The 144,179-nt window shown below is 38.5% G+C and overlaps 2 protein-coding genes and 1 pseudogene across 8 annotated transcripts; 2 read left to right on the top strand and 1 right to left on the bottom strand.

Annotated features, from left to right (window-relative positions):
* Positions 1-23,388: 23,388 nt before the first annotated feature.
* Positions 23,389-105,738, top strand: WAC (WW domain containing adaptor with coiled-coil). Of its 7 annotated transcripts, none has more exons than XM_055334511.1 (14): positions 23,389-23,635; positions 24,662-24,698; positions 26,317-26,512; positions 70,312-70,418; positions 77,275-77,390; positions 77,946-78,058; positions 82,357-82,665; positions 94,523-94,768; positions 96,253-96,375; positions 97,476-97,624; positions 100,523-100,641; positions 102,112-102,298; positions 103,275-103,402; positions 104,272-105,738. In XM_055334511.1, exons 3-14 carry the CDS (start codon positions 26,374-26,376, stop codon positions 104,339-104,341), a joined length of 1,806 nt encoding a protein of 601 aa, XP_055190486.1. In that variant the 5' UTR covers positions 23,389-23,635; positions 24,662-24,698; positions 26,317-26,373; the 3' UTR covers positions 104,342-105,738. The 7 variants fall into 7 exon arrangements, with proteins under 7 accessions (XP_055190486.1, XP_055190489.1, XP_055190484.1 ...); XM_055334514.1 differs by having other exon boundaries at positions 23,549-23,635; positions 24,662-24,699; positions 26,300-26,512; XM_055334509.1 differs by lacking the exon at positions 23,389-23,635 and adding an exon at positions 23,763-24,246 and having other exon boundaries at positions 24,662-24,699; positions 26,300-26,512; positions 102,115-102,298.
* LOC129515581 (40S ribosomal protein S3a-like) lies at positions 49,169-50,060 on the bottom strand (annotated as a pseudogene).
* Positions 105,739-121,100: 15,362 nt separating the features above from the next.
* LOC129515567 (glyceraldehyde-3-phosphate dehydrogenase-like) lies at positions 121,101-121,626 on the top strand. The gene is made up of 2 exons (XM_055334490.1): positions 121,101-121,442; positions 121,510-121,626. Exons 1-2 carry the CDS (start codon positions 121,101-121,103, stop codon positions 121,624-121,626), a joined length of 459 nt encoding a protein of 152 aa, XP_055190465.1.
* The last annotated feature ends 22,553 nt before the right edge of the window (positions 121,627-144,179 follow it).

Genomic DNA, 144,179 nt, shown 5'->3' with positions numbered 1-144,179 from the left:
GCTTTTAGCTTATCTCAGCTTTTGATATGCCTTCCTCACCAAGCTTAATCATTTCTAGCTTTTGATTTAAAGTGAGAGATGTGCAACTCTTTTTTTTCACTTAATCACTTAGAGGCCATTGTGGAGTTACTAATGGGGCTAATTTCAATATTGTTGTGTCTCAGAAAATAGGGAGACCTGAGGAGAGGGAGAGAGATGGAGGAACGGCTAGTCGGTGGAGCAGTCAGAGCACACAACATTTACCAGTTAAGTTAGCCTCTCTTATCTCTTTTTTTTAGATTTATTTTTTTTATTTCAGAGAAAGAGAGAGAATGTGCACATGTGCAAAGGGGGTGCAGAGGGAAAGAATCCTCAAGGAGACTCTGGCTGGGCTCCATCCCACATCCCCTGGATCACGACCTGAGCTGAAACCAAGCGTCATCTCCTTAACCAATGGAGCCACCAGGAGCCTCAAGTTAGCCTTCTAATTTGGGTGCACTTTGTGGTCCCCCCCCCAACAACTACAATAGTAACAGCAAAGATCACTGATCACAGATCACCCTAACAGATAATAATAATAATAATATATATATAATATATATGTAATATATATTATATATATAATATATATATATATATATAAATATTGCTAGGATTACCAAAATGTGACACAGAGACCCGAAGTGAACAAATGCTGTTGGAAAAATGTCACTGAAAGACTTGCGCCATGTAGGGTTGCCACAAACCTTCAAACTAAAAAATGCAGTATCTATAAAGTGCAATAAAATGAAGCACAATAAAACGAGGTATTAAGTAAGCAGTAAACTGTAGGCAATATTAAACACAAAAGGAAGGATAGTAGCCAATCCTATAGTTTTTTCCCCTTATCAGTTTCCTTAAATCAGTTCTCAGAATGAGAGAGGAGAGTGAGCTATATTATTTTTTTTATATTATTTTTATTATTATTACTATTTTTACTATGAGGAACATCATTCAGATTTGAATTACTTAATTAAATGGAGACGCAACAATTAGCCAAAACTAAACCTAGAGCACAATATGGTGTATTTCCATGCTTGAGAGTTGAATTAGCTACAAGTAACAACAACAACAACAAAAAAATCCCAAATCACAGTGGCTTAACAAAATGGTGGATTATCTTCTCTCTCCCATGAAAAAATCTGGAGGTAATCTCTCTAGGGCTAATAAACCATTCCATGGTGCCAGGAAACCAAGATTATATCACCCTTTGCACACAGCTGCCACTTCATCGTCCAAGATGGCTTATTCAGCCTCCAGATAACACATTCACATTGCAGCCAGAGGAAGCAGAAAAGTATAATAGCCCTTTCCCTTTAAGGATATTTCTTGAAAGTTCCATGTGCTACTTCTGTTTGTCTTATTGGACAGGATTTGGTCATGTGGCCACATCAAGCTAGAGGAAAGTGGGGGAAATACAGTTTTCTTCTGGACAAAAATGGACTCCATTGAAAATCAGGGATTCTACTAAGAAAGAAAGGGAGAAAAATTATTGGAAGAAAGCCTCTTTGCCCCAGAGGGCTTTTAGATTTGTAATGTTCCACAGGTAAGTGTATTTATTATATAAAAAGGTCGATATCCCCTCAAACAAGAAAGTAACTCTCATATAGTAAACAACAAAAATTTATTTTAGAATTTTGCAAACTAAATTTAACTTTCTAAATGATGACTTAAGATGGCCTGTTTTGATATAGCTGATGAATATTCTTTTATCGAGAGGTATACTTTGTGATAAAAGAATGAAAGTCAGATGGAAAACAACATTTTAAATGGAAGAAATTTGAAGGGCTCTTGGATGATTCAGTCACTTAAGCTGCTGACTCTGGACTATGGCTCAGGTCATGATCTCAAGAGTTCTCGGATCGAGCCCCATGTTGGGCTCTGCACTCAGTGGGGAGTTCGCTTGAGGATTCTCTCTCTCCTTCTCCCTCTCCCCTTCTCTCCACTCATGCTTGCGCTCCTCTCTCTCTCTCCCTCTCTCTCAAATAAATAAATAAATAAATCTTAAAAAAAAGAAAAGGAAGAAATTTGGTACTATCATACAGTTGCATACCACCTGGCTAGACAACACTAATATAAGTTTGGAGTCCTGCTGATGGAGTCATATATCCCTACTATGCTGGGCTACAAGGCCCTACACTTGCTTGCATGTGCCAAGGGTGTTCCCTACTACAATGTGTTTGTTGCAATGGCCTAAAAGTATATAACATGCACCAATGGTAACCTTGAAAGAGTGTTCTTACAGAAGTCATATCATCTCAACACGATAATGAAGCTTGATGAATTAGGAGATATTGGACATATACATGAGTGAAACTATTATAGCATTTCCTAAAATACTGTGTGAAAAACAGTGTACCTAGTCATTTAAGTCCTAAGTTGACTTAAACTATAGCTCTCACAACTCCTTTGATCTGTCTCTCAAGAATTCAAATTATGAATAAATGCCTGAATATGCATGTTAGAAAGGTTTTGAAGAAATGGATCCTATGATGCTTTGATGGAGCATTGGAGTCTATCAGGAGAGAGTGTTGACCAAGTAATGATCGCTAGCTGCAGGATCCAGAGAAACCCTACTTGAACAACAAAATAATTGCAGAAAGTACTAGAAACCTCTAGTGTTCCACATCACCCTCTACCTGTAAGTAAATTTTGCTTTAGCAAAGACCCCTTAATTGGGTTTGATCTTTCCAAAATTTAGGAGAATAAAAGAGTCTGAAGAAGCCACTTGTATTTTCCTTTGCTTTGATTCAAACACAGATAATAATATCTAATGGATGACACAGAAACCTTTGAAGGCAATGACAAACTCTTTTTTATGGATAGAAGACAGAGAACTTTTGCTAAAGCATGTAGTTCCTACACTACAACAAATAAAACTATTCATTCTTTTCATTCGCAAGAGTAATTGCAGTGGTTTGGTAAAAGTAGATGAAATTATGAACTTTTCCAAAATAAAAATTGGCTTTCTTATTTTAAAAAGTTGCTTACCATTCTCTTTAAGTTTAATACTGTTTTGCAAAAAGAAGTTTGCATAGGGAAGTTTGCACCGCAAAACAGTCTGGATAAACCGGGGATCTAAATAGTAAGGCCTGAGCAACTGTTACTGTAGCACTTGAACTCCCTGGCCAAGGGGAGTTGCCTCATAGTTGGATAACTGGTGCTTCTGTTTTGGGGTAACTTCCTGGCATAACTGAGAGCTTCCCTTATGGACACAGCTGCTCTATTGTAATATTATCAGGATTGCAAAAGAAAAGTAAACCCCCAAATGGAGACCCAGAAGCAATGTTTCATCAGTCTAAAATTTTAATCTGCGAGTAAATGAGCATACATACAAGTAGATGATGCCATGCAAATTACATTGAATGCTGTGGTTTTGTTGAGTAGGCATTGATTCGTACCTTGGGATCATCTGTCTGATTATCCATTTCATATGAGACATGTAGTATTATGATTCAGATTGTACTTTAAGTTATATAGATAATAATTCCACACATAGTGTTTTATTTTAATTGTGGTAATATTTTTAAGTGTTCTGTGGCATTCAGTACATTCACATTGTTGTGCAAACATCACTACCATCCACCTCCTCTTTTTTATCATATCCTACTGAAACTCTGTACCCATAAACACAGCTCTCTAATAACCCCCCTTCCTTAGTCCCTGATAACCTCTACTCTAGTTTCTATCCCTGTGAACTTGACTAAAATAGGTACCTCATATAAATGGAATCATAAAATATTTGTCCTTTTATGGTTTATTTCACTTAGCATAGTCTTCGAGGTTCATCCATGTTGTAGCATGTGTCAGAATTTCCTCCCTTTTTAAGGCTGAATAATATTCCACTGTGTGTGTGTACCATATTTTGTTTGTCCATGTATCTGTCAATAGACACTAGGTTGCTGCCACCTTTTGGCTATTGTGAATAATGCTTCTATGAATTACTGGTGTATAAATAGCTGTTGAGGTGCCTGGGTGGCACAATTGGCTAAGAGTCTGACTCTTGGTTTTGGCTAGTGTTGTGATCTCATGGTCATGAGATGTAGCCCCACGTTAGGTTTTGTGCTCAGCAGGAGTCTGCTTAAGAGTTTCTCTCCTTCCCCTCTCTAAAACAATAAATCTTAAAAAATAAATATACGTCTGTTCGACTCCCTGCTTTCTTTTCTATATACCCAGAAGTGGAATTGCTGGATGATATGCTAATTCTACTTTTAAGTTTTTGAGCCATCTCCAAACTATTCTCCATAGTGACTGCACCATTTTACATTCCTATTAGCAATGCACAAGTTTTCCAGTTTCTCCATATCTTCCTCAACATTTAATATTTTCCATTCAAAAAAATGATAGCCACTTTAGTGGATGTGAAGTAGTACCTCATTGTGGTTTTGATTTGCAGTTCTTTAATGATTAATTGTATTGAGCACTTTTCATGTGCTTATTAGCCATTTGTTTATCTTCCTTGGAGAAATGTCTATTCAAGTCCTTTGTCTATTTTTAATCAGGTTTGTTGTTATTGTTGGGAGTTCTTTATATATTCTGGAAGTCAATCCCCTATCAGATATATGATTTCACCAAGTGTTTTAAGGGGTAATTGAGTCCACAATGGTGGCTGAGAGGTGGAAGACTCATGGGCGGAACACAAGCTTTGTGTAAGTGAATGAAATATACTGACAAGCAGATCTCATGGGAGAAAGAACAAGTACTCTAGAAATCCCCCACAAATGCTAAAGTGAAAGGATATGATCTTTGAATCTTAGGCAGAGTTTTTCTTCCTTTTCTATCCCCCTTGGTGTGTGTGTGTGGTGTTACCTGAAGGTTCTCCCTCTTTTTCTCAATCCCAAAAACTATATCAAAACCTACCCCAGACAGATCAAGGATTTGCACTTTAGGACAGTGTTTCTCAAACTTCCCTCACCTAACAATTTTTGCCATATTCAATGTTAATGTTAACATGTTAATATTTTTTTCTAACACTTTCCTTTGAATAAACTCGATTTAAAAATTAAATTTATCTTAAAAGAAAACTTTAAAATCAATATTGTAATGGAGAACCAGAATCAGGTACCTTCCAGCCACAGTAGATTATAAACATCAGTTACTCCTTTGTCATCCAGGACATCCCTTGCTAGTGGCCCTAGATAAGCATGCCTTGGCCCTGACAGTGGGCCCAATTACATTCGCCAGCATGATGAGGTGAGACTACTTATTGGACAGAAGGTACTGCTCAGTGGACAGTTTGTACCTGTACAAACTTGTACTCGGAGCAGAAATGTGCTGATGGTAGTAGCATAGTACCATCACAAATGGTTTTCTATCGTGCTATGTGAAACACTGCTCTAGCCTAAAGAATAGTTCTTAAAATTTCCTTTTTTGGAGGGAAAAGCCCACAGATTCTCACAAGACATGCTCTGTATATGTGAGAAAAATGTCAGTTGTCTGAAGGTAATTCTTTAATTTGGTAGTCCTCACACTCAGTGGTCTTAGGATGTCTTTAGATCCTTTAAATTAGTGAACTTTTGCTGATGTGAGTTTTAGCTATTCATGTTTAACATATTAGAAATTAAAACTGAGAAAATTTGAAAAAATTTACTGATCATTTTAAATAATATAAATCACATGTTAACAAATACATTTATGAAAAATAACTGTATCTTTCAAAACAAGAGACGAGTAACTTTGTTTATATTTTTGTAAATCTCTTTAATATCTGGCTTAATGGAACTTAGCTGTATTTTCATATCTGCTTCTGTAGTCAGGCTTTTGCAATATCACACATCATGTGGCCTCAGTAAAACCTCACTGCACATTCACGAAAGGGAATGAAAAAGTCAAATAATGTTTTATTATAAGAAGTTGTGACTTCATAGATCTTCTGAAAGAAGATCTTCTTAACTACTCACAGATCACACTGGAAAGCTCTGCTTTAATTCATTTGGAGCTATCTAGTTCAGGTTAGTGGTTTAGAGGGCAGATCCTGGAACTAAACTGCCCCAATTCTGCCTTCCGCTTTTATTATTCCTTTGACTTTGACCAACAAATTTAACTACTTTGTGCCCGAGGTAGAATAAAGATATAATGATATAATGAGATGATAAACATAGGAGATATATATATATATATATATATATATATATTAAAATAAAATAGAACCTTGAAAGGGAGGTGTATGTAAGTGCTCAGTTTAGAGTTGAACTGGAAGTTCATTATTACTTTTATTCTGTTTCTTAGTTTATATGTGAAGCTGAACACTTCTGGTATGTTTATCAGCCATTTGTATTTCATTTTGTTGAGTTAGTCTTTTTACTAATTTTATGACATCTTTAATGTAAGTATACATATTAACTTCTTAATTCTTATATGTACTGCTTTTATTTTCTCCAAATCCATAATTTATCTCTTAACTTTATTTGTGGTGTATTTTTCATCATGAAGAAGTCTTAAATTTGTATGTGTCAAATCTATCAGTCTTTTTTTCATGGCCTCTGATTTTTGTGTCTTGTTATTCCTAGAATCAAACTATTCTACATTTTATTTCTGTAGTTTATACTTTAATTTTTAATATTAAGAGATGTAATACACTAAGAATTTATTTTGGAATATTATGTGAAGAGGGAATCTAATATTTTTTTCTGCAGAATTGCTTCACTATCACTTCTTGAATATTCCATTAATTTGCTGCTGATTTTAGAATGTCTTCTTCTGGGATCTATTTTTGGATTCTCTATTTTGTTCCATATAGCATTTGTCTCTTCCAACATCCATAACATACATTTTAAATTACTTTAGTTTTATAGTAAATTTTAATGTATGTATCATTCACATAATTTTGAATTTTTCATGAATTTATTTCATGAATTTTAGAATTAAGTTTTCAAATACAAGCCTTACTCCACCCACATTGTGATTATGATTGGAATTACATTTGTATATTAATTTGGAAGCACTGTCCTCCTTTACAATATTAAGTTATCCCTGGTGCCTAGATGGCTCAGACAGTGGAGCATGTGACTCTTGATCTCAGCATTGCAAGTTCAAAACCCCATGTTGGACTGTAGAGTTTAACTAAAAAGCAAAACAATAAAAAGATTAACTTATTCTATCCAGGAAATTAACGGCTTTTAATTTAATCCAATTGTTTTACATATTTCAATAAATTCTTAAGATACTCTCATATATTGAGGATTTATACATATATATTATGTTATATACATATTGCTACTTCTTTTAAAACTTTTTCTTGGATATCAAATGATCTGTAAAGATCTGTGATTATCACCCTCAATCAAGATAAAAACTATAAGGCAAATGTAAGTCTACAATTGTGAATTTTCTTTTGCACCATATTTTTGGTTTTGCCTCATCTTGAAAAATAGAAGTTACAGTTTTCAAAATTTATAGGGCGAGCAAAATGCATCAAGAATTAAAGATAGGGGCACCTGAATGGTTCAGTGGTTGAGCATCTGCCTTTGGCTCAGGTCGTGATTCTGGGGTCCTGGGTTTGAGTCCCACATCAGGCCCCCTGCAGGGAACCTACTTCTCCCTCTGCCTATGCCTCTGTCTCTCTCTGTGTGTCAGGGCATGATCCTGGGTCTGGGGATCGAGTCCCACGTCAGGCTCCCTGCATGCAGCCTGCTTCTCCCTCTGCCTGTGTCTCTGCCTCTCTCTGTGTGTGTCTCTCATGAATAAATAAATCTTAAAAAAAGAAAAGAATGCAACTAGATGGGCTAACAGAAATTGATGAAATTAAATCATCAAGATCTAATGATGAACTGGATATGACATGTAAAGGAAGCAAGTGACAAGGATGTCTTCTGGATTTCAATAAAAAGGTGAATGGTGGTCTAGCATTATCATTAAGGGCAAAGATTTTGAGAAGTCAGGATACCTCTGTTCAAAGTTAGCCTTACAAGATATGCAATATGAACAAGTTATTTTGCTTCTCTATTTTCTCACTTCAAAAAGCAGGTAATAACATATGAGCTTCTTGTGAGGATTAAATGAATTAGTAGATATAAAATGCTTATTTAAGCCCTACCACATAGTGAACCTTCAATGAGGACTATTTTTAGTCTTTATTAAAACATTCAAGGATGATCCAGCTTGAAATGGAAGAAATGAGCACAACTGTGTATATTTCAAAGCATACATTTAAAGCATACATGTGGAGGTGTTAGGTAAATACGCAGTTGGACACTCAGGCCTAGAACTCAGGAAGAATGATCTGGGCTAGAGATACAGATTAGTGAGTCATCTGTGTATAGATGGTAGCTATACACAGAAACCATGAGAGTGGATAAGATTGCCTGGAAAAAAATAGTGAGGACAAAGACTGATTTTGTTTTTTTTTTAATTTAGATAAAATTCATATGACATAAAATTCACCATTTTAACCATTTTAGTGCACAATTCAGTGACTTTCATTACATTCACAATGTTTGCAACCATCACCACTAAATTTGAACATTTTTATCACTCAACAAGGAAATCCCATATCCATTAAGTAGTAACTCCCCAGTCTTGCCTCCCACTAGCCCCTGGAAAATACTAATACTTTTTACATCTATGGATTTACAGATTCTTGACTTTTCACTTGAATGGAATAATCCCATATGTGGCTTTTTGTGCCTGGCTTTTTTCACTTAGCATGTTTTTCAAGGTTGATCTGTGTAGCAGTACTTCATTCTGATTTATGTCTGAATAATATTCCATTGAATGGATCCTACAATGTGTTTTTCCATTCATCTGTTGATGGACATTGGGGTGTTTCTACTCTTTGGTTAATATTTGGCTATACACATTCATGGACAAACTTTGTTTGAATATTTATTTTCAGTTCTCTTGAGCATATGTTTAGAAGTAGTATTGCTGGGTCATATGGTAATTCAATGTTTAGACTTTGGAGGAACTAAGAAACTGTTTTCCACAGTGGCTGCAGTATTCTACATTCCCACCAGCAATTTATAAAGGTTCCAATTTCTCCATATTTTGCTAATACTTCTTTTCAAATTATAGCCATCCCAGTGGGTATTAAGGCCTTTGCATTTCCTTAATGGTTTACAATGTTGAGCATCTTTTCATATACTCCTTGGCCATTAAAATATCTTCCTTAGAGAAATATCTATTCAAATCCTTGCCCATTTTTACATTGGGTTGCCTTTTTATTCATCAATTACAAGATGAATTTATTACAAGAATTATTATATATTCTAGGTTAGAGACCCTTAACAGATATATGACTTGCAAATATTTTCTCACATTCAATGGGCTCTTTTTCTTTTCTTTTTTTTTTTAAAGGAATGTTTTTCATTTATTTTTTTATTTATTTATGATTGTCACAGAGAGAGAGAGAGAGAGAGAGAGAGAGAGGCAGAGACATAGGCAGAGGGAGAAGCAGGCTCCATGCACCGGGAGCCCGACGTGGGATTCGATCCCGGGTCTCCAGGATCGCGCCCTGGGCCAAAGGCAAGCGCTAAACCGCTGCGCCACCCAGGGATCCCACTGGGCTCTTTTTCTTAATGTCTTTTGATGCACAGAAGTTTTAAGTTTTGACAAAGTCCAATTTAAAAAATTTTTAAAGATTTTGTTTATTTATTTGACACAGAGTGAGAGAGAGCACAAGCTAGGGGAGCGACAGGCAAAGGGAGAGGAAGAAGCAGGCTCCCCACAGAGCAGGGAGCCCAAAGCAGGTCTCAATCCCTGGGATCCTGGGATCCTGACCTGAGATGAAGGCAGACTCTTAACTGACTGAGACACCCAGGTGCCCCTGATAAAATGCAATTTATCTATTTTTCATTTTGTTACTTGTACTTTTGATCTTGACCTGGAAATCCACTGTTAAACCCAGGTTTGCCCCAATATTTTCTGGGATTTGTGTAGTTTTACTATTCCACACAGGTCTTTTGATTCATTTTGAGTTACTGTTGTTACATGGTGTGAGGGAAGTTTCCAAATTCATTCCTTTGTACGCTGATATCCAGTTTTCTCAGCAGTATTTATTGAAAATACAATTCTTCCCTTAGTGATCTGTCTTAATATCGTTATCAAAAATCAATTGAAAAAAAATCAATTGATCATAGATGTATAGGTTTATTTCTGGGCTTTCAATTCTATTATATTGATTTATATATCTATCTTTCTGCCAGTAACATATTGTTTTCATAACTGCACACTTGTAGTAATTTTTAAAAAGATTTATTTATTTATTTATTTATTTATTTATTTATTTATTTATTTATTTATTTAGAGTGCAGAAGCAGGGGAGTGGGGCAGAAGCAGAGAAGAGCGAGAGAATCTGAAGCAGCAGTGTGGAGCCCAACAGAGGGCTCGATCTCATGACCTTAACATGATGATTGGAACCGAAATTAAGAGTTTAACTGACCAATCCACCCAGGTGTCCCTGTAGTAAGTTATAAAATCAGGAAGTATGAGTCCTCCAACTTTATTCTTTTTCAAGGTTGTTTAGGGACCATTGTTATTCCATATGAATTTTAGGGTCACCTTGCCAATTTCTCAAAAAAAAAAAAAGCAGTTGGAATTTTGATAGGTATTACAATGAATCTGTAGATCCATTTAGGAAATATTGTCATTCTAACAATATTCAGTCTTCCAACTGATAAACACAGAAATATCTTTTCATTCATTAGGTCTTCTTGAATTGCTTTCAACAATGTTTTTTAGTTTTCAAAAAACAAAACAAAAAGAAACAAAAAAACACCCCAATGGGGATGCCTGGGTGGCTCAGTGGTTGGGACATCTGGTGGCTCAGTGGTTGGGTGTTTGCCTTTGGCTCAGGGTGTGATCCTGGAGTCCTGGGATCAAGTCCCACATTGGGCTCTCTGCATGGAGCCTGCTTCTCCCTCTGCCTGTGTCTGCCTCTCTGTGTGTGTCTCTCATGAATAAACAAATAAAATCTTAAAAAAAAACAATGTTTTATAGTTTTCAGTGTACATCTCTTTTGCCTCATTTTAATTTATTTGTTGGTATTTTATTCTTTTCAATGCCATCAATGGAATTGTATTCCTAATATCATTTTTGGAATATTCATTGCAAATGTAGAGAAAGACAACTGCTTTTTGTATATTGATCTTGTATCTTATGATTTTGCCAAGTTTATTCACTAGCTCTAATAATTTTTTGTGGATTCCATTTGGTCATGGTATATAATCCTTTTTCTTAAAAAGCATGCAACTCTTTTTTTTTATACTATGCTGCTGAATTACTTTTGTTGAGATCTTTGTATCTATATTCATTAGGGATATTGGTCTGTAGTTTTATTGTTTTCTGCTGTCTTTGGGTTTGGTATCAGGGTAATGCTGAACTCTTAGAATGAGTTACAAAGTGTTTCCTCTTCATATATATATATATATATATATTGTGTGTGTGACAGAATGAGAAGGACTGTTTTGTTTTTTTCTTTAGAGGGAGAGAGGGGGAGGGGAGGGGCAGAGGGAGAGAGAGCATCCCAAGAAGGCTCAACGCCCAGCATGGAACCCCATGTAGGACTTGCCCCCACAACCCTGAAATCATGGCCTGAGCCAAAATCAAGAGTTGAACACTCAACTGACTGAGCCACCCAGGAGCCCTGGACTGGTGGTGTTTTTTAAATGTTTGATAGAAGCCACCAAGGAAGCCATATGCTCTTGGTTTTTCTTTTTTGGAAGTATTTTGATTATTGATTCAGTCTCTTGTCCTTTATATTTCTATTCTATTTAGAGTCAGTTGTGATAGTTTGTTTCTAGGAATTTATTTCATTTAGATCATCTAATTTTTTGGCATATAATCGTTAACAATTTCTTTTATTTCTATAAAGTTGGTAGCAGTAATAGTAATGTTTCCACTTTATTTCTGATTGTAGTAATTTGAATTCTTTTTTTTTTCCTTGTTCATTCTGTTTACAGGTTTGTTAATTTTATTGATCTTTGCAAAGAACCAACTTTTGGGGGCACCTGGGTGGCTCAGTGGTTGAGCGTCTGCCTTTGGCTCAGGTCGTGATCCTGGGGTCCTGGGATCGAACCCCACATCAGGCTCCTCCCTCTGCTTCTCCTTCTGCCTATGTCTCTGCCTTCCTCTGTGTGTCTCTCATGAATAAGTAAATAACATCTTTAAAAAAAAACAACTTTTGTTTTCATTGATTTTTCTGTTTTCTATTGTCTATTTCACTTATCTCTGCTCTTTGCTAGTTCCTTCCTTCTGGTTGCTTTGGGTTTCATTTACTTTTCTTTTTCTAATTTCTTAAGGCAGAAGGTTAAGTTATTATTTCCAGATCTTCTTTTTAAATGTAGGCTTTACAGCTATAATTTTAGTTTTATAATTTACAGCTATAAATTTCCCATTGAGCTCTGCTTTTGCTGCATTACATGTTTCAGTCTGCTGTATTTTCTTTTTTATTCATCTTAAAATATATTAAAATTTCTCTTGTAATTTCTTCTTTGATCATTATGGTCAGAGAAGATAATTGATATAATTTCAATCTTTTAAAATTTATTGAGACATGTTTTATAGGCCAACTTATATTCTATACTGGAGACTGTTCCATATGTACTTGAACTATGTTGGAATATCTTTTCCCATACTTTCACTTTCAACTCATGATTCTTTGATTCTAAAGTGAGTCTCTTGTAGATAGGATATAATTAGAACATTAAAAAAATCCATTCTGCCAACTTCTCTGCCTGTTAATTGGAGTTTAATGCATTTACATTTAATGTGATTAGTGATAAGGAAAAACTTACTTTGCCATTTGCTTTTTCATATGTTGCACATCTTTTATGTTGCTCAATTCCTCCACTACTGACTTCTTTTGTGTTAGGTATTTTCTAGTCTATCTTTTGTTTCTCTTGTCATTTGTTTTATTACATTAGTTATTTTCTTAATAGCTGCCCTAGGGACTATAATTAGCAACTTATAATATTTTAAAAATAAAAGCCAATTTAGTTTCAAGGGTATAAAGCATCTTTACTCTTATGCATCATTCTTTCTTATGTTATCACAAATTACATCTTTATACATTATGTGCCCAATTACACAGATTTATCATTATTGTTTTCATAGTTGAATTTTAAATCATACAGAAAAAAGAAGTTATTAACCAAAAATACATTAACTCTGACTTTTATATTACCCACAGAGTTACCTTTAACAGTTCTTCTTCATGTGGGTTCAAGTTACTCTCTACAGTCTTTTCATTTCAGGTTAAAGAACTCCCTTTGGTATTTCTTGTAGGACAGGTCTACTAATGACAAATTATCTCAGTGTTTTTTTTATCTGAGACTATCTTAACTTCTTCATTTTTGAAGCATAGTTTTTCTGGATATAGATTTCTTAGCTAACCAGATTTTCTTTCAGCACTTTGAATATGTCATTCCACTGTCTCTTGGCTTCCATAGTGTTGGGTGAGAAATCAGCTGTTAAATCTTATTGAGGTTCCCTCCTATGTGAGGATTCACTTCTCTCCTACTGCTTTCAGGATTCTTTGTCATTGACTTTCAACAGTTTGATTACAATGTGTCCTGTTGTGGGTCTATTTGAATCTATCCTACTTGGAGTTCATTGAGCTTCTTGGGCACCTAGATTCATGTTTTTCATCAAATCTGGCAAGTTTTTTGCAATTATTTTTCAAATATCCTTTCTGTCCCTTTCCTTCTCTCTTCTCATGGGATGCCTGTTATGCATATATTCGTATACCTGATGCTGCCCCACAGGTCTCTTAGGCTCTATTCATTTTTCCTCATTCCTTTTCCTTTCTGCTCCCCAGCTTAGGTAGTCTTAGTTGACCTGTGTTAAAGTCTGCTGATTCCTTCTTCTGACAGCCCACGTCTACTGTTGAATCCCTCTAGTGAATTTTTAATTTCAGCAATTGTACTTTTCAACTCTAGAATTTCCTTTTTTAAAAAAAATATTTATTTATTCATGAGAGACACACAAAGAGAGGCAGAGACATAGGCAGAGACACAGGCATAGCCTCGCAGGGAGCTTGATGTGGGACCTGATCCCAGGACCCCAGGATTATGACTTGAGCCAAAGGCAGAGGCTTGACCGCTGAGCCATCCAGTTGCCCTCAAATCCAGAATTTCTACTTGGTTCCTTTTTATAATTTCAACCTCTTTATCAATATTCTCTATTTGGTGAGATACACTGTCCTGATTTCTTTTAGTTCTTTTTCCATAGTTTCCTTCAGCTATTCCAGCCTATTTAAAAAAGTTGGTGGGAAATCTTTGTCTAGTAAGTCCAATGTCTGTGCTTCCTTGGGAAGAGTTTCTATTAACTTCTTTCTTTCCTGTATATGGGCCGCATTTTTTTCCTCTACCTTGTTATTTTGTGTTGAAAACTGGACATTTTGATTATCATAATGTGGCAAGCCTGGAAATCAGAATCTCTTCCCTCCCTGTTGTTTCTGCTTATTGTGATTGTTGTTGTTTGTTTAATGACTTTTCTGAGCTAACTTTGTGAAGTCTGTATCCCTTCTTATGTGTGACCACTGAAATTTCTATTCTGTTGGCTTAGTGGTCAGCTAGTGATTAAAGAGAGATTTTCTTAAATGTCTATAACCAAAGAATGAAGAAAACAATTTCCAGGCTTTGTCAGAGGGCTCTTTGCAGGTGTGTTGGGACATGTCTTTATCATTCAAATGGGCAATTTATAAATCTACCTTATCTTTCACTTTCTTTCTGAGCAGAGCTTGAATGTTAGTCAGAAGTGAGACTTTAGGAACTTTGCAAGTTTTTCTCTGTATTTTCCCCACCCTAGATATACAGGTAGCCTTTTTCTTTAATTCTATTTTTAAGTAATCTTTACACCCAACATGGGGCTTGGACTTACAACCCCAAGATCAAGAGTCACGTGCTCTACCAACTGAGCCAGGTGGGTGCCCCTAGGTAGCACTTCAAATTCCCAGGAATATGTAGGAGCTTTTCAATGATTTTGTTCTCCAAACTATCTCACTCTTCAGGCCTTCCTCCCAGGCTTTTTGTTGTGTCTATTGTTTGCTTATTATTCCTTTCCCCCACTGGCAGCAGCTAATAATTTGTCTTTAATATCTCCCGAGTAGTCATTTCTCCCTCAGGAGAGCTCCAAGTTAGGCAAAATAAGGACAAGCTCTTGCACCAGGCCTTCAGAGAGCCACCAGACAGGTCAAAATAAATTACTACAATTCTTTGAGAACAAGGTCCATTCTGCTACCTCTGGCACCAGGTACCTACACCAGAAATGTAGGCTCTTGACCAATACTGCCACTGAACTGGGTATGAAGAAATGGGATTAGAGTAAGTGTCGGTAACACAAAGCTTCCTGTTGGTATTCAGTTACCTTGTTCTTGATTAAATGTTTGCCTGGTTATTGTAAACTTTTACCAATTTCCAGAGTTCACATAAACTTGATTCTGATGATTTTTGCCAAATTATTTGCTGTTTATGTGGAGGACAGTCCTTGGAGTTCCATAATGGCCATTTTTACTGACATCACCCCCCAAAGACTGATTCTTGGAGAACCTCAACACTTGGTAGTGGAGTAGAGGAAGATAAATCTGCAAAAAGGAATGAGAGGAGCTGCCAGAGGTAGAAAGAAAGCAAAAAATGTGATGTATTATAGAAGCCAAGAGAGAAATGTAATTCAAAAAGAGTAGCTATCAATGGCAAATATTATAAGATTCTAGGAAAAAGATTGTAAAATCTTTGGTGAAGACAGGTATATAAAAGGTCATTTGTGACCTTACTTAGTATTTTTCAAAAATCTTTCTTCTTCTTTTTTTGTTTCTTTTAAGTAATCTCTACACCCAATGTGGGGCTCAAACTTGACTTCACAATCAAGAATCACATGCTCTATCAACTGAGTAAGCCAGGTGCCCAAGATTATTTTTCAAGAGGTTGATATTGATACTTTGAGCAGGATAATTCTTAAACGTGAGGGACTGTCCTACACATTGCAGTATGTTAGGTATCCTTGACCTCTGACAACTAAACACTAGTAGCACCCTTCATCTGTAAGTCATACCCAAAAATATACAAATCAAAACCAAAAAGTACTGCCACATATCTCCAAATGTCCCCTGGAGAATTAGCACTCTCTTGAAGAAAAATTACATTAGGAATATCTATTTTGGTGATATTATAGGCGCAGATGTCACATGATAGCAACCTGGAATATGAATAAAGAGGTGAAGAATGAAACCAATGAGATCCCAGAGACAAGGCTTACTGAAAATTTGGCTGAAGTAAGGAATTTGACAGGGCAGCAATGGGGTCAAGGAAGGGTTTATTTTGACATAGGATTCAGATGTGTTTAGAAACAATGGATATGATCTAGATAAAAGGGAGAGTTTAAGTATACAAAGAGATAATTGTCAGTATAACTCAAGAGGTGGAAGGAAAGTATATGTGAAGGAAATGGCCGTAGAGAGGAAGCTTAACTCCTGTTTTGAAACAGTGACCTTAGGACAATGCAGTAGCATCCTAGGTAGTTTCCCTGCTTCCTTCCTTGTCATATGGGCATTCTTAATATAGTAGCCAACATCACTTTTCTGCTTTTAACTCTCCAAAGGCTTCTCATCTCTCAGAATGAAAGCCAAACTTCTTACAATGGCTTATTAGAGACTTCATGATCTGCCCCTTCACCCCCTCCTTTAACCTATTTGAGCTCACTTCCTAAAACTTTTTCCCTCAGTCACATTTCACCCCACAGCTTTCCTTATTATTCTTACACACCAGGCACATTCCTGCCTCTAGACTTTTGCTCTTGCTGTTCCCCTTGCCAGGAATATTCCTCTCCAAACACCCATATAGCTTGCTCTCTCACCACCTTCAAGTCTTTGCTCAAATGTCATCTGCTCAATGACTATTTAAAATACTTCTCCTTAATCAGCTCCTTCCTATAAACTTCCATTCTTCTCCATAGTACACTTACTATTTTCTAAATCACCGTATCACTTATTTTATTCCTGTCTTTCCCCACTAAAATATAAGCTCAAGGGCCAGACGGAAGTAAAGATCTTTCTTTGTATGGTTCATTGATGTATGCCCAGCATATAGTAGGTACTCAATGCATTGTTGAGTAAATAGGGGGAAGGATGACTGTAGGTAGATTTGTATATTTGAAAACAGAAAGAAATTTCCCTTTGCTAGCTTCATTTTGGGAGGAAAGTGGTGATATTATCTGCAGAGAGTGAAGGGGAGGTAGTAAAGTGAGAGGGATAGATTTGAGGAGAGTGGAAGTTTGAAAACCTTGTTAAAGTGGTGAGAGGCAAAGAGAGAAATATAAGATGGCCTAGATGTCCTGGGGGTTCATTTGATTTTGGTGATCATGAGATTTTAGTGGAAATTAGTTTATTGGATTGTCCAATAGCCTTCAGCAATGTGCAAATGCTTAGAGGCACTGAGAATGGGTTAATTCAGGCTGCAGTTTTGTCAGACAGAGGCAAAGGGGTTAGGGTACAGTTCTCAATCTTGGCTATACTTAACCATCCATCACTTGGAAGGACTTTAAAAAGTGGCCTGGGCGGGGGGTAGTGGCCAGTTTATAAATCCAGAGCTTACCTCTACTACTTCTACTTGAGTAAAAAAGAACCTCTGGACCTGTTGACTATCCACATTATTATCTCTGCCTAAAAAGATACATCATATACTGATATAGTGCTGTACTGGATGTTTTTACTCATCTTTTCTAAATAGTGATTTTTGTGGCAGTTTTCCTATTTTTCCACATACTTGAATGAAAGCCTCACATCACAACTCTGAGAATCAAATGGTCTCCTTTTAGTTATATATTAAAATATAAACTCCATAAAAGCAGAAACCAAGTGATTTTGCTTAATACTGTATTCTCAAGACATGATACACAGGTTAATAATTTTTTTTTTTAATGAATGATTAATAACCACCAGCAGTGGGGCATGTGTGTGCCTGGTGCTGCTAATTTATGTAAAGTGATTTCATTTACTTCTGACAAACAGCCCTATGCCCTATCAAACCTATTTTAGAAATGAGGAGGCATAATCTCTGAAATTTTGGTAATTTGCCCAACATCACATTGCTAGTCAATCAGTAATGTAGCCAGAGCTCTACATTATGTCATTCTGATTCAAAATGCCATGTTTTTAAGCACTATATTATGCTATTTGAGAGGAAGCCAAGGACAGAGAAAAAAGATAAAAAGAGTAGGTAAAAATTTCAGAGAATACATTCTTATTTTGTGATCCTTTAGAAATTCTAGCAAAACCTTTTTAAGTGCCTTTTACAACTAGAGGTTTGAGGACTTAATTTTTTGATTCTTCTCCCTGAGCAGGATCACATTAAAATCACGGTCACCAGGGCACCTGGGTGGCTCAGTGGTTGAATTCTACCTTTGGCTCAGGTCGAGATCCCAGGGTCCTGGGATGGAGTTCTGCATCAGGCTCCCCACAAGGAACCTGCTTCTCCCTCTGCCTGTGTCTCTGCCTCTCTCTCTGTCTCTCTCTTTGTGTATCTCATGAATAAATAAATAAAAATCTTAAAAAAAAAATCATGGTCACCTACAGCCTATGGGCTGATAGTTCTCCCCCTCTATTGGTTGATATGTGTTATCTGTTGGTGGAAATATAGGTCTTTTGCACACTCACAAACTTGCAATCCCTCAAAAGAGAGGAACACAAATAGCATAAGATTTGCTATATATGCAAATTTATGTAAATTCTCAAATATTATCTAAGACATTATTTTATCTGTATTAGGAATAAGCCAGCTTTTCCCTATTTGTGACAGAATGACTGGATCTTATAATCAGGTCTTTTCCTCTTAGGAATGAACGATATTTTGCTATTTTCTTTGTAATTCTGTAGGCAAATACCCTTTCACTCAACAAATATGTTTATCTGCTGTCACAGATAAACTAGACAGCAGTCACTAGATGTCACTAGATATCATTCTAGTAGGAGACAACCAATAAATGAAATATATATTATATGGCAAATAGTAAAAAAGGGAGCAGAGAGAAAGAGGTAGTGGAGTACCACTTATATAGAGTTCTCAAAGGAAAGATCTTTCTGATAAGGTGAGAATGATACAGTGTGAACCAAATAGGACCAAAGGGGAAGAGCATTCCAGGCAGGATGGTAGAGCAAAGGCCCTCCAACATGCTTGGTATATTGGAGGAAAAGGGAAGAAAGTGATGGGGAAAAAATGAGCAAGTTAAAAAGTCATTGGATATGAAACAGGAGATAAAATGGGCAGTAGTAGTTCACTTATAGAGTATGGTAAGAATACTGGCTTTTATTCTGAGATGGGAAGCCATTGGTGGGTTTTAAGGTAGAAATAATTCTGACTTGTAAAAAGATCACTGACTACTGTGTGAGCTAGTAAACCCTGTGGAAGCAGGTGTAGAAGTGGGAGAGGAGTTAGGAGGCCTTTGCTATGGCCTAGGGATAGGATAGTGGCTTGGATGAGTGAATGTGATGGAGGTAGTGAACCAAGATCAGATTCTGAGTATATTTTGAAGATAATACTGGTGGCATTTCCTGATGGAGTGGACGTGAAGTATGAAAGAAGCAAAAACTACTCCGAAGTCTCTAGTCTCAACTGGTAGAATGGAGTTACTATTTCACACAACAGGGAAGACCTAAACTGAATTTATTTAGGGGTGTAAGGAGTTAAGAGTTTGGTTGTGGATATATTTTTAAGTTTATGATACCTGGACATTTGAGCAGTACTGTAGAGTTGGCAGTTGATTTTGAGCCTAGTGTTTAGGGGAGAGGTATAGGCTGGAGATTCAAACACTTTGGCAGAGACATGGATGGGATTGCCTAGTGAGGGAGAACAGATATCAGAGCAGACCAAGTTGTGATATTTGAATCTTGGGGTACTCCAGCATTTTGAGGCTAGAAAATTAGGAGGAACCAGCAAAGAGACTAAGCAAAAACCATTTAGGAAGGAAGGAAGAAGCAAGAAAGAACAGTATCCTGGCAGGCAAGATAAAGAGTTTCAGGAAAAGAGAAATTTGTCAGCTGTGTCAAATGCTGCTGACAGGTGAAATGAGCTGAAGATTAAGAAACAAAAATTGGATTTAAGAACATGGAGGTTACTGATGATATTGAGCAGTTTTACAGTGGACTGTGGAGATCAAGTCTGATTTGTGGATTTAACAGACAGTAGCAGAAATGGAATAGTTTGTAAGGAGAGCAAATCAAAGCAAGGGGATATTTGGAGGGAGATACAGGTCAGTTTTTTTAATTTTTTTTAATGATGGTAGCTATTAAAACCTTTTTATAAGTTGACAGAAGTGATCCAGTTGCGAGGGAAAATATTCAAAAGGAAAACAGACAAGTCCAAGAGTAAAATGGCTCTAAAGGAAAAGGTGGCAACTTTAATTTTAGGAATTTTGGCAATTTATCCATAGTTACAGGTATGTAGCAGTGTATTCAGATGTAGAAGGTTGGTAGGTGCAATGGTGGGGAGGGGGCTGTTATTGGTTTGACTTTTTTCCTACTTCCCTAGAGAGATAAGAAACAAGATAATGCCTTACGCAGAATGAGGAGTGGTGGATGTCTTCTTAGGTCTAAAGGATATTAACTAGCTGTTAGAAATAACTGGTAAATGGATTAGAGAAAGTGGCCTGAGGAGGGTGATGAACACAAAGAGCTCAATTCAGAGTTAGCACGGCTGTTTTTCTCCAGCCAAAGTTCAACTGCTCTGTTCCAAGTATACAATGAATTAACCAGGATTGTGGTTTAGACAGGTAAAATAGAGGAAGAGAGAAGGACTGAAGGTATTTAGAAAGGATTTATAATAATGGATGATGGAATCTAAAATAGGTGATGAGCTTTTAAAAAATGGGTATAACATTTATATGGATCCTTTAGTAAATAGCTGATTGTTCTTATTTGAGGTAATTCTATTAAGTCATTGTGAAAACAGGGGTTAAGTTCCTGAGACATTGTGTCTTTTTTTTTTTTTTTTAAGATTTTATTTATTCAAGAGAGACACAGGCAGAGGGAGAAAGCAGGCTCCCTGTGAGAAGCCCGACATGGAACTCGATCCCCAGACCCAGGATGGTGCCCTGAAGGAAGGCGCTCAACTACTGAGACACCCAGGCGTCCCTGTTCCTGAAACTTTGGTCACATTTTCATCAGTGTGTTTCTACTTAGACATCTTATAATATTGTTGATTCCTTAACACTGAACTCATTATGGCTAAAAGCACTAATGATAAGCCTGGAAGTTTATCTAGGACATGTGTTTTCTCCACCAGGAACATCATATCTTGTGTTTAAGACTAATAAACAGCACTTTAGCACTACAGGAGGGGCATTTAAAACAGCAAAACCACCAATAAAAACAATGAAAAGTGCAAAAAACATTTAAGTATACATATTGTGAAAAGTGCATTTATTTACAGTTTGAAAGCAGAATCAACCAATGTGGCCTTGTTAAACTCAGCTGGGAATGTTAACTTTTTGCCACTCCATGCATGTCCATGGCTGCTATGCATACTGATTTGACAGTTACAAATTTTAAGGAGTAGGCAAAATCGCAAATGTGGGATCTATGAATAATGAAGACTATAGGTACTGGTACATTTTGCCTGGTACATTTTCTTCATTTGCTGCTTTTGATCAAATGGTATATATCAAAATTCCAGCACGTGATTACCATCAAGAAATTAGCAATAAATTTTGTTGTACTTTGCAAACCCGGTGTCCTGTCTTCAATGTATTGTTACAAAAGTGTTAGAAATTGCCCAAGAGGGGCGTCTGGGAGGCTGTCAGTTAAATGTTCAACTCTTGGATTCCGCTCAGGGTGGTGGGCTCCAGCCCAGGGTGAGGCTCCTGGCTAAAATCAAACGGTGGAGGGCAGCCCTGGTGGCTCAGCGGTTTAGCGCCGCCTTCAGCCCAGGGCCTGATCCTGGAGACCAGGGATAGAGTCCCGGGGCGGGCTCCCTGCATGGGGCCTGCTTCTTCCTCTGCCTGTGTCTCTGCCTCTCTGTCTGTGTGTCTCTCATGAACAAATACAATCTTTAAAAAAAATAAAATTGTATAGTTGAGATTCTTTCTCCCTCTTCTTACTCCTCCCTCTGCTCCTCCTCCTTCCACTCACTCTAAAATAAACAAGATTTTTGAGAGACACGCAGAGAGAGAGAGAGAGAGAGGGGCAGAGACACAGGCAGAGGGAGAAGCAGGCTCCACGCAGGGAGCCAGATGCAGAAGTCGATCCCGGGTCTCCAGGACCAGGTCCTGGGCTGAAGGCGGCGCTAAACCGCTGAGCCACCTGGACTGCTCTAAAATAAAATCTTAAAAAAAAAAAAAAAAATTGCACATAAGACTCCAGGTTTTTAATTTTTTCCCCCATTTCAGTCAATGGCAACCTTTTTTTAGGTACTGATAGCTTATGTGGGCATTAAGTAGGCTTTTACAGGTTCTCGAAAACAGCAGTAATCCTGATTTCTAGCAAGTGGGTATGACAAATAAGGCCACGTAATTATTCCTTTCAATAGATTTCAGGGCCTCCTCCCCACATCCTTCCTTCATTAGTCTCAGCAATAATGTAACTTGCTGGATACCAGGTTAGTCGGTTACTTTTTGATACAGGTTTTTGGTGGGGTCTTCTGGCTTGTTTCCTCCTTTTATGCAAATTGACATTTATGTTTATTACAACCTTTTCGTTAAATTAACGCTGCCTTCTAAGGAATTTAGAACGGGGGGGGGACCCCCCACCTCAGCATCATCCGCTATCCTCAAGTAAAGCTTAACTTGGGGGGGGGTACACTGACTGTCCCCCCTCCCAATGTGCCCGTGGCGGTCTGGGAAGTGCAATTCGCCGCAGCCGCATTTATTAGCACACCCTGTGCCTTTAGGCACGAGCGGAATGTCCGAATGAATCTTCCTTCACCCAAGGACTTCGGCGAGGAAGAGGAACTAGAAGAGAAAAATGGGAAACGAAGAGAGGGTGGGGAAGGCCCAGCAGGAAAAGGCGGAAAGCAGGAAGCGAGGGCGCAGCGGCTCGACCCTCTGCGCAGCGAGCGCGTCCCGCGTCCCGCTCCCCGCTCCCCGCGTCCCGCTCCCCGCGTCCCGCTCCCCGGCCGCGCGCCCCCGCGCCCGGCGCGCCCCCTCCCAGCCGCAGCGGCGCACCGCCTTCCCGCAGGTTCTGCGACAGCCCTGGGCCCCCGCGCCGGGCCTCGCTCGGCAGCTCGCCGTCCTGCGCGCTCCTGCCGTGAGACGGACTTCCCGGGCGCCCCTGCCTCCCCGCCCTGCCCGCCGCGGACGCCCCTCCGCCGCCGCCCGCCCGCCGCCTCCCCGGGGGCTCGCCGACCACCCCGCCGGAGCCCGGAGGGGCGGGGGCCGGCGGCCGGAGAGTGACTCCGGGGCGCCCTCCCTCCCCCGCGCCGCCGGGCGCACGCGCAGCAGCCCCAGCCGCCTTTATCCGGTCCGCGATGGCTTCTCTCGCGCCGCACCGTCCTCCTCCCGCACGCGGCTCCCTCCCCGCGCACCCCGGAGCCCCCGGGACCAGCCTCGAGCAGGGCCCCGAGCGGGACTCTCCTTAAACCGGAACGGCAGCAGCCGGACTCGCGCGGGGGAGAAGCAGCGGCAACCGGAAAGAGCTGACGGGTCGCGAGGAGGCGAGCCAGGCCTCAGAGGAAGAGGAAGGCCGGCGCGAGCCGAGGTTTGCCGAAGGCGGCGTTCCGGAGCCGCGCGGGGCGGGGAGGAAGGCCGAGGGTGGGAGAGGAGGGGCGCGGCGGAAACTGCCGAGGTTTGCCGAAGGCCGCGGCGCCCGAGTTGCCCGGATGTAGTTGGTGGAGCGGCAGCGGCGGCACCAGCGGCGGCGGCGGCGGCGGCGGCGGCGGCGGCAGGAGGCGGAGGAGAAGGACCAGGCAGCGGCGGCGACGGGGGGAGGAGGGGAGGAGGCGGCGGAGCAGGAGGAAGAGGAGGCGGAGGAGGCAGTAGCTCTCCGCGGGGCTGAGCCGGACGCGTCTTCTTGCCCCCTCCCCCCGGCTCGCCGCTGCCGCCGTGTAGTTGGCGCCGCTGCCCGGGCTGAGCGTGAGCGTGGTGTCGGCGGAGGGAGATGGCCCGGGAGCGCCGGCGCCAGTAACGGGGAGGTGCTGAGAGTCGCCGAGGGCGCGCCGGGCCCTGGTGCCGGTGCCGCCGCCCGCCCGCCGCCTGCGCGCCCGCCCGCCCGCCCGCCTCTCGCGGCCGCTCTCCCCTCCCCCGACACACACTCACAGGCCGGGCATTGATGGTAATGTATGCGAGGAAACAGCAGAGACTCAGTGATGGGTAAATTGTCTTTTCGTTTCGGGGCCGGGCCGCAGCGCGGGCGGGGGGCGGCGGCGGCGGCGGCGGCGGCGGCGGCGCGAGGGGGGGGGGGCTGTTCCTCCTTATCTGGTGCTGGCCGAGCCGCCATTTTTGTTGTTAACCCTGATCCGGATCGGGCTGGGAGGAGGAGCCGCCGCGCGGGCGGGCGGGCGAGGACGGAGTGAGTGTGGAGGCGGCGGAGGCCGGGTTCTCGGCGTCTGGGCCTCGGTGCCGCCTTTCAGCCGAGTGTGTGTGGTGTGTGTGTGTGTGAGTGTGTGTGGGCTCGTTGCTGGTGCGTTCGGTAGGTCTCCCGCGGGGAGGGGCGCTGGGGGGGCCGCCCCCCCCCCCGCGGCTCCCCGAGGTGTCTTATATCGCCGTCTCTCTTCCTGTTTTTCAGCTGTCACGACCGGAGGGGGGACTCGCAGCCTTACCAGGTACCAGCCGAGGCCGGGGTGGAGGGGTGGGTGGGGGGACGGAGGGGGAAGGGAGGAACTGCTACTCGAGCGCAGGCTTCACAAGTCGCTACAGGCCCTTCGGTGCAACAAATCTGAAACTAGCACCGCGGGTCCCCTGGAAATTTTGTTTGGTTCTCTTAGCGCTCGCCAGCAACGTTTAGTGACTTATTTTGACAGGTGACTGGAGGAAGTTCAGGGTTTTGTGTGGGGTGGTTTTTTTTTTTTTTTTTCCCCTCCTACGGGGGTGAAAAAAAAAAAAAAAAGCATTCCTAGCCAGGAAGGACCTGTCTCGATTATTTCGGTGTGAAGGAATCGATGGGGTGAGGTGATAGGTGACTTCTGAGCCATATTTATTGTATTTGGGAACTTCAGCTTAACACAGTGATACTTAAATTAGACGGGAAGCTTGGGAAGGAACAACTTAATTGGTTTGCGACTCTTATGTGTGTCCTGAACTATTCTCTTCCCCATTTTAATTGTTTTTGGTGCATATAGCTGCTTCCCTAGTGAAGGAGTGCTTTTCGTTTTTTCTAAGAATTGATTGAGAGCTTTGAATACTTGGATAATTCATTTTCTGCTCAGAAGTCTTTTATGGGTAGTTCATTCTAGTAGAGATGGTTCTAGGTAGCTAGGTTTCCTTTTTGTGACTGCGGTTTCTGCATGTAAAGGTTTTAAAAATTGTGATAGAAGTGGGCTCTGTTTTGAGGGGGGAAATCTCGTAAATGGTTGGCAATTATCAGATGACACCAGAAAGGAATACTTTACACATTCTACATTTACTCACTTAAAGGAGTTTCTAAGCTCGTAGTTTTGTTACTGGTTAGCATGAGTTGTTAAAAGCTCAAGTTAAAAACCGGAGGTCCCTTGGTGTGTAAAATGTTGTTCGGTATCTTTGTGTAGTTACAAGATTAAATCCTGTTGAATCTGCTCCTCCGAAACATACTCATTAAATTAACACATAGTAAAAGACTGGTTTATTATCATTGTCTCAAATGTGTTAGAATAAAACTAGATCATTATTTTGAGGGAGTTCCATTAAATTATGTTAGAAATACCCACCAACATTTTTTATACCTTGAAATGATTTTCTATACCTGCAAGAGTAGGTAAGTTAAATGTGAGACATTTTCCTTGAATCAAAAAGTTGGGGAAGCTGATTATTTTTTTTGTAGGTTTGCAGAAACATGCTTATGTTTATGTATACTTGTCTACATATATCAGTTGTAGAACACAAGATTGCACTAGTACTCGAGATGAAACTAGTACACTAGTTTCCACTTTGGATTTAACTCTGTAATTCCCAGAAAAATTTATTAAGGAATTAATGTACCAAGGTGTTTGATTTCTTGTAGTTACAAGATGTTTAATGAAATATTTGGGGTTTTTTAAAGATTTTTTTTTTTTTATATGAGAAGCTCTTAGGCATTTAGGTACTGTCTGAATGACTTAAAGCAGAATTGAAAATGGAAATTCTGATTTTATTAGTACAAGTTCATAAATTGAATATGCCAAATTTTATGATAAAATTCGTTTAGGAAGTTAAGTTTAAAGTTTCAATTCTTTCTCTCTTCTTTTTTGGGGGGGTGATGTTTTACAGGCACTTAAGTATTCATCGAAGAGTCACCCCAGTAGTGGTGATCACAGACATGAAAAAATGCGAGACGCCGCAGATCCTTCACCACCAAATAAAATGTTGCGGAGATCTGATAGTCCTGAAAACAAATATAGTGATGGCACAGGTCACAGTAAGGCCAAAAATGTGCATATTCACAGAGTTAGAGAGAGGGATGGTGGTGAGTAGCTTTTTTGATGAAACTTCTACATGTACTTAACAATAGTTCTCTGTAAAACAGTGGGTGGCAGTGTATTTCCAGCTTTCAGATGTTACCATATGGTTATATCATCAAAATACTTTATTTCTATCAAGTCACTATAGAAGTAAGGTGCTGACCTGTACATCTTAAAATGGATACCAGTGGCTTATAATAAGAGAATGTATTTGAGTATAACTTACCAAATGCTTATTGATGAGAGAAATGTGGGACATTTGTCTAAGAAAATAATTTACGTCTTTTCAAGTAAAGACTTCAGTTTATTTGACTCAGTTTGAGATTCTTGTTGCTGCTTAAATTTATTTTTGTAAGGAGTTCAAATGTGTTTCCTACTGATAAATTTTCAATTTAAAAGCTTAGTATGGTTTTTGAGATCGTTTACAGGTTAAAAAAACCACTTGTGATTATAAAGTTCTTTAGGGTTTTTTTTTTTTTTTTAAATTTTATTTACTTATTCATAGACACAGAGAGAGAGAGGCAGAGACACAGGCAGAGGGAGAGAAGCAGGCTCCATGCAGGGAGCCCGATGTGGACTCGATTCCAGGTCTCCAGATTCACACCCCAGGCTGCAGGCGGCGCCAAACCGCTGCGCCACCGGGGCTGCCCTTCTTTAGGGTTTTTATTTTTAGACCTTTAAAATGTTACTTTCCATATTCTCCAGAATTTTATTAATGTAATTTTTATACTGTATTCATACGAATATTCCAACTTTTTAAAAGTTAGCCTCATTTCTTTTGTATAGTGATGTGTCCTTTCAGTTATTGCCCTGCCTCAAGCTCTTTTGTGGTAGGAGGCTAAGTAGAGAAACTCGGTAACTATTTTCAGATTTAATTTGCCCAGAATTTACCAAAAAATTGGATTTCATTCTAGAGCGTGTATTGAGGCATAAACCATTTTCACTAGGGTAATTAAAATGTTTTTTTTTCCACCATAAAATCTTAAATTGCTTACTAGATAAACATGTTTGAGATACATATATGTACAACAGTGATTGTGCTTTCAGAGGCTTTAAGGAAACTCAAAAGTGCCATGTGGCTTTCTATCAAGGAGGTTTCAGTACTTTGTTCACTTTTTAAAAGTGTCCTGCATTTTCTGGTCCTCTTTCCACCTCTTAGGGTGGAGATCAGCTTTATTCAGTGCAGTCAGATATTTAGAAACATAGGTTTCCTCTGTCCATGGTAACTGGATTGAGGAAATTAATAATAGAAGATTGCATTGAGATGAAAGAATTTAGACATTTACTGGATGAAAGGAGAATAAAGTTCGGTTGAATATAGCTATAGTGTTGTGCTACTTCCGCAGATAAAACTATATTTTGTTTGTAAGTAACCAGTAGTAAGTGGGTTTGGTTATTAAAGTGTTAGAAGCCCTTTGATAGTAAAATTACTTAAACTATTAATACTTTTAATTTTGTGGGTAAAATTTTCCAGTGTTAGATATGGTCTGAGATGATACTATTTCCAGTTACTTTTCTATAGTGGTACTGTTTGCATTATATTGTGCTTTATTTTTAACGTTTTTGTGATTGTGACAAAGTAGGATGTGGTACTTCATCTCCTTACAGATAAGTGTCTTAGGTTCTCTTTTAGTGATTGTGATCTGGTTTAATGTATCCTATATCTCCAAATCCAGGAAGAAGTCAGTTTAGGCACTCTGGGAAAGTTCTGTAAATGCTTTCTAACATTTACAGTTAACCATACCTGAAAATCTCTTTATAGGTCAAATAATCCCAAGACCATTCTGTTACTTACTCATTCAACAAACATGGGGCAACAGTTGTGTGGTATTCCTGGAAGTAAAGATAAAACGTGATCCTGACCTTGAGAAAAGCTAGTTTGAAAGGCTTTTTGACTTGCCAACTAGAGGTGGTTTTAGCTGCTTTTTCTGTACTCCTTTTTTCTTCATTTTGATTTTAATTATGCTTCCTATAAGAACTCTAGATGCTTCTTCTAGGATTTTAATTTTCTTTTTATTTGCATCTGGTTGCTGATGCTTCATTCGTAAGATACTTCTCTGATCTAGTCATTTGCTAAGTTAGGCTGCACTTTCTAATTGGCTTTTTAGCTGTTTATCTTCCTCTGGAGTCTTAATTAATAAAATAACTCATTTCTGTCTACCATTTCTAATATGCCTGACTGCCATATTCCTTTATACTATGTATGAGTATTTATATATTTATATACCATAAAATATGAGATCTCCATTCTGAAGTTTGGAGTGTATTTTTGATGTTAATTCTTTTAAAGATGTGAAGTCGTCATTCTTATTTAATAGATACTTAGTCCTTATATACTGACTACAGGTATTTTTTTATAGTTGATACGTGTTTGAAGCTGAATTTTGAAAGTGCATGTATATAATTTTATTACAGGCATTTGTATTCTTTTAGGTATTTACTTTTAAGTAGATATATATATAAGTATTCGTATATGTAGAGTCAGAACCATTACCCAAAGTCAAACGCACTGAGTTGGATTATCTGCACCTGTATAAAGAAATTTAACAGGTTATGGAGGACACCGGGGTGGCTCAGTCAGTTAAGCATCCAACTCTTGATTTCAGCTCAGGTCATGATCTCAGGGTTGTAACAGCATGTCCTGCAATCAGGCTCCACACTGGGCGTGGAACCTGCTTAAAATTCTTCACCCCCCCCTTTAAAAATCTTTAGGAACAAGTTACTGTATATATATATATATATTTTTTTTTAAGATTTTATTTATTCATGAGAGACATGGGGGGGGGCAGAGACACAGGCAGAGGGAGACTCAGGCTCCATGCAGGGAGTCCGACATGGGACTCGATCCAGGGTCTCCAGGATCACAACCTAGGCCAAAGGCGGCGCTAAACTGCTGAGCCACCCGGGCTGCCCTATATCGTTTATTGATCTAATATCAAATGTGTTGTTTTCATTTTAGGGTTTTAAAAAATATCTAAAGACTTTAGTAAATATTTAATAACTTAGGAGCCTATGTGCTGTGATTTGTAATTAACATTTTACAAAGAAAGTTAAATGTGGAACTTGTAAAATCCAGGATTGGGCTTTACTGGCATCTATTACAGCAGTCTTTGCAGTAATTACTAGATTTCTTTTATGGCACCTTGGATTTCCTTGCAAAGTGCCGGTTTAGGAGTAACGTATAAAAGGATTTTAAGTAATTTACTAGGAAAAGTAAGAAAGCAAGAACTGAGAAGGATTGTCAGTTGTAGAATAATTAGTTTAAAAAAGACTATAGCGTAGTATGTACAGTTAAAAGAGTTACATTTTGTCCTTTTAGAATTTATTAAAGGGTTTGTAGATTATTGTAAATCAAGGGAAGTTATGTGAGTATAATTAAAGGATTCTTTAACTTGGTGAATCAGGTTATTTTCACATATTCTGTGACTTATTTGCAGAACAGTTTTTTGTTTAAATAAAAATAAGTAAAAGCAAAAATCTTAAGGTTTGTTTTTTATAGCTTAAGCACGTTTTTAAAAGTGGAGCTGACATCCGCACTTGAGAAGTATGGGCATACAATATATCTTGAATTTGTGCTTTTGTGGAATTTTAAAAACACTTTGTCTTTAGTTATTAATGTTTTTCTTGAGGACTTGTTTTCAATGATTATTTTACCAAATAAATTTAAGAATGATAGTACAGATGAGTTTAGGACTGAAAGATATCTTTATAAGGATTCTGAAAGCTGGTCCACAAAACTTCAGCCTCTTGGGGGTTGTCCCATTTTTTCCACATTATCCTTCCCAGAATTAACTGTAAGAAACTTATATACTTGGAATACTTGTTGGAAACTTCTTTTTTGGGGAGATAGCTCAGTTGACTACTTGAAAAATATTCATCATTGGTTTCCTGAGCATTTAGGTATCTTTGAGTACAATGTAAAGTTGCCCTTATTGGTTTGGTAACCATTGTTTCTAAAGATTTTTAAATTTTTAGCTGCATAGTGAAAGTTTTATCTTGTTTTGTCTTTTAGCCATATTTGGAGTTATTTTGTAAATGCATATTCATCTAATTTTCAAACAAGACACTATAAAACATTTGAAGGAATTATTTTGTAGGGAGTATTTGGGGATAATTAGTGCTTCTGTATTTTTAAAAATATAATTTAGTAATGTTTCAATCTTTTCACATTGGATGATAGACTGATACTTATGTAGCATAGCCTTAATCAGGTAACTTTTGGATAAAATGAAATGTGCTTTCCATTTGTAATGTTAGAAAATATTATAAAAATGAACAATCTCATATTGATCCTCCTGTTCTTGGAAGGTAGAACAGATAGCATCCCTGTTTTACAGTTTTACAAGTGAAAAAATTTTCTGGTATAAAATTGAGCAAGTAATGGCTGAGCTAACTCTAGAAATTGGTCCTCTCTACCCTAGTACATTGTTTACACTGTCAGAGAGGAAACATTTAGGCATATTGAAAGCTTATTTGGTGGGTGTTTACAATAGCATAAATTAAAGTCAGTCGTATCCTCTTGTATCTTTGTAATGCTTTCACCCAACTTCCCATGGTTACATCTTACCTAATTTAGTACAGTATCAAAGCCACGGTATTGACATTGGCACAATATGTGTGTGTAGTTCTAGACCAAGTTATCACATCAGTGTTTTTTAAAAAGAGTTTTAATGTTAAAATTTGCCAAATTTTTTGCTTGGAAGCAGCCATTTTTCTCAAGCCTTCATATTCAGACACTTCTTTTCTTTCTTTCTTTCTTTCTTTCTTTCTTTCTTTCTTTCTTTCTTTCTTTCTTTCTTTCTTTCTTTCTTTCTTTCTTTCTTTCTTTCTTTCTTTCTTTCTTTCTTTCTTTCTTTCTTTCTTTCTTTCTTTCCTTCCTTTCTTCTTTTCTTTCCTTTTTTAAGATTTTATTCATTCATGAGACTCAAAGAGACGCAGGGACTTAGGTAGAGAGAGAAGCAGGCTCCTCACAGAGAGCCCAGTGCAGGAGTCAGTCCCTGGATCCGGGATCACGCCCCAAGCCAAAGGCAGACACTCAACTACTGAGCCGCTCAGGCGTCGCCAGACACTTGTTTTCAAAGCAACTTGAACATTTCATACAGAATCTAAAGTTAGTGTATTTGGATTTTAGTCCATTGAAACAGGAGATAAATATTACCTATTTTTATTCATCCATGTTTTATAATAAGATAGTAAAGTAGGCAGATGCGTTTGCATTGGATTTTCATAGGTCAGTTAAAGACTACAGGAAGTAGATACTTCATTCCAAGAGAAACAGAATAAGGTTAGCAGTCATAATATTTCAACTCTTCAGTATTTTTTTTAATTTTAAAAAATATGTATGCCCTAGATATGTATGCGAGTATTTGAACACATTCATGTCATTTGTCTTAGAGTCACCACTTTTTAACTGGTTATGTATTATTAATGATATAATGGTTTTTCTATTTTACCATCAAATATTTTGGAATGGTTCACTTTGATCTTTTAAGGCAGTCTTTTTTTTTTTTTTTTTAATTTACTTATGATAGGCACACAGTGAGAGAGAGAGAGGCAGAGACACAGGCAGAGGGAGAAGCAGGCTCCATGCACCGGGAGCCCGACGTGGGATTTGATCCCAGATCTCCAGGATCGAGCCCTGGGCCAAAGGCAGGCGCTAAACCGCTGAGCCACCCAGGGATCCCTTAAGGCAGTCTTTATTGGTTTTTTTTTTAGTTGTGCAAGATAAATTTGAAGTTTTGGTACAGCATACTTAGGATTTTTGTTCCCTAATTCACAGAAAACTTACCTATTCTAGACGGTCTCTGTTAAGTGTCTGCTGTATTGTCTTCTGTTGTGCAGAATGGTTGTAGTACATGTAGTTTGTCATTTTGTTATGATGCTAAAAAGAATGAAGGTAGCAGTGAGCTGGGGGCATCTTTACAGAGATTTTTTAAGTGGGACCGCATCTCTTAACTGTTCTGTTTTCTGGGACTCTGTACTTTGTACCAGAGACACTATTTGTTAATCACTTCAAAAACAGTTATTTAGGTATTGCAAATGTCTCCTCTAAGAGTAGAGTTTCCTTTCTACTTAACAATTTATGTGATGCTTCATAATTTTGAAAGCCTTTTAAAATTTTGACACTATTTCTCTTCTGATTCCCCAAGAAGCCTTTGAAATAGACTGATGAAGATTATTCCTGTTTTAAGTGGTTATACTTGGGAATACAATTTGAGGATAGAGCTAGGGTGTTACATGTACCAAAGAGACTTGCTTTCTAGTTTTAACAGTTAGTAGCTTAAATACTTCACTTGGTTTGTAGTTATAACCACTTCTCAGTACTTGCAATACAACCATTATACTCCTAGCCACCACCTTCTCTTACCAGGACTCTGCAGAAGCTTCTGAATGGTGTTCTTTTTGCGTCACACAGTTACTTCCCCCTACAGTCCAGAGTGGTCCAGTTAAAATGCCCGTCAGCTCACTTCATTCTCTTGCTTAAAACCTTCCAGTGACTCCCTGTTACTTACAAGGCCTGTCAAAGACCTTGTTTAATCTGGTGTCTGGGTATTTCTTCAGCTTCTTTACCTACCTCTCTTGGCTCTTGTTTGTGCTGCTCTGTTCATTCTGGCCTACAGAAATAAGTTTGTTCTTGTCTCAAGACTACAGCATGTTATGCTCATTTCTAGGATGTTCTCTTTTTTATGTCTGCCTGGTGCACTCTCAACTTCAGTAATGTGCTTAAGTGTCATCCAGAAGCCTTCCTGCTCACTCTGAAGCAGCCATCCCCATCACTGTCTATCCTTTTTACTGAGTGTGCCTTCCTTGTACTTAACATTACCTAATGTTATTTACGTATAGTCATTCTGCTATAATGTGACTTGTGTGTTCCTGAAAATCCTCATGCTGTGCAAAATCGCACCACAGGACTTAGGGGAAAATGTAGTTAGGGGCACATTAAAAAGACAGACACCTAACAAAAATCATAGTGTAACATATTTAATGGTTAAGGAGTACAGTAACAGTACAGTAAGTATGGATGGTTCTTTACCTTCACAAAGACCAGAAATTAGCTTGTGAGAGGGTATATTTTGAAATGGTTGCAGCTTGTGAGTTATTGATGAAGCAGTGGAAGGAGGGTTATCTGAAATAACCCTCTGAAAGTTGTAACACCAGTTGTGGATGGATATGGTTCATAACTCCTAGGATGAATTGAGGTAGCTGGCAGATTTTTGGGGTACATTGTAAATTCCTGCGTATCTTGGTTCAAATGGGTACAGCTAGTATTTTTCAGAGGTGAAACTGCTCTTAGGGAAAATTTGTGTTATGCTCAGATAATTTCCTGATTTATCAGTAGTACTGGAACACATGTGCATTTTCAAAAAGTGTTAATAGCAGAACTAACCGTATTTTAGCTTTTCTTAGTCTTCTGTGGAATACACTCCACCAGAACAGAGAGTGAATTTGTTAACTTGTATTTCTCTTCCCCAGAACAGTGCCTGACACCTTGTAGCATTTCAGTAAATGAGTAGATAGAATAATATTGGAATTGTAATTGTGATTTAAAGGAAATGAAATTGCAGTTTTCTGGAGCAGTGCTTCTGAAACTTCAATTGTGTATTGTAATCACCAGGGGATCTTGGCTAAAATGCATATTCTAGGTAATGTGTGCCACAAATGCAAATTACATGTGTGGTTTTCTAGTAGTTCTATTGAAGTAAAAGTGAAATTTTAGTATATTTTCTAACCCAGTATGTCCAGAATGTTATCATTTCAACATGTACTTGATATTTTTAAAACTATTAATAATTCTTTACATTCTTGTGGGAAGTCTTTGAAATCTAGTATTTTACACTTATAGCACCCTTTCAGTTTGGACTAGCCACCTTTTTTTTTTTTTTTTTTAAGATTTTATTTATCTATGAGAGACAAAGAGAGAGAGAGGAAGAGACACAGAGGGAGAAGCAGGCTCCATGCAGGGAGCCGGACCTGGGACTTGATCCCAGGTCTCCAGGATCATGCCCTGGGCTGAAGGCGGTGCTAAACCGCTGAGCCACCTGGGCTGCCCGGACTAGCCACATTTCATGTGCTTACTTGCCACATGTAGTTTGTGACTATTTAATTGGACAGCACAGTTCTGGAGAATATGATCACTCTGGTCTATCTAATGTCACACATACTCCTCTAATTTTCTAAAGAAATTTTTCATATGTCTGATTTTTAAAATACTATATAAATGCAAATTGCCTTAAATCCTGTCATTTGGACTTAATCAAATAGGACACCTTCTTAGGTCCTAAAATATCAGAGGGATTTTATAAATAGCTTTTCCAGAATTTTTATTAAAATGGTTTTATATTTTGTTATACATTTTTTGGGCTTGTATTTAATATTTGTGTAGTGGGTTCAGTGGACATTTGGTATTGACAGTTTCAGTCTCCGAGGACTGACCAGAAATACTTTTAGTTGGTTCTTAGAGGATATCTTACCCTTAATTAATGGATTGAAATATTCAGTTAGATTAGTGTTTAAGTCTAGTCTCTGATACTTGTAGCTAGGTGATGTTAGGCACATATAAAATCTGAGTTTTTGAGTCCACTCCCTTAGGATTGTTATGGAAATTGTGCAGCTAAAACATATTTTTTTTTTAAAGATTTTATTTATTTATTCATGAGAGACACACACAGAGAGGCAGAGACATAGGCAGAGAGAGAAGCGGGCTCCATGCAGGGAGCCTGATGTGGTACTCAATCCCGGGACTCCAGGATCATGCCCTGGCCCGAAGGTAGACACTCAACTGCTGAGCCACCCAGGCATCTCTCATCTAAAACTTTTAAAGCAGTTAACTAAGTACCTGGACTGTGACATCCTATATGATTAGGTTTGCTCTTACTCATTTGGCTAAGTTAGTATCAGATCAGCAGCTGTAGGTCTCAAACTACTATTCTCCTTAGAGTTGGAAAGTAAACACTGGATATTTTAAGTTGCCAAACTGAAGAGCCTGACAAGTGACAGCTACATGAAGGGGGCTCCAGGGTAATTGTGACTTGGTGCCTGCTTATGCCCAGGAGTTTGCAGTTCAGAGATTTTTTAGGACAGGCATAAGGATAATTTCTCCCAGATATGGCTACTTATTAGAATCCCCTGAGAAGCTTTTAAAGTTACAAGTTACGGACTCCCTCTGAACTATCATGAATCAGAGCAGTAGGGGATGTAACCTAGAAAACTGAATTTTTAAATAAACGCCGATTTATTTTGGATACTTACAAACTACAGGTCTAGCAGAGAGCACATAGAGGAGGGAACTCTGAGCAGGACATTAAGAATTTTATTGTCATGAATCCAGAAGTTAGAGTGGTTGTTTGCCAAATCATGTGTTAATGTGTTATATCCTGAGTTCTAATGAATTTTCTTCTCTTTGACCTTTCCTGATATATAGATAGTACAGTTTGTATGTAGTTACACATTAGTACTTTAGTATCCTGTGGCACGGACATCTAATGCCCCACGGTAGAACTAATACTGGACAGTAGAGAGTTTCTAACCAGTATTGGCAACTGGAAGACCAGTGAGATCTATTTAGATAATATCAGGAGCTACTGTTGTTGTTTCAGATAAAACTCTGGCACTCTGTATCCTTCTCCTCCTCCCTTCCCCCAATCCCTGCACCTTCTTGTTGTCTTGAGACTGGTCATTGGTAAACTTCGTTTAGTTTTGTTTGAAAGATAGGTTTCACCTATTGGTATACTCAGGCTGACTTCCGATGTTAGCAAATCATTTTCTTGAAATTTACCCTTGGGAGTTACTGCATTTTAAAAGAAACTCAGGATCTAAGTGTGATTGGTATATATTTACTTGGATAGTGCTAGATTATTGGTTTGATTACCAAAGATATATTTGATTACCTTTGAATTGTATGACAGTATACCAGAAGAGCATGACATAATGTTGGCATCTTCTGAAAGGTTCTGACCTGTGCTATCCTAATAGAACTAGTTGTCTCTGGTAGCCAGAAAGCAACACCAGCAAAATAGGTTATTTTGGAATATCTTGGATCATATGAGAGAGAGGATCATGATAAAGTTTCTGCACTTGATAATTGATTTGTGAAGAATAATTTTGTAGACTGTTGCAACTTCATAAAAATGTGTGCAGGTTTATCATGAAAACCTTGATATAATGGGAAAAAGGAAGTTGGAGCACAGTATGATAGACTGTAAGAAGTAGTGTCCTCTACTGCCTGTGGCCTTTTCTGTGTTGGTTTGGTCCAGTTTCTGTTCCTGGTGTTTTTTGACTCCTTATCAGGGTTTTCTTTTGTATTTAATATTGTATGCATAAATATTTGAGTCTTTATCATGAGACATTTAAATTAAAAAAGTATTAAAGTTAAGTCACAAAGCCGTACTTTGTAAACTGTAGACTAACCTTAATTTTATATTTTTTTGTAATTATGATTGTTCCTTTTTATATAACTTAAATGTCAGTGTGCATTATTTTGGGAAAACAGGACAAAGTGCTTAGCCTTCAAAATCTCCCCTTTGATTTGGGCTAGTTTTATTATTACCTTGACAAGGAGGACTCACCCGAGTCCCAGACACTGACTCACAAGTCGGGATTTCTTGGGAAGAACAGATTTCAAAATGCAGCATTCATTTTAGTATTTTGATGTTTAAACTATTATCTTCAGTACAGGCTATGGGAATCGGAAAACTTATTTACTGTTTATTTTAATGTATTTGATTTTCATTGTAATTATAAAACTAGTTCATGGGAAGACTTTTAAGTGTGGTCTAGAGCAGGAGTGGGAGCTGTTACTCCTAGCTGTTTAACTGACTTTGTCAGCACATGTTATTAGTGAAGTTACGGAATTATATACTGTTCACTACTTTCCACCTTAAATCTTTGCACATTGGCACATTATACATTTAGGATTTGAAATTGTCCTTTTGTATGCTGATTTGATTTGGGGCACATTAGCTAACTTTAGGTTATATAAAGCCATATGTTACTAGCATTGCTTGTATTGTAGATTTGGTGTAATTTGGATTAAGATGGTGGAAGTAGAATTTAAAGAGAATTACAGTTGATAAGAATATTTTGGCATCAGGATGATTAGAAATGCTAATAAGGAAGAGCTCAAGCTTGAACCTGATACACTGGGAGAATCCAGGAGATATGGGGCATGGAGGCCTAGAAAGTTAGATTTTAGACATGTTGTGTTATTGGGTTATTTCTATTGCTTTTATAATTTTGTTTAAAATTTGCTATATGGGAACCATACCAAAATTTCACTAATGTGGACACTTCTCATTTCTACTCTGATAATGTAGAATGGGATGAGTTCAAAACCTTTTACATTTTTCTGTTATAAAACAAAAAGATTTATTTAATTTTTATAAAATAAATAGGATGGTATCCAAAGAGAAAACAGTTACAACGATGAAAGCATGTTCAAGGTAGTCATTATATATAGTTTCCTGCTAATTGCATGTTCTATTCATTAAAATTAGAAGAGCAGTGTTGATGAAAGGTAAAATGTACTTTTCTGCTGCAGCCCCTCACTGTAGTTTTATATGAGGCTAAATCATACTGTGTTGCTATTTCTGTAAGTTAAAAAAAAATAATATCCCGAGTTTCATGTGGTTCCACATAAGTTATAACAGATTTGTAGCATATTCTACCTCTTGTTAGGGCAGTCCCCTGTTTTTCTAGGATGTACTTAAATTTTCCTGCCTTGATGATCTTTTTTTAATGTTTATTGCCACAAGATGGCCATCTACATAATGTTGATTGTGTTGATAACGAGCATCCTTGCTTTTTACTGTAATGGGCATACTAATAAAGTTTTACCTTTAAGAATGCTGCTTTTAATTTTTTGGTAATTTTTTACCAAGTAAAACATTTTCCTTTTCCTAGTTTGTCAAGAGTATTTATCAGGAATAGATCTTGAATCATGCTTTTTCTGCAACTGCTAAGAAAGGTGATGATAATGGTTTTTCTTCAGTTTATTAATGAAGTTTAATAAAACAGATTTCTTAATGTTAAAGCACCTTTCCTTGGTCATGGGATTCATGGTTCTGATGTGTTAATTTTTTTTATTTTTTAATTGTTTGCATTTACATCCACAAACGAGAAGCACTGTTGAAAATGGGTGAGAAACATTTCTGTCTTCTGTGCCCTGAAGCAGCTTAAATAAGACCAGAATTAACTGTTTCTGAAAACTGTGGTTGAATTTTGCTGTAAAACTCTGCTCTTACTGCCTTAGTGGTAGAATTTGGCTCTTTTCACATTTTTTTATATGCTTATTGATTCCTTTTCCCTATAGCCTTTAATATTTTACTAGAAAATGTGTTGATACAAAGTTTAAAATTCTATCAACAGTTGACTCTTTTCTTGTATCGTGACCTTCCTATACTTTTTAGGAATCAAACTTTAACCAAAGACTCATTTCTTGTATTGGTAGCTTTAAACAAGCTGCAGAGAAACAACTCTTTATTGTTTTTTATTGGATTCTTCTTTGGCCTTAATTTCTTCAGTTGAGTAGTTTGATTGTTTTGCTTATTGAAAACCTTTAAACATTAAATTTTCTATACTTTACTGCTTTGTTCATACTGCATAGGTTTTGGTGCAGTTCTAGAGTGACTGCATTTTTATTCAAGTCTAGATCTGATTCCAGTTTTGTTTTTTTCTTTTTTAACCCAAGAGTATGCTTTTAAAAAATACTTAAAGTTTTTATTTATTGTTAGAGCAAGCAAGAGCATGTGCACACAGTTGTGTGGCCGTGGGGGGTGGGGGCAAAGGGAGAAGAGAGCATCTAGCCTGATGCATGGCTCCATCTCATGACCCCAAGATCAGGACATGAGCACCTGAGCCAAAATCCAGTCATTCACTTAACCGAGAGCCACCCAGGTGCCCCTTAGAAATTTTTTAGTGAATTTTATTAATCAGTATTTTTAAAATTACTATTACTTGGCTTTCTGTTAAATTCTGATTTTATTGGCCTATTAGAATTAAGATTTTTTTCCTTATCAGAATAATTATTGGAGTATTTCGCAGGTGTTTGAAAATAATACATTTCTTGAGGTGCCTGGGTGGCTCAGTCGATTAAGCACCTGCCTTCTGCTCAGGTCATGGTCCTGGGTTCCTGGGATTGAGCCCTGCTTTGGGCTCCTTGCTCAGCGGGAAGCCTGCTTCTGCTTCTCCCACTCCTTCTGCCTCCTGCTCCCCCTGCTTGTGCTCTCTGTCTCTGGCAAATAAATAAAATCTTGAAAAATATGTATGTATTTCTTTATGGTACAGAGAATTCTGTCCGATCAAGTTCTTTAATTACGTAGCATAACTACAGTAAAAATCCTCAGTAATCTTAATTTTTACTCGATTTGTTTTCTGACTGGTAAAAAATTTTCCATTGTGATAGTGGATATTCTCATTTTTTAAAACATTTTTTGCCTCGTATGTTCTGTCTCTGTTTGCATGAAGATTTATAACTAATATTTTTTATGAGTGCATGTCCTGGCATGTCTTCATTTTGTCCTTATATGAGAATGATCTTTTGGCTAGATGATAAAACATGAATCCTTTTCCTCCCCTTTTCTGAAGATACTTCTAAATTGATGATTACCTGTTGTTCATTGTTGCAGATAAGTCGTCTGATCTCAAACCTGGTTCTTTTTATACGTAGCTTTCCATTATGATGTATGTCTTTTACTTTATTTTTTTTTTAAATTTTTATTTATTTATGATAGTCACACAGAGAGAGAGAGAGAGGCAGAGACATAGGCAGAGGGAGAAGCAGGCTCCGACGTGGGATTCGATCCCGGGTCTCCAGGATCGCACCCTGGGCCAAAGGCAGGCGCTAAACTGCTGCGCCACCCAGGGATCCCATGTCTTTTACTTTAAACCTCCCATTCCCTAGCTTGAGGAGCCTTTAGGATTTTTCTTTTCCTTTATCCTAAAATGTAAAGCTTCACCAAAGTCTCTTTGTAACTGAGTTCTTTTTTCATACTTCTGATAGGGCTGTTTTGTCTAAAGAGTCCTTAGAATTGTTTCTCTTCCTCCTCCTACTGTGACCCCCCCCCCTTTTTTTTTTTAAGATTTTTTATTTATTCATGAGAGACAGAGAGAGGCAGAGACACAGGCAGAGAGAAGCAGGCTCCATGCAGGGAGCCCAATGTGTGACTGGATCCCAGGTCTCCAGGATCACGCCCTGGGCCAAAGGCCGGCACTTGCTCAACCACTGAGCCACCCAGGGATCCCCTGCCCCTTCTTTTTAAAATTGTTTTTGACTCTTCGCCTTTTGGAATTTTGTTAGATGTGTTTTGATTATATTCTATTTATCTTTTTCCTGGTAAGCAGGTAGATACTTGGATACTTTTTGAGTGAGGATACATTGTACTTGGGAAAGAATGCCTTGGCATATTTCTTCCAGCATTCTAACTATTTAAAGATGTGTTCATTTCATTCACCTATTGGAAGTTTTATTTTGGACAGCTGACTTTTAATTAATTTCTTTGTGACCTATAATTTTATGAATCTGATTAAATAGAAATACTTGGGGAATTTAAATTATATTTCATTTTTTCCATGTCAAATATGTTTCCTCAGAAGGTTTTCTATTTGAGTTTGGTGCATCTCTTCCACATTATTGGGTTCCGTGGATGTTTGCTCTTTGTAGTTGACTGTTCACATTTGGGAATAAGAGTCTAGGTTAGCCACTGTCCAGTAGAATGTGTGGTTGAAAATGTTCATTGTTTGAGCTGTCCATATGGTAGCTATTAGTCACAAGTGCTCATTGAACATTTGAAATGTGGCTAGTAGAACTATGAAATTGTCTTAAAAAAAAAAGAACTATGAAATTGAGTTTTAATGTTTACTTAATTTAAATTTAGCCTATTGCCATTATGCTGCTTCTCTCCTCACTTGAGATTCTTTTTTTTGCAACTGCTAAGTATCTCTTGGTTAATAAGTCCACTAAAAGCTTTTCAAGCCATAAGTTGTTTGAAGTGATTTGTCCTTTTATTGGTGTGTGTGTGTGTGTGTGTGTGTGTGTGTGTGTGTATTAGGATGTTGGGTTTTTTTTCATGTGCTGTTTTCATCTCATTACCTGCCCTGAACAGTTAGCATTCCCTAAGGTGTTCTGTCCTTGCTGCTTTTGGTTCTGTAAATCCTACCCCTTCGTTTCCAAGACCACATGTCATTTTACTTATTAAGCATGTCTCATATGGTGTTCCATGGATTATTAAAATCTGTTCCTAACTTGATTATTCCCTAGTTAATGCTTCTAGGAAATCATCACTTATTTCCTTTTCTTATCTCCTGTGTTTAGAGGGGATTTCTAGACTGCACTGTCCTCTTAACTATTGCACTATCATTTTAACAGATCTTTTATCTCATTCCTCATGCATTGCTGTCTGAGTGAAAATTTTAGGTTAAATTTAAACATTATTCTCTTCATTAACTCTTAAAGTCTTCATTGATTCTGTACTGACAACATAATTGTCCAAATACTTGACTTTTCCTCTTTTCTCATGTACTTATCTAGGAAATCTTTCTGTCTGGTGTACATAGAAGACACTGAAATGAAAACTAAACACTGTGATGTTCATGCCAGAGATTTGACATGTTAGGATAGATTTTTTTTTTCTCGTAAATATAGCTTGAAACTTTGAAGAATTTAAAATCTTCTGACTCATCCTTGCCAGGAGTCCAAACCTCTCTTTTCTCAAACGACTCTCCCTCTCTCTGTACTAAGTCATGTAAATCTACTTACCCAGTCCTAGAACATCAAATTGCTATTGCCCTTCTGTATGTTTTCACAGATAAAGCTGTCCTCTCCCCACTCCTACCACTTTTTTGGGAGGGGGCAAACCTCTGAATTCTTCAGGATTCCAGTTCTTCATTGAATGAAGATTTCCTTGGACCTTTTTCTATTACAGTTCTTTTATAGAGAATTGTAATTGTTTGTATATGTGATTTGCCTGCTCTGCTGTAAGTTCCTAGAAGACAGAGACTTAATTTTTATTGTATCAGGGCCTGGCATATAAATGTAGGTGCTCGGTAATATTAAATTAATATCTTACATGCCACTTGACATGTCTGTATGTGTCTGAAATAGGTGAGTGGTAGTAACCTTCAGGGAATTAATTGGTTTCAAGTGAAAGTTACCTTTTCAGGTGCCAGTTAAGAGTAAAATAGTAAGAATTCACTATTTTAGAATTCCTAAAGCAATTAAACTTGGTTTTGTACTATTTATGAAGGAAGCAAATAGTTTTATTCAGACCTTCAGGAAAATACATAAATAGGTTTAGTTATAAACTTAAAAAAAAACACTGTGTACGTAACTGGTGGGCTAATTATACCACATTATTAACCAATCCCTTAGGTAGCCCTGATTTTTAGACTCCTATCAGTTTTATTATAATCTTATAGAGGATATTTTAAATTCTAGACTTTTTACTAGTTTTTAACTGTTCCCAAATTACTGTTTCTCAAACTCTCAACTTTATGGCCCACTATAAAGTTTTAATTTCTTAAGTATATTAGGCAGAATAATGGTTTGGATTTTTTTGTTTTTTAATTGTTGTTAGTCTGTTTTCCAAATATAACTTTATATTTGAATATTCAGTAGATTTTTCAAGCTTATTGAAATTAAGAATTTTCCTAGAAATTCTCATATATAGTGCTTCATTTCTCAAGGGTAAACCCTTGTGAATTGCTGCCTAATTATTTTTAGTTAGTGATTCATTGTGTTTATTTTTATTCCTAAAAGTGACTAAAATGTTAACTGAAGATCATTTTGAATCAGGAAAAAAAAAAGAATGCAACTATAACATGGCATATTTTAGCTCTTGAACTTGTACATTTTTTTTTAAGATTTTTTTATTTATTTATTCATGGAGACAGAGAGGCAGAGACACAGGCAGAGGGAGAAGCAGGCTCCATGCAGGGAGCAAGTAAGCTCTTTGAGGGGCACCTGGGTGGCTTAATCTGTTAAGTGTCATACTGTTGATCTCAGCTCAGGTTGTGGGGTCAGGCCCTGTGTTGGGGCTCGACACCAAGCCCACTGTGGAACCTACTTAAAAAAAAAAAAAAGGTAAACTCTTTGAAAGAGTATAAGCTACTTCAACCCAGCAATGACTCAGTGGAAGTCTTCTGGGATTGAATTTACATTTTGTTGAAAATCCAAGAGCCACCGTAGCAGATCATTCTTAATTTCTCTTTAGTTTCATTTTGTTTTTGATATAAAACATTAACCAATGTTCCTTCTACTGTATTTAGCAGTATTTTCATTGAATTACTCATTGTCTTTAATAGCCAAACTCATCTTCAGTGATAGCGTAAGATAACTTGAGTGAGGGTAACCTATGTGGCTCAGTCAGTTAAGTGTCTGCCTTCAGCTCCCATCATGGTCCCAGGGTCCTGGGATTGAGCACAAGCCTCTTGCTCACTGGGGAACCTGCCTCTCCCTCCCTCTGTCACTCCCCCTGCTTTTGCTCTCTCTCTGTCAAATAAATAAATGAAATCTTAAAAAAAAAAAAAAAAAGGATATTTGAGTGAATATATTATAGGCTCAGAAATGGTTTCTCAAAAAAGTTTCTCAAGGAGGAGTAATAATTGAGAATTGACTTTGAAGGAGGTATAAAGTGAATACGTTGAAGATTCCTAATTTTTTTTTGTGAGTATTCTATTTTTTTTTTAATCACGTCATTTTTCCAATCTTTTTCTTTGTGCTTATTCTTTTTTTTTTTTTTTTTTTAATTTTTTTTTATTTATTTATGATAGTCACACAGAATGAGAGAGAGAGAGAGGCAGAGACATAGGCAGAGGGAGAAGCAGGCTCCATGCACCGGGAGCCCGACGTGGGATTCGATCCCGGGTCTCCAGGATCGCGCCCTGGGCCAAAGACAGGCACTAAACCGCTGCGCCACCCAGGGATCCCTCTTTGTGCTTATTCTTAAGGATATGTGTGGTTTCTAAAAGCGGTCTTCTGGCTTTGAAAAACACTAATTTATTTTTATAGATACTAGAATGGTATATTGTAAGATTTCTTTTCCTCTAGGCTCAGGATTGATCAAATTAAGTAGAGAAAGTCCATTGTTTGGGTAGAGTGGTACTTAAGTTTTGGTTTGTTAGCCTAGTCTTTTTTTTTTTTTTTTTTTTTAAACATTGTAATCCTTTCAATATCCTTAAGATTAATGTCAATGGAGGAAGGCAGGGAAGCATATAGAGAGCCTCCATTATGTATAGTGTTATTTCAGAAGAGCCTTAGTGGTTGGCCTTTGAGTTTTTAATATGTATGTCCAAGCATCATGTTTTCTTTTTTTAAGATTTTATTTATTTATTTGAGAGAGAGAGAGAGCAAACGAGTGAGCATGAGCAGGGGAGAGAGGGAGAAGCAGATACCTTGCTGAGCAGGGAGCCTGACCCAGGCACCCTCAGAGTATCATGTTGAAACATTTAAAACATAAAATAAAAGATATTAAATCATAGAGCCAGAGCTCTTTGAATATTGACTGGATTCTAATTCTATAAGAAGTTCCTTTTGGGGTTTGGATATAATGTATCTTTCAGGTTGCTATGCTGCTAGAATAGATCATTGTTAATTGGATAAGAAGAATTGAGGTGAAAACCATGCAAAGTGAAAAGAGTACCGGTCTTGAGATGTGGATATTATAGTTTTTGTTTTGCTGGTTATTAGCTTTTTAACTATGGGCAGATCATATTCATGTAACTTCTTGCCTGCTGCTTTTTATTCTTTTTTTTTTTTTCCAACAAGGTTGGATTAATAATCTCCAATGTCCTTTCAAAATAAATGACTTGAGATATGTACAGGAGAACCTTATGATTTTTGTGATTTATGATTTCTGATATTTGTTGTGTGTCCTGCCATTCCATGGTAACTGAAACACTCTTCCTGCCAGAGTGTAATATAGTTATACAAATATAGTTTGTAAATATAGTTTCTGTGGGGACCTTTGGAATATTTTCCCCCAGTGTTATTTAGTATTTTTACCACTCTATAGAGAAGGGTAGAATAGCATAATTTTCTTTGCATTTTTTTAAGTTTAAATTGAGAAACAAGGTTGACATTTTTGAAGGCTTTTTAAACAGAAATCTTAATAGTTTTCATTGTATATAATGTAGAAATCAGATTTTGCTCATATAAAAAGTGGTTTGATTTTTTTAACCAATACATGCTTTCAGTTTAAGTCTTAAGTTGCCCACCAAATACAGAATTCATTTTTTATTTTAAGTCAGGATATACTCATTTTGACTTTCCTATAAGAGTATATTAAACTATCTAAACTTATCTGCTGGTCAAACACCAGTTTCTTTGTGGGGTAACTTTTTTTTTAAAACTAATTTCATATTCTAGAGAATCTTGTATTCTTTGTATTTTAAATGTAGAGCCTTTTCTGGGTTTTACTTGATGGATGAGATACTTAATGGGTGTGTTAAAACAGGCATTATGTAGTGCCATTTACAACTGTAGGAAGAGGAAGGGGCACCCGGGTGGCTTAGTGGTTGAGAATCTGCCTTTGGCTCAGGTTGTGATCCTGGAGTTCTGGGATCAAGTCCCTCACTAGATTCCCTGCAGGGAGCCTGCTTCTCCCTCTGCCTGTGTCTCTCTGCATCTCTCTCCATGGCTCTCGTGAATAAATAGATAAATAAAATCTTTAAAAAAAAACCAAAACACAAAAAACTGGGGAAAGTCTGTACAGGTACTTTATATTTAAAGTGTATAAATGAAGTATAAACGTTAATACCTATTTTGACAATTTATTTTCCGTGAAAACTGATTTTTCAAAACATAAATATCTGGCTTAAGTAAATACTTGTAATGTTGTATAGGTTTATGTAGCTGTGGAATGGAATGAGCACTGAGGCTTGGGTGAAACATCCTCATTATGTATTTACCAGTTGTATGAACTTCAGTTCTCTTGGCATCCTGGTTTCCTTTCTTTAAGCTCTTGACTTTCTTAATGCCATTATCCTCCCTTATCCCCAATATCCACTCAATGAGCCTCTTAGATCTTGCCTCTGAAACAGCTTTTGAATCCATTCATTTTTTTTCTAACTCAGACCCTGATCATCTTTTGCTTGAATTAAAGCACTAGCATACTCCTCTCCCTTCCCTCCCCTACAGTTCACTCTCCCCACCATAGCCAGAATCACCTTTTAAGGAAAGTATGTTTGCTCATTTTTTATGTAAAAATCTTTCAATGTCTTCCCACTGCCCTTAAGATAAAGTAAAAGTGTTTCACTGAACAGCTTGCTACATCTCCTAATTTTTTAGCACTCCTATATGCTTCAGTTCTTTGAAGATAATGAGTTCTCTCACACATGGGTACTTCACACATGCTGTTTCCTTTTAGAGTATGATCTCTCCTCCAGCCCCTTTTGCCTAGTTAATTCCTTCCTGTTTTTTAGGCTTGGATTTAGGTACTAGCTTCCCAGTTACCAATCTAGGTTTATTAGCACATCTGTTATCATATGTAACAGTTTATTTAAGGTGATTATATGGTAGTGTCCAAAACTTAGCTTCTCATTTCCCCCCTCTCTAACCTGCTTTTCCCAGTTTTCTGTACTTTGTTAAATAGTAAATGCAGCCTCTCGGTTGCTCAAGCCAATAATCTTGAGCCTCCTTAACCAGTCTTTCTGCTTTCTTACGTTCTAGCTCTTCAGTTTCTTCTCCATGCAGCAGTCCTATCAAATTGCTCCTCTACTCAGAACGTTCTCAGGTGTCCTTATAGTGGCCCAAAGTGATTCATTGCTTTTCCCAGTGTTACCTCTCTTTGTTTCATTTTACTTTTCATTTGCTCAGCTTTAACCATACTGACATCCTTGTAGTTTCATGAGCATTTAATTCACTTTCCTGCCTCACAGTTTGTCTTTACTTTTCCTTCTTATTGGATATCTCTGGTATCTTCTATTCTCAGTGTTTTAAAAATGTGTGATTAAGAGTAATTATTAAAGAGAAATAATTGAATGGAATAATCAAAATGATTACAGTAACGTCTGTAGTACTGTGGTTCTTATCTGGGACAGCAACAGATGGTTCAAATGGTTGGTTTCTCATGAATCTTATTTCTCCTGCCAGAGAACTAAAATCCAATTTAGTAACTTAGAGTCTAGTTTTTTTTCTATTTTAGCAGAAGGTGAACATCTACTATAAAATATACTGCTAGTAACCTTAACTAATCTACCTTTTTTTTTTTTTTCGGTGTTTTTCAGAACGTACTTTATTTCAGAGAAATCTGTGTTTATTACATTTTTAGAGTAAGATTCCAACTTCTTTCCCCACCTATGGTCAGAAACATGTGCAAATGTGGTTCCAGAACCACTTGTTCCAGAATCCTTGGGTTGTTTAAAACACCTTGGGGTGTTTAAAAATGCCACCCAGTCCTACTCAGTAACCAACTGAATCAGAGAACCTCTCTGGGTTACAAAACCTGGATGTTTACATATTTACATGCTCCTGGAAGTGATGTTGATGCACATAAAAGTTTGACAACCACTGCTTTGTGCTATAAGAGTGATAAAATTGTAATGGAATAGAGGAATTAATTCCATGGTGTGATTGATTAGTGACAGAAAGTTTGGGATGGACTTTAATTTAAAACTTGACATTTAATTTAAATATATTTAAAACTTAAAAAACAATTCTAAGTTATAATATTGATGCTAAGACAACAGATTCTTTAAGAGTGCAGAAGTACCCTTTTTTTTCCCGGAGTCAAGTATGAACATTTTTGGACTGATTTTGGATCCAGTAGGAGTTGCCGGTATTTGTGTGCCTTCTAATTCTTTTTTTTTTTTTTAATTTATTTATTTATGATAGTCACAGAGAGAGAGAGAGGCAGAGACATAGGCAGAGGGAGAAGCAGGCTCCATGCACCGGGAACCCGATATGGGATTCGATCCCGGGTCTCCAGGATCGCGCCCTGAGCCAAAGGCAGGCACCAAACCGCTGCGCCACCCAGGGATCCCTGCCTTCTAATTCTTAATGACATTTTGTTACTTGGGATTACACTAGAGAGCCTTGGGAATACTCTTTGATTCAAACCACAGAAACATAATGTATTAAGGGTTTAGGAACCCCTTTCAAGGCATTTCAAGGGAAATGCCTCTTTTGTGTTAGTGTTTTGGTTGCATCAAGAAATTTGATGTGTGTTATAGTCATTGTGAACTGTTTTACATTAGCACTCAGTTTTTAGCCTGAATGTGAATGGGTTATTTTGGGTTGAGGTTGGCTATTTTTTTTCCTACCTTCTCACAGTTTTGTTGTGAAAACTTTGCTGCTTTAATCCATTTAGTAATAACAGTTTTAAGTTGGAGATTATCCTAACATTTGGGACTGGCAATTTGATACTTAGGTTATGTTTCTGAAAAGACTGCTTAAAGTTAAAATTATTTAACTTGAAACCGTCTTTTTCTAGTAAAAACAGGTACTTATAGCCTGAGGTGTTTAGAAATTAGCTTTGAGTACCTGTGTAATTGACTTATAAACTGTTAGGCATAATTTTTTTTCACGTTAAAAAAAAGTTTCCTTTTATTAACCATCTAGAACACTTCCATCCAGATCACTACAGCTTAAAATAGATCACTACCCTTTTGCAGCTATTTAGTAGCCAAGAGCAATGGATAAGATCCATACAACGGTTCTTTTCAGTTCGCACTGTCAGTTCAGAACATCTGCTTCACCGAGCCTGATTATTTAAAAAGAATGATAAGAAATTAAACATCACAAATATGTTTTTATTTGTCACCATCAATTGTCTGAATTTTAAACAGATTCTTGGACTGGTGGTTCATATCCATCAGCTCGTTCAACTTTAGCACCAGTCTCATCCCCCGTAGCTTTTCCAGAACTACTACCTTCACCATGAAGCTCCGTGAGTTTTCCCAATTCAAACTGGGGCTTCTTCAGCATTTTTACTTTTCTAACAAAAACATCATGGAGTGGATAAATAGACTGACAAGCTTTTTCTATATCTTTTCTGATGCTGTCTGGAATCAATTTATTGACCACTTCTTTCAAGTCATTTGTTTGCACCTCTCGGGTCATGATTTCCATCATCTTTTTCCGGATTTGGTGGACCTGTTGGTGCTGAGCGTAAGAGGTCTTCCGAATCTGATTATTGCGTTTTTTAGTAAAACCAGCACAAAATAGACGAAGCAAATAACCATCGGTAGTCTTTACATCAACATGAGCTTCAATCTGCCATTTTTTGACCACGGAGCACATTTTGTCATGGGTAAGATCCATGCCATGGAAATTAGGCAGTTTTTGCCCTGCACATCCTCAGTGATTAGCTTGAATTTCCTAAATGCAACTTCATCATTCTGCAGATCAGCAAGGCTAACTTCAAAAACGCGACCCTTGAGATCATCAGACGCAATTTTGGTTCCTTGAGTTCTTGTGACTAGTGTTTTTCCAATATTTCTTATATTGAACATAGCTGGTGCTTTCACATCATACCAATCTTTCTTAGAAAATGGATCAACCACTTTCTTCTTAGCTCCCTTTTTGCCGCCTTTCGTAAGGCGCTTGTTCTTGCCAACCGCCATGGCCCTGCTCTCTGTTAGGCATAATTTAATGCATTTTCAATGCCAGTATAAGTCATTTTTAGGCAATATATAACAGCATTATAAGACTGTTAGCTTCATAAAGTGCTCTCATTACCTAAATAAGGTATATGAGATTTAGCAAGCTCAGTCTTAAGAGAGAAAATTTTACCTCTGTGAAATTATTTTTCTTCATTTTTTTCCTGCTGCTACTCTACTTGGTTCTTCAATGTTATATGCAGCAATCTACTTTTTTTCCTCTTCTTTTTTTCCTGTGCGGGGCTTGAATTCGCACAACCCTGAGATCAAGACCTAGGCTGAGATAAAGAGTCCCACGCTAAACTGACTGAGCACCTAGGCACCCCAGCAGTCTGCTTTTTTTTTTTTTTATAAAAATAAGTTTTATATGAGCAGACCAACCTGTGTAAGTTTAAGAATTTTCTTCTTCTCCTTGGTCCTTATTACTGCACTCCGTTGTGTCACACACTACAGTTATATTAACAAAAGCAAGTAAAAAAATACTGAATTGGTTTCAGAATCAATAAAAATCTTCTGCATTCAAGAAGTTTAAGGAATCCTAAGGTAGGACTGCCCTGGGGATTTTAAAGACACTGCAAAGAGTGAAGCAAAATTTTTATACACTGTAAACTTTTTAATTGATGCAGTTGGCAGGCACCTAGAAGTGAAAGGTTGACTAGAAACAAAGTTAGAAGAGATCAAGCAATCTGTAGTAGTGCATTGGTACAGATCAACCAACATGAATTTACTATAGCAAATGAATATGTAAAGTAAGAAAATGTAAGGAAAAGCATGATATTTTCAGTAAGAGATTGATGTAGCACATACAAGTATATTGGGCATGTATTATGTGCCAGGCACTCTGGATACCACAGACAACTAGATAGTTAAATCTGCCCTTAAGAAATTGACATTCACAGGAGAGAGATAATAAACCAATAATATGAGTTAGAGAAAAGTAATGCCTCATGGAAAAATAAAGCTGAATAAGAGGAAATAAAATAATCTAGGGAAGTAGAGGTTGTTATAAAGAAATTTTGGAAGGGTTGCTATATAGAAATGAGGAAGGGTAGGCATGTGACTATGGGGTGAAGAAAGTTTGTTCCAGGCAGAGATCAGTAAATGGCAAGGGCATCACATGAGAACATGTTTGATATGCTTGAACAAGCAAGGTAGCTATGGATGATGGATGTTTTTAGGGTGAGGAAGTGATAGAAGTTGATGAGCTCAAGAGGTGAGGCAAGGGCCAGATCAAGCAGGGCCTTGTTTGTAGGCTTTTGAAAGGATTTGGGCTTCTACTTTGAATAAGATGAAGAACCATTGGAGGATATTGAGTGACTTAATCTATCTGGATAAGAGAAGCAGCAACAATGAGATATCACTTAGGACATTGTTGGATTTGCTGAAAGAGAGAGTAGTGGCTTGGATTAGGATGATAAAATAGAAGTGGTGTGATTCTGGATGTATTTTGAAAGAATCAACAGATAAACTAGAAGTGAAAAATGACTTCCAAAAGTTTTCACCTAAGCATTTGTAAGCTGGAATTTTCGTTTATTGAGGTCAAGAACAACTATACAACAAAAAGTTTGGAATATGGGTAGAATTGTGAGTTTTGTGGGTTTGGGTTGTCTTAGAGAATCCTGTTCAGATATCAGAGGGAGATGTGAAGTAGGCAGATGACTTGGGTCTGGAATTCAAGGAGATTGAGCTGGAGACGTTAGCATATAGAGTGAATTTAAAACCATAAGTCCAGATTTCACCCAGACTATAGAAGGTGAGTAAATATTTTCAACTTTGCAGCCATAAGGTCTCTTGCAAATACCCCCACTCAGCTAATGTAGTGTGGTGGAGCCTTGGCATTTCGTAAAGGAATGGGTGTGATCAGATTCAACTAGCAAATCATTTGCATACCTCTCCCATGAACAAAGAGCTGCAGGTTCAGGGACTGGAGGAGTAACTAGCAAAGAGATTGGGAAGGAGCAGCCAGTGGAGTAGAAGAGAACCTTAGGCAGAATATCTCCTGGAAACCAAATGAAGAAAGTGTTCCAGGATGTGTGTGGATGACTTACGTCTAGGTCTGCCAGTTGGTTGGATAATGTGAGATCTGGCACCAGTTTTCGAATAAAAGGAATAGACAACAAAAGTATGGCTTTTAGAGTAGGATGTAGGTTAAAGGAAAGGGATTTCTCCTTCTCTTTTCATTTCTTTTTTCTTTTCCTTTCTTTTCCTTTTCCCATTTTCCCTTTCCATCCATTCCTCATTTCCTCCCTTCCCCTTTCCTTTATGAGAGCCATTAAAGTATATTGATATGCTGATAAACTGATATAGCAGAGTAGGATATTACAAAGAGGCAATTGCTGGAGCAGTGTTGAGATTTAGTATACAAAATAGAAGAGTGGCCTTAGATCAGAGCATTAACAGTTCATTGATACTAAGAGGGCAGCTTATTACTATTACAGTGTTATATACTGATTATTCTTTGTCATTTAATTATAGCTGGAGAGATCACTGTAACACCATTTTTTAAGTTGAAGGAAGATTTATTTGAAACTATAGTTGTTAAATCGGTATCCTTCATGCTTTGAAGCTGCCATTTTGGTGCCATTGGTGTTCTGCAAAGAGTACCTTGCAGGTTACTGTTAGGAGGAGCAAGGGAGGAGAGACCAATTCTACTATTATTTCTTCTAGATATCTGTTCTGGGTAGGATTTTGTTTTGGAAGGATTCTTCTTAAAGACTTTAAAAACCATTTGTCAAAGTATATTCTTTTAATATGAAGTGATAGATGTCAAAGGAACCAGTAATGAAAGGTAATGATCTGCTCTTCAGAACTGTATGCTCCCCACTTAATTCGAAATACATTCTTAAAATAAAGGAAACTTCTTGGGTACTACCCTTTTTCAATCATGCTATCCTCTGGACAGCCCACCCCCAGCCCTGCCCCTTTCCTAAAATTATCCTGTTTGTCATTTCTATGAATTTGACTTTCTTATGTAGGCTTTATCTAAAATGTACTTCCGTAAATTATCTTTTGATAAAATTCAACTAGAAAGGAAAAGTTCACTTGTAAATGGTGTTTTAAAAGCTTTTTTGAGGGCAGCCCAGGTGGCTCAGCAGTTTAGCGCCGCTTATAGCCCAGGGCCTGATCCTGGAGACCTCGGGATCGAATCCCTTGTCAGGCTCCCTGTGTGGAGCCTGCTTCTCCCTCTGCCTGTGTCTCTGCCTCTCTCTCTCCTCTCTGTGTATTCTCATTAATAAATAAATAAAATCTTTAAAAAATAAAAAAAATTAAAAAAATAAAAACTTTTTTGAAAATTTTATTTATTTGGGAGAGTGAGAGGGGGAAGCCGACTCCCTGCACATCAGAAAGCCCTACACGAGGCTGGATCCCAGGACTCAAATTATGACCTGAGCTGAAGGCAGACACTTAGCCAACTGAGCCACCCAGATACTCCTAAGTGGTGTTTTTAAAACAGTAGTTTAAAAACAATTTACGTTAGGGTATTTGGATATGTTTGTGTTTTAATGGAGTTTGACCCTAAGGGGTAAACAAGGATTGCAGAACTTCTAAGTTTTTTCATCAAGTGGGATGGTGAGTGAAATATGGCCGCCCCTTCTAGATTTTTTTTTTTTGTCCCCTTCTAGATTTTTATATGAGAATCTTTTTTTTTTTTTTTTTTGGAATGGGCATGGTTGGGGAAGGGTTAGCATGAGAGGATAGGGGAACAGAGAACTAGGAACTGATTGTGATACACGGTATGTTGCAGACATTTGAGTTGTTTCCTCATAGATATTTTCAGTGTTTTTTCCCCCAAGCTCCTTGAGGGTGGTGACATTAATTGAAAATCTGATTCAAATAGAATGATTTCACTATTTATATTTACCTTATGCTTTTGATCTGGTGTGTCTTTGTTCTTACACATAATAGTTGCTGAAATATATGGTGATTTAATGAGAAAATGTTACGGTCAATAGTAGTTTCTGAATTTGAATATAACTTAAAATACTTTAGGAGATGAGAAAGGTAACAAAAATTAATAAAATTGTGGCCCCTGATTGGCTCAGTGGTTGAGCGGCTGCCTTTGGCTCACAGAGTGATCCTGGGGTCCTGGGATAGAGTCCTGCATCGGGCTCCCCGCAGGGAGTCTGCTTCTCCCTCTGCCTATGTCTCTGCTTCTCTATTTCTCATAAATAAAATATTTTTTAAAAAAATAAATTTTGAGCTGTAAAATAGGCTTAAAAAAAAAGATTTATTTATTTTAGAGCCACACTTGTGCGCAAGGGGGCAGGAGGAGGAGAGGGAGAGAATCTTGCCTGGAGCCCAAGGAGGCACAGGGCTCAATCTCACCACCCTGAGATACGACCTGATCCAAAACTGAGTCAAACGCTTAATTGACTGAGCTATCCAGGCACCCCTAAAATACTTACTTTTATTACTCCCCCTGCAAATTTGCTTGAGGATTAAATGGAATAATGTACCTGAAATCTGTAACAATCCCTAATGTGTTCAAGGTAATCTAAGTATTTTACTTTGTTTTATCTGTTTTATGATTCTTTCTGTTTTGAGCAAAAATCTGTTTGATTTAGGCACAAAGAACTATATTCTTTCAGAATTACTCTTTTCAAGTAATCTCTTTTCCTATATTTGGAATGTTTAGTAATACCTAATATTTCTTATTTTGTCTTAGAGCCAAGCTTTGTGATTGTGTTCTAGAGGTAGAACACATGAGATTTTGGGTTTAAAAATAATACGAAAAAGGGAACGTTAAATGTGGCACTGTTTTTTCTTTTATTGAGAATATTGAATAGAATTTAACTCTTAAAATTGAATAGAATTTAACTCTTAAAATGCTAGCATTAATCAGTTAGATTTGGGGATTTCACAGTAAGCCTAACCTGAACTGTCTTAACTTTTAAAAAAATTTATGACAATTTAATGATAGCAACAAAAGAGATTACTGTATTTTTTTTTTTGAGATTACTCTATTTTTAAGGAGAGTTACAGTAAAACATTATTTGAGTAAAGTCTTTCTGAAATGGTATCAAACCTAGAATTGTAGGGGGAAAAAAAGAAAACTCAAGGAGCAAGAGCAGTGGGAAAGGAATAGTGTAGAGTTTGTTGGTGTGATTGGCTGATACTGGTGTTTTCTCTGCATGGCAAAACGACTGATTTTGAAGGTGACAGATGGAGAATGTGGAGGTTAGATGAGTGAGCAGGATGATTAAACCGAAAACATACTTCATGGAGATGAGGAACTTTAGTGGGGCTAGTGAGGAGCAATAATGAAATTGCCCTTCCAGCAAAAAATACTACAGAGTGTACCTTTTATCCAGTTTGCCTTTATGTAAATAACATGGCATAACTATAGTATATTATTATCAAAACCAATAGTTTGACATAATTACAATAGTAGGGGTGGAAAAATTTTTCTTTCCTTTCTAAAGTTCTTTGACATAAAACCAATTAGTAGGAGGAAAACAAATTTTGTACAAGTGCCCCAAACATTGGACTCTAGGGCGAGTCTGGCAGTTGAGTTATATGAGACAATATCCTGAGCTAAGGAATGGCATGGAGCCTGGAGCTTTGTAGGGGAAGGAGGGCAACTCACAGCATCATAAGAAGAGCAGATGTTTGTAATAGAATTTTGCTTTGCCATACACATAGGTCTTTTAGTACATGCCAAAGTGGCATATTTTGTGGTGACATTCTGTCCTTCACAATCCACTGGCCCTATTCAGATTTTTACCAATTTTGCACGTGATGTATGTGTGTTTGTGTTTCATACAGTCTTATCACATGAATAGATTAACATGAGATTAACACAGTAATAGATTAACTACTGCCACAGTCTAGATACAGAACAGCTCATCACAGTTTGATGACAGTTAATATCTTGTGCTGCTTTTTATAGCCACAACCGTCTCTCTCCTTCCATTCTTCCCTGACCTCTAGCAAGCTAGCTAGCATCTTGCAATCATTAGAATTTTGTCATTTCAAGAGTGTTATGTAAATAGAAGCATACTGTGTAACTTTTTGAGGTTGAGTTTTTTTCACACAGCGTAATTCCCTAGAGAACCAAGGGGGTATGTATCCATGATGGATTTCTGTTGCATTGCTCAGGGTAGTCTATGGTATGATGCACTTCAGTTTGTTGAACTGTTCACCTGTTGAAGGACATTTGGGTGATCTGCAGTTTGGGGCTTTTAACCAACTAGCTGTGCATTCACATACACATTTTTGTGTGAAACAGCTTTTCTTTGTTAGCTGCTTAACTTTTTGATGACAATTATAAGTAGGGAACTGTTTACTTACTGTCATCAGTCATTGAACTATATTACTATAAATCATTACTATTAACCAGAATTTAATTCTCATTGATGGTCCTCTTCACATTCTTCTGTGAGTCATTCACAAGTATCTGAATTTTTTTAAGGAGAGGCTTAATTACTATATGTTAGTTTAAGGCTTCAATATTTATATCCAATGTAGAGTGATGGTAAATGTATCTATTTGCTTTCTCCTTTGCTCAGAAAATAATATATACAATTTTTCTGGATAACCTGTATTTTCATATTTGGTCAGTATATTCATTGGGACAAATATACTATTCATTTAATATATTTAAGCTAATTTTTAACTTACCAAACTCTTGAGCTGTTCTGTTTTCACAGAAGTATATTTTGCTGCTACTGTATTTTTAAGAGATTTTAAAGTTGTGTTCAAATCTAGTGACACAATCTAGAATCTGACCTACCAGAGTGCCAATACCTACCAAACTACAATTGTCAAAAAAATTGGCAATAGGATAAAATACAGTAAATGGTAAAATTTACTGGATGTTATTTAATCTGCCTTGAAGATAAGGAGGCTTGAAGAAGTTACAGTATATGTTGTAGCTTTGGCAAGTATCTATCAATCACCTAGGAAGTTCAAACAAACAAATCTGAAAGTACTCCTTATTAAAAGGGGTCATATGGGACCAGAAATATTAACAGTTTTAAACAGCACCTCAGTTTCTGTTGCTACATAGTTAATTTTGGGAAACTAAGTAAAACTCCAGGGAAGAATGAGTTGAGTTCCCTTTGATTCTGTAAGTGTCTTTTACCATCTTGAGCATTTGCTGTTCAGTATTTGTCAAATAAGTACTGTATGTGTGTAGGGACGGTTGTTATAGAATGCTTTTATGAATTAAAATAACAATAAAGGAAAAATTTAAAGAGTATATTTTGAGGAAATTCATATTTGATGTATAATGTCAGTCATTTGGCATAAAAATCCTCAAGATAAACAGTAATCCTAAGTGGCTGTTGATTCCACATATTAAGCCAGGTGAGTTTAGGTGCATTTAGTGCACACTGCTGTATTAGAAGTATAGCTTCAATTTGCAGATTTGCTGGATTTTTCTTACAATTTTTGTTATTTGTTAGTAACCCCATCCCCAAGTTATAAGTGCTTTGATTTTTTGAATTCTTAAATATTTGATAAGTCCTCCTATTGTTGTTATATATAAATGGCATCCTAGTTGGAAAAATAATTTTCTGGATCCCATCCACCTTTTTTCTCTTACTTTAGCACAAGACATTACTACTTTGTATTCTAGCATTTTTGTTTTATAAGTGGTATACTTCTTCTGCCTAGATGTGTTAAGAATTTTTTTTTTAAAATTCAACAGCTTCACCAGACTATGAAGATAATGTTTCAGTTTTATTCGTTCTTTATTTTTCCCGGTACATAGTGACGCCCTTCGATCTCCAGGTTGAGATCTTCCTATATTTCAGGAAGCTTTTTTTTTTTTTTTTTTTTTTTTTTTTTTACTTCAAATGTAGTATTTGTTTCTTTGATGATTTCATCTTTAAGTTCTTCCTCTTACTTCTTCCAGTTCCCCCACCCCTTATTTTATCCTTTTATCTCTTGTTTTGTTTCATAGAATTCCTGTTTATAATAGACAGAATTTGTCTAAAAATTATCGGCTTCCTGATACTTCTTTCAAATTATTTTCTTCACCATATTAATGTTAATATACCATCACTTTCGTCTCTGTACAGGCCCTGTGTAGGGTGTTCTCTATGTATGTTCTTGTGTTGAGTAAATTTGAATATCTGTACATCTGTATATATAGATATATGCAAATGTATATATGCAGAGTGATTCAGTTCTCTGATTCTGTTTCTTATTCTCCTGGACACTACATTAACGTATCCTTAGAAGTTAGTTGTTTATAATCTGCCTAGAGATCAGAGAAAAGGGTAAGGAGTGTCTATTAAGAGGAGAGTGATAATAATGTGGGAAAGGGCAATTCATTCATTGTTTTTTCTGTATGTGATGAACTCTCACTCTTGGACTCTAGGCAAAGGTTTAGAATGGTGGGGCCCTCCCTCCCGTTTGAAGTAGTTCTCTGCTCAGTTGGGCCAAAAAGTCTATGGGCCAAGTGACCTTTCTCTCCCAGCTCTTCGGCCTGCCATAGTTTTTAAAGTATGCATCGTAACGTTAGACTTTAGAGGAATTGGGTGTTGGTCTTTAGTAATTTTTCTGTACTGTGTATGAATTTTAATTTTCTCCTTAAACCATTTGTCAATACCAGTTTATTGGGTTGTAACTATTCCATTGTTGGGTTTATTAAATTTTCTTTTCTTCCCTCTAATTTGGATAGGTTTTACAGAGGGCAAATACAGAAACATGCTCATGCTGTTATCTTTCTGGAAGTCTGCTTTTAATGTAATTTTTATTGCCATATTTTTGTGCTACATGAATCCTTGTATCACTGGCTTTTAAAATTAGTTTGGAAGTAGTCTCTTTTTAAAAAAAATTTTTTTATTTATTAATTTCGTAGAGAGTGAGGGGAAGCAGGGGAAGTGGGAGAGGGAGAAGCAGGCTCCCGACTGAGCAGGAAGCCCAATGAGGGGCTTGATCCCAGGACCTGAGCTGAAGGCAGACACCCAAACAGCTGAACCACCTATACACCCCTGGAAGTAGTCTCTTAAGATGACTCTTGTATGGTTCTTTGCCGTGTTAGATATTGCTGATTCCATTTTTATATGGGTTGGAAATTCCAACACCTAGATAGATGGTAACCATTTCTTTGATTACATATTATGGTATATGCATGCAATGTGATGTATAATGTTGCCATTAAAAATGATGATGTAGTAGAACCACTTTTATTGATGAGGGAAAATGGCTCTGAATTTTAAGTAGGAAAATCCACGCATTAAAGTAGTATGATTCTACTTTTGAATATTAAAAGTACATGTAGAAAAAAGCCTAAGTAAGAGATTAGAGTTTTTTTTTCTTGAAGTTTTTCTAGATTCTGAGTGTAATATTACCTGTTCTTTATTCTAGAAAGGTAAGTTATGGCATTTCCAAAAGAGTGGTTAAAAAGGAAAAATACTTGATTGGGGATGTTCTTGGTATTAAAGGGTATTAGTTTATGATAAATGATCACTATGTAAAGCTCATCCCTTTTTGAAGTTCATCTTTTTCAGAATAAGGAAACGTCTACTTATTCCTGTAGATGGTAATTTGCTGTCAAAAGTCTGCTTAAATTTTATCAAAATGTTTCTCACTATCTGCTTTTCAAAATTAGCATTCAAGGATACCTGGGTGGTTCAGTGAGTTAGGTGTCCAACTCTTGATTTTGAGGTCAAGATTTCAGTGGGGAGTCTGCTTTAGATTCTCTTTCCTTCTGCCCCTCCCCCTTCTCCTTTGCCTGCTCTTTCTAAAATAAATAAATCTTTTTAAAAAATAAGCATTCAAGATTTGTATTGATGCAAGTCTCTCAGTATTCAACTTTTGTGCATTCTTGGCCTGAGGTATGTATATAGTTGTAAATTCTCTTAATTCTGTATTGCTCTGTGGTTCTTGTTATCTTTGTGAGGACTTTATAGTTTTGGGTTTTTTTGTTTTTTTCATTTGAGAGAGATACAGAGCACAAGGGGGAGAGGGAGAAGCAGACTCCCTGATGAGCAGGGAGACCGACATGGGGCTCGATCCCAGGACCCTGAAATTATGACCTGAGCCAAAGGCAGATGATTAACTAAGCCACTACAGGTGCCCCTGTAGTTGTTTCTTTTATGACTGAATCTGTTTCTGGAACAGATACATTATAGGAATTTCTTTTTACTTGAAAGTTTGAAACCGTTCCTAAATAAACCTATATAATCTAAATCTGGCTAGGGTTATGATTGGACAAGGAATCTGGTGAGAAAATGGCCACATAGGATTGAAGGGAGAGTGAAAAGGGATGTAATATTTGTCCAAAGAATGTTGCCATAAAATTGATACATCGGTTAAACGTTATCAGCCAATAGGATCTATTGAGCTTCTCCTCTCCTAATTATTGAGCTTCTGTTTTAATTTTTAAAAATACCTTATAGTAAGCAACATTTGCATCTGCTACATAATGCATATAAAATTGACTTAGGCAGTGTGCCAGTGTTTACTTTGTCTCTTTAATAGACAACCCTTTCATAGTTGGAGAACACCTAGACACAGTGTCCAATGGTAGATGACCAGTAGCTATATACAAAACTGCAACCACCTTGACTGCCTCAACACAGGCAGGATGACTAAGTAGCAGACAGATGGAAATTTTTGGATAGATAATGTTGTGTGCAGTGTACAGAGACACTCAAGAGCAGTATCAAAAATGTCTTACCTATAAGGGAAAACCCCATGTTTTCTTTGAGATACCTCTGCTATAATATGCAGCTTTTTTTCCTTCTAAATACTTCATGATTTTGGGAAAAGCACTTTTCCCATTATATTTTAGTCTACTGACAGACCCAAGCACTGTTGTAATCACAGGGATTATAGCCATGACATAACAGGCAAAGTCCCTCTGTTCCAGGAGTTTTTCTCTCGTAGTAGAATAGAGGGACAATAAGAAATGGACAAACAGGATAATTTTACATTATGATTTGTGCCTTAAAGGAAATAGTGATATGAAATGGTAATGGCACGTGGTAGGAGGTGGTTGAGGGGAAATCTGTTGTAGAGGGTAAAAAAAAAAAAAGTTAAGTGACCTCCTTCATTTTTATTATTAGGCAGAGGCAAAATCTGGACTGAAGTCCCAGGTTACAGGATTGAGTGTTTATCTCACTGGTCATTTCAAATGTCTATTTTTAAAACTTGAGGTATAGTTACGTACCACCCCCACTCCCACCAAAAGCACTATACCTATTAGTAGTCACTCCCTATTTCTTTTCCCTGCTCACTCCCCAACCACTGATCATCTATGTCTCTTGATGAGAGTTTTCTATTTTGGACTTTTTTTTCCCTCCATCTTCATGCTGCATGGACTGTATATTGGACATTTCATATAAATGGATTATATATGGTCTTTGTGACTGGCCTCTTTGACTTAACATTGTGTTTTTATGATTTCATATATGTTTGTCATGTGTCAGTACTTAATTCTCTTTATTTTTTTTCCAGGTTAAAGTTTGTTTACTTCAGTAATTCTTAGGTCCTTTAAAATTTTCTATAAGAGAATATCATACTCCACTTTTTCCAGATTTACATGACCATGTGACAGTTTTTTATTTAAAGCATTTCATAGGATTAGAGTTTGAAAAATGATGAAATAGGAATCTAAGCTAGACAAGTCAAAGTCACATGTATGGTACTTTTTTTTTTTTAACAGTTTTGTTGATGTGTCCTTCACCTCTCGTAAAGTTTACCAATTTAAAGTTTGCAATTCAGTGGTTTTTAATGTATTATTCCCAGTTGTGCAACTGTCATCACAATCAATTTTAGAACAATTTGATCACACAAAAAGAAACCCTATAGCTTTCACTTTGCCCCCAGCCTTAGGCAATCTCTTTCCTATCTCTATAGATGGGCCTACTGTGGAGGATGTTTTTAAGTGGAATCCTACAATATGTTGTCCTTTGTGACTGGTTTATTGGACTCAGCATAATATTTTTAGGGTTCATCCATGTCATATCTTGTGACAGTACTTGTTCATTTTTATTTTTGAATAATACATATTTGTTAATCAGACATTTGACTTGTTTCCATCCTTTGGCTATGAAGAGTAATGTACCATGAACACGTGTGGGCACATGTTTTCACTGCTCTTGGATATATACCTAGAAGTAGAATTACTGGTTCATATGGTAAATCTGTGTTTTAACCTTTTTAAGGCTATGTGTTTAACCTTTTAAGGAAATGCCAGACTATCTCCCCAAAGCAGCTGAATATTTTATATTCACGACAGCAGTGTGTATGAGCGTTTTGGTCTCTCTACATCCTCAACACTTGTTACAGTCTGTCCTTTTGACTATAACTACCTAAATGGCTGTGAGTAGTATTGTAGGTTTGATTGTCAAATCCCTAATGGCTAATATTAATGAGCATCTTTTCATGTGCTTTTTGGTCATTTGTATGTTGTCTTTGAAAAGATGTTTGTTATCTTTCAGTCATTTTTAAAGTGTACTGTTTACTTTTATTGAGTTGTAAGAGTTCCTTCTAATAGAACTAGATAAAAGTCCTTTGAATAGGATTTGCGAATCTGTTTTATGCTCTGGATTGACTTCTCACTTTCTTGATGATGTCCTTTGAAGCAAGAAAAGCTTAAATTTCAACGAAGTCTAATTTATATTTTTTTCACTTGAAATTTGGTGATGAAATAAGCCTGTATTTTCTTATAAGAGCCTTAGGGTTTCAGCTCTGTGATTCGTTTTGTATTAGTTTTTGTGTATAGTATGAAGAGTCCAACTTAGCCTTATTCTTTTGCATGTGTACTTTCCCTTAAAGTATTTTTATAAATTTAATTTCTAGTTTGTAGATAAACATAAATGTTACCTACACATACCAGAGTAGGAAAGATATGGGTTGTTCCAAAGGAAGTATGTAATACATACTTTGTACAAAGTAGTTTGTATCACTGTGCAAAAAAGATATGTGCATATTCATTTGGGATAAAGGGTAAAGGATAGTGCTGTTTTTTTTTCTTTTTCTTTTTTTTATAGATTTATTTATTTAAGAGAGAAAGAATGCATTTATGTGAGCCCCAGGGTAGGAGGGCAGAGGGAGAGAATGTCTAGCACACGCCTTGCTGAGAACTGAGCCGGATGGCGGGGCTTGAGATCATGACCTGAGCTGAAAAATCACAGTTAGACACTTAAGGGATGGAGCCACCCACGGTGCCCCAGCAGTAGTTTTTTCAGTGAAAGCTACATCTTTGATTTATCTCTGTTAGTTTATTAATTTTTGGTCCTTAGTCTGTTAACAAAGGAATCTCCTTGTTACTATGTGTTCATGACAGATAAAAGTGCAGATGTATTGTATGGCATTATTGTTGGTGATGAAATTTTTCCAAGTGATAAACATCTTGGTAAAAGTTTGAAACAAAACTAAGTACTCTACAGTACAATTTTCACAGCCGTTATAGTCCTAAAAAAATGTAGCATATTGTGTTAAGCAGAATTAGGTTCTAGGCTCAGCTAATTAGGTGAAGGTGACAATGGGCAACTTCATCTGGAGCAGTGCTGTCCAGTGAGCTATGTATGCAATTTAAAATTTTCTACTAGCCAGTGTCTGGAGTGAACTTTAATTATATATACCATTTAATCTAATATGTTGAAAATAGTGCATCATGTAATCCATTTAAAATTTTAATATGCTGTTATTTTACATTATTTTTGTATTAAGTCTTTGAATCCAGTGTGTGTTTTACATATGCAGCAAATTTCAATTTAGATTAGCCACATTTCAGGTACTTAGTAGCTATATGTGGCCTAATGGCTATCACTTGGATAACACCAACCCTAGAGGGAGTAATTCAACTATAGGGCACTGTCAAATGAAAGTCTATTGTTGACACATTATCTTAATCCTTTCCACTTTCACCAGGAGACATATAGTCTAGTTAGCTACATTTTGCTTTTCCACCACCATTTAGCTCATGTACAATTAGTAAGTTGGATAATGACATCAATAAACTGAAGTTGTGTTGGTTCATATGTGCAATTTTTTTTTTAGGCAAGGAGAATCAGAATAGCAGGAGTAGGGTTATAACCTTCAAATAGAAAAGAAAAAGCTCTCCTCCAGCTGCTGCACAGGCAAGATCTCTAAAGAAAATTCAGTTCTGCTCTCCCAGCCTTGCATGGCTTTGTCTGTGGCAAGTTACACTTATCTGTCCATTTTAACGATAGCCACAATGCTCAGAACTTTACTTTTGTGTTCTTAGCCTCAGCAAGCCTCATTTCTACCCTAATGGTTTTTTTTTTTTTTTTTTGGCGTTTTTAGTATCTCCTGAAACAATTTATAACCATGCTGAGCTGCTTGCCTGTGCTGTTCAAGTTTTTGTTAAAGCTCTGGTTATAATAAAGTTGCATAGTTTGGAGTGATTTTCTCCTACTCTGTTTTTTCCATAAGACTTGGTTTTAGTGTGATTTTGCAGAATTTAAGGTTTGTCAGAAAACATGTTATAGTAAAAATACTCATTATAGATGTGGTTTTTCTTTCTAAAATCTCCTTATTTTTAATTGTTTGTGGTCTCTTGTTTTGAACTAATGAGTGGAAGACCAAAGACTGCAGAAGACAGTAGAGCATTTAAAATAAAGTGTGGCCCACATACTAACCACATCAAAACCATCTTATTAAAAATTCACACCTTGGGGGTCCCATCCCATATACTGCGAATCAAAATCTCTGTGAGATGCAACCTTGAAATCTATACTTTAATATACTGGAATTTGAGATCCACTGCTGAACTTTATTCAGTCTTAACTACTATCTGTTTTTATTAGTTTGAATAGCAGTTTAGGGTGACAGATGTCCTTGAAATCTTTCACTTAGTATTCTAGGTATACCTTACACATTCTTTCCAGTTTTATTTGTAGATGGCATTAAGACTTAATCTCCAACTCTGAGGATGTGGTAGTGAAGTCTAGTGATTGTCATGTTCTGAATAACACAAAAATGCCATAGTATTTACTTCTAAATAGAATGAAAACTGTTGTTTCACTTTTTGAAAAGCTGGTTGCATTTCCGAGCCTTGTTTGCTCATATAGAAATATATGTTCCTGGGGCAGCCCCGGTGGCTCTGCGGTTTAGTGCTGCCTTTGGCCCAGGGCCTGATACTGGAGACCCTGGATTGAGTCCCACGTCGGGCTCCTTGCATGGAGCCTGTTTCTCCCTCTGCCTGTGTCTCTGCCTCTCTCTCTCTCTTTCTCTCTCTCTCTCTGTCTCTCTAATAAGTAAGTAAAACAAAATCTTAAAATATATATATATCTTCTGTTTTTCCTCTAATATCCAAGTTCCTTTTCTAAATGGAAGTACAATGTAATTGCTTAATTTCTAGCTGAGACAGGTACATATTGCTACATATTTTGACCCATTTCCCAGAGTACTCTCCTAGGGCTCCATCTTTCTCAGCGTGGAGGTTCTAGCCTTCTCACCCTTAAGATTTAGCTTCTGAAGTTACAGAGGATGCCAAGTAGGGATTATCCTGGCTTTTAAATATTGAAGATTCTGTCAGGGAAAAAGGTCAGTATCTTGCAGTATGTTATATTATTTATCTTAAATTAATGTTTAATCTAGGAGTTGGCACAATTTTTCTTAAAAGGCTGAATAATATTTTAGTCCTGTAGGTCCCACAATCATTGTCACAATTAAAAGAGAAAAAAGTAGGGACTGTTGAGTGTCTGCCTTCAGCTCAGGGCATGGTCCCAGAGCCTCAGGATCAAGTCCCACATCAGGCTCCCCTTAAGGAGACTTGCTTCTCTCTCTATCTGTGTCTCTGCCTCTCTGTGTTTCTCATTAATAAATAAATAAAATCTTTAAAAAAAAATAGCCACAGGTAATACTTAAATGCTTGACTGTCGCTGTGTTCTGATAAAACTTTAATAATGCAAACACGCACCAAGCATGTTGCAATTTGCTGATCTTTGGATTCTAGTCTGACATTATTAGCATCCAATCGAGTTAATACACCTCCATTTCATATTTGCCTTTGGTTAAGCACTGGATGAAAGAACCTTGCTCAGGCATAAATGTATTATAACCCTGCCCCCAAACTCAAAATCTCAATAGTATCCATTTCTTTGAAATTTTATAAGACTTGCTTCATTAATGCTAACTTTAATTTCTTAAAGTATCATTTAAAATCATTTTTCTCCCACTTATCCATAAATACCTTTCCTCAAAGAGATTTTTTTTTTTTTTTAAGTACTGAGCCCCCTTTTTGGTAATTTGTAGAGAGCATAAAGGGCACCAGACCACATAAACAGCTTTTGCTTCTACTACTCTCTTGAGCCAAATAGCATCTATGAGACTATCTTTTACTAGTATATATATTATCTTCCTTTGTGCACTTGAATAATCACCAATTTAATACTAAAATTCTGACTTCCAAGTTTTATGCATGGCTCTATTCTTCTTTGGATATATTGCCAACCACAAATCCACATGTTTTTTTTTTTTTTTTTTTTCTCAATCTTAGGCTTAGGTGCACCATACTACTTAAAAAAAAAAAAGAAAAAACCTTCTTGTCCTAAAACATACAAACTTCATTGTAGGGCAGGATAACAAAAATTCATGTGGACTTTTAAGATAAAAGTTTTTTTTTTTTTAAGATTTTGTTTATTCATGAGAGAGGCAGAGACACAGGCAGAGGGAGAAGCAGGCTCCCTGCAGGGAACCCAATGTGGGACTAGATCCCAGGATCCAGGGGGGTCTGAGCTGAAGGCAGAGACACTCAACTGCTGAGCCACCCAGGCGTCCCAAGATAAAATATTTTAAAGAAATTTTGTGTTGTAGCACTTTGTATATAGGTATGGAAAATGCAGTTTTGGAAAATCATAACCACCACCATCATTGCTCTGATGCTGGGTAGGGTGTTTATAATCACTCTGCTTTTCTACTTGTGTATTACTTCAGTTTGGAAAGAACTATGTGGAAAAATTAAAAGGCTCAAGTGAAATTACCCCCCCCTCCCAAATACATTGGAAGATAATATAAATTGCTGTTTTTAAGGAGAGTTAGACATAACAGTATGCTCCTGTTATGTAGGGGCAAATCGGCGCTGCATTCAGTTCTTAAGCACATCCTTCTGGCTGGAATCTAAAGATTTATTGCCTGCTATACCATACCATGCTTTCTATAAAACCTTTTTTACTTAGTTTTGGATCCTATTAACGTCAGTTTATTCTTAGCCCCTTACTAAAATATCTATATCTTAATCTTGCTTCTCACTTCTTTTTTGCTAAGTGGTCTATGGTCTAGAAAAATCTATTTCACAGGATGTAGACTCTAATCCCTAAGTCAGAAAGCTCCTGTCTCTGAAAATGTCTTCCCTCTTAACAGCTGATTCAGTTTTCTCTTGTCTCTAAAGTCTTAGGCTAGTGTGCCTTGATACTTGTGTTTTTTTCATTGTTAAACCCTCTAAAAAAAAAAACATAGGCTAGGCCAAAAGCTGTCTGATCCCACCTGTCAGACTGATGGACGATTCACTGTTTATTTAGAGGTAAGAGCTTAACTAATTGGGTGCTTGTCAATTTTATAGATTTAAGCATAGATCATCTTGCTTAATATATGCAGGGCTGCCTGGGTGGGTCAGTCAGTTATGCATCTGCCTTCAGCTGAGGTCCTGAGTCCTGGGATCGAGGCCGACGTGGAACTCCCCTGCTCAGTGGAGAGTCTGCTTTCTCCGTCTCCCTCTGCTGCTCCCCTTGCTTGTGCATGCGCTCTCTGTGTGTGTGTGTGTGTGTGTGTGTGTCACATAAATAAAATCTTAAAAAGAATATATGCAAATAAATGTCAGGGCATCTAACCCAGGCTTAATGGATTATTCTAGGATTCATTTTAGTCTATAAAATTGGCCTTTTCTTCATGATTGCCAACATATTCAAGTTTCTATGGGAATTTCAGCTCTACTAAGGATGCATAAATATGACATTCTTTGTATATATTATTGTTTCTTATCTGTATTGTCCTGTAAACCTGATTTAAAAAAAAAAAAGTTACATCTGAAAAGTGCAAATTTTGGCCTCAGTTTAAGATTTCCTTTTCTCTCTTTTCAACATTTATTTATTAATGAAGGACACAAGAGGCAGAGAAACATAGTTAGAGGGAGAAGCCTTTGCTTCTTGATCCCAGGACTCTGGGATGATGACCTGAGCCACAGGCAGATGCTCAAACACAGAGTCACCTAGGTGCCCCATGTTTAAGATTTTCTTAAAAACTTGTGAGAATTTTTCTTTGTATGAGTGTTTTGGAGTTTTGTGATTTCTCCCCCTTCCCCAGGAGGGTCCCAGGACCCAGTCTTTAGTCATTATCATGGCTTTGACTTATTACTGTGAAAAGATACAAAGCAGAGTCAACTAAGGGAAAAGCTATGCAGAGCAAAGCCTGGAGGAAATCAGGTGCAGGCTTCCAGGAGTTTTCTCCTGGTAGAGTCACGCAAGACATACTTGATTTCTTCAAGAATGAATTGTGACAATATTTGTGAAAGGTTGACTTATAAAGGAGGCTTATTGGCGATTTAGTACCCAAGATTTTTATTGGATTTGGCTTGTTAAATGGGTACCTCTACCTACCATGTACCAAAAATCTGGATTTCCAATAGGAAAGCATGTTAAGCATAACCCATATTGTATGCACAAACAGCTTAGGCACAGTGAGCAACTGTTAGCTCTTGTGGGAACTCTCCAGAAATCTAGCTTCCCACTTGTCAGCCAAAAACCAACTGTGCAAATAGGCAGGCTTTTCCAAGGATAGCAGTCTTAGGCCTGTTGTGTTAACTTTTCTGCCCACTGAGTTTATCTTGACTGTTTTCTTTTTGATTGTGTTTATCCTTACAATGTTTACTGAAGAATATTTTGCCTGCTGTATTAAAGTTTAGGGTGTTTTATATAAACACATGTCATACAGCAAGATTAAAACAAGTAGATAAAGAAGTCCTCAAGCAGTAGCCTTGTTGAGAAATTGCCTCTGTTTATACCTACACTGTAGCATGTTTTTCAGTAATCCTTTGCTGTCTTTTGTCACATCACTAGCTTTTTTAGGTCTTTGAATCTGCTTCTAGGTTCCCTTACAAACTGGCCCTTATCCAAGGTTAGATGTTGGCCATTGCCTGTTTTTGTGCCATACTCTTCATTCCAAACTCATAGTGCTTGTTGATATTGTATAAGGCAAAGTTAGAGTCCCTACCTTTCACTTCTATTGTAGGAGACTTCCAGATCAACTTCTTATTAATTCCTAGTGCTACGTAGATCTGCTGACCGTTTCCACTTGGATGTCTGAAACATCATAGTTATCTTCTGTCTTAGTTCACTTTTCTTACCTACTTAGCTTCCCTTGCTGCCTGAAATAGTTAATTCTTAATCATTTCTGCTCATAACTGTTGTAGTTTGAACCCGTAACTGATTGCTAGACCATTCAACCATTTCTGTGACTCTCCCCCACTTTTTGCTCATTGGGATGTAGCCTTCATACCATTACCAGTGTGGGTTTTTTTTTTTTTTTACATTGAATTATGGTACCTTTTTGATGAAAACTAAAAATGTGGAATGAAATTGAAATACATAACAATCAGACATCTGTTGTGAACATTTTTGTATCCTTAATCAGTGTTTTGAAGGTCTGTATTTTTATACTTTGGCTTTTCTTAAGACAATAAACACTGTCACCCTGATGGTCTTTGAAATGTGTGGATTATTCATAAAATTGATGAAGTACTTTTAAGCAATTCTTAGAGTTGCTTGATACTGTCTTCATTGTCTTGAAAGAGAGTAGTACGTTCTGGAAGACTTAACTCTCAATATTGTTTTAGTTGAAAAATTGGCAAAACTTTAAAAATCAAGTTGCAGAGGCTGTTGAAGAAATTGAAAAATAATTGCAAAGTCATATTGAATATTTATGACTTTAGTTCTTTTTCTATATCAGTGAATTTTTGTGCCTTTTTTCTTTATGTTGTGTGTCTGTAATAAAACTCTTATTTAAAGAAAAAGTCGTTAGAAATGATATTGATGAGATTTTGCTCATCTAATTATACAAAACATTTTTCCATAGGCTATCAGCCATGTAAGCTATATGCTCTTTCAGCCACATATTTAGTAGGCTCACAAATACTTGATATGTAAGAAATTTGTGTGTGTGTGTACATATACGTGTTTGTAAACACACGCACATACAAGATGCTTAAGTAAAATGATGATTTAGGGATAGAAACCAGTTGAAATGAAACATGAAATACAACTTATAATTCACTTTGGTCTTTATTTCTTTTAAGGGACCAGTTACTCTCCACAAGAAAATTCACACAACCACAGTGCTCTTCATAGTTCAAATTCACATTCTTCTAATCCAAGCAATAATCCAAGCAAAACTTCAGATACAGTAAGTATATAAACATGCCCAATTTTGTTTTGAGGGGGCATTTCATGTGTATGTGTGTATGTTTAATTTATTACCCTCCCCTCTTCAAAAAAAAAAAAAAAAACTCCTCCACCAAGTTTGTTAAATCTAATGTCTTTTTTTTTTTCTATTTTAATCAGGATTGATGTTTTTTAAAATGTATTTGAGGTAATGAGCTAATCGTATTAGAACTGAGAATAGTCAGGAGATACCATTTGTATTATTTCATCACTTCCTATATAAAGCAAGGTTTGCCATTGCAATACCTGAGATATAAAGAACTGTAGATTATGAAACTTCTGAGTTAAAGTGGTTTACCTTGAGCTTGTTCTCGTTCTCTAACTACAATATAAACTTTCAGCAACTATTCAGAACATTTGTGTATTACACACCTGACTAAACACTAGTGATATAAAGATTTCTGTCCTCAAGGGAATGAAAAGAATATTATATATTTCTAAACTAAAGTAACTCAGCTTGGAATTTTTTATTTTTCAAGTCAGGGTTCAAATGAAAATTTTTCATGCATTAATTCAACAAACATTTAATAAAATAACGTTTCGATTTGCCCAGCATATGCTAGGTTGTAGATAGTAGTAAGAAAATGTGGCCCATCTTAAAGGAACTTTTGGACCTGTGGTGGAAATTAAAACAGTGCATGTTAAAGTTGGTTTGGGAGCACTCAAAAGGGTAACACGCAGTTTGGATGAGAAGAAGGTATGGGTACAGTAACACTCCCCAGCAGATTGAATATAACAGCCAGTTGAAGAGGTCTGGAATTTTGTTGTATGCAAAGGGAACAGCATCTATAAAGACATAGAAGTGTGAAATGGCATAGCATATTTGGAGAACTGCACGTATTTTGAAAGTGTGAAAGAATGGCAAGAGCTCAGATTACAGAGATAAGTGGGAGCTAGATCATAAAAAATTGTATATTACCAAGAAATACGAATTTTATATAAAGGCAGTGGAGAACTATTGAAGAATATAAATGGTAAAGTAACCTCGTACTTGGAATTTAAAAATCAGATGGTAGCGTGGAAAATACAGAAAGGAAAGAACAACTAGAAGGCTATAGAAGTGTAGGTTGAATCCAACAGATTTTGCCTTGGATATTTGGGTGATCATCCTACCTTAATCAGCTTTGAAAGGTCTTTGAGACTGATTATTTCTTATCCCTTCTTGAAACCGTGTGGGTAGTACATTTCCAAAGAAATTCAAAACATATAAATGATAGCATTTTCATGAAGGTAAATTTAATAGTTTTAAATACTGTAACAGAGTCTAAGTAGGAAAACAAAACATGTTAGTTATTTTAGCACAGAAAATTTGACAACACAGAAAATTTTACATACAGGATTGGTTAAGCACATACTGCCTGTTATTGAGGAGTGGAGAAACCAAAAAGGAACACTGAGGTAACACACATACAGTGTATAGTATTTACCCTGAGAGCTGAAGTATGGTAGGAAAAGGATGTAGTTATTAGAACCTAATGGCTTAAAGGAGGGGCCCTGCAGAACTGGTGATATAGTACCTGCAAGCGGTGTGATGAAGCTGGTTCTGGCTTGGGTCAGGTAACAGAGAACTGGAAACTGGAGCTGTGGCTGCTAGGTGTCTCCTTGTCCTGCCTTTCAGTGTGAACTCCAATGCCTCCTATGAGCAGAATCTAACAGGAAGCTAGCTGACTAAACAGCGTTATTTGCAGTATCTCAGTCCTAGTAGCATCACAGTAGAGAAGGGGGTGGTGTTGAGGCTGAGACAGCAGCTTAATAAACCTGAATAGTTGTTGTCATCAAACTACTTGTAATGAGTTATTTCCAATAAAGTATAGATTCAGGATTTTAGAATGAATCTAATTTTGTGGAAAGTGGCCTCATTAATTTGCAAAGTAACAAACACTAAAGTGCCATTTATCATTACAATTTCAATTAGGTATTTCTTTGCTGATAGTTAAGTGGCAGGCCACTTGGACATTGTTTTGGCTTTAAAAAAATCATAATTCAGAGAAAACTAATTCTGCTTGTTTTGATTTCTAAGACATAGGCTAAATGTAGTGAAATCAGAAAGAATAAATAATGGGCGTGTAAGCTTGATGGACCCAAATCATAAACCGTGTCAGGGGATTTCATTTTATGGGTGGAAGCTGAAGACTGTTACCTGAATGGATTAAGTGTTACGTGTTTTCAGAATCAGGATTTCCCTTTCTATAAATTTCAAGTATAGGTATATAATCTCCGAGTAATGGTCTTTTTCGTTATAATGCACCCAGTGCTGTGAGCATAACACATAAATTATTTATAAACTACAAATTTAATCTTATCTGAGATGTTAGCTTTTGAATCTTTCTGCAGGTTACTGTAAACTCACTTTGTCTTTAAATCACTTCTAATGGAAGTTTTTGAGTAAAAATTTTAAAACATAAAATTAGTTTTTATCTAATATTTTCATAAAGAAAGAATAAAATAACAGATGAATAACGTAGGTCAAGACATTACAAGATATTTTAACCTAGGTTTAAGAAGTTATGGAATAACTTTTTTAAAAAAATAGTTCTTTTTTCTCTTTGAAGTTTTCAGACTTTAAATCCAACTTTGAAAATCAGTAACAATATTATCTAGTTATCTACATAGACATTTGGTTGTATGAATGATTTATATGTATCAAACGTTGATGGTCTAGTAGAAGTTAACCTTATTTTTTCAGTATTAGATTAAGATACTCACATGTAGTTCCCTAAGTCCTGTGATGAACATTTATTGTGATTTAACACCGAACCTAGCCTATGATAAACTATTTAGGAAAAACTTTTTTGAATGCCTCTTCCTTCCTAATATAAATCATAATAAGACTTACAGATCACATGTAGCTTGTTTTAGATTAGTTATGTATATTTGTGATTTTTAAGACGCCTCCGAATTGCTTCATTTAGAAAAAAAAATTATTCACATTTAAAGACTTAATTGATATCTTCCCTTCTACATATCTACCAATTTTGATTTGCTGGGAAGTTCTTTAAATTCAATCACAGATGACTTTGCATTTATATTCCAGCACTACTTGTTATCCCTTAAATATCTTCTGCATTTTTTGGAGCTTTTCAAATTGAGGCTCTCAAGGTCTACTTTCTGTAACTAGTTTTTGCCTGAAGATATTCTACTTAATTTTTTTAAATATATAAATTTATCAGAAAACTCTTAGGACCCCATGAATTTCTTTGTTATGTAAATGCCTTTCCTTGATGTTGTAGATGTTATTCATTGAACCATTCCTTATTAACAATTCATCAGTTAATTTCTAGGATTAACTATTTCTTTTCCATCTTTTCACTTGGGGAAGAAGTAGTAGGATTCTGTATTTTAAGGGAGAGTGCAGAAAGGGATATCACTTTTTTAAGAGAGAAAAACATGGTTAAAAGACATTTTGGATTGAAGGAGAGCAGATGGGTGCCTCTTTATTTGTTTAGTACATTCTTTCAGAGCAGTCCTTTTCATCCCTTTTGGTCTCAAGACCTCTGTCTCTTCAGTCATGAAAACTGAGAGCTGTTGTTTATCTTCTACCAATATTTACCATATTAAAAATTAAAGCTTGATAAATGAGTCACTTGGGTGACTCAATCAAACATCTGCCATAGGCTCAGGTCAGGATCCTAGGGTCCTGGCATAGAGCTCAATGTCATACTCACTGTTCAGTGGGGAACCTGCTTCTCCCGCCACTCCTCACCCTTGCTTAAGAGTGCCCGCCGTGTCCCCCAACTCAAAATCTTTATTTAAAAAACTTGATAAATATGAAAAATAATTCTAAAATCAGTTGATTGTAAACCCTTTAATGTTAGCTTATGTAATGTTTTTATGAAAAATAATTATAAAATTAAAAAAGATCTTGAGTATCTCTTTAATGCCTCTCTTAAGAAGAAACTTCAGATGTGCTCTGCATTCAATCTTTCGTGATAACATTTTTCTACAGCATCTGGGAAAACTCCACTGTTTTTGTGGTAGAATGAGGAAGAAAAAGACCATCATATTAGTGTTATTATGAAAATAGTTTTGATCTTTTGAAATAATTTTGGGGTCCCTCAAGGGTTCCTGGACAACACGAGGAAAACTCCTGCCTTAGTATATCAAGCCTAAGTCAGCAAATTTGAAGTGTTTGCATACCTTTTTGGAGTTTAGTTCTTAGCTTGTGTTTTTTTTTTTTTTTAATTTTTAAATTTTATTTATTTATTCATGAGACACCTGGGGGCGGGGGGCAAAGACACAGGCAGAGGGAGAAGCAAGATCACGCCCTGGACCGAAGGCAGGTGTTAAACTGCTGAGCCACCCAGGGGATCCCTAGTTCTTGATTTTAGATACTCTTTTTTTTTTTTTAATCAAATTTAACAACTTTAAGATCTAATGTTTAATATGGTGATGGTAACTGGTAACACTATATTGTGTAATTGAAATTTGCTGAGATGAAGACTTAAATGTTTTCATAAAATCTGTTAGGTGATGATGTGTTAATGAACCAGATGGGTGGAATCCTTTCACAGTGTCAAATCATCACAGCATACACTAAATATCTTCCAGTTTTGTCAATCATACTTCAATAAGGTTGAAAATACACAATGAAGAAAAGCATTATAACACCTATTGCACAACAGTATTTAAATATTTCCCATTACTAAAAGGTCCCCCCCTCCACAACCTTTTTTTTTTTTTTTTTTTTTTTTTTTTTTAGTATGGAAGTGGGGTGGAGGAGATAAACTAGAGTTACTGGTATGTTGTTGTAATGCTGTACGCTGAAACACATTTTGTTAAGTAAGACATTAAGTTATACTGAGCGAAGATTTGGTGGGCAGAATCCGCACAGTGTCATAGATTCATATTCTTCAAGGTTCTGGCCTGTAAACTTTTAACTGTCCTGGAGTTAACCTGGGTGTAAATTAACTGTCATTAAATAATATACCATTTACTTGAGCTGAAAAAAAAAACAACCTTTTTTTCTTAAAGTGAGACTTTGACAAGGAAAAAAGTATGTTGATATATATATATTTTTTTGATGCATGCTCCTTATCCCCTGCAGAACAGGTAACAATTCACAAAACCATCACTTTGAAGAGCACTGGTGTAAATCACTCTGCCCTGCTCTGATGTCCTCTCATCCACCTGTCTCAAATCTTATCTACTTCTCCAACCAGACTAGTTATCATAATCAATCTCATGTAACCACCTTCCAAGCAACCCAAGTCTTCCAGATACATGCATAGAAGTATTCAGTTTGGGACAGCCTGGGTGGCTCAGCGGTTTAGCGCCACCTTCAGTCCAGGCCTGATCCTGGAGACCCGGGATCGAGTTCCACGTTGGCTCCCTGCATGGAGCCTGCTTCTCCTTCTGCCTATGTCTCTGCCTCTCTCTCTCATAAGTAAATAAAATCTTTAAAAAAAATATTCAGTTTGTATAATAATTTAGGTACAGGGAGTAGTAAGTGGTGAAAAAAGAGCTTTTAGAACTTGGCCTTCTGTGATTGGGTTTCTGCAACTTGGTTGTAGCCTACCTTTGGAAACTAGAAAGATTGAGAATTAACTTCCTATTTGAGAGCACAGGGCTGATTGCCAATAGCTTCATTATTTTGAGGCATAATCCCAAAAGCATAAGCGTGACAGAATCTGCAATATTTTTTCATTTCTTAAAATTATTGCAGCATTTTGAGAATTGGTATTGATTTGGTGGCAATAATGGGCATCCTGAAACTTGTTTATACCCTTTTTTCTGTCACCAATTAGTTTTATGACGTATGGATAACTCTTACGACTATCTCTAGGCTTGTTGCCTACTTGGCAAAATTAAAGCTGAGTCAGCAGGGCATGAAGGTTCATTCTTTTCCTCAAGCTTTAAGATTGTGTCACTGTCCACTGGTGAACCCGGATTGTAGACTACCAACGTATAACATTTCATTAATCTCAAAGCTCCTTTGAGGAAATAGTCCAGAAATTAATCTAGAAGTAATTTGGGATTCTTCCAGATTCCTGGGGCCAGTGCACTTCTTTAAATATTACACTTTTTAGATCAGTAGCATGGAAATTGGCCCTCCTTTCAGATTTCTCTAATTTCTTTATAATTTTACTGTACCTGTAAAATACCTAAAGAGAATGTATCTGAGAGTTTTTGAAAGGCTAGTTTTTGTTACAGGGATATGAGTGATGCTGCTGACCTCATATATTATGTGAGACAAGGTTTAGCTTGCCCAATCTCATGCATTTTGAAGGTGAAGCAAATATATGGCTTTTAGTTAGCTCTGTGTTTATAGTTTTATTTTTAAATTCTGTGGGGTTTTTTTTTCTTCACTAAGTAACAGTGAATACAGACCAATTGTTCTTGGTTACTAATATACATGAGTATTATTGTGCATGAGTTTAAAATTGATACGCCATCATGTCATGAAATCAGTTAAGTATGGGTTTTCTAATCTCCACCTCCCCGCCCCCGCCATGTGACAGGATTTCAGCAATTAAAATTATGTAATGGGGAACTTTGGTAATGCTTTTCCAAAGTCAAGATGTTAATTTTGCATTTCTCATTCTGTGCTTAATAAACTAATGTATATGAATCTGTTTTAATTTCGTATTTTACCGGATTTTCCATTGTTATTTTTGAAGGTTTTCATAGACTAAAGTCTCCTAAGAGATACAGATAGATATCTACATACATACACACACACAATTACATTTTATATCAGGGTACATTTTTTTATGGTCTTTTTCCTTATATGTGCTTTGAAAACCATTGACTGTTTAAGTTTCATAATAAGTGGTTAAATAGTATTAATATTTTCTAATTTTTAAAAATGTATTTTTAAGCCTTATGATTCTGCAGATGACTGGTCTGAGCATATTAGCTCTTCTGGGAAAAAATACTACTACAATTGTCGAACAGAAGTTTCACAATGGGAAAAACCAAAAGAGTGGCTTGAAAGGTATTTGCTCCTACTCATTAAAAAATACTTCTTATTCTAGACTACAGCTTAACATCTTAGAACTTTCTCAGCTTAGGTTTCTTAGTGAAACTCCTCATTCCCCCCTTTAATTGCAATAGTTAGCCCATTATGTTTTCTATAATTTCTCTTTACTTAAAAAAAAAAAAAGAAAAAACTTGGATAAGTCACTGTCCACAAGGACCTTGTAAATCATCAGTATATTTAAGATTTTATATCAACCTATATTATTATTTATAATGAACATTTTCATAATTTAAAATATATTAATGTTTCCTTCATATGTGTAGAATTAATATTGGGGAGTTTTGGTTGTAGGGTTTAATGGTGTTATAAACAATTGCTATAATGCCATCATTGAAAAACATTAATGTTCTCTTAGCTATGTTTCATCTCCCATACCAGTTGATATTATGGCTATGTTCAGTTCTTTTATTTTCCATATAACATTCTGTTGAGCATTTGGTCAGAAGTGTCATATGTAAACTCATTGTACTTGATGTAATTTTTATGAGTTTATCTATGTTTTATTTTTAGAGAACAGAGACAAAAAGAAGCAAACAAGATGGCGGTTAACAGCTTCCCAAAAGATAGGGATTACAGAAGGGAGGTGATGCAAGCAACAGCCACTAGTGGGTTTGCCAGTGGAAGTAAGTATTAATTTTTTTTTCTTTGAAACAACATGATGTTTAATTCACTCCTATAGTTTGTATGTTTATATCCATATACATAGCTGTTTACATATGTAAACTAAAATAATATAAATGTATAGTTTCTTTTATGTTAGATCTGTCTTCCTAACCTCCACCATTTTGTTTCCTGAAAAGGAAAAGAGTTCATGGAGGATTAGTACACGTATGTTATTCATCACTACTCATACTGGCTATGATGCAGTTGAATTGGTGGAAAACAAAATCTCATATTGTTGATTGACTCTTAAAACAGGAGTTGTTTGGGTTTTTTCCCCCCTTTGCTGAATTGTGTCCTGTTAAACTGGACAGTGAAACCTCTTCCAAAACTCATTGAATGTTTGAATCTAATAATTGAATTGTAGCCACACACAGATGGTAACATTAAAGTGTCTCTTGGTGTTTTGTGTTTATCAGTGAGAAACTTTTTTACCTTTTAGCTGGGAACTGATTACATCATCATAGATGTGAATATAGCATCTCTATACTGTGAGCATACCTTAAAGTTTTTTGAGGTCACATTTTGTCTAAGTGGGACAATATGAGTAATATGCATTTATTTCTTAATTCAAATTAAATTTGAATTTGAAGCTTTTACTAAAGGTCCTCTATTCCCAGTGGCTTCCTTTTGCCCAGAATAGAATTTAAATGCCACCATAGACTTCTTAGGCTTTTTATTAGATTTTGAAATTTGGAAGAATTTTTAAGATGTGTTCAGGGAATTCTTGGACTTAGGCCTTTGAATCTTCTTCCTGTAACTTACATAGAGGGTTGTATTTGGTCTTAGCAAGACAATACTGCTTTTTTGATGGGAAAAGTTTTAAGATGAAGCAGATAGTAAAGTAACATAATTCTTCACTGAATTTTTAAGATATGTTCCTTTGAACATTTAATTTTTTTGTACTAGTGAAATTGTATTTAATTCTTAAGAAACAATGATTTAGTGTGCTGAAGTAAGGAAATAAACTATTTTTGAGACAGAAGACTTGGGTCCTGGTTCCATTTTACTTAATATCTTGAGTAACTGTTACTTCTTGCAAACAATCAGAAATAAGGTAAAGGTTTTCCTCTCCAGGTTAAAAACAAAAAACAAAACAAACAAACAAAAAAAAACGCACCCAGCTTGTAGTAGTTCTGTCTGAACAAACTGCAGAAGGATATTGAGAAGATATGGTGGAGGAGTGGCAAATGGTTGTAAAAAAAGTCACTTTTTTTTTTTTTTCTTTAAGATTTTGGGCCAGGCCTCTCACTTAGTGGGTGATAGTTCCCAGAGAGGGAAAAAAATAGCCTAGTGCGTCAGCTTTATTCTTTCCAAAATACCCATCATTTTAAGTCTCTTCTCCTCCCTTGAAGTAAATGGAAGTATTGATGAAAGTGAAAGGTAGTGTTTTTTGTCTTTCTAATAAACCATCTTTAAGGAAATAAAATCAGAATTGTGTTTTTAAATTGTGTGCATCTTTTTCTTTCACAAATGAGGGAGTTCCTTCTCTTTTTTCTTTGTAATTTCAAAAGTGAAGCATGTTTGTTACTAAAAAATAAAAAGGGGATTTTTTTAATTTCGTGAGCCAAGAACATTTGAGGACATACACTTTTTTCTGTGTGTATATAAATGTGTATTAAACCTACATATGTGTATGTTTTACATAAAAATGGCATTATATTTTACTATTTTTAACCTTTTTTTCATTAATATTTTGAGGAAATATTTCTGTGTCAGTTTAGAAATCCCTGTGTGTTAAATTACATGGTTTTCCTTTTTTTTTTTTTTTTTTTTTTTTGATGTGCCCTCATTTATAGGTAATCATCTGTGGATACTTGGGTGGTTTTTATGCTTTTCCTACTGTCAGCAGTGCTGTGATGTCTATCTTTGCCCATTACTTCCTTAGTCACATTCCTAAAAGTGCAAATGAGGAGTCAGTAGGTCTCTGTGTGTGTTGAAGTACAGTCATGTGTCTCACTTTTTCAGTTTTAAGTGATAATTAGAAGAAAAAAAAAAACCTTAGCTATATTTTTTTATTTTTCCTTAATTGGTCATGGTCAACTGAGTTATACCTAAGTGTGGTAGTAATGAAGTCATTAAGTCATTTAAGTGCTTAACTTTTTCTGTCCAAAAAGTGTTGGCAGAATTTTCCCATGTGTCCAGCACATTGGTGTTCATGGTTGGGTAAGACCTAAAACTTTGTAGTTTGAACTGCCAATACAAAGTATGTGTGTTGGTGGGGGTGGGCAGATTGAAAGATTTTATATGAAAGGAGATCAAGGTAGAAAATCGATTTATTTTATGCACTATAGCAAATGTTATCTAGAACTTGACCTGGAAAACTTTATGGATAAAATTTTTAATTTGGTTTTACTGCTACTAATTATTTTCATTGTCTTTAATCTGTGCCTTACAGAATTATTGCTCTATACTTAGAGAAACCTTAACTTGGTGTTTCTCAACTGTAGCACCAATGATATTTTGGGTTAGGTGATTCTTTGTTGTGGGTTGCTGTCCTGTGTCTTAGGACATAGAGTACTGTACCTGGCCTCTACATGCTAGATGCCAGTAGCACACCTCCTCTCTTCCAAGTTGTGATAACCAAGAATGTCTCCTTACATTTGCCAAATGTCTTTGTTGTGGAGGGGGTGTGCAAGTAGAGTCACCATGTTAACTGTTTCGTCTGGAGTTGTGAATCATAGAAAGCTGTTGTAGCTACAGCTTCCTTAGTTCCTATAATGCTGCTGCCACTGTAAAGCTTACAAGTGTCTGAAGAAGTATCAACTTTAATTTTCATCTGAATACATTTGCTTGATACTCTTTGACTCTAGTCCTACAGAAGTGAGATTTTTTTTCTTGGTGTCCAGGAAATAAAAGTTTTTGGTAATCAAGTGACAGGATTGGTGGGAATTGGGTATGGTATTATTTCTGTTTTATTCCTAAACGTTTCTGTTGTAGCAGTATTCTTTTCAGGAAGAAGTTGTAGAATAAAATTTAAGTTCCTTGTGCATGCAAATGGATAGTTTACTGATGAGTTAATATCATGCAACAGATGTTTGTATTTTGCTGTGATTAGCTCAATCTGTTCATTTTTTTGTTAAGGTTAATATATGTGTAACTTACAACACTGAATTTCATTTATTAAGTCAAAGACTTTGTGTTTTGATATAACTAAAGCTTTTTGGCAGTAGCCAGTACATTCTGTTTAGTATAACATGTAGGAGTTGTACGCTGAAGGTTTGGAAACTGACTTGTAGTTTAAGCATACTTCCTTCTTTGTGCTGTCTTGGTTTCTAGATTCAGAGGAACCATGAATTGGGAAAAAAAAAAAAAAACTAAAATACTCAATGGGGAGGGCATCTTTTGGTAATATTATTATTACATATATGCTTGAATCTTAAGATATTTCTCTACTTGAAAGTTGTTCTAAGTTTTAGTTATTGATTAGACTTATAATTTTGGTTAGAGATTTTTTGATAAATTTTATCAAGATTGGAATTTTCCTTATTTTTTTGTGGAAGCAGAAGTATTTCTGAGGTTTAAATGTTTTGTGACCAAATTGGAAGAGGATGTTTTTAATATAACTGGTAATAGCAAGTAGATTTTTCTGACTATGCTGCTGGATGTAGGCCTTCTCTGTTTTCAGATAGCATTATCTATAACTTGAGCTTATTAATAACTTGTTAGCATTTTCAAAAATATGAACTGATTTAATTACTGATTGCACAGTTCATCATAAATTCAGCCGTCCCATTTAAAGCCCTAGCACAAACTACTTTAGAGACCACTAATTAGCTACTTCAGTATTCAGAAAAATCAGGCTAATAAAGCTAATATTCCTTTGCAGTTGAACCACTGTGGATAATTCAATTATTAGAACCCATGGCCCATATTTTAAAAGAATGGACCATTTGCTTTTCATATTTTTAAAATACTTTAAAATTTTTCATTTGAGTGAAACGTTAAAACTCCATATATGGACTGTTTGTTTTTTTTTTTTTTCCAGTGTTTTGTTTGAATTGTGGTGTGGTTCTAAAGAATCCACAAAAGCTCATAGCTCATTTGAAATCTGAGTATAGATTACTTAGAGTTGAGGCTAAATATCCTCTTCAGTATTTGCTGGTGGTAAAACTGCAGATACTAACTGGGCTTGCAGTTTTATAACAAGATATAAGTATGTTGCTAAATTAGCTGATGTTATAGACAGGATTCTAACGTAATCTTTTTTCTTCCCCCTTCTGTCATTCCAACATCTCTTTTTTCGAACTGTGAACTAAAGTGGAAGACAAGCATTCCAGTGATGCCAGTAGTTTGCTCCCACAGAATATTTTGTCTCAAACAAGCAGACACAATGACAGAGACTACAGACTGCCAAGAGCAGAGACTCACAGTAGTTCTACGCCAGTACAGCACCCCATCAAACCAGTGGTTCATCCAACTGCTACCCCAAGCACTCTTCCTTCTAGTCCATTTACGCTACAGTCTGATCACCAGCCAAAGAAATCATTTGATGCTAATGGAGCATCTACTTTATCAAAACTGCCTACACCCACATCTTCTGTCCCTGCACAGAAAACAGAAAGAAAAGGTATGCCATTATTACTAGATGCTGCACGTTGAACTGTAGATTGAGTTTTTTTATTATATTACAGTATCTCCATTAGCTTGAATAAGACTCTTAATTATAAATTCTTTTTAAAAGTCATTTAAATGTTACTGCGTAGATTTAGGTCTAGATTTAGCCATATTTACCTTTTCTTTTAATTTTAATTACTAAGCCTTAGCTGTTTTGCCTTTGACACTTCGAAGTCAAGTGCTTATTAATTTATAAGTTAGTAATGGTTTAAAGTCAAAGGACTGTCCCATCATATTTGTGTAAAAATAATTTTTGTTTTTTGTGATAATTGTCATGATGGTTTAGTTGAGATATTGTCTCAATTTTCTGTTAATTAAAATTTGATATGAATAGAGACCTTTTAAAACATGTTATTTCTGCACAACATGCAACTATTGGTTTCAGTTTGTGAATAAGAAAACTGTGTCCTGGGCCAGAAGACAAAGAGTCTTAAAGTCTGAATTAGAACTTAAATCTGAAGGGTAGAAGTTAACTTCATAACTCCAATTGTGTTTATCCAGCTCAGTGCTGATAACTGTAGCTTGTTAAAGGAGAAAAATTGTGGCTACAACTACTCAGGAGATGACATACAACAGACGCAGAGATGAGATAATAAGTTTATTTGCACAGACCACTCACAATTCTAAACTTAACACATTATAATGCGTTTTAAGAAATGAAGGAAATTAAAAGACAATAGGCAAATAAATTATAGGCAGACCCATTAACAGCCTAATTAGCAGATTAGCATGAGTAAATACTGAGAAACTTTTAAACGTCCTGTGGGTTTAGGAGATGTTACAGGGATCTAATGAGTCTTTAAACTTTTAATCTATGGTTTGATTCATTATTTCACATTGATTTAATGTGAAGGGTTCTTATAGATGTCTTTGCTTCTTGTTTTCTTTTATGCATGTTATTTGAATTTCTTCTGTAAATACTCATTCCATATTAAACCACGTACTTTGGGTCGCCCGGGTGGCTCAGCGGTTTAGCGCCGCCTTCAGGCCAGGGTGTGATCCTGGAGACCCGGGATCGAGTCCCATGTCAGGCTCCCAGCATGGAGCCTGTTTCTCCCTCTGCCTGTGTCTCTGCCTCTCTCTCTCTCTCTCTCTCTCTCTCTCTCTCTCTCTCTCTCTCTCTCTTTCAAATAAAACAAATAAATAAATAAATAATAAATAAACCACGTACTTTTATCATCTGGTGCTTAATGCATCATAAACAGATAGTCCCAAATGTTGTCAGATTCCCCTAAGATAATTTGTACCCAAATCCATATGTTGAAGTCATATTTACCCTGATGCAGAATTAAATTTGTAAAGAGAATTCTTGAGGGGTGAAATCTGAATTAATGCAGTAATTAATTGTTAATGTGGTAGTACTTTTAAAGGATGTTAACGGTTTTTCAATTTTTATAATTTTGATTATTTAGTCACAGAAATTCTTTTAAAAATCATTAAATCCTGTGGCCTTTTAAAAGTCTTTATCTTGTGGTGCCTGAGTGACTCAGTTAAATGCCTTTGATTCAGGTCATGATCCCAGGGTCTTGGGATTGAGCCCTGCAACCGGCTCCCTGCTCAGCGGGGAGCCTGCTTGTCCCTCTGCCCCTCCTCCCTACTTGTGCTCTCCCTCTGTCTCTCACACCTTTTTAAAATCTCAAATAAATTAAATCTTTTTTTAAAAAAATATCTCATTTCTCTCGTTAATTTAATTCTTAGCTTTTACCTCCTTTTTGAAATTATTTCCATCACTGGCTTCTGGAATAATGCTATTTTTCAATATTCTAGTTCTCTTCTTGCCCCCTAAATAACCAGTATTGTTCATCCTTTTACTGTTTTCTTTTTTTCTTGCTCCGTATGTTCTCTTTTGCCGGGCAGTCTTATCTACAAAAGTGACTCCCAAATCTTTATTTCTGACTCCTACCTTTTATCTGCTTTATTTCAATAAGGACTTGCTGCGTCTCAAATGCCTCCCTTTCCCCACAGCTTATTCTCAGATTCTTGGTAAGTAACTACACTGTCCTCCCAACTGTTTCTTGTTCTTTAGAATTCGTCCCAATCTTCGTCTACTGACCTGTCAGCAGATCTTGGATTCCGCCTTCTCTATCCTTTCTCTGGTTGTCACCACTACTATGGAAACTCCAGGCGTCTCTCTTGAAAAAGCCTTCTAATAACTGTTCTGCATCCTTCCATCCACACTATTCACTGACAGTTGCTTCATTATAAAATTTAGATTGGATTGTGTTACTTCTAATAGTTTTCCATTATCCACAGGATACGTCCATACTTCTTAGTGCCTGACAGTCTGCTTGCAGCCTGTTATATCCTGGGCATGTTATATCCATTCTTGTTGTGAGCTTTTGCTGAAAAAGGACATGCTCTAACATTCCATCCTGTTGAGCTCTTTAAGAGGCAGCTCCAATGCCCTTGGGTTCTCAGCGTCAGTTATGCTCTCTCAGTCTGTGTTTCCTAAACCTCTCCCTGTTATATTTATTTATTATTATAGCACCTATCATATTGTAATTTTAGTTGATTTAATTAAACTGTTTAGGGTTAGGTATTAATTACATGTTGAACTTGGTTCACCTATACTACCTTCTCCCTCCATGCTTCACCATTCCTGACAAATTTTTAAAATATCATTAAAAAATTTCTTTTAAATATTTATTTATTCATGAGAGAGCGAGAGAGGGTGAGGGGTGCACTGACACAGGCAGAGGGAGAAGCAGGCTCCATGCAGGGAGCCGACGTGGGACTCAATCCAGGGTCTCCAGGACCACGCCCTGGGCTGAATTCTGCGCTAAATCGCTGAGCCACCGGGGCTGTCCAAATATCATTAAAAATTAACTGTGTACCAGGCTTGGTGCTAAGTGTTTACTACATATTTTAGTTTATTTTTTAAGACGGTATTGCAAAGATGGTGTATCTTTTAGATAAGAAGAACCTGAACATTGCCACTGTTTAAGTACATGATGTTAGAGGCAGCTTCTCCAAAATTCATGCTATTTCCATAAAACCCTAGGGTAACGAAAGACACAAATCTATATTAATTTGAACCCCAGTAATTAAAAATTGGTAACAAATCCTAGATGATTCCATTTTAATACTACAAAGTATATTTGCTAATCACAAACTTTTTCTAAAACTTTTACATATGGTAATTTTAAACTTACAGGAAGAAACTTGGTTACCTTGCAGTTGACTATTGAAATAGGAAAAATTGTATAATTTTCCCAAGTATTCCTTTTGTATAAATGAAGACTATTATTTTCAGACTGTTCATTAGTTGGTCTAAATTTGTGAAGTGTCCATTAATTTGAAATTTTTTTTTCTCTCAGGCACATCCATGTTCTTTAAGTTAAGCCTTTTTATTGACTGTTATCAATATACTGATTTCCTTGTTTGAGTTTTCCTTAACAAATAATTTATATTAAAAGGCTAATGATTCTGTAATATCAGACTTTTGGACTCTTGGTTTTAAGTGCTAATAGTATAGCTAGGCTCTATCTGGGGGTGTCCATGGTAAGATGCTGTGTTAAATAATAGCAAGATCTTTGTCATTATGACCCACTGCTCTATCCCTAGTTCTTGAAAAAATAATAGACCATCAATACTTGTAGATGGATAAGTAACAGAATGGGAATGGTGTGTGTGTTAAGGGCTTGGAAAGCACCTGCAGTAGTTAATGGTTTAAGAAATGTATTTGGAGAAAAAGAAGAGTATTATAATTGTTGTAAACCTAAAGATTTAGATCTGTTTAATGCCAGTGTGCCTTTTGAGAAGAAGCAACTAAATTAATTAATTTAAAGGATAAATTCAAAGTCTGTGCTTGCTTGAGAGACAGAGTGTGGAGAATCTGAAGCTCTGGTTTTGTAGGAAACAATCCTGGTGTTAGGTAGGGTGAAACAAGGTCAGGCATCTTCTTTTAGATCTGTATTTGTTGTTAGGATAACATTTGAACATCTGTTGGCAATATTACTTTATTGGACAACCATATAACAGAGTAATAGAGACAATGATATACTTAAAAACCTAAAACTTGGTTTTTATCAGTTGGTATCCCATTAACCATTATATATATATATTATATATATAATTTATTATACAGCGCAAAGGAGAGAATATGAACTGGGGGACTAAGGGGGGAGAGGGAGAAAGAATCTCTAGCAGACTTCCTACAGAGCACAGAGCATAGTGCAGAGCCTGACAAGGAGCTTGAGCCAAAACCAGGAGTTGGAAACTGGAACCTGGATGATAAGTCATCCAGGAGCCTCTTCCTCCCTCCAGTCCCCCATAGACTGTTCTAAATTGTATCTAACTCTACCCTTTCTTCCAGATTCATGAAATGACAAAATAGGCAGGAAACCATTGCTTTGGCCAAATAACTGCCAGAGTGAGAGGAGTTTAATGACCTTAATTAATTAGTTTCTTAGTAATTTTAGAGTTACGATTTATTAGCATAAACAAACTTGAAAAGTAAGGCAAAATAACCAAAGAAGCAGACCTATTCATTGAGTAATGCTAATCTGCTGAGGGTTAATTTGCATCTAAATCCTTAATGTGGTTACTTAATTCTGCACTCAATCTAATGGGAGGGGGGATTAGTCATTAATGTGAGGTGTGAGTCACTTGGAATAAACTTTGCTTTTGTGTCTTGATGGTATGTAGACTGAGTGAAATTTAAATGAACCTGAAGATTTCAGTATGCATTAAGGCAGTACTAGCCTTTTATAAGCTAGTGTAGTAGGTCATTAACTAACTTGAGTGGGCCATGTTCAGCCCTCGCTCCTTTGCTTTACTTTATAATAATTTTTAGGATTACTAAACTCTTCATGAAAATTAGGAAAACTGGTCACAAATGTGTTAGTGACTCAAATTTTTTTAAAGATTTTAAAAAATTTATTTGACTGAGTAAAAGAGCACAAGTAGGGGAGAAATACCCCACCAAGCAGGGAGCCTGATGCAGGGATGCAGGGCTGGATCCCAGGACTCTGGGGTCATGACCTAAGCCAAAGGCAGGCATTCAACCAACTGAGCCATGCAAGCTCCCCATGATTCAAATTTTGTTGAATAACTGAATACGTTAGTAGAAGAATTTAGTCTGTATTAGTCTATAACTTTAAAATTATGCTACTTAACCTAAGGTGGCACTTTTAACAATGGGACAGGGGGAATAGCTGTGATGAAAGAATATACTGTTTATAATTTGAGGGGTGGGGAAGGGCTTTTTAAATCAAGATCCAGAATGCCTTTGCCTTTTTAAAAAAATGCTGATAAATTTAAACACAAGACATATATCAAATTGGTAGAAAATACTTGCAACACGTATAGCAATATGTTAAGGATTCATTAAGAATACGTCAAAACAGTAGGAAAAAAGACAATCTAATAGAAAAAATAAGCAGTAGATATGAACAAGCAGTTATAGAAGAGGAAATTAAAATTGCCAGCTTTGGCTTACAGCTATAAAAGTTAGCTCAAAATGGATCAAATACCTAAACTTAGGAGCTGAAACTATAAAAACTCTAAGAAGGAAACAGGCGAAAATTTCTGTGACATTGGATGTGACACAAAAAGCACAGGCAACGAAGGAAAAAGCTAAAACGGACTTCATCAGTATTAAAAGCTTTTGTGCATCAGAGGGCACTCTAGAGTCAAAAGGCAACCCATACAGTAGGAGGAAGTAAATTGTAAATCCTATATCCAGTAAAGGATTAATATCTAGAATATATGAAATCCTATAACTGAGCAATTAAATGAAACAAGCTAGCTCAAAAATGGGCAAAGGACTTGAATAGACGTGTTCTCCAAGGCCAGCCAGTAAGCACATAAGGCATTCAGCATCAGGGAAAGCAATCAAAACTACAGGGAAAAAACATTTCACACCCATAGGATGATTATTATGAAAACAAACAGCAATGAAAATAAATGTTTTTGAGGATGTGGGAAAAATTAGACCTCTTTTATTTTTATTTTTATTTTTATTTTTTTTAAGACCTCTTGTACATTGCTTCTAGGAATGCAAAATGATGCACCTCCTGTGGAATACAGTTTAGCAGTTCCTCAAAAAATGAAACCTAGAATTACCATAGGATCAAAAACCATTCTGTGCTTGGATATATAACCAGAAGAATTGAAAGCCAGGGAATCAAACCGGTAGTTATACACTGATGTTTGTACCATTGTTATTTAAAATAGCCAAAAGATGGAAATGGTTCAGGTGTCCATCAGCTGTTACAGGTTTTTTTTTAAAAAAAAAAAATTAGCTAGACATACAGCCTTAAAAAGGAAGGAAATTCTGACGCATGCTGCTTTGACATAGATGAAATTGAAGACCTTATGCTGAAAGGAGGTAGAATAGTGGCTACTAAGGAGTGGGATGATGAGCCCTTGTTTAATTGGTGACAGAATTTCTGTTTGGAGAGATGAAAAGGTGTTGGAGATGGATAGTGCTATGTGATGTTTGCACAACAGTTTGTAAATACTTAATGGCCCTGAGTTGTAAACCTAGAAGTGGTTAAAGTGGTAAGTTTTATGTTATATGTATTTTAGCAGGCTAAAAAATTTCAAGAGAAAGATTATCACTGCATATTGGAAATTAAGATTAAAATAAGATTTTTCACCTTTAAGATTAGTGACAGTTAACGGCTGGATGTGGGGAAGCACAATTGGTGGGAATGTGTATGTCGGTTATTAGAGGAATCCCTTTAATAAAATCTGTTAAAAGTTTCAAAATACGGGGATGCTTGGGTGGCTCATGGTTAGGCACCTGCTTCGGCTCAGATCATGACCCCGGGATCTGGGATCGAGTCCCACATCAGGCTCCCTGCGAGGAGCCTGCTTCTCCCTCTGCCTATGTCTCTGCCTCTCTTTCTGTGTCTCTCATGAATAAATTTCAGAGTATGTTTATCCTTTACATGTATTAGCATAAAGATTTCCTCAGTTGAATAAAAAAGCAAGGTGCAAAAATATATCTTAATATATTTTACATCACCATATTTCTGTACCTTTGTAAAATGCATAGAAAAGGTTCTGGGTGGATATGTGATTTAACATATTCATGAATTATCAAATTAAAAATAAGTGAAAATCACAGATTATATACCAGGGTACTGCCACCTAGGTACTTTATTATTATATTTTTTTCCTACTACTTTTGAATACTTTGTTTCCTTTGTAACTTCCCCATGTTGTAGTCTCCAGTGTAACACCATTACTACAAAACAGAACAAAACTAACTGCCCTTCTTGCAACAGTAGTTTGAGCTTTGTTCACATGTTCCCCTGAATATTATTACAGCAACTCTCCAAGCATCAGAGGAAATTAATGATTAGAAATGCAGTATGGTACCTTTTACCCTTTTTAAATGCAGTGTCTTTAGATCTTATTGTAGATCTAGAAGGAATTATTTGGCGTGCCAGAAAAATGTAGGTCAAAAATAGATTTTGACTTTGGTTTATGCTCTTGGATATTTTGGATGGGGGCCTAGATTTAGAAGAGGTGAATATTAACTTTAAACCATAAAAGAATTAGGGTATAGTAACAGATTTTTAGGTGACTCTGAAGTTTAGTCTTTAGTAGATTATGCCCCCTACTGGTAAGCATTGGAAATGTAAGTGAATAATTCACACAAGTATACGGGGAAAGAAAAATTTTGTCAAAGCATATGTATCAAAAATGAGAGGATAAAATTTTAAAGCTTATAGTAAAGAGTTGGTTAGAGATCTGTAAGTCTTAGAAATAATCAGATGGGAAAGTGACTTAGTTTAAGTTTAAAATAGGTGTGTAAGAGATTGAAGAAAATGCTCAAAGGAACCTAGATTTGCTTGGGGAGAGTTTACATTTAAGGCATGAGACTGGAGGATGATACTCTTTAAAAGTGGAAGAGCCTATAGAAAAGGCTTTGTAAAGCAAAAACTGTTCTTTTACCTACATTTAGTTCTTGGTCTTTATTTTTTATTTTTTATTTTTTGGTCTTTATTTTGAAAGACCCAAGTTTTTATTTGTTTAGTTTGATAAAAATATATATTTGATGACATTACTGTTTATTCCAAATAGTTCCGTTTCCTCTCTGTGTTTTTTAAAAAGAAAGGATGAGTATTTTATAGGGTTATTTAAAATAAGCTTAAATAAGTTAAATTTATCTCTAAGACTACATATAGTTCCTTACTTTTATGAAAGTAGCATAAGACTGTAATTGTCAGTTATTTAGGATGGAGATCTTAGACTTTCCTCCGTATTATCATAAATTCTATACTTAGAGATTAGAGGGAGAATACATGTACGTGGACCTGGGCCTTTACTGCAGGATCTCGTACCAGGGCTATAGAGAGAAATACAACAAAATCCCCCTACTGAAGTTGTTCAAGTTCTGCAAGAAGGGAAAGACAATAAACTATGTAATAGAAGATACTGGGTAACGTTAATAGATCTCTTTTAGGGCATTCAAAACACAGGAGAGGTACCCAACCAATACCTTTCTTTAGTAATATTTTAAGACTACCTTACAGAGTAGCACTTTATGTTTATATTATTAAACTCAGTACATTGTTCTCAGTTATATATATAGATTGAGGAAAGTAATATGTAAAATGTTTAACATGTAACATGTTTTGGAAGGGCATTTGTATGGATGTGTCTTTATAGGGAGACAAGGTGAGTGGAGCTATTATTAAAATAGTGTGGAAATACTTATATATGTAAAGAGTCTAAAAAACCAAAACCAAGTGTATAGATACAGAGCACACAGCTTGGTGGTTGCTGGGACGAAATAAGTGAAGGAAGTCAGAAGATACAAACTTCCAGTTATAAAGCAATGGGGACATAATGTGCATAATAATGTTGCATATTTCAACTAAGTCTTGAAAGTTCTCATAGCAAGAAAAATAATTTTGTAACTGGAGATCATTTTGCAGTATATACAGATAAGAATGTTGAACACCTGACACTACTAGAATGTTGTATGTCTGTTATACCTCAATGGAAAAATAGGAGACCTACCTGGGAAAAATGATTTAGCTTTTCTGTCTTGCATCTTATCCTTAATTCCACTCACTCCTGTACCTTTGTGCTATGCTGCTTTGTTTTGGTTTTGTTTCCTTTGGTTTTTAAGGTGAAAAGCAACCTTGAAAGCTCTAACCTGTTTTTTCAGAATCAACTAGGGTGTCAGAATCATCTATAGAATTCTTACAACTTCAACATATGCCTGGGCCTCCCCAGGTTCATTAGAGTGGAGCCCAGGTATCTGTTTTGTTTTGTTTTGTTTTTAGCTTTATAGATAATTCTGATAAGCTTTCTGCTGAAGACAGATACTCAAACCTTTTTATAGAAAAATTCTGGCCTTTAAATAAAGATGTTGCCTGTTCAAGGGTCTCCTAGATATTAAGCAGGATCACCTGGTTTCCATACTACTCTTCAGTGATCTTCTTTGACAGAACTTCAAAAGAAATTTATCTTAGAGTAAACAAACTTACTAAAACTAAGAGTTAAGGATAATTAGTTTTTGTTTATTTCTTTATGGTAATATGTAAAGTTTTCTCTTCTGGGGTGTTTCCTTTTTTTGGATTAAAGGGCAGCACTCAAGAGTTTTTTAAGCTGTGCTTATTTTAAAAATGTGTGGATAGATTTAGCAGCATCAGAATACGTTAAAAAACAGAAGAAAGCCACAATAAAAGTAACAAAAGAGTAAGGATCATTTCAGAGGTATGTAAGCACTAATTTGATGGTTCATGCAGAAAGTAAAAATGCAGAACTTGTTTTCATTTTAAACATTAATCAGGAATGCCCCTAAGCTGTATATCCCCTAAGCTGACCCTTAAGGAGTATGATCTGGAGAAAACTGTCATCATAAAATGTAAGAACTGACAGGTTTTCAAAGGGGAAATTTTATTTCTTTCAAGTTTCTGTATACTTGTATATGAATCCAGAGCAACAAAATTGAACATGATAGGCAATCTGCTAAATTGAATAACCCTCTTTAAAATGTGTGCCTTACAAAAATTCAGATGTTACACTTTTGTCAGTTTTGATCATAGTTGATCAACATAGCCATGAAATATATTTTAAAGCAGCTGTGAAGTCCATACTTCAGAGAGCTATTACCCCTAATTCTTTTGACTATTATGGTAGTGGTATAAAAAGGCTGATCAAGGAGTCCTTTTTCATAAGTTTACTAGTAATTCCCAGCTTCTGTGGGGACATGAAGATTAATAAATGTTTAGTTCTTAGAATTGGAAATGAGGATTTGCAGTTATTAGGTAGCAGTGTAATATTCAGATGCAGTATTCCTGCAACTTTTATACATCATATAATAGTCTTAATTTGGGATATGTATGTGTGTGTGTGTGTGTGTGTGTATATATAAACTTGAAAATCTTCAAGAAATAGGTGTGTATGGAAAATTAAAGATTTTTAGCAAATCTTCATATTTAGGCCAGTATTGTAAGCATATGCATGAACATCTTGATTAGTTGTTTTAATATTTTTATCCAGAGGTCCTCTGTTCCTCTTTTTTTCTTTCATTAAAGTTACTATATTAGTAATATTCCATGGTATGAAAGTACAGTGTTCATCTTTCTGTTGGTGAACATTTAGTTTGTTTCTAGTTTTGTGCTAAAATAGAAACAAGCATTGTATTATTATAAAAATTATAAAGCTGTTCCGGTTTCTTCTGGGAAATGTCTTTATTTCATCTTTTGTTCATTTTTCTTTTGTGTAGTTTGTCTTTTCTGATTATAGGAGTTCCTTAGAGTACTTATCTGTGCTTTGAATGTAATTGGTTTGCTTTTTGTAGTTTTCTGCATCTAGATGTCAAAGATACCTTCTTGTTTTCATCTTCTAGTTCTAAAGACACATAACAGAAGTTTAATCGACCTGATACTGGTTTTCTTTCAATTGTGAGTTTTTATACTGGCAAGACACATTTCACTAGCTGTGTTCTTTTTTTCATGAATTTCATGGCTATACTAGCCCTTACCTTTTTCAAATAAGTTAATAGAATCAACTTGTCAAATACTGCCAAAAATGCTATTGGAGTTTTGATTGCGATTGCATTGATTCTGTATACATAATTTGCAATGATAGCTTTCAGATAATGACCATTTTCCATGCATGTTTTATCTTTTTTTTGTTTGTTTATTTAAAATACTGAATATAGGTATTGTGGATGGGGTTGCTATTAAAAAAGCATCATTTCTAGTGCTAATAAGTTTTAAATGTGACAAATAGATTATTTATAGAAGGAAAGTATGTAATCTGGAAACTCAATTGTTAAGTATGAAAGTTCAAAGTTGGAGTCTCATTCTTCTGATCTGTAGCCTGTATTGGAGGTGCTCGCCATGGTGTTAAATCCTGATTTGTTTTCAGGTCATTGTCATGTTTTGGAGGGCTGTTACTGTGGTCATAAACATTTTCACCTTAAGTCAAGTCCAGGAGAATTGTATCGTACCTTTATCTTAATAGAAGCTTATTTGAACGTGTAGTTAATACATAACTGTGTTTGAAACAGCATTACCAGTAAACAGAACATGAGACTTTTAGTATCAGACATGAATATAGCAGAATCACTGCCTTACCAAGTTTTGTGATTTCAAGCAAGTTACATAATCTTTCTTGTTTAGTTTTCTCACCTGTGAAATCAGGATATAAAAATACTTAACCCTATTATTCTAAGTAGGTAGATCTTTATTGAGCCCCCTCCTTGTGTCACCTTGGGAAGATGGAATGAAATTACTTGAGTTGGGTGTTTGGCACATGAAAGTTGCTCTTTCGATGTTGGTTCTAGTTTTCTCCAAGTAGTTTTTTTTCAGCCTTGTTATCTCCTTTTTACTTAGAGTCTACACCAGGAGACAAATCTGTATCACATTCTTGCACAACTCCTTCCACATCTTCTGCCTCTGGACTGAATCCCACATCTGCACCTCCAACATCTGCGTCAGCAATCCCTGTTTCTCCTGTTCCACAGTCACCGATACCTCCATTACTTCAGGACCCCAACCTTCTCAGACAGCTGCTTCCTGCTTTGCAAGCCACGCTGCAACTTAATAATTCTAATGTGGACATATCCAAAATAAATGAAGGTAAATTGATAACAGTTTTATTATTATTATTTGCTTCGTGCAGAATTCTGTTGTTAGTAAATTCCCCAATTTAGGAGTGGTCTTTTGTTTCATTTTGAAATTCACATTTGAGCGTCATTCTTTGAAATTCATATCGTAACCTCATGGTTGAAAGCCTTTGGTATTGTAATTGAGTTAGTAGTACTTGGATTTTTCCTGTATATTTTTCTTTTTTTTTCTCTGTATATTTTTCAAGATTTGCTGTGTACGGTATTTACCGGAGATAAAGCTATTCTGTCTGCTTAATGTGTATAGTAAATCTTTTTTTTTTTTTTAATTAAAGAGCATTTCTAAAAACTGATATAAAAACACTTAAATTCTGGCATATTGTTAATTCCAACTTTGCTTTTCAGTATGCTATTTAGGTAGCAACCTCAAAGAAGTCTGAATAAAAGTGGATGTAGTTTTAATTGACAAGCTATTCAAATTCAAACAGTCTTAAGAGCATTTTAAAATTTTCTGTTTAGAATAGTCCATTTCAGCTTGTGTACATTGTTACATAATATATTTAACAGTAGTGCTGAATGGTTAAGTTCTTCCTTTATCTTAAAAATGGAGCTCTTTCACGTTAGTTGGTCAATAATTTTGTTCTTACTGTACTTTCCTGCATTTTGATTTTATTCTCTTAAGATAACTGTGCCATTCTATTTGATAGGTACATGTTTTACTAGGGAAAGTAGGACTTTAAGCAGTTTGAAGAGATGATAGCATAAGAAAATGTCAATAATAAAGGATCTTGGGCTTCGAAAATAAATGATGTTCCTAAATTACCTAGCTTCTTTTAATGTCTGTTCCTTAAAAGATTGTTGGAGTGGGTATTAATGTAGGGTTTTATTTTATTCTATTTTTAAATATTTTATTTATTCATGAGAGGCACAGAGAGAAAGAGAGGCAGAGACACAGGCAAATGGAGAAGCAGGCTCCATGCAGGGAGCCTTACATGGGACTTGATCCCGGGTCTCCAGGATCATGCCCTGGGCTGAAGGCAGGCACTAAACCGCTGAGCCACCTGGACTGCCGTAATGTAGGGTTTTAATGGTCACCTTGTTTAGTAAAGCATTCACATGAAATAACTACCCTTTATCTTTTTAATTTCAGGTAACCTACAAAAGCCCTTTAGCTATTGATGAATAGATTTCTGGTATAATCAGAATTTCCAGGGAACACTCTTTACTGTTTTTAAAAAGTCTCCGGAGTTTCTTAAATTGAACACAAATTTTAATGCAAAGGAAAACTGTTTTCCTTTACAAAAAAACCATTAAATTTCTTCTACCTCTGATCATTTCCTATCTCTGAACCCATTTTATTACTATCTTACAGATTTTTATTTTGAGAGTTCTAGTTTGAAACACTGAAGTTTCTTTGGGTTTTTTTTAGTTTTCAAGTTGTTACTAATACCATACTGTGCCACTATGTTTTTATTTTAATTTAAGATATGTGTTTAGTTCTTACAGCAGCTGTGACACAAGCCTCATTGCAGTCTATAATTCATAAGTTTCTTACTGCTGGACCATCTGCTTTCAACATAACTTCTTTGATTTCTCAAGCTGCTCAGCTCTCTACACAAGGTATTCATTTTCTTAGGTATTATGAGAATTGTATATTAATTTGGAGCAGGGGGTTCATGGTAAAACTTTTTTTGGTTTCTGAAGAGACTAGCTATAACAATTTGATGTTTTTTTGTTTTACAATTTTGTTTTTAATTTTATTTATTTATTTATTTGAGAGAATGTACATGGGGGCGGGGAGAAACAGACTTTCTGCTGAGCAGGGAGCCCAATGTGGGGCTCAGTCCTGGGACCCTGAGACTATGACCTGAGCAGAAGGCAGATGCCCAACCTATTGAGCCACTCAAACACCCCTGATGTATGATGATTTTTTTTTTCTAACACTAGTATATACAGTATTTTTTTTTTCCAGATGAGGCAAACATGACATTTATCTTGCAGTATTGCCATTAAATCTGTAATACATATTTAATTCAGACTTTTAAGTTGTCAATGTACTCTAAAGCTGAGTGTAAACTGATAGGTCCTCAATTTTTATGAAACATTGAATATATTTTAAGTGTTGGTTTGGTTCACATTTGATGTTTAATGATTTTTGACTGACCACAGGATACAGAAATGCTCAAGTCCTGTCTTAAATTACCTATTTCTCTTCTCCATGAAACATCCAATGGAAAGAGGCATATATAGGAACAAAGAAGAAATGAATGGGTCACTTTGACTTGTCCCCCTGCCCCAATTCTGAAAACTAATAAACTGAGCAGAAACACTTATTCTGAAACTGAAATATAATAGTGCAAAGACTTAACCCTCTGGTTATCCTCATGAGGCAGGAGATAAAAGGGATATAACCAGGCCTAAATATAGAATAAGAAAGAACAAATAAGAATGGTGAGGATGCCTTCCATGTGAGAATAGTTCAGGCTTACCTTCTTGCTTCAGCCTAAAAAAAATAGGTTGGAGGAGGCATACATTGGACGTGCTTCTCTAATTCACAGCTCGTTTAGTCCGTGACTCCAGTGAGTATTTCAGATTCTGACTTTAATCAGTTAAGTGTTCTCTCTGGTGTTCAGGGGGCATGTAGAGGGATGGAAAGACCTCTACATATATATTACGGAAGTTTTGGTTTATTTGGAATTAATTGCTTTACTTTTTCACAGCTCAGCCATCTAATCAGTCTCCAATGTCTTTAACTTCTGATGCATCATCCCCAAGATCGTATGTGTCTCCAAGAATAAGCACACCTCAGACTAACACAGTCCCTATCAAACCTTTGATTAGTACTCCTCCTGTTTCATCACAGCCAAAGGTATGTTGCTTTTGAGGGAAATTTGGAAAAGAAAGCACAAAAGCACTCACTTTTGAAAAAACAAGTTTAATGTTTTAGACTCTCTATTGTAGGAAAAGCCCTCTTTGAGAACATGTAGTAGTGGTGGAGTGAATGATGGGTCAGCTTAGATGCAGGTTAGTCTCAGTAAATTGAGGACTCTAAGAGGGAGTTGCATCTATGCTACTTTTAAACATTTTTTTTAATTAAAAATTATATTTATTTATTTACAGAGAGGGCATGGGGGGGCAGAGGGAGAAGCAGACCCCTTGCTGAGCCGGGAGCCCACCGGGGGCTTGATCCTAGTACCGGGAAGTCAGACACATAACTGACTGAGCCACCTAGGCACCCCCATCATATGTGTTACCTTTATACGCTGATTGTTTTCTCTTACTGGCTGAGATTTGTGACCTGGAGGAAGAGTGGGATAAAGAAGGATAAAATAATTGTCTTAATATTTGTAGAGTTTTTTAACTTTTTAAAAGATATAACCTGTTTTCCAGTGACTTTCCTCCCATACTTTTATTTTAGAAATGAATCCATTTCTGTGCTAAGAACTTAATAGTATTATATTTAACTTCACATCATGAGAATCAACTACTATTTGCTTCATTTAATAGATAAGAGAATTTAGCCTTCAGTTAAATCTAGTTTTTGTGGTGGAATCAGAATTTAAGGCCTAGGTCTTTCTGAACACAGAATCCATTTTACTAACCTTATACTACCTGTGTTTCTCCAAGCAAAATTTTGCATGAATGGCTCCTCAGAGACAGTTAAAAAATTGCTGGTCTGTTCTTACTGGATTATAAACCAGACCTTAACAACACTGCCTTCAGATTTTATACTATATCATTTGAGTCTTGCCCAAAATTTTTCTTTCTTTTTTTTTTTTTTTAAGATTTTATTTATTCGTTCGAGACACAGAGAAAGGCAGAAACATGGGCAGAGGGACAAGCAGGCTCCATGCAGGGAGCCCGATGTGGGACTTGATCCCAGTACTCTGGGATCACACCCTGGGTGGAAGGCAGACGCTCACCTGCTGAGCTACCCAGGTATCCCTTACCCAAAATTTCTTAAGCAAATCTTAGTCATACTCATTCTTTGCTTTGTAGTCCTATTACCAGCAAAACATTAAAAGATTTGGAAGTTGGTATATGCACAAATTACAGTTTTTTTTCTTAATGGTAAATTTAAGAAATTCAAGTAGGCTATTTCAATCCTTTATGCTGAAGATTTTTTTTTTTAAGAAGGAACTTTTTTTTTTTTTTAAGATTTTATTTATTTATTCATGAGAGAGAGAGAGAGAGGCACACAGAGAGAGAAGCAGGATCCATGTAGGGAGCCCAACGTGGGACTCGATCCTGGGACTCCAGAACCAGGCCCTGGGCCAAAGGCAGGGGCCAAACCGCTAAGCCACCCAGGGATCCCCTGAAGATTTTTTTTTTTTTTTTAAGATTTTATTTTTAAGCAATCTCTACGCTTATTGTGGGGCTCGAACTCACAACCCAGAGATCCAGGAGTCGAATGCTCTATCTACTAAGCCAACCAGGGGTCTTGCCAAAATTTTATATTGAAATAAAGTTAAGGCTTAAAGCTTTAGGCTTTTTCACAGAAGCCTAAAAATAAAAATGCATTGAAACATAACTTGAAATTGATGGTAGGACAGCTTTTAGGTCTTCCTTAGCTTATCTCTTCCCTATTTAAGTCATTATCTAAACTCATTTTAGGGTCTGGATTGATACATTTAACTCAAAATTTAAAAAGAAATTAGTCTATTCTGCAATTTCATACTGTTTGCACTTTGTGAGAGAAGGAAAAATGTTTCAACAAAGGAGATCTTAGAGCTTAAAACTTGTCAGGGTGTAGTATCTTAGGAGTACAATAAATAATGACTAAAAGTGATTGTAAAGTTTTACAATCAGTTATAAGATTAGCATTTCAAATCCCTTATGCATATGGGCATCAAATTTTTTTTTAAGTGGGAATTCAGTATTAAGTAGACCTTATAAAAATGCTTATAAAAATGATTTTTATGTAGCCAGGCTATCCAGATTTGTTTGGGGAATATTAAAAAAAAAAAAAAAGGAAGAAAGAAAAAAACAAAACTATTATTGGAGGATGTGACTTAATCACAAATGGCTCTCTGCCTTCGTGCCTTAATTCCGGGCTTGTGTTTAAAAGTACTTGTTTTCTTTTTCTGTGGCATGTAAGTATGTGTGGTGTACGTATCCTCACTGACAATCATGGTCCTCTTGTTCACCTCTGTAGGGTAACATGTCTTTGAAGACCACTCCAGTGTTGACTCATTCACTGGTAGACCAATCTATACACTCTGCATATGTGGTTTAAATATGAGCAGCTGTATTTGTATGATACAGTAACATTAATTTTTACTGATACAAAAATAACTGAATCAGAGGAGCTATCTTAGTGTATTGGAAAGAAAACTGGGCTCAACATTAGAGAACTGGTTTGTGTTCTTCTGCTTTACAAAAGTAATCTTAAAGTCTTCTGGGCCATTTTATGAAGAAATTCTATGTTAGCCTCAAAATGAACGTGGCTCTTCTAACTACGTGAACTTTGGGAACTTAATCTGACTGCAGTTCTTGAAGTCTCTAGATTTTTCAGAGTTTAAGACTATCCAACTAGATTTGGAGGGGTGTGTGGATTTGGGGACCTGGATGACCATGATTTACACAATTAAATATGTCTATATCACTAATAATTATGAAACCATTAGGGGACAGCTCATGTTATCTTAAAAATTACTGAAGAATAGAAATAAGAGACTTCACGTTGATAGTACTTTTGGTTTTATGTACTTTCCATGGTATTTATGTATATAATAGAAGCCTGTCTCACCAGATTTTGACATTTCAGGTTAGTACTCCAGTAGTTAAGCAAGGACCGGTTTCACAATCGGCCACACAGCAGCCTGTAACTGCTGACAAACAGCAAGGTCATGAACCTGTCTCTCCTCGAAGTCTTCAGCGCTCAAAGTAAGTTCATGTGTGTTGAAACATTTTTTCCTTAATGTTGCATGCTGCATTGTTTGAATATTATAAAAATATATGTATAATAGAACTTGATCTTGTAAGAATCCATGGTTAGCCTAAGTTTTATGTATTATAAGATTTACAAAGGCAAATCTTACTCCCAAGTAGGTTGTTGTCTCTAGTAATGAAGCCAGCTTATTTTTTGAAGAAAGTCATTCTTCAGATTTCACTTAATAGAATATGATAGGAGTAACAATATATCATACTTGTACAAAGAGGGCACCTGATTTTATAATACTTGACTTGTTGGAAATGACATCATTTTTTAACCTCCTCATAGCAGTTTTAGATATGAGTGTATTGCTGAAGCCAAAAATGGGAAATACTATTTCTCAACTGGTATGTGTCAGGTTTTCCTAAGAGCTTCAATTCTGACCCCTGTGTGGAGTGCTTGTCAGATAGGGCTGTATTGTGTTACATGTTTCTTTGTTAATTAACAAATACAACTTTAAATGATTTTCATTTGATTGATTTTCCTATTTTGATTTCTTGCTATGAGGTAGCAAAATAATTCAACTGTTGTTTTTATTGTTGTTTTCTAAACAAGCATTTCAGAACTTTTACATCCAAATGAGAGTTGTTCCCTTCAAAATAATCACCTTGGGAAGCTGTCTACTTACTCCAGCAATGTTGCCATTGCTCAGAACATTTTTGGGAAATACTTCTTTTAAATTGTCTTTAGAGGCTGCAGTATTATTTTAAATATCCTCAGTGATGAAAACTCTTCATCCTTTGGGAGATTTAGTTTTTGGAAATAACTGAAATTCATTCAGAGCCAAGTCTGGTGAAGCAGGTAGGAAATCAACTTGGGTGATTAAAGTTTTGGTTCTTACCACCATATCCCCAAACCCTAGTCAAACCATACAGTTTTAAAAGAAGATAACTTATCTCAGAGTGTTATTTTGGGTCTTATTTTGCCACTAAACTCATTTGTTGCTGTCCAATAAAATGCCTGTATTTTGCTTCACATTATCTACCCTCTGATTCAATATTTTGTTCTAGCACTAAAGAAAGGCAATAGATTTTTTCCCCCTCTTTATCTACATGTACTTAAGATGCAATACTCAGTTGTGCCTTATATCTACAACTGTTAAAATATGACCATTTCTTAGTTACATTCTGAGTAGTGTTTCTGGTATACAAAATCACAGGTTCTGCTGTCAAATTTGAAGAGCACTATTAGTTTAAATTTAACTGACATTAGTGTTCTTAGAAGGGCCCTTTTTCCTCCCAAAAGTGTGTTTGAGGAGTACATGATATAACTACACTTTGGATTTTAAATTCTATGTATTTGATGTTAAAATAACGGATTTTTCTTAGGAATTTGGATATCTTTAATTTAATAGAAGATATTGACAATTTTTAGGATATCTCCTTTTTAAAATATACTATACATTCTTTTTTCTCTTCCAGTAGCCAGAGAAGTCCATCACCTGGTCCAAATCATACTTCTAGTAGTAATGCATCAAACGCAACAGTTGTACCACAGAATTCATCTGCCCGACCTACATGTTCATTAACACCTACGCTAGCAGCACACTTCAATGAAAATCTCATAAAACATGTTCAAGGATGGCCTGCAGATCATGCAGAGAAGCAAGTATGTTACATGATTCATAGCAGATGTTTTACCTTTGGATGAATGACAAAATATAATTTCTTCTAGAAAATCTAATCTAGATCACTGAATTTAAACTACATTTAAAGTAATGTCTAATTAGATTGTCTATAGTCAGTGCATTAAATATTTGGTAAGCACTTATTTTAGGGCATTTATGAGATAACTTTTTATGGTTTCACATAAAATATTTTAATATACTCAACATTTAGCACTGTGCTGAGTGCTCTATTTTCTCCACTTCTCAAAACTGTTAAGCAGTGCAGATGAGTTCTCCCATTTTACCATTGAAGAACCTTAAGACCAAATAAATTATTTACCAAGGTCACCCAGTTAGAATAGTTATGAGGCTTAAAGCCAGGATGCTTTTTCTACTCAGCCAGCTGCTCTGATAGTTTTAGAACTTGTTCATACCACTACTCTTCTATCTCTCCACTAGACTAGCAAGTAGAAGTTAGAAAACAGTTTTGCTTTGGAATGAGGGACCTTTGGACATTCCAATTAACTGCCATTGGCTTCTCCCTTTTAGCAGCTTACTGACTGTCTGAAATTTTCTCTAAGTTCACAGAGGTAATATTGTGTATCTTAATGACATCAGAATACAGTGAAGTCCCTTTTAACATTGTTACACCTGAACTTTACTCTGGCTGACTCAGCATCTTATTAACCACAAATCATGAGCTCTTCTATCCTTAGTGCTATGCAATACTAAAATTGGAAATACTATATCCTCCAGAAGTTGAAGGGGGAAATCTTGGAAAAATACCTTCCTTCCACCATTAGACAGTTTTTAAAGAAAATCCTTTTTCTCCCTTAGATTCACTATCATTTTTGTGGATTTAAAGGCGGATTATTCTGTAATCTTGGTATAAAGTTGTCAGAAATTTAATGTTTTGGGTTTTTTTTTTTTTTGTACGTGATTGTGGCATGTATGTGATCTTTATTTCTTTAATTATAGGCCTCAAGATTGCGAGAAGAAGCCCATAATATGGGAAGTGTTCACATGTCAGAAATTTGTACTGAATTAAAAAATTTAAGATCTTTAGTCCGAGTATGTGAAATTCAAGCAACTTTGCGAGAGCAAAGGTAAGTTTTTCACTGACAAAGTTTTTGTCTTAGTGTATCTTAAATCAGGCTGAGGAATATAAATCAAATTTCACTTCTGAAATTTAAAGTTCTCTTTGATAGAACGTGTTCCATAACACTGTAACTGCATTTTTAAAAAACGATTGATTTAAGAGAGAGAGTGAGGTGGGTGGGGGGGAGCAGAGGCAGAGAATCTTCAAGCAGACTCCCTACTAAATGTGGAGCCTGATAACACGTCTTGACCTCAAGACCCATAATAAGATCATGACCTGAGCCAAAACCAAGAGTTGGGACACCCAACTGACTGAGCCACTCAGGTGCCCCTAGACCAATCCATTTTTAATTTCTTAGTTTTAATTGTAGTTATTCATTTTATCTTTTTTTTTTTAACATTTTTTAAAGATTTTTTATTTATTTTAAAAAAATATTTATTCATGAGAGAGAGCGGCAGAGACAAAGGCAGAGGGAGAAGCAGGCACCATGCAGGGAGCCTGACATGGGACTCGATCCCGGTCTCCAGGATCAGGCCCTGGGCTGAAGGCAGCGTTAAACTGCTGAGCCACCCAGGCTGCCCTCATTATATCTTTTTTTTTTTTTTAATTTTTTTTTTTTTTATTTATTTATGATAGTCACATAGAATATAGAATGAGAGAGAGAGAGAGGCAGAGACACAGGCAGAGGGAGAAGCAGGCTCCATGCACCGGGAGCCCGACGTGGGATTCGATCCCGGGTCTCCAGGATCGCGCCCTGGGCCAAAGGCAGGCGCCAAACCGCTGCAAGATATTTTTGTAGTTAAAGTTTTGTTTGGTTTTTCTGTTTCATTTACATGAACCACACAAGTTCTAATGCCCTTTTTTTTCCCCCCCCAGGATACTATTTTTGAGACAACAAATTAAGGAACTTGAAAAGCTAAAAAATCAGAATTCCTTCATGGTGTGAAGATGTGAATAATTGCACATGGTTTTGCGTACAGGAACTGTAAATCTTATTGCCCAATCTTAACATTTTTGAGCTGCATTTAAGTAGACTTTGGACCGTTAAGCTGGGCAAAGGAAATGACAAGGGGAACGGGGTCTGTGAGAGTCAATTCAGGGGAAAGATACAAGATTGATTTGTAAAACCCTTGAAATGTAGATTTCTTGTAGATGTATTCTTCACCTTGTAAATATGTTTTGTAGAGTGAAGCCATGGGAAGCCATGTGTAACAGAGCTTAGACATCCAAAACTAATCGATGCTGAGGTGGCTAAATACCTAGCCTTTTACATGTAAACCTGTCTGCAAAATTAGCTTTTTTTAAAAAAAAAAAAAATTGGGGGGGTTAATTTATCATTCAGAAATCTTGCATTTTCAAAAATTCAGTGCAAGCGCCAGGCGATCTGTGTCTAAAGGATACGATTTTGAACCATATGGGCAGTGTACAAAATACCATGAAACAACTGTTTCCACACTTGCACCTGATCAAGAGCAGTGCTTCTCCATTTGTTTTGCAGAGAAATGTTTTTCGTTTCCCGTGTGTTCCATTTCCCTCTGAAATCCTTGATCTGATTTTATCCATTTTTTTTAAGGCTCCTCTTTTTCTCCTTTCTTAAGGCACTGTTGCTATGGCACTTTTCTATAACCTTTTCATTCCTGTGTACAGTAGCTTAAAATTGCAGTGATTGAGCATAACCCACTTGTTTGTATAAATTATTGAAATCCATTTGCACCCTGTAAGAATGGACTTAAAAGTACTGCTGGGCATGTGTGCTGAAAGTACATTGATTGCTCAAATAGAAGGAAATGGCCCAATGAACATGGTTGTGGGAGGGGAAAGAGGAAACAAAGCTAGTCAGATGTGAATTGTATCTGTTGTAATAAACATGTTAAAACAAACAAAAATTTGTTATTTTTCTTTTCCTTCGGTCAATGCATATTAGAATTTGAACTACCTGGGGATTCTTTATCAGAACTATTCTTGTTGAATATTTATACTTAATTGAAATAATTCCTTAAGGGAGGTTTTGTTTAAAGCATATTAACAGGAAATTGTGTATAAGATATTTAATGAAATATGAAATTCAACAAGAATGATTAAGTCACTTTCCAAGTGGTTGTCATTTGTTATAAACCCTGGTTTAACCTGTCTTGCTATTAGGACATTTCATTTTGAAGGATGTTTGTGTTGTAGCTAACTGTTCAAGTCTGGTGCTGACTGCTGTTCTTAGCCATCACAAAACGCTAAATTTGTGTAATTGGAGCTTCCTTCTGTTATCTGGAAATGGTGGGAAAGCTCAGCTTTGTATATTGTTTCCTAAAGTATATTAAAATAAAAAAAGAAACTATTGCTACTATAAAATTACTTTGGCTTTTTTTTTCTTTTCTAAAATATTGGTCACATGGCCTTATTAGCACGACACTGCCAGTATGATATCAAATCACAAGGGTTTCTTTATGCAGGAAATTTAATCTTAATTTCAAAATCTTACCCGATTTAGAGACTTCTTTGCTGTTGAGGCAGATGTATTTATGTGCTTTCAGAACTGCCAGCACCAAGGGCTTATTTTGTGATGTTAGACATTAATGTTCTTGCATTTTTGGATGTGAAAATTCCAAAATTGCTCTTGTGCTTTAAGCATATATAAAGTGTAGATGATAATGCTCAGACCTTTCAATAAACTTTAAAAAGTAAACTGTAAGTGATAGTATGAATGAGATTTTCTAAAATACAAAAAATGTTCCAGTGTAATTGAGAGGAATTAAAAATCTTAGACTGGAAACTGTCTTTTTTTTTTTTTAATTGTAACTTGAGCATACTTATAAAATGTAAGAAAGGACAAATGTCAAATTATATCATCATGAAATGTTCATACCTGTAAGATTGTTAACATTTACTGGGCTTGATTAGTGCATGTAAATGAAACTCCAAAGAGCAATGTTAAGCTAGAACTCTCACTGGTGGAGTCCTGTATCTTTCCTGGAAAGAAGTGAGCAATTTGTGATGTAGTAGGCAAATGTTTCCTGATCAGATGGCAACTTGACTTGTGATTTAAGGTAAATTTGAGTTTTATTTGCTAATAGTCTATTGGCCTATGTCACCTTATTCTTTTGCTTTAAAAAATGTTTATGTCCCTAAATGAATTGCTCACATATATATATAGGAGAAGATGCCTAATATGAAATTTCTTGGTGAATTTTTAAAATTAAAATTTTTGTGGAAATATTTTTACAATATTTGATTCACTTATTCTGTAGTAAATTATTTTAAGTATTGCACTTTAACACATTGTGTCCAGCTACTAACCTTGATAACCAGGGAATGCTTATTAAAATAGGCATAATATCTAAGAATATTCTTTATATAGTTGGCCTGTTGCCATGGCTTTGGACATGTATCTCATTTTGATTCTCACCTTGGTTCACATGATATGGAAATAGAAATACAAAGAGCCCCCAGGAAACGTCAGGGTTTTTAAGAGGACATTAGGAGTCTTATATTCAAACCTTAAAAACTGATACCTGTAATAAAATGTATTTTTTTAAGGTGGGTCTGTTAGTCTTTCCTCTTAAGAACCAGCTTTCCTACCCTTTTTTGGTTTTCTGTTTAATTAGTTTGACTAACTTAATTTCAAAACTTGGACCAGAACAGATTTTAAGCACACGGAAAACTCCATGATTCAACGCTTCTAATAGCCCAGATGAATGGTTTTATCTTAGTTTTATATTTGACACCTATAAAACCTTGGAAAGGAGGTGCTTAAAACTTTGCAAAGATGAATTGTTACCCCATTTCAAACAATCTATTGTTTAAACATAACTAGCTGTAAGGGAGTATTTCAAAGGGAGGGGTGTCATAAAATAATTTACTCTGCAAACCAGAACTATTGTAGTTCAGAATTTAAAGCTACTGTATTTAGATAAGGGGTTTGAATATACGGATTTCTTTTCAATACCTGTAAATATGGCTATATTCTTGTATTTGTACTGGAGTGTACAAAATGACACTTAAAGTAATAAATATGTTTTGACTATATTGTGCAGTTATTTCAGAACAGTCTTTGGAAGTCTTGGAATGCATAATTTGCATTTGAGTAAAAAAAATACCAAATTACAGCTAAAATTAGTGTTTCAGTAGTTTCCATTCAATTTCTTTGCACTATTTCAACGAAAATTTTGGCTTAAAGATCTTTTAAGATCTGTAGATTCTCCTGCCTCTGAATTTTGGGAGTGCCCTCAAGTGCAGTCTGCCTAGGTGATCTCATCCAGGCCCTTGGCTATTAGAATCCTACTCTTAGGTCCGTTTCATCCAAATTGTCTTCAGTATTGAGTTCTTTCTTGAGCTCTGAACAGCAGTCAGATACTTAACATGGGAAGTTCTCTTAAAAAAAAAAAAAAAAGTGCTTCAGACTTTCTCTGGGTGTGTCCCCATTTTCAGTAATTGATAAGTGTCATTCCCCATTGCTTGAGACCTAAACAAGAGGCATCCTTTCTCTAACACCCTGTATGTAATCCATTATCAAGAACCAGAAACTCTACAAAATGTATTTTGGATCTGCGAGCTCACTATCTCCGTGTTTACTACTCTATTCCAATCCACAATCCTCTGTGAACCAGACCACTGCCACAACCTCCTACCTAACCTTTGTCTTGGCTTCAGTCACCACCACTACACATACCCGGTCCTTTGATACCAGAGTGAAATCAAAAGCATGTCATTCTGTTCATAATCTTAAACTCCGTGATTTCACATAACAAAATCAAAAGCTCTTACTGTGGTTTGTGTTCAAGTCCATGAATACTGTATCACAATCTTGTCCACTAGTTCTCCATCACCTCAGGGTTTTTGTATTTTCTGTCTGGAAAGCTCTGGTTTTAGAGACTTGGCAGGTAGCTGCCCAGTCTTCTCAAAGAAACCTGTTCCTGGCCTTGCTTCTAAAAGAAGACCATCACTGTTCTTCACTCTTTTTCTTCAATAGAACAGTGTGATACATAGTAAGTACTGCCGAAATGTGTTGAATGAATTAAGAAAAAGGCTATGGAAACCACTTTCGATTTGTGAAGGTTGCTGAACTTGTTTTAAGTTTTGATTTTTGGTCCTTTCACCTTGGGAGAAAGGAAAGAAACAGCAACTAATTTTTTGGTTTGGGGTTTATTTTTTTAAGAAATTACTGCAATTTACTAAAGCTAACCAAAACCTAACTACAAACCTAATATTTATTGTTACCATTATAAAATACGATCTCTCTAAGCAATTTAATCAACTGTGAATCGATAATAGAGTGCCCTCAAGATAGGATGCTTTGAGGGCTGCCCGGGTGGCTCCGCGGTTTAGTGCCACCTTCAGCCCAGGGCGTGATCCTGGAGACCTGGAATCAAGTCCCATGTCAGGCTCCCTGCATGGAGCCTGCTTCTCCCTCTGCCTGTGTGTGTGTCTCTCATGAATAAATAAAATCTTTTTTAAAAAAAAAGGATGCTTTGATAGGCCCACGTGATGCCTTCACATCCAACCAGACCTGACTTTAGGACAGGAGTGTGAGGCAAGAGACATTCAAGCTGACATTCAAGATGTGTCACTGATAGAAAATCTACTACATATAAACATCTTGCAGGAATATGGCTGGGATCTGGGAATTCCCTGCTTTTCCCTTCACAGGTGTGAAGATTTGAGATTGTATGCACTTCATAAACCGGATCTTTTTCATTTTCTAAGGTGTGTAGTGTTTATTGTATAATTTGATCAGCTATGTGGCTGTGTTAGGCTCAAAATAAATTTTCTTATTTCTTTTAGGCAGTTACAGGATTATCATCTTGGGTGAAAAAGGCAGAATGCAAGGACAAAATTGTCTCTTGTGTATCTCCCAACCTAGAAAAATCAAGTAGGTGCTCAAAATGTTTGCATGAATGAGTGAAATCTATACATTTTAAATATTTGCTCTGTAAATTTGCTGAAATGTGTATTTAATCTTTAAGCATAATGTTTTCAAAAATATTTTTTAAATTAAAAATCTGTTTAGGGGCACTTGGCTGGCTCAGTCAAGTGGAGCTATGACTTGATCTCAGGATTGTAAATTCAAGCCCCATGTTTGGGTGTTGAGATTACTTAAAGTCTTAAATTATTAAAGGGACCTTGAGCAGAGAGTCACTGAAATTTTTAAAAACTTCTTGCTTAAATGTCACTTTTTTTTTCTCATTTAGATGCCTTGACATTTATTTTGTCATCTCAAACTGTTAAAATGATAAAATATTACCATGGTTGGCAAGAGCTCTAACTTTGAAAATGCCAGCCTAAGTCTCAGGCTACATCTCTCTGTAACTGTTACAGAAGCCCAAGAGTTCCAATGATAATATGTAAAATACTGATAATGGAATTGCAGGATAAGGTACCTGATGAAATATCTTCCAGTGCTTAACAAAAATATTTAAACAAAATATTTCTCCACGAACATCAAAACAGTGAAAGAAACCTAAGACTTCTATGATGGATGGAAAGAAAGGAAGATAGAAAGTTTTAGTATAATAAAGCACATTTAATCATCCTGAATTAGAATTGAGTCAGAAAATAGAAATCACCTTAGGTGTTTCAAAAAGAATTTGAAACTAGTGGAGAGTAAAGCCAAGGCAGGCCTTACTATAGGAGATGACTAAAGGAGAGAGTTGGGAATATGGACAGAAGAAGGGAGCTGGATCCAAGGAAAAGATGCTGACCCAAGATACCTTCTGAAACGGAGGGAGAAACCCAGGATTTCCCCTCTACTTGTCCTCTAGTTCGGCCTACATTGGCAGAACTTACTCAAAAGCAAGAGAGCTTGGGACCGTCTCTGCAAGGCTGAGAATAAAGAGAAAAATGAAACTGGGAGCAAACGACCAGCAAAACCTCTGACCCTACCAGCCAAGAAAAAGGGAAGAGTATGCCAATTCGAGCCACATTTCCTAGATAGGAACCATGTCTATGAAGTTCTAGGAAATGTGTAAGAAAATGTATTGTGACCCAACTATTACATTTAGTAAATTGTTCAAATGTAAAAGCAATAGTGACTCCCAAATATGAAAGGGGTTAAGACTACTACTATACTCATGAGACCTTGGAGTAAACAGTAAGTGATAAAAGCTAACCAAGAGGTGAATGGAGATTGGTGATAAAAGCATTATTGGTGTTAGGGAAGCAATTTACACATGCAACTACAGAATCATGGGAAATATGAATGTAGTGAAGTGAAAAAATGGGAAATGGTGGGAAGTTGGAAGGAAATGTAAGTGCATTAAAAAGGGTTCATTTTTGTCTTAGAAAGTCCAAAGGTGACTGACTGATCACTCTAGTTGAAACTTCCATTTAGGTGAAGGCAAAAGCAAATGCACAAAAAATTAAGAATTCTATACATAATGCATGCTAAATACAGAAATCATTGTGAAGAATATAAAATAAAGTAATAAGTTAGAGACCAACAGAGAAGTGAGTTGTAGTGATTTTAAATCATGTGTTTAGGAAAAACATTAAAAGACAAGGCTTTTGAGCTGAGATCTAAGAAGTGAGAACAAGACAGTCATGTAAAGCTTATTATAATTAGGAAAAAGAAATGAGCTATAAATATGGAAAGGAGAAAGAAATGATTCTTTTCAGTGAAATGTATGGAAAATAAAAAAGCAAAGTTTAGGAGGAGGGCTAACTACAAGTTTAATATGCAAACATCAATAGCTTTGTTACATAGAAAAAAATTAGAAGTATAGATTTAATTTACTATTGCAAAATTAAGACATGTAGATTGTCTCTTCAATAAATACTGTTTGGAAAATATATTCACATGCAAAATAATGAAATTGGCCTCTGATTTTATACCACTCATAAAAAATTAACTTGAAATAGATTAAAACATTAAATGTAAGACCTGAAACTGTAAAAATCCTAGTAGAAAACAAAAAAATTTCCTTGACATTCGTCTTGGCTGGTTTTTTGGATACAACATCAAAAGCACAAAACAAAAGCAAAAATCAAGTGGAACTGGGGCACCTTGGTGGCTCAGTCAGTTAAGTATCTGACTTGTGATTTCAGCTCAGGTCATAATCTCATGGGTCATGAGACTGAGCCTCATGTTGAGCTCTGTGCTGAGCAGAGTCTGAGATTCTCTCTACCTCTCCCTCCATCCCTCCCCCCACTCACACTCTCTCTCTTAAAAAAAAAATCTTTAAAAAAAATATTTTAAAAAAATCAAGTGGAACTACATTAAGCTAAAAAAGCTTCTGCACAGCAAAGGAAGCAAAAAGGCAGTCTATGGAACAGGAGAAAATGTTTACAAACTATACATCTCACAAGAAATTAATATCAAAAATATATGAGAAACTCCTACAACTTGATAGCAAAACCCCAATTCAATTAAAAAATGGGCAAAGGATCTGAACACTTTTCCAAAAAAGACATAGAGATGGTTAACAGATACATGAAAAAGTGCTCAACATCACTCATCATCAGGGAAATGCAAATCAAAGCCACAGTGAGGTATCACCTCACACCTGTTTGAATGGCTATTATCAATGAAACAAGAGATAATAAGTATTGGTGAGGATGTGGGAGTAAAGGGAGCCCTTGTACACTGTTGGTAGGAATGTAAATCGGTGCAGCACCATGGAAAACAGTATGGATGTTCCTCCAAAAAAAAAAAAAATAGAACGATCATATGATCCAGTGAGGATCTAAGTATATATCTGAAGGAAATGAAATCATCTCGAAGAGATGTCTGGACTCTCCTGTTCATTGCAGCATATTCACAATAGCCAAAATATGGAAACAACCTAAGTGTCCCATCAATGGATGAATGGACAAAGAAAATGTATTTATAAAATGGAATATTATTCAACCATAAAAAAGAAGGAAATCCTGTAATTTGCAGGTGGAACCTGACAGCAAGATGCTACATGAAATAGGTCAGAGAAAGACAAATATTATAAAGTATCACTCTTAGGTGGAATCTAAAAAAAGCTGAACTCCTGGAAAAAGATTTGATTGCTGGTTGCCAGGGGTTGATGGGTGAGGAAAATGAGATGTTGATCAAAGGGTACAAACTTACAGTTAGGAGATAAATTCTAAGCATCTAATGTACAGTAGATGACTATGGTTTACATTGTAGTGTATACTTGAAAGTTTTTAAGAGATTAAATGTTCTAACTACAAAAAAACCCCAAAATCATGTGAGGTGATGGGTAGGTTAACTAATCTTATTATGGTGCAATATATACATGTATCAAATCATCATGTATACACCGTACACTTACACAACATAATATGTTAATTATTTATCAATAAAACTAGGGCAGGGCAAAATATTTTATAGGCCCATGTGGAAAAAACTTTAAAGCTTTTCTGGATACAGAATAGAGCTTAAATGCAGGGTCGCAGTGGCTGAGCATCTGCCTTCAGCTCAGGGCATGATCCTGGGTCTGGGGATCGAGTCCTACATCAGGGTCCCGCATGGACTCTGCTTCTCCCTCTGCCTGTGTCTCGGCCTCTGTGTGTGTGTGTGTGTGTCTCATGAATAAATAAATAAAATCTTAAGAGAAAAAAGGCTAGTGCCTTTGTTTTTATTTCCCATTTTTTTGTGGCTGCTGCCCAGGAGACACCTCTTGATTCCCTGGCACCAGTGGCTGAAGCAAGGCTTGGATTCCTGGGTCCCATGAGACTGCTGAAAGATAGTTCTCGCCAGCCTAGCACATTCAGATCACTGTGCAGACAGCAGATGGAGGCACATTCCCCAGAGTTCCTGTGAAGGAGGCCTCTTTCCCTGTCCTGGGGCTTCAGCCTGAGGAGCAGGCTGTAGTTTGGCACACGTGTGGTGGCATATAAAGCTCTCTGAAGAAACAGTCTGTGGAAGCTGTTCTTGTGCTCTCCCTCTGTCTTGCTCCGGTTTTGGAGATATCTCCCGGAAGGAAGCATATAAACTTGTCTGGCACCCTGATGTCTGCAAGTGCCACTCAGGGGACACCTTCAGATCTGATGCTTGCAGCCCCACAGGACTGTATATATCTGCATATTTTTAAAAGCTGATGCCTAAAAAAAAGAAAGAAAGAAAAGAAAACAACCTGATTCCTAAGGGTCTGACTTCCAGTCACCCTGACTGAGATTTTCCTTTTGGGGACACTGACAGGTCTTGGCACATCCTCAACTACTGGCACTATTAAAAAATATCATAGTCTGCCTGGACACGCATGGAGGTTTGAAAGACAACCAGGACCTGAGGAAGGATTATTTGAATGACAAGTTTCCTCTCGTACATAAGGCTACTGCTTCAAGACTGAGAGAATTGGTTGTTTCATTACTGTATGGAAACTAACAGTCAAGGAAAATGAAAAACAGAGGAATGTACTCCAAGTGAAGGAACAAAATAAAACCTTGGGGGGTAAGGGGAAGTATCTTAATAGGATGGAGGTAAGTGATATATCTGATAACTAGTTCAAAGTAAAGGTCATAAGATGCTCACAGAAGTGGGGAGAAGCATGGATGAATGTAGTAAGAACTTCAGTAAAGAGATAGGAAATATCAGAAAGTTCCCACTAGAAGTCACAGAGCTGAAGAATACAATAACTACACTGAAAAATACACTGCTGTTCAACAGAAAAAGAAAGAACCAGTCAACTTGAAGACCAGGCAGTGGAGCTGCCAAAAGGAAAAAGAATGAAAAAATATGAAGATAGCTTAAGGAATTTATGGTGGTTTCCTGACGCAGGTGTTTGAGGGTGGGAGAAGTGAGTGAACTGTTTTTTTGTTTGCTTAAATAAAATTTAAAACATTAAAAAGAAAGAAAAAATACTTATAGGACAGGGAAAATTGAACACTAATTGTATTTGTTAATATTAAGCATTATTGCTAATATTTTTAGGTATGATTATGACATTTGGGCTTTTTTAAAAAGATGAGTTATTACTTTTGGATTATGCATGCTAAAATATTTATGAATGGGGTTAAATAATAGCAAGGATTTATAAAAATAATCTGGTAGGAGGTGGTAGTGGATAACTATAGACAGAAAAGTTTAAACAGGAGTTGAAAATTGTTGAAACTGGACAACAGAAGCAGGGATTTATTATATAATTCCATCTACTTTTGTAAATGTTAAATGTTTTCCAAAATAAAATGTCTTTAAAACCAGAGGAGGAAAACCTCAGAAGTATAGGATATGCTTTCTTTGCTAAATGTTGGGTCTGCTGTGATGGCAGGAACTCTGCAGCCTTTTGTGACACTCACTGAGAATGGCAGAACAAAATGGAAACTGCCGGCCCGTGTTCTTGATGTCACTTGGGCTATGAGTTAACCATTCCTAAAAATAGTTTATCTTCTGTCCTTGTCATGTGAGATAATGAGGTTTCCTGATTTTCAGTTGGGTGTTCTGTGACTTACAGGTAAAAAACATCCTAATGGATACAGGGAATAATAAGACATTTGTGAGATTGAACAACAGAAGTCTAATGGGATGTATCTTAAACATATATTAAAATATATTACTATGTTTTGCATACTATATATATTAACACTACATAAAATCCAGAAAAAAAATCGTAAAAAACTAGCAGACAAGTTGGTAGAACATAATAGGCCAGAAAAGATTGAAAATATAAATATGAACTTAATATGTGATAAAAGTAACATTTCCAATTGGTGTGGAAATAGTAAATACTAGAAACTGGGAAGAACTGGCCCAGGAATTTTAAAAGTTATAAATCTGGATCTGAATCTTTTTATTGATGAATCAAACATTTAAATGGGTTGATTTATTGATCATCTTGGATGGGGAAGGTATTTCTGAGCCAGAGACAAAACTCAGATACCACAAAGTTATTTTTATTACGTGGGAACTAAAAACCTGGCTACTGAAAAATACAAGGTTTAAAAATCCTAAACAAACACAACAAACTGAGGAAAAACTGGTGATGCATGAAAAATTGGAGATTTCCCTACAAAGAATACCTGCAAATATGAAAAAAGACTAGGAAAAAAAAAAGACTAGGAACAAACCAAGAAAAATGCAGCAGGATATACAATAGGTAGTTCCTAGAAGAGGAAGTATAAATAGCTTAAAAAAATCTATAAGAATATACTTCACTGCACTACTTATTGGGCCTTTTACAATACATCAGAGTGTCTGTCAATAAATACCTGTGGAATGGGTGACTGAATGAAATGCGGATTAAAGCAATATGACATCAATTTCCAACTATTGGGTTTACAAAAATCATAAAATTCGACAAAAATCCACTATATTGATAAATACACGGGAACTCAGCATTGTTTATATTAGCAAAAGTAAAAAGAGAAATAAACATCTATCAACAGGGGTCTTGTAATAATATTGATCAGCACCTCCACACAAGAGAATGCTAAAGAGCCGTTATACAGGATGTTGTAGATGTGCACGTACTGTTAAAAACAGCATGTCCAAAATGGAGTCGCTAATGATAAGCTCTGAATCAAGAATTAACTTAATTGTAGTTTCAGCCTCTCCCAGAAATGGAATCTCAAACCAGCTAGTCAGGATTCACCTGATGAGCAGTAGTGAAGTAGCCTGCCTGATAGACTCCTGCCATCCCCTAGAGGAAAGTGATCTTGGCACAACTGATCTACTTTTTCCTGGGATAACTTCCTTGTTTCGGCTCCCACCTGCCTATAAGTCTTTCATTTGTCCAGCTTTTTGAGAGTCCTTTCTATTTGCTAGATGAGATGCTGCCTGACTTAGGAATCATTGAATAAAGCTGATAAGATCTTTCAAATGTACTCAGTTGAAGTTTGTTTTTCAGCACACTCGTCAAGAAAGCTCTTTAAGATTTTTATTAAGTGAATGATTCAAGATACAAAATAGAGTGTGAGTTTGGGCAATTAAAAAACAGACACTTTGGGATGCACATATATAGAGAGAGGTATATGCATAAAATGTATTTTGAGCATATACATGAGGAGCCAGTCTAGTAGCTGACTTTGAAGAGAAGGACTTTGGGCAAAGGAAGAGAGACTTATTTTCTTTTAATACAATCCCACATGCTCTGCATTTCCTACTCTGGTTTTCAGTGGTGCACTGGAATCAAGCTCAAGAGTTTAAATTGTGTGTGTGTATTCATCCCCAGCTCTGTGTTTAGTGACCTCTCACTGGCAGCTTGAAATTGGCCATGGCAGTAACATTAACACCATGGAAATGGGCTGACCCTCAAATCAGGGTTTCACTTCCCCAAAACTGTAGTTCAGTATTTATCAACACAATTCTGCGTAGCCTCCTACTATTATCACACTAAAATGTTTGGTTAATAAAGATGTAGAAAAATCCTCAGGCCACCATCTCCCGTGTACGGGAGGCAGACATGACCACCCAAAAGGGAGGAGTGTTGGCAAGTGCCCTCTGCTGGATCCTTTTTCAACCAGGACCCCCTCCTAGGTGAAGAGCTGAAGAAGCTGTGCCCTGCAACATGTGACTTCCAAATATTCTTCCTTAGGGGAGTCCTCCTTAAAATGTAAAAAGCCTTTTCCAGTTTTGAACACAATGAAAATTCCCTTAGAGAAATCTCATGTTGTGCCTTTGGGGGAAAGGGTGTTAATCAGGAGAGAGAGAGGGGCTTCCTTACAAAATAGTCTTTCCCTGCCTTTGTGTCCTTCCATGGTATATCCAATTACGTGAAGACATTGCAAAAACCTGCAAACATTTACTTTAGCTGAATATATGTTCACAACGAGAGTTTGTCAGGTTTCTCTGCATTCTCTCTGCTTCCATGTACTCATGTATGTTAATGTAGGGAAGAAAATATTTTCTCTACGGTTCTGGGTTCTTTGGCCAGTCTATTCATTAAGTTGATATGGGACAGATTAACAGGAGACATACAAATGTAAATCATGTAAGTACAGGAGTCCCATAAAGATATGATTCCTGAAGGGCAGCATGGTAATCGAGGCTTATATAACATCCTGAGCTAAGGAAAGGGATGGGGGTCTAAGGATATATAGAGAAGGACTCCATTCACAGGAAACTGAGATGTTTGGAAGACAAAGGTTGCCCTGTAATGCAGATAGGTTTCTTAGGTAAAGAGATCTCTCTGGTAATAGGTCTCTTCCTGGTACAGACCTCCTCTCCAAGGTAAATTTAGGTAGCTGAGGGGAGCTAGAGAGCTCTACCTGCACGTGCTGGGTTTTGATTACCTTTTGCTCAAAATAACCCCAGGCCAAAGTGACAGATTTGGGGGTAGCAAATTTTGCTCCTCTTCATTGACCATAGTATGCAGCTCTTCTGTTTAATGCTGTGTCATGTTTAGTAAATTTTGTTTGGTTGGAACCACTGAGTTTATCAAGTAGAGGAAAATTAGTTCTGTCCCAGAAGGTTTGATGCTACCCTTGAGGTTGTAGGCTGGAATCCAGTCCCACATGGTTCAATTTGCCCATAAGCAATACCCAGCCCCTAGAAGTTCTAGTCACAGGGAAGGATACACAGGGCCCATGTTCCTAAGCTTGGATGTCAATGTATGAACCATGCCTACCCTCTCTCCTTACACATTCCAGTGATGCTTGTGACTTTTTATTTGGAGAATATCAAACAGACATAAAGTTGAAAGAACTATGCAATAAACATCATGAATACTACCATTTAGATTCATCTCTGTGTCACTCCCGCCACCTGCCTCCCTCCTGAACCATTTAAAAGCCAGTTGCAGACACAGTAGCACTTAACCCTTGCATACTTAAGAGTGACTCTCCTGACAGTCAGGGGTTAAGGAAAACTCGGGAATATCCATTTGGAGGTCAAAGCAGGGCTGATTTGGTTTCTACAATGTGAGATTTTAGAATCCTCCTTCACAAGCAGACTAGAAAGTGTTACAGTGAGCACGTTCTTGTGTAGTCAGAAAAACAAAGCAAAACAGACACAGATGTTGGCAGCTGGGTCAAAACCTGTAGGCTCTCAGGGTTGCGTGGCCATTGAGCTCTTGGTGGGCCTGGATGAGCCTGCTGCCGACACTAGGTGGCGGTGTTGGGCTACGTTCAGCCAAATCATCCCACCTGGTGAGAGTGCTCCCCAGAAAACTTCAGGGATGGAGCAGGACAATGGTTATGGTTTCAAAGTAAATGTTAGAACTCCAAGCAGACCCCAAAGAGACAAGAAGGGGCAAAATGCCTAGAGAACTTATTTTAATGAACACACACTTCTTTGGGGAGTTATATAGAGCATTGTCTCTGGAGTCTGACCTACTGAATTCAAAACCTGATTTTGTCCCTTCAGAATTGACCTGCCGTGGACAATCAATATGACCCAGAGAAGGCTTGGTTTTGTTTTATACTACATAGGACTGTAGGGAGGGGTTAATGTGATGAAGCCTGGAAAGCCCTTAGCACAGAGTGGGACATGAAGCAAGTATACATGCCATGTTGCTTAGTCGATGTTGGCTTTATCCTCTTTTTAAAAAATAATTTAATTATATTAAATAAGAAAAATAATAAATAATAATTTAATTATTTTTAACAATTCAATTAATTAGCATATAGTGTATTTTTAGTTTCAGAGGTAGAGGTCAGCGATTCATCAGTCTTACTTAACAGTGCTCATTCCATCATGTGCCCTCCTTGATGCTCATCACCTCCTTGATGCTGTTACCCCATCTCCATCCCCCACCCCTCCAGTCACCCTCAGTTTGCTTCCTAGACTTAAAAGTCTCTTCCCGTTTGTCTCCCTCTCTGATATCATTGTTATATTTTTTCTTCTCTTCTTCTATGATCCTCTGTTTTGTTTCTTAAATTCCACATATGAATGAGATCATATGATAATTGTCTTTCTCTGACTGACTTATTTACCTTAGCATATCATAATATCCTCTAGTTCCATCCACATTATTGCAAATGGTGAGATTTAATTCTTTTTGATGGCTGAGTAATATTCCATTATATATATATATATATACACACACATACGCATACCATATATATATATACCATGTCTTCTTTCTCCATCCATCTGTCAATGGATGTCGGGACTCTCCATAGTTTGGCTATTGTGGACATTGCTGTTATAAATATTGGGGTACAAGTGCCCCTTAGTAATCCTAAATACCCAATAGTAAATACTCAGTAGTAAATATCCAGTAGTTCAATTGTATCTTCGGGGTAAATACCCAGTAGTGCAATTGCTGGGTCATAGGGTAGCTCTGTTTTTAACTTTTGAGGAACCTCCATACTGTTTTCCAGAGTGGCTGCACCAGTTTGCATTCCCACCCACAGTGTAAGAGGGTTCTTCTTTCTCCACATCCCCGCCAACATGTGTCCTTTCCTGACTTGTTAATTTTAGCCATTCTGAAAGGTGTGAGGTGGTATCTCATTGTGGTTTTGATTTGTATTTTCCTGATGCCAAGTGATGTTGAGCATGTTTTCTTGTGTCTGTTGGCCATTTGTATGTCTTTTTTGGAGAGATATCTATTCATGTCTTCTGCCCATCTCTTGACTGGATTACTTGTCCTTTGGGTGTGGAGTTTGACTAGTTCTTTATAGATTTTGCATACTAGGCCTTTATCTGATGAGACATTGCAAATATCTTCTCTCAGTTGTCTTTTGACTTTGTCAACTATTTCCTTTGCTATGCAAAAGCTTTTTATCTTGATGAAGTTCCAGTAGGTCACTTTTGTCTTTGTACCTCTTGCCTTTGCATTTAGGTCTTTCATCCATTTTGAATCTATTTTTGGGCACGGTGTAAGGAAATGGTCCAGTTTTATTCTTCATGTGGCTGTCAAATTTTCCCAACACCATTTGTTGAAGAGACTGTCTTTTTTCCATTGGATATTCTTTCCTGCTTTATTGAAGATGAGTTGACCATAGAGTTGAGGGTCCATTTCTGGGTTCTCTATTCTGTTCCATTGATCTATGTGTCTGCTTTTGTGCTAGTACCACACTGTCTTAATGATCACAGCTTTGTGATACAGCTTGAAATCCTGGATTGTGATGCCCCCAGCTTTGGTTTTCTTTTTCAACATTCCTTTGACTATTTGGGGGTCTTTTCTGGTTCCACACAAATTTTAAGATTATTTATTACAGCTCTATGAGAAAAAGGTGAGGGTATTTTGATAGGGATTGCATTGAACGTATAGATTGCTTGAGGTAGCATAGACATTTTAACAATATTTGTTCTTCCAATCCACGAGCATGGAACATTTTTCCATTTCTTTGTGTCTTCCTCAATTTTTTTTCATAAGTGTTCTGTAGTTTTTAGAGTACAGATCCTTTGCCTCTTTGGTTAGGTTTATTCCTAGGTATCTTATGGTTTTTGGTGCAATTGTAAATGAGATCGACTCTTTAATTTCTCTTTCCTCTGTCTCATTGTTAGTGTATAGAAATGCAACCAATGGCTCTCTGCTCCTCCTTGTTCAACAGACAGCTGCATCTTCTGGTGCAGTGCCAGACACATCCCTGATACATGATGGTGAATGTCGGAGTAAACAGATTTGGCCATATCGTGTGCCTAGCCACCAGGGCTGCTTTTAACTCTGGCAAAGTGGATATTGTCACCAACAATGATCCCCTTCATTGACCTCAACTATGTGGTATACATGTTCCAGTATGATTCCACCCATGGCAAATTCCATGGCATGGTCAAGGCTGAGAATGGGAAAGTTGTCATCAATGGAAAATCCATCTCCCTCTTCCAGGTTTGAGATCCTGCCTACATCAAATGTGGTGATGCCGGTGCTGAGTATGTTGTGGAGTCCCCGGGGGTCTTCGGCACCATGGAGAAAGCTGAGGCTCACTTGAAGGGTGGGGCCAAGAGGCTCCTCTCTGCCCCTTCTGCTGATGCTTGCATGTTTGTGATGGGCGTGAGCCATGAGAAGTATGAAAACTCCCTCAAGACTGTCAGCAATGTCTCCTGTACCACAAACAGCTTGGCTCCTCTGGCCAAGATCATCCATGACAACCTCAGCATCATGGAAGGACTTATGACCACCATCCATGGCATCACTGCCACCCAGAAGATCATGGATGACCCCCCTGGGAAGCTCTGGCATGAAAGCCGAGGGGCTGCCCAGAACATCATCCCTGCTTCCATTGGTGCCGCCAAGGCTCTGGGCAAGGTCATCCCTGAGCTGAATGGGAAGCTCACTGGCATGGCCTTTTGTGTCCCCACTCCCAACGTGTCAGTCATGCCTCCTGGAGAAAGCTGCCAAATACAATAACATCAAGAACGTGGTGAGGCAGGCATCGGAGGGCCCCATCAAAGGGATCCTGGGATACACTGAGGACAAGGTTGTCTCCTGAAGATTTTTTTTTTTTTAAGATTTTGGGCAGCCCTGGTGGCTCAGCGGTTTAGCACTGCCCTCAGCCCAGGGTGTGATCCTGGAGACCCAGGATCGAGTCCCATGTCGGCTCCCTGCATGGAGCCTGCTTCTCCCTCTGCCTGTGTCTCTGCCTCTCTCTCTCTCTCTGCCTCTCATGAATAAATAAATAAAATCTTTTAGGCACAGAGAGAAAGGCAGAGACACAGGTAGAGGGAGAAGCAGGCTCCCTGCAGTGAGCCTGATGTGGGAACTTGATCCCAGGACTCCAAGATCACGACCTGAGCCAAAGGTGGATGCTCAACCACTAAGCCACCCAGGTGTCCCTGTCTCCTGCAACTTTAATAGACACCCACTCTTCCACCTTCGATGCCAGGGCTGGCATTGCTCTCAATAACCACTTTGTCAAGCTCATTTCCTGGTATGACAATGAATTTGGCTATAGCAACTGGGTGGTGGACCTCATGGTCCACATGGCCTCCAAGGAGTAAGAGCCCCCTGGACCACCAGCCCCAGCAAGAGAAGGAAGAGAGAGACCAGCTGCTGGGGAGTCCCTGCCCCAACTTATCCCCCAACACACTGAGAATCTCCTGACCTCCAGTTTCCATCCCAGACTCCCTGAAGAAGGGGAGGGGCTTGGGAGCCCTACCTTGTCATGTACCATCAACTGAATTCTGTGCATGGATTTCATATCCTGCTGCTTTGCTGAATTCCTCTAGGAGTCCTAGCAATGTTGGGGTGGAGTCTTTGGGTTTTCCAAATAGGACATCATGTCCTCTGTGAAGAGTGAGAGTTTGACTTCTTTCCTGATTCAGATGACTTTTTTTTTCTTTTTGTTGTCTAATTGCTGAGGCTATTGAACAACAGTGGTGAGAGTGGACCTCCCTGTTGTGTTCCTGACCTTAGCGGCAAAGCTCTCAGTTTTTCTCCATTAAGAATGACATTGGGTGGGATCCCTGGGTGGCGCAGCAGTTTGGCGCCTGCCTTTGGCCCAGGGCGCGATCCTGGAGACCCGGGATCGAGTCCCACGTCGGGCTCCCGGTGCATGGAGCCTGCTTCTCCCTCTGCCTATGTTTCTGCCTCTCTCTCTCTCTCTGTGACTATCATAAATAAATAAAAATTAAAAAAAAAAAAAAAAAAGAATGACATTGGGTGTGGGCTTTTTGTAGATGGCTTTTATGATATTGAGATATGTTCCTCCCTGTGCTGTGAAAAGTCTTGATCAAGAAATGATGCTGCACTTTGTCAGATGCTTTTTCTGCATCTGTTGAGAGGATCCTCTGGTTCTTGTCCTTTCTTTTATTACTGTACTGTATCACGTTGTTTGACCTGGGGATGCTGAATACCCTTGCAGCCCAGGCATAAATCCCATTTGGACATGGTGAATAATCTTTTTTTTTTAAAAGATTTTATTTATTTATTCATGAGACACACACACACACAGAGAGAGAGAGAGGCAGAGACACAGGCAGAGGGAGAACCAGGCTTCATGCAGGGAGCGTGATGTGGGACTCGATCCCGGGTTTCCAGGATCACACCCTGGGCCGAAGGTGGTGCTAAGCCGCTGGGCCACCGGGGTTGCCCAATAATACTTTAATGTACTGTTGAATCCTCCCAGCTAGGGTCTTGGTGAGAATTTTGGCATCCATGTTCATCAGGGATACTGGACTGTAATTCTCCTTTTGGGTGGGGTCTTGGTCTGGTTTGGGGATCAGGGTAATGCTGGCCTCACAGAGAGCGTTGGAAGATTTCCCTTCCATTTCTATTTTTTTATAAACTGCTTCAGAAGAATAGGTGAATTCTTCCTGGAATGTGTGGTAGAATTCTCCTGGGAAGCCACCCGGTCCTGGACTCTTGTTTGTTGGAAGATTTTTGTTTGATGACTGCTTCCATTTCCTTGCTGGTTATGGGTCTGTCCAGGTTTTCTGTGTCTTCCTGTTTCAGTTTTGGTAGGAAGGGATCCATTTCTTCCAGGTTGCCTAGTTTGTTGGCATATAGTTGCTCAGAATGTGTTCTCAAAATTGTATTTCTTTGGTGTTGGTTTTGATCATTCCTCTTTCATTCATGATTTTATTTATTTGGATCTTTTCCCTTTTCATTTTGATAAGCCTGGCCAGGGGTTTATCAGTCTTATGATTCCAGCCTATTTATATGAACCTCACCACCTTTCCTCCGGCTTCCAGCTGGGGCTGAGGATGTCCTCTCTCTCTCTCCATGCAATTGCCACATCTTACCCCAAATCCATTCTGCTATCTCTAGTTGTTTCCTCTGCCTGGAATGGTCCCTTCCAGATTCTCCTGCTGCTGGTCCTTCTCACCATCCAGTTTCTCAATGGTACCTTCCCAAGGAGTCTTCCCTTATGAGTCACTCATTACGCCACAATTCTGGATACTTCCTTCATGGTGCTTATCACGAAGTTTACAATAATTAATCCGGGGGCCTTAGAAAAGCCTCTCTCATTTTATTTTTTCTGTGTTCGTGGCTTCCTTCTCATGACTTGAGTAATGAGCTCTGCGAGGGCAGAGACTGTGTCTGTCCTGTTTACTGTGTAGTGCCCACTACCACTCTCACATGTGCACCCTGCCAAGTGCCTGTCCTGTGCATAGTAGTTTGTTGCTTGTTAGCTATTTCTTTGACTGCAGGTTTATGATTTGGTGTTAGATAATAGAGGTAGAGTTTTTGGGAGCTTGAAAACATCCTTGAGGTCACTGTTTTGATGACCTTAGGAACAAACCACTCAGATGTACACTTGGAGATGAATAGTCTAGGGTAGTTCCTAGGATGTAGGAAAAAAACAAAGAGTAAATTGTTGCAGCCACATTGGACCTACAGAAAGAATGTGCCGGGTTGTTACAGAAACCTGTCTGCCTACCCACTTCCAGCCACTCTGAAAAATCCAAAGGCTTGCAGTTGGCATAGGCCTACTAACCACCCACTCTCATCATGCAAAGGCTTGACTGCAGAATGTGCTGGTACTAACGCTCTATAGATGGGTTTGGAAGAGAAAGAAACTGGCTAGTTGTGATGAGGAGAAGAGTATCTAGGGAAAAGTGGCCCATCAGATGAGTGTGCCATTGGCAAGTGGTCGGACACTGCCAAAGGTCCAAGTGGGTGACAGCCCAGGTGGACAGTGATCCAGGTCTATGGGAAGATACCAACCAGGAGCCAATAGCAGGACTGGTCCTGTGGGCTGGAGGCCTGGATAAACCAGGAAAAAATGACTAGATCACAGACAAGGAGACTGAGGTCAAGTTCAACAACTGGCCTACACTAGGGACTGACTGGCAAAAAGCTCCCAATGTAGTTTAGGGAAGGGCTCTCTTTTCAATAGGGTCTGGGTTGAAGACAGAGAAACTGAGGCAGGCCAGTACCATGAGATGATATAGGGGACAAGCTTAAACTCAGCTGGACTGTGGGTGCCTGGGCTTTCTCTCCATGCTAGGTTTCTAGCACAGAGCAAGATGGCATTGACCTCCACTGAAATGTCAGCCAGGACGGTCAGTGAAGAGAACAGCAAAAGGACCTGGGTTCAAATCTCAACTCTGTTGGTTTTTAGCTGCAAGACTTTGGGCAAATCCCTTTTTTTTTTTTTAAGATTTTATTTATTTATTCATGAGAGAGGCAGAGACACAGGCAGAGGGACAAGTGGGCTCCATGCAGGGAGCCCGATGTGAGACTCAATCCCGGGTCCCAGGATCACGCCCTGAGCCAAAGGCAGATGCTCAACCTCTGAGCCACCTAGGCATCCCAGGCAAATCTCTTCTCAGAGTAAAGCACCTCATCCAGTGTTTAGCACATAGAAGGTACTAACTCAATGATATTTATGATCTATATAATTTGGTGAAAAGTAGGCATTATTAAGATAGTGAGGTTTGTGTTTCTAAGGAGTTGGCAGGAAATTAAAAGGGAGAAAAAGGGCCAGCCCGGGTGGCTCAGCAGTTTAGCGCCACCTTCAGTCCAGGGCATGATCCTGGAGACCTGGGATCAAGTTCCGCATTAGGCTCCCTGCATGGAGCCTGCTTCCCCCTCTGCCTGTGTCTCTGCCTCTATCTCTCTGTCTGTCTCTCATGAATAAATAAATACAATCTTTTAAAAAAATAAAAATTAGAAAATAAATAAAAGGGGGAAAAAGACACTTCAGGAGGCTGACAGTGTTGGGATAGGCCTGCTTGGTTTTTTGTTTTTTTTTTTTTTAAAGATTGTATTTATTTATTTATTCATGAGAGACACAGAGAGAGGCAGAGACACAGGCAGAGGGAGGAGCAGGCTCCGTGCAGGGAGCCTGATGTGGGCCTTGATCCAGGATCACGCCCTTAGCCAAAGGCAGGTGCTAAACCGCTGAGCCACCCAGGGATCCCCGGCCTGCTTGGTTCTGATCTTTGCTTTTTGAGTCAGATCACAGAGGGGGACAAAAGGAAGCAGAATTCAGGGGGAAAACCCAAATCTGATGGAAATAGCATTCTTCTCTTTTCCAAAGAGGGAGACTAGTTAGTGAGTTGAACGGTAGCTAGGGTATAGCTACTATCTTTGCAAAGCTGCAAGCTGTACTGGCGGCTGCTCTGAAAATAAAGGTTTTTTTAACCTGACAAGGAAGAAAATTGAAAAATCGTCCCGAAAAGAAAAAGGAATATGAGTTAGATATAGCAGTTAATCTTCGAAGATGTTTAATTTGAACCAGGAATGTGTGTCTTACTCTGTATTGGATCTTTATTTAGGCCATTCTAACTTACGGAGTGAGAAAGCATGGAGATAATTAGCATGATTAACTAGCCAGTTATTTATTTATTTATTTATTTATATTTATTTATTTATTTATTTTTACAAATGACTGTTTCATGTGCTACATTTCTCTTATCTTCCAGCTTTCTGTTCCTGGCCAGTTCAGTTTACACAACCAGGACTATTAGGCATTATTCACATGAGACAGCTACCAGCCAAGCTGGTGGTACCCAGACAACAGTAACGAGCCTTGAAAATGCTGAACCAAGTTGTAATGGCAAACACATCTGTGCTTCTCAGACCAAAAAGGCACCTGGGTGGCTCAGTCGGTTAAGCTCCTGACTCTTGATTTTGGCCCAGGTCATGATCTCAGGGTCCTGGCATTGAGCCCCTCATGGGGCTCCCTGTGGAGTCTGCTTGAGATTCTCTCTCTCTCCCTCCTCTTCCCACTCTCTCTAAAATAAAAATAAGGGCAGCCCAGGTGGCTCAGAGGCTTTGTGCCACCTTCAGCCCAGGGCATGATCCTAGAGACCTGGGATCAAGTCCCACGTCAGGCTCCCTGCATGGAGCCTGCTTCTCCCTCTGCCTGTGTCTCTGCCTCTCTGTGTGTCTCTCATGAATAAATAAATAAAATCTTAAAAGAAAAAAACTCGTTTAAAAAAATAAATAAATCTTTTTTTATTTAAAGGCAGATACTGAAGTTCAATCATTTATCAGGTACCTACCATATATTAGGTTATTGCACAAAATATTCCATGTAACCACAGGACAACCCTGTGGGTGGATGTCATTCACTTGCCCAAGTAGTAGTGAGGTGAGCAGGGAGTTTAATCCAGGGCTTTGAACTGGCCCATGCTGCTTTACAGTACCAGGCTTTCTCTGATGTGGAGGCGCAATGAAGAGGCTACACCCAGGGCATTCTCCTGGCCTCTTCTCATATTTTCTTCCACCTTTTTTTTAAGATTTTATTTATTTATTCATGAGAGACACACAGAGAGAGAAGCAGACACAGGCAGAGGGAGAAGCAGGTTCCATGCAGGGAGTCTGATGTGGGGCCCAATCCCAGGACCCTGGGATCACGACCTGAGCGGAAGGCAGATGCTCAACCATTGAGTCACCCAGGTGTCTCTTTCTTCCACTTTAGACTTTAACTGATGATGCCAGTTTAGCCTCAGTTATGCAGCATCTCTGAGATTCAGAGACACCTCTGAATCAGCCAGAAGAGGTGCTTTCACCAGGGACCCTGGGAGTCATGGGAGCACTGGCAGGGTGGCTTCAGGGCTCCAGTGACTAGCTGTGGTATCTATTGGTAAAGAGAGCCATTCTTTGGCTCATTCCTGCAACAAATATTAATCGAGCATCTACTCATTTGCCAGGAAATGGCCTAGGTACCTGGTGTATGTTAGTGAACAAAAAAATCACCCGACTCCATGGAGCATGTATGCTTGTACAGAGAGACAGACAGTGAATGGGAAACACAACAGGGAAGTAAATTCTCAGGTGAGTTAGGAGGGGCTGGGTCATAAGAATAAAAAAAAGCAGAATGAGTAAGAAAATTCAGATGCGTAATCCAGATGCATGGGTAGTGGTGGAAATGGTGCCGTTTTAACTAGAGTTGGGCGGTTGACTGTCCAGAGGTGATGTGGATGACAGGATTTCCAGGAAATGGGTGAGCTGTGGTTACATCTGGGGATGTCAGGAAGAGGAGCAGCTGGAGTGAAGGTCCCCAGGCTAGGGCAGGTGTGGCATGCGGTGGGCAGAGTGATCCGTGCTGGCAGGAGGGGGGTTTGGATCTGCATGGGGGCCCAGAGCTCGTGGGGCTTTGTACCCGTCTAAGAACTTTGGATTTTACTCTGAGTGAAATGGGCCCATTGGAGAATTTTGGTCAGAGCGGTGATGTGATCTGGCTTACGTTTTATTTTATTTTTTTATCTTAAATTTTGGAAACGCATTTATTATTTATTTATTTATTTATTTATTTATTTATGGGGGGGGGCAGAGACACGGGCAGAGGGAGAAGCAGGCTCCCTGAGGGGAGCCCGATGCGAAGTTGGATCCGGGACCCCGGGGTCACGGCCGGAGCCAAAGTCGGACGCTCAACCACTGAGCCACCAGGTGCTCCTCGACCTACATTTATTTTTTATTTTTTTGGTAATTTTTATTTATTTATGATAGTCACATAGAATGAGAGAGAGAGGCAGAGACACAGGCAGAGGGAGAGGCAGGCTCCACGCACCGGGAGCCCGACGTGGGACTCGATCCCGGGTCTCCAGGATCGCGCCCTGGGCCAAAGGCAGGCGCCAAACCGCTGCGCCACCCAGGGATCCCCTCGACCTACATTTAAAGGGCGCCGTGTGGAGAGTGGCCTCCCCGGGCGGCGGTGCAGAGAGAAGCCGCGTCCCCGTTTGGAGGCACCGCCACCCGGCGTGGGCAGCCCGGGGGCGACAAGCCGAGGGCGTGTGCGAAGACCGAGGAGGCGGCCCGATGGCCGCTTGGGGACCCGGCCGCGCGGCGACAGGGGGGGCCAGGACGCCCCGGGGCTGGCGGGGAGCGGGGGCGGGGCGAGCGGGCGGGCGTCCCCGGAGCCCCCCCCCCCCCCCCCCCCCCGGCCGGTGCCCGGGCCCTCGGGCGGCTCAGGAAGAGGTGAGGGCGTCGTCCCGCAAGTGGCGAGGTCGGCAGGTGAGGGGGCGGCAAGGCCTCCAAACAAGCCTGCTAAACGCGACGAAGCAAGAGCCTGCCTTTGTGCCGGGGCCCCTTGCTGCCAGACCCCGACGCCTCCAGCCCCAGCGGAGCCTGCTGCTTCGCCTTCCCCGAGGTGCCTCTCAGGGGCTAGCCACAGGCCGTCCCGTGCGGGCCCCTGCCCGGTCAGCAGCACCGGGGCTGGGGGCCACACAGGGCTGTCGGGCGGCCTGGCCGTCGTGGTTGTCCCGGCATCTCGAGCAACACTAACTTTCCACGTCCAAGCGGGTTCCGGGTTGGACCGTAGCGTATAGGGCCGCTGTGGGGGCACTGGGTGCTGCTGGGCCGGCGGGACCCTGAGCAGCAGGCCAGACAGATGCCCCCGAACCCCCCAGACTGCCGGGTGCGAGACCCCCTCTACACTGATTAGAAAAAAGGTTTGAGTTGAGCTCATCTTGTCCTTGCGTCCAGTGGAATTCATTAGTTCAATAACGAGATAAAGTAAATTTTTCGTTGCATCTTTCTGCCCCAATGGCTCCAGTTAGAGGCAAACTAGCTGATTGTGTCTCGGGCTGAACCAAGATGACCTTTTCAGAAGGGTTGGAACGGCACTGGGGGGAAAAGCAGGACTCTTAGGGGAAAGGAATCTTCTAGAAGGGTTGTGGGCCAACAGGGCGAGGCTTGTGCAGGCGGCTTCTGGGTATGGAAGCCTGCCAAGGCCCATCTTGAGGCCAGAAAAGTCGGAGCACCACAGATAGGTGCTCTGTCTGTCGGGCAGGTAGAGCACCCAGGGGCTGGGAAGGGACTCCAACCACTTGCCCCAGCTCCCTCTCTCCTGTCCACTCTCCATCCCTCTCTGCTCCCTTCTTCCTCGCCTAATAGTATGTTTGCACCAACTGGTGAGGTGATCATTCAAGCAAGTAGCACTTCAGTGTGAAAACTGACAGCATTTTTATAACCCGACCTCATAGAATATTCTGGGGGAACTGTTCTGAACTCAGGGCTCTGTGTCTTTTCCTTTCTGTAGGAAGCAAGCTTTTCCAGCAAGTTACCTGTGAGAGCTATTCTGTTGAGGAGCTAAATAGGTACGTGGAAGGAGCACTTCTTCTGAGGAAGGCCACCCCTTCAGTGGTCCTGGAGTTGGGGTGTGGAATGGACGAGGGAGGCCTCCCTTGGCTCTTCTTGCCTCTGGGGGGGGGTGAGTTCCACTGCACTGGCCCCTCTTGCTGCAGACATGGATGGGTTAAAGCTCTTCCGCCATGGGTTGGGGGGTGCCAGGCAGGTGCATTGTCATGCAGAGTGGCCGGGACCCAGCGGACATGGATGCAACTGGCTGAGGCAGTCCTACCCACAAACCTTCCGTCCTGCTTTATCTCTTCTAGCTCCTGCCCATGGTTCTGGGTTATGGCCCCAAAACTGTCTCTGCATCTGGGGTGCTGCCTTCTCACCTACGCTAGCAATAGAAGAGGTCATGCCTGGGGCAGACACGATGATGCAGGGAGTTTCTCACACAAGAGTTAAGATCTGGTTGTCTATACCTGGCAGAGAAGGCACCAAGGCATCTAGCTACCCAAGACTTCTCACCCCATTTGGGGCCAAGAAGGAAAAGAGATGGCATTCACACTGCTCACAACTTGACTTCCCTCTTACCCCGCTCCCCGTCTCCCAGCCTTTGCCACAAGTTCTGTCCCTCATCACGCTGTAAAACCAGGGTCACAGGGCAGGCGTCAGGGGAGAAAGAACAGAAGCCCACCCACCAGGAGTTCAGAATTGCTCAGAGGAAGGCAGGACGATTTAGCTGAGGGTCGCCAGGTTTCCATGCCAGTCAGATCTTCCAGGTGGGATGGCATATAGCACTGAGCTTTGCAAGAAGAGAGCCGTACCCAGGGCTGGAGAAGAGGTCATGGGACAGCTGCGATCGTGCCTAACTTTGGAAAACAACTGGAATGATCAATGTAATGAAAAGGCTCACCAGGGTCTTCACATACACGAAGGGGTATCATTGGCGGGATGAGGCTCAACTGTCCTTCATCTAAACTAAAGAGGATCCAACAGGAAATGTAATTCTAAAATTCTGTAAAATTTGTAGGTCCTGTGAAAGAAAACTTTCCAGGTAGTGAAGGTCATTATACCCAAGAGGGGATGCAGAGGGAGGTAGGACCCCCTTGGGATCATGTGGCCATCGAATGGAGGGGCCTCCCTTGAGCTTGCAGAAGGAGAGTCCATGATCTGAGTTAACAAGGAAATGGGTTCAGGGAAAAGAAGAGCACATGGAGGCCAACAGCAGCTGAGAAATGTGTGTCCCAGTGTGTGCAGAGGCAAAATGAGTTTCAACACGGGCACCTATCATTCAGAGGACAAGTGAGAAATAGTACTTTTTTTTTCTTTAATATTTTATTTATTTATTCATGAGACACACAGAGAGAGAGAGAGAAAGAGACAGAGACAGAGACACAGGCAGAGGGAGAAGCAGGAGCCTGACCTGAGACTCGTTCCTGGGTCTCCAGGATCAGGCCCTGGGCTGAAGGCAGCCCTAAACCACTGAGCCACCTGGGCTGCCCCGAGAAATAGTACTTTTGTGATGATACTGTCATTAGAAATTCTGTGCCTTGACCAATAATTATTACTGGTGACATCTGAGCAGCACAGCAACAACAAAGAGTTGTTGAGGCCCCATCTTTCTTCCAGAAGCATAGGCCCTGCCCAGAGGCCTGTAGGCACCTGATGGGTATTAGTTCAGGCTTCGAATGTGAAGTCCTTACTCTGGAGGACTATTGACGTCAAATGATGTCTGCTCAAGAGGAACTCCAGGATCCCATCTTTGGAGGGTTTATTTATCTAGAAAACTGAATCAGGGTTGGATCTAAAACCAAGAAACTGTGACATATCTGGATCAGAGCTGGGAGAAAAAAAAATCCTTCTAGTTTTCAGAACCTTATGGTGGTGTCTCCTCATTCAGAGTTTATTTATGAGGGTGACAGCCACTCCAGCCTTCTTAAACTTACTGTTTGCATAGTGTATCTTTTCCCATCTGTTTGCTTTCTGCTTATGGGTGTTTGTGTATTGAAACTGCATTTGTAGGGGTGCTCACTGGCTCAGTTGGGGGGAGCATGTGACTCTTGATTTTGGGGTCATGAGTTTGAGCCCCACTCTGGGTGTAAAGGTCACTTAAATAAAAATTTGGAAAAACCCTGCATTTCTAGATAGTTAACACATTTATATATACATACATCTCATAAATATGTTATATATATAATATATGGATGTAAAATCTCTGACAAAGCTTGCCTTTACTTGGAATGTTCAGTTCATTAACATTTAAAGTAATCATTGATACGTTTGGATTTGGATCTACTATTGTAATGCTTTTTATTGATCTACTCCCTTGTTCTCTTTATTCCTCTTTTTTTCCTCCCCATTCCCGCACCTTTTTAAGATTTTTTAATTTTTAAGCAATCTCCTACACCCAGTGTGAGACTCAGCCTCACAACCTGGAGACCAAGAGTCACACACTCCACTGACTGCACCAGCCAGGCCCCCACCTCCCACTCCCTTTTTTTTTTTTTTTAATTTTTATTTATTTATGATAGTCACAGAGAGAGAAAGAGAGAGAGGCAGAGACACAGGCAGAGGGAGAAGCAGGCTCCATGCACCGGGAGCCCGACGTGGGACTCGATCCCGGGCCTCCAGGATCGCACCCTGGGCCAGAGGCAGGCGCCAAACCGCTGTGCCACCCAGGGATCCCCTCCCACTCCCTTTTTAATATCACTGCTGTGTCTCATGGGTATTTACCTCCATTCTGGGTTTCTTCACTGAACTCCAAGATTCCTAAATTCAATCACCTACTCAACATCTATATCTGAACGTACAACAGACCTCTCAGCCTTAACATACCAAACTCAAGCTCCCTGCAGGCCCCTCCCTACCCTCTCAATGGGCCTCCCTTGGAGACCATGGCAATTCCCTCCTTCCAGTTTTTCCAGCCAAAACTTACTTGGCTCTTCTCCTTTCACACCCCACATTCATTACATGCATATCCTGTCAATCTCATCATCCAAATACATCCAGAACCCACTACTTCTCACCACCTCCACCTCTACTATCCTAGACCAAGCACAATTGTGTCTTAATTCGTCTCCTTATAGTCTGTTTTCAACACAGCAGCCAGGATTCTGTGGGGTTTTCTCTCTCTCTCTTTTTTTTTTTTTTTTGAGATTTTATTTATTTATTCATGAGAGACACAGAGAGAAGCAGAGACACAGGCAGAGGGAGAAGAAGATTCCCTGCGGGGAGCCCAATGCAGGACTCTATTCCAGGACCCCGAATCAGGCCCTGAGCCAAAGGCAGATGCTTAACCACTGAGCAAACCAGGTGCCCCCACCTTCTTTTTAAGATTTATTTTTGAGAGAGAGAGAGAGAGAGAGAGAGTAGGGACAGAGGGAGAGGAAGAGAAAGGATCTCAGCCCACGATGCAGGGCACGATCTCATGACCTTGAGATCATGATCTGAGCTGAAATCAAGAGTTGGGCACTGAACCGACTGAGCCACTGAGATGCCCCAGCAGCATTCTTTTTAAAGCCAGGTTAAGTCACTTCACTCCTCCGAAAAGCCTGCAGGGCCCCTCATTTTCTTAGAGTAAAGGCCAAAAGGTTTCTAATGATCTACAAGACTACTCCCCATTACTTTTCTGTCCTTCTCTCCTACACTTCCCCTGCTTTGCGGCACTCTAGCCACCCTTCCTGTTCCTCTAACTCAGTGTATTTCAACTTGTTTTCAGTAGTACCCTCACCAGGGACAAAAGGGAAATGCTTTTTTAGATATTTTTCCTAATTGACCCTACCCTCACTCCATGAAATTTTAATACTAGGGATATACAGGCATACCTTGTTTTATTGTGCTTTGCAGATATTGCTTTTTTTTTTTACAAACTGAAAGTTCGTGGCCATCCTGCATCAAGCAAGTCTGTGGCATCATTTTTACAACAGCATCTGCCCACTTCATGTCTCTGTGTCACATTTTGGTAATTCTCACAATATTGTAAACTATTCCATTATTGTTCATTATTGTTCATATTTCATTATTGTTATATTTGTTATGATGATCTGTGGTCAGTGATTATGACTCACTGAAAGCTCACCTGATGGTTAGCATTTTTTAGTGGCAAATTATTTTTGAATTAAGGTATATAGATTGTTTTTTAGACACAATGCTATTGCAGACTTCATAGACCACAGAATAATGTAAACATAACTTTAATATGCTCTGAGAAACAAATAACCTCATTTGACAAATAACCACATATCACATATTGTGATAAATATTCTCTTTATTGTAATTGGTCTGGAACTGAACCCACAATATCTCCAAGGTGTGCCTGCATATATATATATATATATGGTTACCTACTGTCTGTATCTGTGCTATTATGTATTTATTTACTTATTTTTTAAAAGATTTCATTTATTTATTTGAGAAAGAGAGAACAGCAAGAGAGAGAGAGAGCAAGCATGAGCAGGGTGAGGGGTAGAGGGAGAAGCAGACTCTCTACTGAGCAGAGAGCCCAATGCAGGGTTTGATCCTGGAACTCCAGGATCATGACCTGAGCCAAAGGCAGAGACTTAACCAACTGAGACACCTAGGCATCCCAAAGATTTTATTAAGTAATCCCTACATCCAACTTGGGACTCAAATTTATAATCCTGAGATGGAGAGTCACATGCTCTACGAGCAGAGCCATCCAGGCACCTCTGTATCTCTGTTTACACATTAAAAGATTAAGATTTTCTTCACCCTCCAAGAATGAATTTTCATCTGCTTAGGAGGATGTTTCCCCTACTGGGATTGCAAACTTTCACTATTTGCATATAATTCTACCTCAAGGCCTTTACACTTGCTACTGCACCTTCTGCCCAGAAAACTGGTCCCCAGATAGCTGTATAACTCACTGTCTCATGTCCCCTAGGCCTTACTAAGACTCTTTATCAGATAGGCATCCTTGGTCACTTGATTTTTTTTTTCTTTTTAGAGAGAGAGAGAGCATGAGTGGAGAGGGGCAGAGGGAGGAGAGAGAGTCTCAAGCAGGCTTTACACTCAGTGCAGAACCCGACATGGGGCTCCATCTCATGGCCCTGAGATCGTGACCTAAGCCAGAAATCAAGAGTCAGATGCTTAGCTGACTGAGCCACCCAGGTGCCCCACTCTCAGTCACTTGATTTTAAAGCCCAGCTCCATGACTCAGGACTCCCTATCTTCCCTCCCCGCTCTATTCTTCTCCATAGCACTTACTACCATCTGGCATCTCTATCTGTTACTTGATTGGTTCTCATTGTCTGTCTCCCTTCCTGAGAATCTAAGTTCCAGGAGATATCTGTGCTTCCTGAAGCATCCCAGATCTAGCCCGGTTCCTAGCACACAGCACATGACCTCTTCATATTTGTTGAGTGCTCGCGTGCCATGCTTGTGTACACCAGCCTTCGCTCGTGTGGTTCTATCTGCCGGTGTGTCCTCTCTTCTTCTTTTTATCAACCAAGTCTCATTCTTGCTTTCATATTCAAATCAAGTACCAATTTCTCCCCGGCCGCTTTTCTGGTTTTATGTCTTCAAGAATTTTATAAAGTTCTTATACCCCACACTCATGGCAGGAGTTAGAGAATTAGAATTAATTATTGAAGGGTGAACTTTTTTCTCTTTGGTCTAATCTGCCTCCAAACTCTTCAGGAACCTCCCTAGGCACTCACTACTACACTACCGTTTAGCTTCTGGAGGCACTAGATTATCCCTAAAATTATGTATGTTCATACACCATCAGAAGATGGGAAGGGGGTTGGGCTTGTGAGTTGGACACAAAGAAAGGAGAGAAAACCATTTAGTCTCCAGGCTGATTAACACTGTTTAAGTATGCCTTGGGTAGATTCAATTGGCCTTGTGCTACTGGAAATAAAGAATATATTTTTTTGCTGGTTTTCATTGCATTAGATCATGTTATTTTAACCCAAGGGCCTCAGGAAGTGCATAGTAAATTGGAACACTCAATCAAATAAAACAAGTATGCTTAAACTGAGTTATAGTTGGTTGTGCCACAAATGCTAAAGTTCAAGTTGACATTCCAGCCTGAGCTCATAATGTTATTAGTGAGGAGTCCGTAGCAGGGGGAGGAACAGACAGGGTATCAGACTTCAACACACACGTTGTGACTTTTGTTACTTGAAAAGAAAATGAACTTTGTGATAACCTAACTCCTTTGTGTTTATTCATTTTCTCGAGTGTTCAAAGGTCAATTGTGGGCGGGACAGCAAATGTCCATATGTTTTACCAAGTAGACCATTTGTTTGGTGGGCCTCATCTGATAGGATCGAAATGCCTTAGGGAAATCACTCTCCAACCCTCCTGCCCCCATCTCAGCTCTCCAGTGCTGATGGACTGGAGGGATCGTCCTACAGCAGGAGTGGGGCCTGCACCCTAGCCCCCTTGGCACCCTCCATGAGGACAGCATTTGGCATTATCTGTATATTGTTTGTCAGCAACCCAGGGACCATGAGCAGTGAGTCTGGAGCATCTCAATTTAAAGGGGAAGCAATATTAGGGATGCCTGGCTGGCTCAGTTAGAGTGTGTGACTCTAGATCTTAGGGTTGTGAGTTTGAGCCCCAGGTTGGCATGGAGATTACTTAAAAAAAAAAAAAAAAGCAAGTAGTACTAAAATGTTGCATCTGGAACAAACCGAGTCCCAGCAATAGAACCATGTTGGGGCAGGTGGACTCTTCGGGCAGCTATGGCAGTTTTTGGGTGTAATTATGAGGTGTTCTTCATCCTCATTCTCCTGTTCATGGTCCATCCTCAGATATCGGTCCCTTTAGGATACTAGTAATTAATCTTTACAGCTTACAAAACAGTGTCTCAGGTGATATTTTAGTTAATCCTCACAACACTCCTAGGAGGTAGGAACTATCATCGTGACCTCCGTCTGGTAGATGAGGAGGGGAGTGGATGAGGCATTTAGGTAGGGAACATATTTTGGCATCACTTCTTAGAACACATAACCCAGGCAACACACATATTCTGGCCAAGGGTTTGGTTGTAAGACCAGAAAGCCCAACTTGGTGCCATGTGGTTGGGGGCTTCCCACTGGTCAGCACCTACTCCTCGTGTCCCACCCCCACCTGTCAGCATCACTGACAAAGCGTTCGGGGCCCTGCTCTGGGCTGAGGCTCTCAGAGTAAATGAGCAAGGCTTTTGCATTTTTTTTCTTAAGATTTTATTTATTTATTTGAGAGAGCGAGAGAGAGAACATGAGCAGGTGGCGGGGCAGAGGGAGAAGCAGACGCCTCGCTGAGCAAGGAGCCCAATGTGATCCTGACCTGAGCCAAAGGCAGATGCTTAACTGACTCAGCCACCCAGGTGCCGTCCTATAAGCAAGGTTTTTAATCTCTCTTGCAAAAGCTCAATTCCAAGAGTCACTGTTCCACAATAAGAAAAGCGTGGTTGAATCATTGTAACAGTCCATTTAACATGATAGGTGATTTTCTTGTTCCTTTATCCCAATTAGTAAGCCCGAATTCCCTAGAGCTGCATTGGAGTGTTCAGGAGGAGAGACTTCTGAGGCAGGGCTCTCAGGAGGGGTGATGGAGAATGAGCCAGACATACCACTGCAATTGTGCTATTTGTGAGGTTCATGATTGCTGCTGCTGATGGGGTGCCTACGGGGAGGGAGGCGTCATTCTACCTGCTTGCAGCCATCCCTTTATATTGCCGGTCTGCCAACTATCTCCAGGGACTTGCTGCTAAATGCAGCAACACTGAAGCCAGAAAGGACTCAAGATAGTGATCAGGGATTTTAAAAATCAAAACTGAGAGCTGGCAGCCCGGGTGGCTCAGCGGTTTAGTGCTGCCTTCAGCCCAGGGCATGATCCTGGAGACCCGGGATCGAGTCCCATGTCAGGCTCCCTCATGGAACCTACTTCTGCTTCTGCCTGGGTCTTGGCCTCTCTGTGTGTCTCATGAATAAATAAATAAAATCTTAAAAAAAAAACAAAAACAAAACCTGAGAGCTGAGTACTTAAAGCTGTCTTCTGACGATCTTATACAGGGAGCCCTTGTCTAGGACACTGGGCTATGCAGAAAAATTATTTGGTGCTCCAGGTCAGATGACTGAAATACAGTGCAAATTCACTCCCTGATTCACCAGCCTGTTGGAAAGGCACACTCCGGTGCAAGAGTAAGGGCTTCAAGCTTCAAGGTTCTACTGTGAGAGGACAGTGGAGTGGGAGAAAACAGCTTTCTGAATAATGTGGCTTTGCAGGTGTTAAAATGATACCTAACTAGCACTTCAAGGAAATCATTATTTGGTTAGAAACCATGTCCCCATTACCCAGAAGAGTACACTCAAGGCCAGCTTGGCAAAGTACGAAGAACACAGAAGACTTGAAGGCTTGGGGTGAACTGACCTGAGTGCCCCCTCCACGGCCTCTGGGTGGTGATACTGATCAAACATGTGACCCCTGGGAACTGTAGGTTTGGCCTCAGACCCTGAGGATGGTAATAGCTTCCTTACCCAAGTCATAGGATTGCCGGGAGGGACAGATGAAGTAAAGCAAAGCTCTTTGAAAAACCGTAGAGTGCCATATAAATACCAGCTCTCATGATATCCTTCTCCACAAGTCTAAGCTCAGGAGATAGGTTACAGGTTATTTAGGAACCTGTCAGCGGGGCTAGGGGTAGGTGTCTGTCTGGAAGCAGCTCCCTCTTGGCTGGCAGAGCTGGTTTATCTCTCTGGGGCATACGTCCGGGGTGTCTTTGGAGCCTGGTTTCTTGATAGTGTTAGGTCAAAGTTCTGGGAATGTGGCCTCCTATCAGCAGCATCAGTGTCACCTGGGAACTTAGGAGGAATGCAAATTCTCAGGCCCCACCTCAGAACTCCTGAATCAGGAACTCTGGGGGAGGATCCCATTAATCCGTTTTAACGAGCCTTTCAAATGATTCTGATGCTTGCTCAAGTTTGAGAACCACTGAGCTGGGTCTCCGAGCCTCTGCAGTAACCAGGAACAAGGGCTCCTTTAATAGCCTATTATTCATTCTCCACAGTATGAGCAGGTGTACAAAGGAAGCTTAGAACTCTCAAGCCAGAAGGGACTTGAGAAGCCACTTCTTGGGTTGGTTTGTCCTTTGGCTTAGGATTCTGCGGCCCCAAGGGGTCAAGTGAGATCGGACCCCACACCAGGACTCCTGCCAGGAAAGTCATGGCTACCTTCCTTGTACTTCGTCTGGAAGATGGCATTATCTCTGGGTTCCTAGTGATCAGTGGCTCTCCCATCCACTGTCCTCAGAACGGACAGCAGGTATGGATTACAGAAGGCCTGAGGTGTCTCTTCCATGGTATCCATTTCACTGATGGGTGTGAAAATTCTGGTTGATGTGAAGGCTGTGGTTCCTCGTTGTTCCTGCTTCTGCACCTAATGAGCACTGAGGGTCAGGGTCAGGGTCAGGAAATCCACATAGAATATTTCTGTAGGGGAAGGCCAAGATCTGGGCAGAGAGAGCCTGCAGATAAAATCAGGCATCAGGGGAAATAATCACTGACAGCTGCCTGGGCATGTTGGTTCTTTTAATGAAGACTCATATCTAAGAATGACCCCAAAATTCATTTTCAGAAATCCTTTTATCTCAGGCTCATAGCAGCCCAGAGAGGTTCGGGAGCTGCAGGGCTTCAACCCACTCATCAACAGCCCTCGTTCTCAGCAACAAAATGTCTCTCTCTCTCTTCCCTTTTTCTCTTTCTCTCTCAAATTATTCCATTTGTCAAGAGGTAATTTTACCTTATAATATTGCCAAAATGTTCCTATGGAACCGTAGCTCAGAACTCTAGCAATTTCTTCCCGTATCTTTGGTCAAGGAGAAGCCAACCGTGATTTACCAGCGAATGCAATGGCCCACCACATCTTCCCATCTTCCCAGTGGGCCAGAAGGCAAATGCTCGGTGCAGCTGGTGTGACCCCCAGAGAGCCATTCCACCCCCTCTCAGTTTCCTCAGCTGTGAAATCAGAGACGGAAGTGATTATTTCCATGATTTAATTTAAAAAGTGGCTGACGTGGCCTCGCATGGCTCTCAGTACACAGAGGAACTGTTTGATTAATTTGATCAGTCTAGACTGGCAACTCATGTGGAGTTGGAGGCTGAATTATCCTGTTAGTCTCTTGGCTTTGATCTTGACCTGAACGAGAGTCAGATTTTCACGTCATACGGCAGGAGGGGTGGGGGAGTTCCAGACAACATCCACAATACTGCCATGCTCCGTTCTGGGGGAAACCTCAGTCACCCATCTTTTGGTGGCACCTGGTCCTATGGATCAGGACAGGAGGGCATCTTTGTGTAACTCCTGTTTATGGAGGCTTTTTAAAGCTGAAGCCAGCCCCAAACAGTTTGTGGCTTTATAGAAACAATGCACACATTTAGACTTTAGGGGTCAGGGGTAATGCTCTGTGGTGGTTCTGTTCAGTTAGCACATTGCCATTCAAAAATATTAAAAACCAAGGAATAAACCGGGGTCTTTGAGAATAAGAGCTCCTCCTCGGGAAGAGTCCTGGCTCACTGGGGGGTGACACACTCTCGGGGAAGGGTGTTTTGTTCAGAACAATGATCACCGTTGTTCTCCATGGCATACCTGGACCTGCTACCACCCCCTCCTCCTGGCCTTACACACAGAGAGAAGCTTGTTCCTTATTGTCCAAAGCCCTAGGAAGATTCTCGGAACAGGGCTCTCACTGATGTCACTGCCCGGCTTAGAGACACGGTCATTAAAATATTGACTCTAAATTTTTTCCCTGCAGTGACCTTGCTGCCTGTTCCAACAGCAAACCACGGCTGCTGTCTGCCCAGCTGGGTGCTACTTCCCTTTCACCACACGAGGGCGAGAAAGACGTGCCACTGGCCAGCTCCCTCCCAGGGGGTTGCCTGCTCCACAAGGAGGCTCAGGCTGCAAAATAAAAGTGATAATAGATGTGAAAGTTCTAGTGTTGGCTTAGGGAGAAAGGGCTACCCTGGTGGGGTTGGTTGTTTTTTTTTTTAACATAATTTTTCTCCAGAGAAGAACACATTACTTCAAATAATATGGAAGAATTTGCATTTAAGGATACATGTGTAAGAAGTCAAATGTGCGGTAAAAGAGAAAGTTTGATGATTTGGAGCAGAGGCCCTGTTCCCAGCGCTGCTCCTCTTGCTTCTGGACCATGTGATGTGCAGGACATCTGGGAAGGATATTGGGGAGGACAGGCCTTTGAAGAGCAGCAGAGCCACCAGGCTGGGTTATGGTGACTCTGTTCCTGATTTTGGGGTCCAGTTCTAGGCACACTTCAAAGGGTACTTGTCAAGGAACTTAAAATACCGTGTTAGCAAAGGCTGGGAAAATAAACTACAATTACATCATGAAGGAAGATAGGCGGGGCACCTGGCTGGCTCAGCGGGAAGAGCATGGAACTCTTGATCTCGGAATCTTCAGTTTGAGTCCCACGTTGGGTACAGAGATTACTTAAATGAATAAATAAATAAAAACTTAAACACACACACACACACACACACACACACACACACACACGGGAGGGGGCACCTGGGTGGCTCAGTGGTTGAGCATCTGCCTTTGACTCAGGTTGTGATCCCAGAATCCCGGAATCAAGTCCCGCATCGAGCTCCCTGCATGGAGACTGCTTCTCCCTCTGCCTGTGTCTCTGCCTCTCTGTGTATGTCTCTCATGAAAGAATAGATAAAATCTTAAAAAAGAAAAAAAGAAAAAAGAATGCCTTCTGATGACATGGGCAGTCCAGGGCTGGGAGAATCTGTATCAGTTTAAAATGGTTTTGAGGTTTTCTCCTTGATCTTGTATGGATCCCAGACTTGAATTAAGACCCCATTTATCAGCTGTCTTCAGGTGGGCCACCTGCCCTTTGCAGCCTTAGCTATAATTTCCTGCCCATGAAGCAGTCCCGCCAGGTTACAGAGGGCTGGGGCACAGAACTGTGACGGCCCCCTACTCGGCTCATTTTGTCACTTAGAGGCACTCCTCTCAAGCAGTCATGGCCAGCTCTAGGGTCCACAGCCAGGTCTGAGAGCCACGCTGAAGCCCAGCCCTCACGTACCTCCCTCAGCTGGACATTCGCGGTCTTGAACAGCTCAGGGCAGCCCGAGTTGACTCTTAGGTCCTTACCACCTAGATGAGTTCCAGCGCGCAGCATTCTTCCTACTTCTGGAAAATGACAAGGCACTGTCATCTTTAATATTAAAGGAAACAATAAGTAGAAGCTGTAGCTGTAATTATAGCATCTCAGTGTTGAAAGGGACTTTAAAGGGTCACCTGCTCCAATAATGACTTCACATGCCCATCACTGGATTTCACCCAAGTGCTTGGGAGCCACAGATTCTCTAGACTGCCCTGTTCTGCCTCCAGGCGGCATTATTGCTAGGAAGTTCTTCCTTATTTTAAGTCTGCCTGACAACTTCTAGGTGGCATAGCTGGCACCCACTGGTCCTTGTGCCCTCTGTGATTCTACAAGCAAGTTTTTTTTTTTTTAATCATTGAAAGTCTTTCCTTCACTGGTATGGTTAAATGTGGCATTAAGTGCCACTACCTACCTGATTGCTCTGCTTTGTTAAAGACGTTTCAAGGTGCTATACTCTGCCTTGAGGTCACCAGTCAGGAATGGTCTGATCCATACAGTGTCCAGTCAAACAGCTCACGGTTTTGAGCTGGACTTAAACTGTATTAGCACCAAGTGCTTGTATTACTAGTCACTTTTTTTTTTTTTAAGATTTTGTTAATTTATTCATGAGAGACACAAAGAGAGAGGCAGAGACACAGGCAGAGGGAGAAGCAGACTCCTCGCAGGGTGCCTGATGCGGGACTCAATCCCAGGACCCTGGGATCTCGACCTGAGCCAAAGGCAGATGCTCAATCCTGAGCCCCCAGGCGCCTCTAGTCACATCTGTTTTTAAGAAACAAAGCTTCAGAAAGGGTAGACTGGTCATAGGGCTGCTCTTTGAAGACCTTCTTAAAGTGTTTCTTGGAAAGCAGTAACTTTATTTGCCTTGCTAGGGAAGGTAATGTCACTTGCTCTTTTCTAACCTGGGGTCATTTTTAAGGCTGAACCTGGAAGTGATCTTAGAGATCACCCTAGGAGTCATATCTGATCGGTGACAATACAGGCCTAGAGAGATGTAATTGGCTCGAATCAAACACCGCTCCTTTCCCTTATGTTTATCTGCTTTGTCTCCACGTGGCTTATTTTTAAGACCCCACTTAAGTCTCGAGTTAAAGGGGGAAGGGGAACTGGGTGATGGTGGTGAGGGTGAGGTGAGACAGACCTGCAGGCTAGACAGAAAGGCAAGGGCACGAGGCCCAGGACAGCGTTGTTTCTGGTGCCTACGACCCAAGCCCGAACCCCGGAGGATGGGGGGCAGGGGTTAAGCTGTCCACACCAGACGCGTCTGCCCCTTCGTTTTACTTTGGGCCCAGTCAGTGTCCCTGGACTTGTCACAAGTGAGGGAGGCGGCGGGGCGAGGCCGCCAAGGGCCGGGCGGCAGGCAGGTGAGTCAGACAGGTGAGCAGGCCCGGCGGGGCGCACCTGAACTTGATTGAGCGCTGCGGGCGGGCGGGCGGGGCGGGGGCTGGGGGCGTGCACAGGGGCCCCGGGCCGTGGACTCGGCGCGGGAGGAGCCGAGCGCCGGTGCGGGTGCGTCTGGGTCGGGGCCCAATGATGTAAAACAGAGCGGAGCTGCTTGGCGCCTCGGCACCATTACCTGCAATTATAATAATTGGTGCCTCTGTGCAGCGTTTGCTCCCCGCCCCCAGGGCTGTCTCGCTCGGTCTCACTGTTTCTCCGCCTCGCTCTCGCTCCGGCCCCATCCGTCCGCCTTCGCCCTCCCCTCTCTGCATCCTCCCCTTCCCGACGTTCTACCCGCGGGGCGGGGCGCGGGGTGGGGGGTCCCTAAGACCCGATGTAACGTCCCGTTGATTGGTCCGACTTGCACCTGCCGCTGCTGCTCTATTTTCAACGGGGAACCCAGAGGGCTTGTCTTTGCCTTCACTTTATCCTTCAAGTGAAACGTACCTAGACTCTGCGTCCATTCCCATAAACCCGGGGCAGTGAAAATGTGT

Source organism: Nyctereutes procyonoides, unplaced genomic scaffold (assembly GCF_905146905.1).
Source record: "Nyctereutes procyonoides isolate TBG_1078 unplaced genomic scaffold, NYPRO_anot_genome, whole genome shotgun sequence".
Taxonomy (NCBI): Eukaryota; Metazoa; Chordata; class Mammalia; order Carnivora; family Canidae; genus Nyctereutes; species Nyctereutes procyonoides.
The sequence above is the reverse complement of the archived record's forward strand: the minus strand, read 5'-3'. Positions and strand labels throughout refer to the sequence as shown.

Excerpts from the sequence above, each read along its gene's own strand:
- WAC (XM_055334508.1), top strand. The coding sequence starts at position 24,206 with ATGGTAATGTATGCGAGGAAACAGCAGAGACTCAGTGATGG. Across the intron at positions 100,642-102,111 it reads CGAAGTCTTCAGCGCTCAAA|TAGCCAGAGAAGTCCATCAC; the intron begins GTAAGTTCATGT and ends TTTCTCTTCCAG. Across the intron at positions 103,403-104,271 it reads GCAACTTTGCGAGAGCAAAG|GATACTATTTTTGAGACAAC; the intron begins GTAAGTTTTTCA and ends TTCCCCCCCCAG.
- LOC129515567 (XM_055334490.1), top strand. The coding sequence starts at position 121,101 with ATGGAGAAAGCTGAGGCTCACTTGAAGGGTGGGGCCAAGAGGCTCCTC. Across the intron at positions 121,443-121,509 it reads CCGCCAAGGCTCTGGGCAAG|TCATGCCTCCTGGAGAAAGC; the intron begins GTCATCCCTGAG and ends CCAACGTGTCAG.